The sequence below is a fragment of the Falco rusticolus genome, chromosome 2 (assembly GCF_015220075.1).
Source record: "Falco rusticolus isolate bFalRus1 chromosome 2, bFalRus1.pri, whole genome shotgun sequence".
NCBI classification, from domain to species: Eukaryota; Metazoa; Chordata; class Aves; order Falconiformes; family Falconidae; genus Falco; species Falco rusticolus.
This window is the reverse complement of record NC_051188.1, coordinates 60,976,296-61,120,474: the sequence shown is the minus strand read 5'-3', so window position 1 is coordinate 61,120,474 and position 144,179 is coordinate 60,976,296. Positions and strand designations below refer to the sequence as shown.

At 39.7% G+C, this 144,179-nt stretch overlaps 3 protein-coding genes and 1 long non-coding RNA gene across 6 annotated transcripts in view; 2 read left to right on the top strand and 2 right to left on the bottom strand.

The window, feature by feature from the left end:
• Positions 1 to 7,300, bottom strand: part of LOC119143826 — a 14,407-nt gene extending 7,107 nt beyond the window's left edge. The window contains exons 1-2 of the long non-coding RNA XR_005102837.1: positions 7,224 to 7,300; positions 3,524 to 3,785 (exon numbers count right to left, since the gene is read on the bottom strand). This is a non-coding gene — a long non-coding RNA (uncharacterized LOC119143826). The remainder of the gene's footprint in view (positions 1 to 3,523; positions 3,786 to 7,223) is intronic.
• A 31,082-nt stretch (positions 7,301 to 38,382) lies between these two features.
• Positions 38,383 to 49,182, top strand: ARGLU1 (arginine and glutamate rich 1). 3 transcript variants are annotated; one of them, XR_005102521.1, is made up of 4 exons: positions 38,383 to 39,006; positions 43,128 to 43,353; positions 45,266 to 45,834; positions 47,091 to 49,182. XR_005102521.1 is itself a non-coding variant. In XM_037376539.1 (4 exons), exons 1-4 carry the CDS (start codon positions 38,651 to 38,653, stop codon positions 47,253 to 47,255), a joined length of 831 nt encoding a protein of 276 aa, XP_037232436.1. In that variant the 5' UTR covers positions 38,385 to 38,650; the 3' UTR covers positions 47,256 to 49,182. The 3 variants fall into 3 exon arrangements, 1 of the variants encoding a protein (XP_037232436.1); XR_005102519.1 differs by having other exon boundaries at positions 38,384 to 39,006; positions 43,128 to 45,323; positions 45,751 to 45,834; positions 47,091 to 48,012; XM_037376539.1 differs by having other exon boundaries at positions 38,385 to 39,006; positions 45,751 to 45,834.
• A 2,109-nt stretch (positions 49,183 to 51,291) lies between these two features.
• On the bottom strand, positions 51,292 to 55,971 carry LOC119143540 (translation initiation factor IF-2-like). Its single transcript, XM_037377915.1, has 4 exons — positions 55,897 to 55,971; positions 55,429 to 55,603; positions 51,980 to 52,526; positions 51,292 to 51,830 (listed from the first exon to the last, which is right to left on the bottom strand). Exons 1-4 carry the CDS (start codon positions 55,969 to 55,971, stop codon positions 51,758 to 51,760), a joined length of 870 nt encoding a protein of 289 aa, XP_037233812.1. The 3' UTR covers positions 51,292 to 51,757.
• EFNB2 (ephrin B2) lies at positions 55,122 to 101,199 on the top strand. Its single transcript, XM_037378100.1, has 5 exons — positions 55,122 to 56,273; positions 77,738 to 78,021; positions 94,969 to 95,061; positions 95,795 to 95,908; positions 97,520 to 101,199. The coding sequence occupies exons 1-5, from the start codon at positions 56,146 to 56,148 to the stop codon at positions 97,900 to 97,902; spliced, it is 1,002 nt and encodes a 333-aa protein (XP_037233997.1). The 5' UTR covers positions 55,122 to 56,145; the 3' UTR covers positions 97,903 to 101,199.
• The last annotated feature ends 42,980 nt before the right edge of the window (positions 101,200 to 144,179 follow it).

Here is a 144,179-nt window from a genome sequence, read left to right as displayed (position 1 = left end):
AAATAAAGGGTCACCATTTTTTCCTCCTCCATTTTTTATCCTGATACTTTATGCTTCATTGCTGTACTTTCAAATTCACAAATGACCCCGAGAAAAGCAATGGGACTACTGTCAACAGTTACAATGAAACATCTGAGGAATATCTGGAAGCAGGAGTTGTTCATTTAGTGAAGCTTTGAATTTAACCTTGATACTGCCTTCCTCTTCCGTCTCCTTTCTACTACTTTCACTTGAACAAAAACCATGCAGTAATGCTTTAAATGCATTCTTTAATGCTTTACATTAATTACAGACTTGATTAAAGTTATTAAGGTAATTTGAATGTAATATGTGTATACTCAACTAATATACTATGATGAATGTTATTACAGCACCATACTTTGCTCTGCAATTGGATACAGTATATAGCGCAAACAGAAAGGAGGGCTAAGAAATGTCTTCTCTTAAGGCATGTGGAAAAGAACTCAGTCTTTGTCACTGTGCTGGTGACAGCAAGGGAATACTCCATTTCTACTGCTCATAGAACAGGCAGGGCCCTCACTCCCTGTTCCCACAGACCCCAGGCAATGAAGGAATTCACCACCCGCAGCACTCCTGTCAATGTTTGGGGCAAAAAGAAAAAATGCACTTGTTTGCATAGTGCTATATGTGTTCGCTGCCCAGCACAATGAATAACTGTGCAAAATAAATATTTCTGACTTCAAACTTTTACAACTTAACACATGCCCTTTAAAGAGCTTAATTGCAGCAGCTGCACATCCACTGATCTGCTGAAGCTTATGTGTTTTGACATCCTCTTCATTCCTTTTTTTCTGCCTTGATCAAGTAAAATTGTAGCTTCCAAGCTTCATTCAGTTAAGTATTGCAAAGCAAACAGCATTTTGTGCTTTCCTTTTTTTTTCCCCTCCCATTTCTTCTCTTTTTCCATGACTGAGACTTCCTGTTTACCTCTCACAGACCTTGGCATCACCCTTCAGTCCCAAACCTCCTCCTTCTGTGCCATCCTGTACCACTCCATACAAAAATGTTTCTTTGACAGTAGCTTTAATGAAAGTGGGATTAAAGCCCACTTTATTTGTTTCACAAGGCTCAAGCCTATGAGTTGCTGAATGCATTTTCCTTTCATTGATGCTTGTGTATAAGTAACTGCATCATGGTTTGCATTTCTGTAATTAAGGCTCAAAAAGCCCTAGAACCATCTCATCTTATTTTGCTGGTGTAAAACCGATGAGAGTAACTGAAGGAAGTAGCAGTAATGCACATTTTAGTTTCTGAAATGGTGTAGGTATCACATGGAGCATACAAATGGTTGGATTGCTGTTTTTTTCAATCTCTGAACTAATTTCTCTGTTTCAAACACGACCGGTCTAAGATCTCAAACAGTCAGTTCAAGGAGGGAAAAAATAATTACTGACACTTAGATCTTGCAATAATACAATAAATATGTTTTCCATTCTGCTAAGTTATAAATCAGTCACGAGGTAAATGCCTGAAATCAATTATTTTTTAGAACACTCATAATTAACCATCTTATCTGGGGCAAATGCAGATCCTTATTCCCTAAAACAATGTTTAAGGGCAAATACCTTTATCTGAAAAGAGTAGAGATCATGGTCATTTCCCTGGAAATTGTTCCAAAAGTGAGAACTCTATGAGTTGTAAATTATTATTGCTATGTTGGAAGATTAATGAGGACCTTCCTAAAAAAGTTTATAAACTGAAAAAAGAATTAAGGCATGCATAGCACTTTGTGTATTTGTAAGACTTAAATTCAATAGAAGAAAGCATACAATAAACATGAAGGGGAAAAAAGCAATATATCAGGAAGAACACCTACAGATTACCTCCTTTTTTTTGTTCCAAGTGTACATAAATTAATTGCTGCTTCATATACAGAAGCAACTTTGGACAATGGGACTATGACTGTAAAATGCTCTTCAAAAAGAACTTTGTGAGATTTGTCCATGTTAAGTTTGAACAAATTTTTTCTGAAATTCCTTTTAAAAATGATGAACAACTCTAGACTGCAGGACATACCTGGTTTTGTGTTGTAGTCAACCACGAAAATTAAGAAACACATTTTGAAATGTCTTGAACTACAGCCTATCTGACTATGATGGACATTTGGTTTTAACATCACCAGTGTTTAATGCCAATTCTCTAACAAATGCATGTAGCTGGGTAGGACACAGCCGGGTACACAGCTGAGTACAGCACAAAACTTTCAAAGTGTTAGGGATGGTAAAATTACCTTTGACTTCAGTGGAATAGGACATACTTCACTTAAATAACTGACTCACAACACTTTTGACATTTATCCCATCCATCTCTTTAAAAACACATCTAATTAGTTGAACTTGATCCAGGCAAGTTTTAAAAATTGCAATAAAAATAAATAAATCCCTTGATATACCCGTTTTACTAGCAATAAATAGAGAAAAGTCTGAATCTAAATGCTAGCTTTGACCCCTGCTCCTGGCACAAAGTTAATGTGCAGAAGGAAAGAAAAAAAAAAGAAAAAAAAAGTCTTTTATCAAAAGTCAATTCAAAGCTCGATATAAAGTTCAAACCTTTTGCAGCATACATTATCATTAAGATGAAATATTTAGTGGCTCTATATTCTGGTCATCTTTTGACAATAACCTAAAATGTCTCAGAGGTGGCGGGTGCTGGAGAATTCAGTCACTTTTTAAAGAATATCTCATTTTTCAGGAAGAATGGTTGAAAACTGCTAATTTGTATTAGCATACCATTAATTAAATTGCACTTCCCATTTTAAAGTCCTGAACAAATTTTATAAACATTAAAAATTTTAGCTGCTTTGAATCATTTACAGTAGCTTTATAAAACCTTGAAGCATTGCTATTTAATAGCCATCTCCATCTCTTGCCCAGTGAATGGGTATAACTCTTTGTCTTGTGGACAATAGGAAGTCACATTTTGGGCTTCATGCAATATTCTTCAGAGATAAGTTCATCACAAATTATAGCTACTAATAATGTTTCAGGCTTCCCTATGTGATAGTTGCAAGGTGAACACAAGGTTGGAGTAAAATTAAAGTAGAACCAATCTTACACTTTCTTCAGATTAAAACCTCACTAATATCTAATATTTGAATTTAAGCAAATGTTTAAAAAGTAAAGCTCTTGTGATTATTATATGAGCATTAAAGCAAAGTGGAATTTGGATTCCTAAAATCCCATTCCATTCACATGGATATACACACAGGAGATGTCACATTTTGGAAAGCATTCGCTGAGAAAAAAAGCTTTTAAATGCTTGTTTTTGTTTGAAACTCCACTCATGGAGATAATTCACATGCACGAGGCAGGAAAAAAGATACTTCTCCGTGGGGTTTCAGAACAGCACTCCAAACAAAGAACACTCTGAGACTTTCAGTATCATCATCACCCATTGTGTTACATTTCCATGAGACTTGACCAACCAAAGAGGATTAGGCTGATCTGGTATCAAAGGCTAAGATCTTTGATATTTCATGTCCGTTGCTATCAGCCATACTTACAAAGAGTGTCTTCTCCATGACCAGTCCCACTCCAATCAGCAGGTTCAGTTGTGACAGCTAGTCATCACTGGAGCAGGTGACAGTTGTGCCATTGCAGGAGACAGCAGTGGGGAAACCTCTGCTTCTGAGAAGTATAGCCCAGGTCTCTCTCCTGTAAAGGAGAACATAACCATGGACACCTTTGCCAGATCTTCTGATGAGCGTTAAGGGCTTGGGCCGAGCATGGCTCCCTTGTCTCATCCATTCCCTTCATCTTTCTTTTCTGTAATGCCACAGAGAACAAAAGAGCAGCTATTTTGCACTTGCCTGAGTAGAAAGTTCTGGATAACACTTATATAATGCAACACTTGAGAAGATAACCATAAATTTTAAGTATATATTTAAACAAATAAACTATAAACTTTTCCACCTGAATATACGCAGAGCAAAACGTTCAGTGAAAATAATGGAATGAAGCTGAAGTTAACTTAAAAAACCAGCTGCATTAACAATGGAAAGCTACTTTTTTTTCTTTTTCTTTTTTTTTTGCTTTTAATTCTCTCTCCTCTGGCAACAATGTTCCAGAGAAACCAGCTTCACAGAAAATGAGCAAGCAAACAAGTGTCTAGTGACTAGACCTACACTGGCAGTAAGGACTGCCCAGATGAGATCTAATGCCATTTTGAGGCTGATTTCACAGAGGAAATGAACCCTTTGATTTATTTGATTTATTTGAATATTTGACTGACTCTTGTTTCCTTGTCTTCAGTGATTACTTTTTTTTAAGTCTGAGAGTAAGATCCAGATTGTTGTGACAATTGTGAGAACAAATAACTATTTATACATATACTTAGAAGAAAAAGTGCTACTGCTGATTATTATGAAACTGGCTAAAATCAGCAAAACATGTTGCATGGGAAACCAGTTCTTTCCTCTTCCTTTACATCTCAAACTTGGAAACAGAACTGCAGTAATCTATTGGTGATACAGTGATGTAGGCTCTAGTACTTCAGCCAAGTCTGTTGGACTCCATACTCTTACCTGAGTGTTCATGTAATTCTGCCTTTCCTGTTTTGTAGGAATGTGAAGACGACTGACTCATTTGCACAAAATGTCAGCAGCTAGAAAACTTGAATAATTTTCCCTTTTGTTCACAACCACCTAAACTGTGTAAGAAATAACTCTGTACGCTTTGGTCTTGAAAAAATCCACCAGATGACTCCTGGCTTCTTAAATGTATAACTCACGCCTCAGTTAACCTGTATTTCCTTGAAAATACCAGCCCCTGATTGTGTGGAATTGAGGGTAAAAAACTACTGGGGAAGGGAAGCCTCAGGGATCAGCTTTCCCTGGAGCCAGCTAGTCACACCTGCACACATACACGTACACACATACAACCCATGCTTCTCACAGCAGAGTTGTGTTTTGTGTGCATTTTATTTTGTTTTTACAGTTAAACTGAGGTTTGCATGCACAAAATTACAATATTTTTTTCTTAGTTGCATGATGAATAAGGGCCACGGTTTGTATGTTTGCTCTTGAGTGACAAAACATAGGTATTTAAGAATAAACACTAGAAAGAAGGGATACGTTTTTGGTTTTAAACAGCTGTTTTAAAGTGTTATGAGGGAGTGAAATTAAATTTAATAATCTCTCTTCCTTCCTCTACTTTTGAAATCATAAGACAATGTGGTAGGACATGTGTTTCAGATCTAGTGTGGTATTTTCAGATGTAGACAATTCATTATCCATCGCTCTCCTTTTCTGCATAAACCATGATTTTTCTAAGTACAAAATTGTCCGCTAAATTGTCCCCAGGTTACACAACACAAAACAGCATTTGTGTATAATAAGGCATTACATCCACCTGTTATAAGATAGTGTTTATTCTGCACATTTTGTTTTCTCTGTTGGATTACGGCCAGTAAACTCAATAGTTTGTTGGAAAGCAAAGGATCTTACATGTGAAATTGTCCAATTTATTATATGTGAGTTTAATCAACTGTCAGCCCTTTTTCAAGGGAGTAGAAGGGAGGTTATTCCATGCTTTTTAATGGATATTTTTCCAGTGAAAAATTAATTCTTAATATCTTTGTCATATCCTAACTCACATGTGTGTGTGCTTAATTCAGGCCACAGGGTGTGAGCTAACTTACACAACCAGCTACAGGACTTCTGCACCCACATTAACCACACACTTGAAAATGCTCATCAGTTGCACTATCTACCTGCTTTTTCTGACTTACACAATGTTTTCTGGACAATTTTGATCATACCTGTGCCCATCTTTATGCCTACATGTAGCAGTATGCCTCAGGGCATCACCCCTTCTTGGACCAGATCAGCCCAACCAGGAGAACTTTACCACACAGAAGCTAAATCTTTTGACTGAATGTCCATTTAAATCAGTCAGTTGAGTACAAAGCAGCAAGTGACATAACATTTTTTTCTCTCCCCCGCAGAACAGAACTGTGCTTAATTAGGCATTTAAGAGAGACTTAACTTCTACAGTTCTCACCACACATGTTATTTTCAAGCAGCTCAATGATCTGAAACACCAATTAGTTTCAATTCACACCTATTATCCTCCTTTAGTTCACCCTTAATTCAAAGTCCAAATTCCCTTCCTTGTCAAAAAGTGATAATTTTGTCTTTTTGTAAGTGTTTCCTCTGAAGTTCTGAAAACTATAGTGCCAAATGCCATTACTTAAAACTTCATACGGAGGCCTTACACCATTTGCCAAGTTCCCTGTTTTCATGGCTTTATGCTCAGCATATTCTCTTGCTTTCCCTCTGTTAATGAACAGTATTTCAACTCCCTTGAAACATACTCTCTCTTCAACACTCCTCTTCCTAAACCAGGTATAAATTTTTACATGACACCACCAAAGGGGACTAAGATGGCTGCAGTCTCATAAAACACTGCAAATAAATGTGGCAGAAGTTAAAGCAGAAAGGCTGAAACATCCCATCTTCCCCTTTCTCACACATCACAAGCCATTCGGCAATAACATCAGAAAAGCACTCGGTGTTTAATATAAAAACAGCAGAAGCTGTCAAAATCTACATGAGTTAAGGATGCTTACAAAAAAAAAAAACCTCCTCTATTATTTATCAGTTAATTTCCTGACCACTCATATTCACCAGTCAATAGTCCAAAGGGTGAGGAATTTTTTTTTATTTTTTTTTTTTTACGATATATGCTTATCAGCCCATAAAATCCATGATATCCACAGATCTGTGGGCACAGGTTACGGTAATCCCTTATTTGTTCCAAGTATTATTATTACTTAATACCTAAAGTAATGGGGGGGAATATATATTCCTTAAATATGCCTTTTGTCTGAATGTCTTTTCTGCAACTTAAATCAGGTCACACTTAGTAGAAGAATCAGAAAAAAACAATTCAGTATCAACATAGGCACTTTTAAAATGCATTTGTTATTACTATATAGCACTATTTTTTCCTTTTGAAAAGTAATGCTCGTCAATTCTGCTGACTGATTATCTTAATTGCCCTTATTAACTTTTTTAATAGTTTATTCTACATAATCATAAAATTGCTCAGCTGTTGCTTAGTTTGTGAATGCTTATTTTTAATTTTGTGAGAAATATAAGAGGTGGGATGACATTTCAAAACTCCTGCTGATGAACTGACAATACAGAATTACCCATCACTGCCAAATAACTTTCCCTCCATATACAGTAAAAGGTTACTTACCTGTGCACCTGATGCTCTTTCATACACATTGTCTATACAAATTAGCATGTTGCATATACTGCTTCCAGCCACTGCAAAACAAAAAATAAGTTAAACATTAATCTTTTCTGTTAAGCTGCCAGTGTTGCTCAAAATCTGCTGGAGTGCCTTTTAAGTCCAGCCCACCATCAAATCTCTACACATTTCATGTCTATCTGACAAGTTTTACATGTGATTCTCTTTATTATGGTGACAGACTACATAAAAATGTATAGTGTTTGTATTTTTTTTAAAAAAAATAAACCACGAAACAACAAAACAAAGCCGTTTGTGGTGGTTCTTTTTTTCCAAAAAGTGGAGAGACAGTTCTACACTTGATGATGGAATTTTCAGAAAAAGATGATATGAATCTGTTGGTTTGGCTGGAAATCTGGAACTACCTCCAATATGAACCACGGGCATGTCTTATTTTGGCACAAATGTAAACCTCAGTTTGTATGTATGCATGCTATATGCTACTGCCAAACAAACTATCTCCAAGTTCAGTCTTATAAGTCTCTACCACACTTGCAGTCAAATGTACATATCAAAGGAAAAATTGAATTATCCCTCATATCAGCAGCTGAGAGATCTAGCATATGTACAAGGGTCAAAATATGCAGACAACTGTATTAGAGACACAAATAACCTCAACGCCAGATGAAATCTAAAATCCAGACTAGAATACATCAAAGATGGACTACCCACTTGAGACAATTTCTATTTACATTTATAGAACTACCTTCTCATACTCATTTTCCAAAATGGAAAGGCTAGATAGTGCAGAGTAACAGCAAAGTATTCAAGTCCCAGAAAACTGTTAAACAAAATGATCCTTCTCCATGTGCGAATTTGCACAGTCTCTCCACACCATTTGAAGACATCAAAACAAAGGAAGGATAAATCTTACCCACAAATGTAATTAATAAACTTCATATTTGTACAAGGGCAGTAAACAATGATTAACAAAAAACAAGCAAAGCACACCTGTAAGTCATAATCATGTCCCCAAACCTATAAGGAATATAACTGCACTTACTTTGCCAAGGGTTAATTCTGGATATCTCAACAGCACATTTTCCAGAGATTTTTGATCCAGATTGCAGTTAAATCTGGCCTATCACCAAGGATTCAGCCTCTCAAAATTGAGAATATTCAACCCCAACAGTCACAAATGCTCGGCTTTTCATCTACAGTTCCTATCAAATATAGAAACATCTTTCATATGTTTAGTTTTTACACAGATTTCAGTACTCCTCAAACTTATTTTAAACCATTTCATAGCTATCCTTCCTGCCTGTTAAACACATCAAGTGCTTCAGTGCCAGCTGGTGTCAGAAAAGAAAGTCTAAAAACAAAAAACGTACTGCTGGCTGTCTTCTATCCTTGCTGGCATCCACTGCTTGAAGACAGATTAAAACACTACTTGTAGCTCTTCCAGCTTTCCTCAGACACCAGAATTTTATAGTGGGATAGGCAATTAACTGTCCTGCTTTTCAGCAAGGGGCATTTTCTGAGTTCCATTCCTCAGTTCTGTTATGACCTTCTAATATAATTCCCTTTTGTTCGCAAAACAGCTTTCTATGTAGCAAACAGGTTTCTTTTTTTTAAAAAAGGCAACTGACAGGGAAATGCAAGGTTGTTCCAGTGGACTTCATTTTTTTTTTTTTTTCTCTATTTTGGTTCGAGCAGCCAACAGGGGCAGGGGGGTGGGGAGGGAGAAAAAAGAATAAATTTATTGTGTGCATTCAAAACTTTCAGCTGATATACTCATTCAACCTGGTACAGTCTCCACCTTCCCTTCTAGCTCCCCCAGCTCTTTGTTCCCTTACAAAGACCAGGCTCCAACCACCTTAGTTCCCTCCATGCTCACCACAAGTGCTGGAAGAGATGCTAAACTTCATCAGCACATCAGATGAGACAGAGGCATACAAATCTATGTGTACAAGAGCATTATGATACTGAGAAAAAAGGGAGATTACATAAACAGTTTCAAACTAATATGCCTGAATTAAGCCCTACTTAGGCATTCAGCAAAAAAAGATAATTAGGAGATGTTCCATTTACTCCATACGTTGAACTTGTTTCTTTTGTTGAAACCATAATTTCTTCAATTCAGTGTGACAATTTTCCTCTAGGCAGGAGGTTTTGTACATACAAAATTTCAAAAACACTCAGATCTGGAGTTTCATTGGCTTTAATTAGATTCATTTTGTGGAGCACGTTTACGTGAAGGTTATATATTGTTAAATAAATTCCTATGGGACTGGACTGTTAAGCAGTAGCTGTATGAAGATTTTAATAAAGTAATTAGTTATTATTTTCAGTTATTATTTTCATAATACAATTTTATTATTTTAAAAAATATGAGAAGTAGACACCAGCTCTCCTACCATTGGAAATTTTAAAAATACCTGCAATGCTAATCTGATTAGAAGAACAAGGTCTGATTCAGTCAATGTTAATCAAATTTGTGGAAAAATACCAGCAGATTAGAAATTACAGTATATGAGTCTCCTAATTTTACCTTCTAGTAGTAAAATTGACAGATCTGCATCTAATGCAGTAATTAGCTTTAATACATGTGCACTTTTCTTCCAGTAAAATGTTTACTATTGGAATTAAAATACTTTCATCCCTCTTGCTGTTACTTTTAAGCAATACCTTACATTTTTCATCAAATGCAATGCAAATAAGTGTATAAATAAGTGTATAAATAACATTGATAAAACTAGTTGGCACTGAATGAAAACATCAGTTCGTATAACTGGTGCTCATGACTACTACTACTTTTATGAGACACAGAAGCATTTTTTACCTATAAATAAAGGTTTTAAATTAAAAATGCAGCCCAAACCATTATTAAAACTTGAAATCCAATGTCTTTGGTTATTATTCACTGTTGGAACAAAAAGAAACAATAGTAAAAACTTCCATTGTCTATGCCCATTCTGGCAGACAGTTTATGAACCAAACTAATAAATACTTTGCAAGCAATAAATTTTGAACTTAGATAATAATAGCAATTTTGGCATTGCTCTAGTCGCCCAGGTAGAACTGCAGTTGCTTCCGATCTCAAAATTTCTGGATAGAGCAGAATAGCTCTACACTTTATGGCTCAGTTCCATCTAAAGACAGCTAATTATAAATATACTATCCAAATTAGTAGAGTTAGCATAATTGTGTTGTGGAAATACTCCAGCCAGACTAACTTAACTTTCAGAGAAACCAGTTCCAGTATTTCTGTAGGCCAATTTACTGCACTTTATAGACAAAACTAGGAGTGAGGTCCAAGTAAGGATGCAGACATCTAAAGCAAAATGTAGGCCAATGCAAAGTCCTGGGTACAAAAAAGCAATTTCATATTGAGCTGCCACTGAACTGTCAGGATAGTTAAACTAATCTGGGCAAGAAAAAGCACCCTCAATCTTGTCAGCCTACTTTTCAGCAAACATCTTGAAATTTAGAGTATCAGAAAGACAGCTAAGAAGGATGGATCTGTATCCCGGAAGTGAAAGCAGGTACAGGACAGCAAGTTCTGCTGCTCAGTCACTGCTTTAGGGAGTCTTCAAGGAATCCTATCGCATTGGCTACAATTCAAAAAGTCATCAAAAACCTATAAACTTAAGAAAACATGGTATAAATTCTTTTCTGCTGTTTTCAGCAGTCACACCTGGACAACATCCTTAGCAGTGGCTTCTGAACTCTGGATCCCAAGTTGATGGAGATGCCTACCTACAGCCCAGAAACAGGCAATAGAGAAGAAAGGTTTTTAAATATATCACTGTACTCACTATTTTCTAATTCATAGACCTAGAAGCCCTCTACAAAGCCATGCAAACTCTCAGAGGCTATGTCTAAACAACTAAATTGAAAAGAATTTCCAGTCTCCCAAGTCCACTTAAATTCTCCAAGGTGGTCCTTCACGTAAATGATGATTCTCCCTCTTCCCTCCTGCTGCCAATTCCTAGATGCCAGTGATGGAAACCTTACTACATAAGCACAGTTGTTCTAAGGCACTTGGATCTCCCTGCACACTGTATAGGAATAATGGGTGTCCAACTCTGGCCCATCACATACCTGGGCACCCAAAATGGAGGAGTTTCAGTACGTAAATTATATATATATATATATATCAGTACTGAATCTAGACCTGCAACTGGTTATATTGCATACACAGTTATATATAGTTGCAGCCAACTTCACAATCTTGCTGCATCTAAAAGAAACACTATAAATGTGGCACACCATAAAAATCAGCCTGAATGCCAATCTCAGTCTGGTCTTGTAAGCAAAGATTAGAGCGTCTATTTCTGAGCCAGTTAAAATAAAGCAAAGGGACGTGCCACAATTACAGAATAACATAATGGCAGTCCTGCAAATATAATTCAGGAGGGTTGTTTTTTTTTTTTTTGTTCTGATCTAAGTTCCAAAAATCATTATTAGCAAGTCTAAAAATTAAAAAATAAATATTTCAATTTGTAACTCAGGTCAAGAATGTTCATTTAAGTATACCTTGATGAAAACGGCACTGTCAAACTTTTATCAGTATGGTATTTCATAAAACCTGTCTCAAAGCACATAAAGCAAAGAAAATTCCAAACCAAGAATGATGCATTACTTTCTTCCCTTTCTCTTTGCAAGTAACACTTTCAACACTTAGAAAATGAAAACACATCTTATTGCAATAGCTGTTCATAGTTACTCATATTTGCTCTTGCTAAAAATATCCAGCTTTGACAGAATAACTTGGACAGAATGTCAGACGCTGCTGTATTTTGAACTAATCTTAAGGAAAATAAAGATATTTCATTCCCAAATATTCAAGCAATTTAAAAATATGATGCATAGGTGATTGATTATGGCCCTGATATTACTGGCTACACCAATAAAAACTAATCCAAGACTTCAAATCCTTTTGAGAATAGCCCAAAAACACTTAACGGAACTCATTTTTGAAAGAGATGTTCAAACCCAAAAGTGTTAATCTGCAAGAGTATTTTATAATTTGATACAAAATCCACACATGTACCCAAATACTGGTTGATGCTTAGCAAAATCACTTTGTAATAGATGCAAAATGTCTGAGTATTTCTTACAGCACTCACTTAGAATTATTAACTTGTTATTTTTGACTTGATAATTGCTATATTTTGTGAGAATTAAGAAAATGTCTATCTCCTACATCATTTAATATTTTTCCACTGGTTTTAAATGTTAAGATTCCCCTTTTGCAGAAGATTTTAGGTGAGGTTCTAGAAAAATATGTTTAATTTTATGATCAGCTGTAAAGTTCCAGCTTCTCAGAGACTGTTCATGTATAAATTACACATAAAAATAACATAACCGAGCCAGGTTTAAAAACAAAACAATGCCACTCAACTTCTGTGAACCAGACTAATGACATAGGTCTAGGATGTTTTTGTCCCTGTTTCTAGGCATTACATGGTGCCAATGAGAATACAGTTTATGCCAATCTTAATCTGGACATGGGAAAGAAACAGCCAAAGAGATGTAGCCAGAACTGTTTATGAGATAAACAAAAAGTTTACTGCTTCCCACAGACTAGGGAAACAGTTGGATTACACATCAGCATCTGGTTGCTCCAGACAATACTACCAGGAAGTTAATGAAATTGGAACAAGGAAATTACTATGACTCGACACTCCATAAAAAAGTGTAATTTATCATCAGTAAAAAAACAATGGAAGCTTTGCTGATAAATTAACAAAAGAAAATATAAAGGCTGTATTGCTGTAACACAATAAATCAATTTTTCTCTGGACAAATTATTTCTGTTCCAAAAGCTGATGTCACCTAAAATTAGAAAAGCTGCAACCTCACTCTGATGAGAAATGGTGATCTTTTTGGATTACAAGCACGATGTGAGACAAGATGTTTATCGAAGTTTCAAGGTACTCATGACATCACCTTCAAATGAAAACTCTATTAGTTTTATTCTAAAGAGGTTTGATATCACCAAGGCTAGGAAACCAGAATACTACTTTCAGCATTTAGGATAGTCTCTTCCTCCCACAAAAGGCAAAATGTTTCTGTTAAAAGACTTGTTTCTCAGGAATCAAAATTGGGCTGGTTTGGTGGCCAGTCAAAATATTCTGAAACTTTGGAATTCAGTTGCCTGAAACTTCTCCACTGGGCAGCCTTCATTCAGTCCACATTGTCTGTGGAGTGTTTCAAGATGTCTCATATGAAAGTTTCTAAGCAACACTTTCCTTCAAAGCCAGAAAATGTCTGTTTTGGGAATGCACTTTTCATTCTCTTTGGTCACTTCCACAGCAGGTTTATTCCTGAAAGGATCTGTTATGGCACTGCAATGGAGTGGACTATTTCCATTTCAGGCTCTTGGAGTATCTTCAGACCACCACAGGAAGAGCATACCTAGGTTGGTACACCCTGCGGGACAATACTTATTCACTAGGTCTCCCAACATGATTTTTCTAGGCTGGTCACATCCCCGTGCAAACATTTGTGTGCCAGAAACCTAGCATGCCCATGACCTACACAAAATTCCCTGTCTGAATCATATCAGTAACTGCCAGCACTTCTCAACAAAAGGAGGAAACTTTGGTGATGGTCTGGGCTCCTTATTCATAAGGCACATTTGTTCATGTGCCAACACAGGAGTGGGCAGCAAGAAGACACCCTGCAAGCTCAGTCTCCTCCCACTTGCAAATTCAGCTTGCCTAAAGACCACTTGAAAAGGACGGTCCTACACAGTGTGCCTTCTCTAATAACTTCTCATGCATGTGTCTAAGGAAACAGATGCCCCATACCTAGCAGGACCCTCCACTGGATCAGTGCAAATAGATCACAGCAGCATGCAGAAATATAGCTCTGTGGGGACAGTAAGGGATAGGACTCTATGTATATATGTTGGGGACAGAAAACTGAGTTCATGATGGAGAATCCCAGTTCTCTGGGAGTGTCTATTAGAAGACAAATATAAAATGAAGTATGTTATTCCCGTCAAAATAACAACAACAACAATAATAATAACAATAAAACAAATCCTATTGTGTTTAGGTTTTTTCTGGAGCACATTCTCCTTATTTTTGTTACCACTGAAGAACAGACATTCGCTGCCAGCCCTCAGACTATATCCTCAATGTCCTTAGTCATCTTGAAATCATTCAGTAGCAGTAGACAGGACAGTCTCTTCTTCTTAAGGAACCTCTACTTAAAATTAGGCCCACCTAGAGTCAGTACTAAGTTGCTTTGCATGACAACAGATTGCAGGAAAGACAGGAAACACTGGAAAAAGCTTCTTCTGTAAAGACCCTCCAAAGACATTCCCTAAATTAATGGTATCGTAGCACCTACAATCCTTGGCTCTAAGCAGCACAGAACCACACTAAAGAAAGACACAACAGGTGTCCCTTGGGGCTGACCTTCAAATCAAGATGAATGAGACCTCTTTTTCTGGTTATTCAACTGCCCGAAGTAAGTTATTTCATTCCACAAGGGAAATTCCAGTGGGAAAATAGCACTCAAACCAAAGGTCTTGCAGACTAGTGATTATCTTCTACTTACATCCCATATATGTTCCCCAAAACTGAGCTCATGGGCTCTTAGGGAGAAGCTGGGCAGTGGGGAAGCTTGCTTCAGAGATGTGTACGGTTTGTCAGAGCTTTTCAGACAGTTGTCAATATGGAAAGTAAGCTGTCATCAGATCCCTTGGCAAGCCAATGCATTTCACTAATCTGGCAGAAAAATACAGCAGAAGAAAACCTGACTACTTTCCTGCCAGACTAGTAAGACAAATTGTCTTACTGCAAAAGCTGACACAAGAGTGGAACCGTATGTCCAGAAACTGGCGCAGGGGCACAAAAGAGTAAGGAGAAAGGATTGGGACTTCCAGTTTTCTTGGCAACTATTACATTGGCCACTTACCCACACCCTGGGTACTTACCCAATTCACATCACAAGACAGTAAGTACTTTGGAGAACATGCAGCTGATAAAAGGCAAAGGGCAGGGCTATGCAGCAGCATTTCATTGAACCACTGAAGTTCAGGACCTTGGTCCTGGCTCTCCTGAAGTCAGTGGCACAGTTATGATCTGCTCCATCTGGTTAGGCTTACTACCCATCTATCTTATCAGAAACCCACTGCAGTGTTTCAAAAACAATAGCCACTCAGAGGAGTATTCATATATGGGATTAAAAATATACAACTGCAGATAAAGAAAAAAAACCCAAACCCAACAAACAACAAACCACAGCAGGATAGAAATGCCTCTAGTATTTGAAGCTACAGCTCTCCAGAAATACATTGTCTCATTATCAAAAATGCTGCGTGTTGATAAACTTTTACCAACATTTTGTCACTCCATAAAATTACTGCCCTGTGATGGTTCCCACTGAAACTGCAATAATTTAAGCTGTATAAAAGGCATGTATAAGTCATTACATGATTTAAGCCACAGATATGAAACTCCCCAGCCTCAAAAATACAAACAGTAGCATTGTAACAACCCAGGAACTGTACCAAAAGTTAAACAATGCCTTTGGACATTAAAGATAAGACATAGAATAGGCTAACAAACTACACAGCTGATGAAAACAGTAGTGAATTGAAGACTTGAACAAAAAGCATTAAAAGGAAGAACATCTGCAATACTGAACTACTGGAGGAAGCAGAGGACAAATATCCCTGTTACTTTAGCTGCAGTCTATATCCTCACAACAGTTAAGTCAAAATTGAATTCACCTAGTACTGCCCAGCCGGTAAGTACAGAAGCCAAGGATAATCATATACAATTTTATAACCCCATAGACAAAACACTAATCACATAGCTATATGGAAGAGAGCAGAACCATTGGGGGTTTCTTACTCCAGGTAGTCAAAAATATCTGTGAAATATAGGAATCAATCTTTCAGAGAGAAATAGAAAGTATCCTTATTACTGAGAATGCTTTGCTGACAACTCAGTCATTACACACACGCTCACACATATTAAAGCTAGGAAGGACCACAGCATTTATTCCGACGGATTTCATGCATAGTTTATTACAAAGTTTCTTAACAGCTACCTTTTCAGCAAATTCATAACTGCTAGAAAGACATCTATCATACTGTAAACACTTCCAAGAGATGGAGGTATAGCGCTAAATGTAGCTAGGGAGGGAGCCCAGGAATTAGACCTGAACTTCTACATTGCTTAACTGTTATTTCAGTCCCTGGCTCTGTTTTGGGCTGCTCCAACTAACCATATCCAGTACCATACCCCAAAACTATATGTAGTGCTACTCAGAGGATAGCTTACTCCAGTGACTACTCACAAAAGCAAAACAGAGGTGAAAAAGTTAAGAAAGGTACATCACAATTTACTTAAATTCTTCTTGTCATCAACAAGAAAAAAAAATGATACAGCAAACATTATTTCAAAATGGCAATTTTAATTCAGTAGCTTTTTGTCCTAGCCAAATTTGAAGAGCCTGACTCAAAATGACATGAGGAGGAATCACTGACTTCAAGCCAAACTGACAATGGGGAATTAGGTACTGAAGGTAGGTAGGAAGTTAGTAGGTACTGAAGAGTCTCAAAAGAGAGTGCTGCTGAACATTGGGTTCTACATAAAAGCATCTTAAATCCTGATTAAAACCACAGGTTATATTCTCCCTATTAAAACAAAAGAAAACGGAGTAAGATTTAAGAGTAACCAAGCCTCATAATGATACTATTAAGACTTTTTGTGAGACACTTAAAAAGAACATGAAATAGGGAAACATAGGGCTGTGACCAAATTTTAATTATTATTGAGTGGGGAGAGGCCAAAATAAAAGAGCAATTGAATCAAATATTAGGCCAATTAAATAAAGCAGACCTCCTGTACTGCTAGGTAAGGAAGGTTCCATGATCTATATTTATCCAGATGATGTTAAAGTAATATGAAACCTACTGAAGGACACTGCAAGCCCAACACCTCAATCTTGTATATTGTACACTCTGAAGCCTAAGATATGGGTTGGAAAGTCTAAGACTCCAATTCCCAAGTTAGTTTGTTTGGTTAACGCAGCATTGATAAAGGGCACTGTTTGCTGATCACCATAATGAAACTGCTCCATACAGGATGCTCAGCCAAGGTAATTAATGAATTTAAGAGTTTCTGGACCATGAATGCCAGCGAGACATTTGACTCAAGAGCATTTTTTTTGTCCAAAGATTTTAGAGGAATGCAGATTTAAATGGATCTACATAGTGTATAGAAGACCAGTGCACCCATGTGGATAATTAATCTGCAATTAGATCAATAAGGCTAAACAGATGGATAAACCATGAATATTGTTATGTGTCCGTTATTACTTAACCGAGCTATTGTATTTTTATTAAATTATTGTATTTTATTAAATTATTGTATTTTTATTAATTTATTAAATTAAGGGATTGCTGCTGTAAAAGGCACAAAGATATCAGAACAGGAAAAAAATCACTTTCCCTGCTGATGATGTGAGAGTCTCTGTTAGAGATTTCTAAAAGGTCTGGCTATGTTTATGAAGGCTTAAGGAACAGTTTGGGATTGTAGTAGTATAACATGAAGTATGCCAAATCTGAAGTAACAAAAAAGGACCTCAAGCAGCAGCCTAATTTTCCCAGTGCCATTTGAGCAGAATGAAAAAACAAACAAACAAACAAAAACAACCAAAAAACTATTTAGGGATGTGTCATTCTTATTGTACCATTTTATTAATGCTGAACCTCTAACCAACAAAATATACTGTGACCTGAGGAAGAGATACTCTGTTCTCATGTAATAATGCCATCTAGTTTAGGTGAACACATGTATATGCGAGGGTGACAAAAAAATTCTTACATATATTTACTAAATTCTACTCAGACTCTTGGTGTGTGTATCTGTACATGCATAGGCTTTAAAAGTGTCAGAGAAGATACACAGCCAGAAAGTATTTTATGTTAGGGAAAGGAAAAGGGTGCAAAAAATTGCAGCAGCATCTAATCCAGTTCAAATGCAGAAAAGAAAAAAAAGATAAGGCATAATGGGTTTAGAGTCCTAATAATATTTTACAGCTTGCTCTCTCTCCCACTCTGTGTACAATATTCAGAAGTTCTTGTGCAACCTCTGGTAAGATTCTCATATAGCTATCTTGGAGACTACATGTCTTTCCACAATCAACTACCACTGCCTGAACTCTGCAGTTAACTGGGAAGCATATTCCCTCAGTAAGAGAAGGCAATTAATCGAGAAGGATTTTCTCTCCAAATTTAGGACCTCAGAGGCACAGTAGTTTGCACCATTCCCTTGTATGGAAAATGACCTGGTAAACACTGCTCCCCAAGAACACAAGACTGTAACTAAAATTTGGGAGAACAAAATGTCACAACCATATAATTCTTCTGTGTCGTCATTGCAATTAAAGATTTTATTCCTAATGCTGCCTACAAGAACAGCATGAGAAGCGGTATCTCTGAATCCCAGCATCATTCCGCTGATGTGAACTGCATCTCCTGGGTGTATGTAACAATAACCTGGTTTTGTACAAAAGGCACAGAGGATCATAAGAACTCACAAATTATATATGATTGCATATCTAAATGTAAATGAATTACATAATTACTTTCACATTTTTAGGAAGATAGATTTCATCTTCAGAACTTAATGTGTTTGTTAATGTAACAAACCTCAAACTCCTCTGCAGTAAATGCTTTTATGTACAGCAGGAAAGAAATATGAAATGCTTCAAATGACAGCCCAAATGCTGTTTTAGTATCAGGAATAATTTAGTGGTCTCCCTCAGCTTCAGTGGCTGTTTAGGTCAGCTAAATTTGTGAATCCTTAAAAAGAGAAATGTGATCAAATGAAATATAATTCTCTAATAAAATGTAAGTTGTTGTAAAGCTGTATTTCATACGCTAATTCAACCCAGCAGTTAAAACTTAGCTCCCCGAACAACAAAAACTTTTGCTGAGCACAGTCCTTCCAGCTTATAAACTGCTCCTTCCCCCACTGTCTTCTATGTAACTAGGCAAATACAAAAGAGACCAATCAAACAAGATTTTTGTTTACCTTTCACTGAGAGACAGAAAGTGGTGAGCCTGCATATGCTCCTTTGTCCACAGAGAACATACACTAGATTTTGTTTGATACACATTTTAAAAGTTCCTTTAAAGTTTTCACTTCTTAGAGAATGGTTGTGTTGCTATAGCTTTTGGCCCCTTGCTAACAGCAGCTTTTCCCCCCTCACTAGAATTTGAAGCTTTTGATCTCTTTTATCTTCTGCTTGCTCATAGTCTAAGAATTGCATCTGTGGCAAAGCTTGTCCTCTTAAGAGTCCATTGACTTATTGCTAGAAAACAAGGAAATAGCTTTCTTTTCACTCTGAGTCCCTGTTGAGATAATAGATTCTGAAGGGACACAGCCTGTGTGGAGTAATCAAAGCTATTGTTCATCACTGTTTGAAATGCACAGTGAAAATATGCTACTGGAGGGGGGTGTGGGTCGTGGTGGTGGTGTATCAAAAAAAGCTTCTACCTAAGAGATATATACAGACAGCAACCCAAAGTAGACCTTTCTTAAGTATCATACATCAGGTAGCACCAGGCTATGCTACCACATACTGACCATAAACAAACAGCAAAAAAGCAAATACATACATTTTATTTAATTTCTGTGCTGCAGGAAAGGCAAGGCATTACTAGCACTCATCTTTCTGATTCAGAATGGCGCAGCACAGCTCACCAGACTGTCCCATTGTAAAACAAGCCCATGTTTTCAGACTGATTTCCCAAGCGCTAGCGACTTCCATAGCATCCTTACCAAAATATCTCCCCAATCAACTAAGAAACAAACAAAAACCTTATCAGATAAAGGGGCTTTTTTTTTTTCTCCCACGAGAGATCTTTTCTTGGAGAATCAGTTACAAAAAAAGAGAAGTCCAACTGCCCTTGAACTTAATAACATCTGCAATGATGCGTTACTACTAGCAATGAGTACACCACTAGTATCAGTAAGAATGATAACAATGAGGACAAAAATAACATCACATTATATGGTCAATCAAAAAGCTGTCTCTGCCTACTAGTATGGACAATCTTCACAATTTCATCACGATTCATGGGATATTTAACATCTTTTTCTTTAACACTTAATGCCCAGTGTTTGTGATGATACTACAGCCCTCAGGTTTAATTTTGAAAAGTCTGTCCCATGAAATTTCTAAGAAACATTTTAAAAAATAAACTATGCATTCAGAAAAAAGCAAAATAATCCCAAACAACAAAACAGACTCAAGTATTTCTTATTTTTTGAATCTGCACTTTTTAAACTAGTCCCCCAATTTCTGTATATTTGAAGAGGGATTCAAACCTCAACTTAAGATGTTGCTCAAGGCAGTTGTATAGACCCCAGCCACCACCACCACCCCTCCTTCCCCCACACAAGCAAAAGAAAGACAGGCAGTTGCCAGGGATAATGGTTCCCACTTACGCTGCCGTATGTTTCCTAGGATCTCAGCAGGTCTCCATCTTGTCTCATCAGCTATTTAGGGGCCTTAATTTACCCCTAAACTTAGATGAGAGTTCCTCCACTCCAAGTTCTAAACTAAGAATAAACTAACAGTTAAATCTCCTAAGGAACAAATGAATTGAATAATATTAAAACAACAACAAAAACAAAAAAACCACCCAAAACCAAACAAAAAACTGTTCAGAAATAACTGCATTTTAAAGAACATTTTTAGTCCTGTTATAATTCATTACTCATATAGGATGCATGCATTAGGATATATAAATAAAATAAAACAAATTAATTAATCTTTGATTTTAAAGCAGGGTTATGAAATCACTATAATTTTGTATTATTACAAAACCAAAATGATTTCAGGAAAAATGCTTCATCATCTTTTTACCACTAATAGTCCATTAGTGCCTACAACAGCCAAGCCACAGAAAGGTTTCACTTCTTGTGCATGTTATCACATTGTAAAAAACCAACAAACTCCCTCACTTGCGACAACTACCAAGAACAGAGTTCTGTGTAATGAACTTGCCTACTCTGTGATGTTTCATGTGCTCCAGTTCTTACATGATTTCACAAGAAACCAGCATGCCTCTAATACAGATTTTTAAAAAGTCACATGTTTTACATTACAATTATTACTAAAGGAAATCATTACATAAAACGTTGAATCGCTCCAGTGACACTGTATTTTTCTAACATTTTTTTACAAATGAGGGAATGCCTTCACTGGAATAATTCTGTTCCCACCAGGGTTTGCCAGTTCAGAGATGTACTACTGTAAGGTTACCCAAGAAAATCTGAAACTCCCACAGCTTGACACAAGTAACATACTGCCAGAAAGCCTCTCCCTTCACAGAGCTCTATTATTACACATATTTGCAGCCCAGCAGGGAAGGCTAACAGTGAATCACGTACAGTCACTGCCCCAGGGAGATGATCCCTTCTTGATGTCAATCACAGTGAAGATTCTCTCACTCTTTCATTTGCAGTAAGGCTGCAATGGCCAGGGGAGGATTCAGGAATGCAGTTATCACAGAGCCAGAAGAGGTCCTCCTTAAATGATGCTCATTTAGGGCTTAAGTATAAAGCCAAACATTTCACTTTAAAGGAATATTTTACTAAACTTTACAGAAGATCAAGGAGAAAGTTCCAGGGTTCTATGATGAGTGGTGTGCACCTCTGCTGCTATGCAAAATATATTCTCTGCATCTGAATTAGTGAAAACAGCCTCTGCCTTTCCTAAACTCAAGATAGTTGGCTTCATTTTCTACTATGGCAGCCTAACCTCATCGCGCATACACAGAAAAAGAAAGTGTTTGGAGGAGTGGAAGAGAAAACATTGATGCCCACATCTAGTAGCAGAATGGTAAAACAGGCATTCACTTGCAGCATCTTCACTGGAACTATCTGGGATTATTCAGTCTGAGGCCTGATTTTGAACTTTTTGTAATGATGACAATAACAGCAATAATGCATTTGGAACCACCAAATCTAGCATAATAAATAGTAATGCTGGAATCATCGCTAAACTTACCATAAATGTTTCCCTGACATTAGATCAGAGCAGAATCACCTTGGATTGATGGCAAACTTTGGTCTCTGCAAGAATCTGTTCAGTAGGGGCATCAAAACTGCTGCTCTTGTAGGTCTTTATACCTACAGAGCCTATTAGGGACAGCTATGATGGCACGCGCTCAGCTAATCATCATACCTGTCTTTCTGACACCCATCTTACATGAAGTTCCCCAATTTCACAAGGATTTGGGTGTATTTAAAAGACATGTACTATAAAACAGTATCAGGCTGCATTTATTCACTGAATAAGCTTGCTTTCAAATATTTTTGTGGAGCAAGTTATTGTATTTCTAATCATAACATATTATTTTCATTGTCATTGCCACCACCATTATTACTCATTATTAAATTGAAACACAGAAATCAGACGGGCAAAGAAAAGGAAAAAAAAAAAAAAAGGATTAACAAGAAGTCTAAGACTTTAAATAGGCTGTTGTACTTTCAAGCCTACCTGCCATTACAAATACACTTTGTTTCTATAAACAAAAATAACTTTAACCCAATGATGAAGTTATTTCTTCATTAAGGAAATTAATAAGCTTTTCAGAGACTTGTGGATTCAAATGTGTGGACAATAAAGGGAAAAGTGCTCATTTCTGTGAATTGTTAACTTCCCAGTGGCTCCACTCTAACATGAATGCTGTGGAGATATTACTTAAGATCGGTTTTATCATACAAAAAACTGTGGCCAGCAAAAAGGATCATACTCCATTTTACTTGTCAGTTTCTAGGCTTTATATGGAATGTAATTTTTTACATCTTTTTACTTTGTTAATGTTTTAAAATATTTCATGTTCAACTACCAGCAAGTACACAGCTGGCATACTCAAGTACATAGAATTAAAGTACTTTTTATTTATGAGGATTCTAATCTTGCACTGTTGTTCAATGACATAAAGCACCCTTAAAAACATACTCTGTTTCTCTTGAAATAGTTCTAAAGAAACTTAGAGATATTAAAGCAATTTCTATTGTAGTGTATTACTGTGTAGTACAAGAAAGTTTATCTCAACTAAGAAAATTATTCAAGACTAGTTATGAGTTGGTCCACACATAAGCTAACCTCAATTTTTTCCCCTCATGAAGGTGTGGGTTAATACTGCTTAATTTAGCTTAACTAGGCAAGTTTAATTTTGATAGGCACTGAGAATGGATGCCAGCTAGGTAAATCAAGTTGGGGTTGGGGAGAGATAGCCTGGATTTTATCTTGGAAAAATGTCTAAGTTAGATAACACGGCAATGCATTATCCGAGCTTAGTGTACCTATCAAAGGCAAAGGCCTAACTGAAGACTTATTCTCACACACTTAACATAGTCCTTTATTTACATATCACTGACAGGAGAGTGCCAAGAGTCCATAATAAGACAATCTGTTTCTGTGAAATAATATTATAAACTAAAATATGACAAGGTGCACAGTAGCTACTTTCTACTTAAAAAAAAAATATCACAGGTTAACAGTATGTATTGGAAACTTTCCTTTTAATGAACTGTTTTAATGCACATTTTCAGGAATGTAATAAAGCATCTGAAGCCACAGAAAAAATTATGATCTCCAATGAAACTTAAAAATAGACAAACTGGTTCATCCCAAGATATATACAAAAATAATTGGACTGAGAATTTACATGCCAATTTCTACTTAAAAAAAAATTTAGGGACTATTACAAACCACTTAAAATGAAGGTTCACAATGGAAATGCTGACCAACACACAGGCTGGGCAAAAAATGGATTGAGAGTGGCCCTGAGGAGAAGGACTTGGGGCTGCTGGTGGACGAGAAGCTCAACATGAGCTGGCAATGTGCATTTGCAGCCCAGAAAGCCAAACAAGTCTTGGGCTGCATCAGAAGCAGTGTGGCCAGCAGGATGAGGGAGCTGATTCTCCCCCTCTACTCTGCTCTTGTGAGACCCCACCTGGAGCACTGCATTCAGCTCTGGGGCCCCCAACAGAAGAAGGACATGGACCTGTTGGAGCAAGGCCAGGGGAAGCCCACGAAGATGATCAGAGGGCTGGAGCACCTCTCATGTGAAGACAGGCTGAGAGAGTTGTGGTTGTTCAGCCTGGAGAAGAGAAGGCTCTGGGGACATCTTATAGCACCTTCCAGTACCTCAAGGGGGCCTATCAAAAAGCCTTTTGACAGCTTTTAGAGGGACTTCTGACAAGGGCAGGTAGTGACAGGACAAGGGGGAATGGCTTTAAACTGAAAGGGGGTAGATTTAGCTTAGGTACAAGGAAGAAATTCTTCACTGTGAGGGTGCTGAGACACTGGCACAGCTTGCCCAGAGAAGCTGTGGATGCCCCATCCCTGGCAGTGTTCAAGGCCAGGCTGGATGGGGCTTTGAGCAACCTGGTCTAGTGGAAGGTGTCCCTGCTCATGGCAGGGGGGTTGGAACTAGATGATCTTTAAGGTTTCTCCCAATCAAACCATTCTATGATTCCACAACTATACTTCACCAGTGCTTGCTAGACACGTAAATGCTCACACTATGTAAGAATGTGACACATTCTTTGATAAACTCTGCTTCCTTAAACAAAAAAAAATGAATGATCACCTTTCCCAGCTTTACAGCTCAGATCAGGAAAAATTTAATCACAGAAATCCCTATCCTGGATATTACCTGACTTCCCAGAACAGCTTTGAAGCAGGAATTTTTCTAAGCCATGAGTAAAGATTTATTATATGCAGCATTAAGGAGGCAAGAATTACTCTCTTCAATTTTTTGTTAAAAGACCATTCTTTTAAGAGGTTTCCATGGCCAAAAAATCATTGCAAAATTAAATTTCTCTTATCAGGGCAAATCAAAGGCATTTGTTTCACATTCTATCCAATATAATCTGCAAAAATATCAATCTAATCAAGTCACACATAGTTTTCACTACAGTTTAGCAAAAAGTAGTATCTGACTCTCAGAAATGAATCAGATATCTGGGTACAGTAATTTCGGTACAGCAGTCGGCCGAGGCCAAATATGAAATAAAATTCATGGTTAATATAATACACCTTTAGCCTATGCTGTTCTTAAGACTTTTTCACTAGATCCTTTCTACAGGGAATCAAGCAGCTTATTTCTGATTCATGTTTTCTCCTTTTCTGGGAGTGGTTCCCAGTGTAGTAATCCTTGCCAATAGGACCAAATCGTGGTTATTTTAGAAGCATGTTACAGATTTAGTCCCATGATTCAAGCCACCATCTGGTTCTAAAGGGGAAAACCCTTCTCTGTGGAGATATTAACCTAACCTGTCTCCAGTCTACACTAATCATTATGTTAAGGACAGAGTGAGTCCATTAACCCAAATGGAATGGGTGGAGGCTTTGATAAACCAGTAATAACAGGCGTCAGACTAGTCAGAGAGGATTGTTCTTACTTACTTGCTTTCTTATAAAAGGGAACTTTAGGCTCACTCAAGAATTCTGTTTCCACTGGGACTGAAAAACCATGTATTTATTTCCATCAAAGGTAAGCGACTGCGTTTAGTGTAGTGCCCATAAAACAGGAAATAGAATGTTGTTCAACAAAGGTTGACCTGCTCCTGTAGATTTTGGTCAACATTGCTTTTGTTCAGAATGGGAAGCAGGGTTCCTCTAATTGTACCATTCCAATTCTTCTCATTGCAGCCTTTTATATATTCAAATGGATGCATTCATTTAAAGTTGTCAATGCTCTGAAAAAATTGCACAAGCAAAAGAAGTGTTGAGAATTGGAAGAAAGCCAGTGACCTTCAGTAGGAAGAAAAAAAAAAAGCAAGTACAATTCACATTCACAGGGCAACAGTTTTCAAACACAAGTTCCCTAGACCCTGTTCTAGCAGTGGGTTTAAAACAGGCTTAACTTTCATTAAGAACACCATGCAAAGAAATTCAGACAGGAATCAGTTGCAACAACCGCACACTGGACCTTCAGGACTGGGGACTGTGCTCTCGAGTGCCATCTACTGACACCTAAACCATTAACCGACTGTTCAAGCATCTCCTCGTGTACGAGTACTCACGTCAGAGCTCAGAGCATGCATGCAAATACATACTTATTTAGGCTACGCCTATTTTAGTCATATTCTCTTATGAATTTTAGAGTAGGGAAATCCAAGGTGTCTTACAGACTGTTTTTAGAAGGGCGTGCTAATGTAATATTAATACAATCATGTTGGAATTCATCTTTAATGCACACAGTCAGACCACCATCCAACATCCACAAGCATGAGTGCAAATCCTTTTGCCAACCTCTGAGAGTCTATCTGGAGCTCTTAAAATGGGCTTTTCAATTCAAAAGTGTTAGCCAAAGTACATAATTATAGGGAAAACTCTTTATCCCATCTTGAAACAGGCAAGAAGAAAACAGGTTTTCAAGCACACTTTATGGACAAAGGAAAATAAACTGCATATAGCACTATTACAAAATATTTGAATTATTTACTTGCGTTTTCCTTCCACGTATCTCAAAGAATTGTAAGAGACTGAGAAGCATTGTTATCACAATTTTCTACAGAGGAAAACCAAAAAAGGAAACTAAAATGTGGGTGTTTTTTTTTTCTTACAAGCAAGGCAGTTGCTGAAATGGGAAAGTATTTCAGGAATTCTCACTTCTACATGCTATTTTTCAGATCACTGTTTAAAACAGCATATTTGAACTGATTCCTTTCATACTAATTCAGGAGGTTGACATTTTTAAATAGCTGCATACAAATGTCTAATGAAAGATAAATTTACAACCTCTTTGGAAAATACCACTGATACCTAACTGCAGAACTATGTCAAAAAAGAACAGTTACCTTCATTCATAGTACAAATTCATGTCATAAATTAACACTACAAAATGAAGCACGGTTAGTTTCATACACAGCTGTATGAAAGGGTCCCTGCACAATGACCACTATCAGTCTTCAGATACCAACTTAGCTGCAGGTTTGGCTTTCTTTCAATAAGGAAAATATATTTAATATTAAAATACCTAAAAATCTACAAGCATAATAAACCCCCAGTATCCTTAGAAACAAATCTGCATCGCCTGTGTTTTTCACTCCCATGCTGCAACCCAGTTCTAAAAGATGATTCTGCCTGTAACATCTTTTCAGTTTTATAATCTGTTTTTGTAACAAAAAGCTCAAAGAATTCAAAGTGATGTTTTTCTTTTTCTTCTGTTCTCCAAGGTAACTACTCTAAGGGGATGTAATAATCCTAAAAGACTGATTCATTTAGGGGGTAGTGATACCCAACGTAGATGCAAAGGAGATCGAAGGAAAACTCAAAGATGCATTAAAAAAAAGCAAAGGACAAGACCCTGAAACACTTGAAGACCTGCCCTAACATTAATAGCTAACATAAAATATTGATACCTCTGAAACAAAGCCAAAAAAAAAATCAGGTAGGAAGATCTAGCCAAATGGCCTTCCTGCAGATGAAAAGCAGTGTGCTACAGCACTTACAAAAGGGCAGTAATAGGTGTTTTGGGAACATCCAAGCTGATGCATTCTCTAGCCAAAAGAGGACTGAGCTTGTTACACAATTTAACCCTTTCCAACAGCATTAGTTTGGACCCTTATCAGAGCACTGCCTCTCAACCACTCTCAGCATGCACCAAGACTTAAGAAAGTGATACTTGCCATAGTGTTTTCTATGTAACACCCAGTGAACTAGGAACAAACCATCCCACGACTCAGCTACATGCTGCTAGTATGGATAAGATCACTGGGAAGGCGGAACTGTTTGCACTGTGACAAAGCTAAACTAGATGGTGCCATTCAGTGAGGTTACCTCTGAGGAAGTACAGAGTAAGGGCTGTGACTGCATAGACAGGCAGATTGAAAACAGGACCAGAGTATGCACAGCTTCCTTCTGTCTAGCTCACCACACACCTCTCCATTAAGAAATAATAATGCCTATTACAATTGGCCTTAACAGGCTTTGCCAGTTTGAACATAAAATGAAACTGTACTGGTTTTAAATAGGGTATTGCTGCTGTACAAGCATAAATATTTCATTAATAATGTATTTTTCAAGACTATATGGATCTCTTCTTAAGTTGTGATTTGGTGATATCTTTTTTTGCAACAGCAAGCTTTGCTCATTTGTTTCCTGGTAGATAAACTTCACCGTTCAAGAAAAAACATTATACATGCCCTCCCAGTACTGATATTCCATTACTGTTTCTTTCACTGAAGAAAGTGAGCAAAGGAAGTTACTGGCCTGTGATTTGGAAACTCCCTTGCCTACCCTAAGCCATGAGGCTGTAAACACAGCTCTTCTGCAGGCTCTGTTCCACATTTGTGAGGTAGAGATAATAGCAACTCCGTGCTTGCTTCACAATAGTGGTGTGAAGTTAAACACAATAAACCCTCAGGAACACTGTGGTCATAAGAACAGTAAAGTAGCAAAGGCAAAAAGTCAGGGCATATTTATTTTGCTGGCACAGTGCTGCTCTCAGAGTAAGTAAACACATCCTTAGTGTAATGACAGGTAGGGTTGCAAGTGAGATGCAGCTGGCCTGTTGCTTTTAACTGGTATTGTTACTGTTGCTAGCTTTTCAGGACACTGCAATCAAATAATTATTGTTTCCTTGGTTGCCAACTATTTTTCTTTTATTAGTAATACTGATCTTTGTTTGTTCTTCTTCCTCCCATGGGAAATTTCAACATGCCTCCAGAAGGGATGTTGTATGACTCTCATTTATAATGGGATGACTCCCTTTCTTCCCAGGGGAGACTTTCTCTTTCCATTTTTTTCCCCTCTGTATTTGTAGATGGGGACACCAAGTCAAATCTCTGCTGTGTTCACATTCATGTGATCTGAACGAGACGAACAGATCAGTTCTCATACATTTGCCTAGGAGACGTACAGCTGAAGAGAATTCATCTCAGACACCATTCCATTTAAACTGTTTAACATTCATTCTGGGAACATTAGCAACAGACCATACAGAAAAGTAGTATCGAAAATACATTTTTGTGGTTTTTTTTCTTTCCTTAATGCAGTGTGTGTTTCCTGAGGGTTTGCATCCTTCATTTCTTTGCTTTTTTGCTCTTCACTTCCTACTTGTTTTCTCACCATGCTCATTCCTTTCTCACCAATGCATGCATTTTACTGCCTGTCCCCAATCTTACTCACTCACAGCTTATTTCATGTGGGTTTGTCCTCTCTAGTTACCTCCCTCAACCCCCACCCAATCATCCTCTTTCAGGTATGTAGTTTACTTTGCCTTCTTATCATGAGCTACTACCCTCTGTTCTAGAAAATCCTTTTCTTTCACTAGGTCATCATATACTTCTGTCACTCTCATTTGTAGCCCCTAGCTCCACTACTGGCAACTCCTGCTGACGGCAGATGTCACAATCAGCTGCAAGCCTGCTCTTGGCTCTAAGCCTGAGGGAAGCACCAGACTTTTTTCACATTTGCTCTTTGCAGCATCACTTTTATACAAATGCAGCAAAGTCACCTTTTCCTGAAGTACAACTTCGTAAGAGACTTTCAGGTCTCTCTGCACCACCAAGACTGAATACCTGTAGAAACAGCTTGAGGAAAAATTGCAGACAATGCTATCTGGCGGGGTGAGTAAGTGTGGATGGCATTTTGCCTTGGGAGTCCTGTTTTGAGCAGTCGGAGCATGTCAGTGCATTATTTCATTGCCTAATATACACAGCAGGAGCTCCAGCCTTGAGTGTGCAGACGAACCTTCATCATACCAACCCTAAGCTACATTCATCCTCCCCCACCATCCAGTGCAATACTTTCATCTCTTCCCATGCCTCCTGTGCCGTTCAACCTCAGCATTACCTTCCCCCACCCATTTCTACTACTTACCTTTGGCAAGCCAGGAAGAATACCTAATTGTCCAACGAGGAGCTAAATGAAGACAGTCTAGGGTGTGCTAACTCATCAACCAACTAGCAGGAAAGTCTACAAATTCAGATTGGCTAGATATACCAATGCTATATAGATTCAGATTGGCCAGGTGCCTATCTACCCGATGCTGGCAGCCGCATACCAGTCTTCTAGCCTGCAAAAAAATGGCTTAAGGGGCTATGTCTGTATAGATCCAATGTACGAAGTAATTGCGTCAACTTTTGGCCTGTGCCTTCTACACTATCTATGTGCTCCTGCACAAAGAAGTAAACACCAAAGGACTTGCTAACTCAGCGCTACGTGACATTAGCGGTTATACCTGCATTAGTAAGTAGCACTTTTCAATAGAAAGTCTGTGAACTAATGCAATGGCTGCTGAGAACCAGATGCCCAAGCTATATGCTTTTGGGAAGAGCTTTACTTTCCCCTAGCTCTAGACCAGTATTGCAGACTGAAAGATCAATAGCAGATGGAGTCTTAGAATACATCATGCAATTTCAGAGAAACATAGAACGGTTCAGGTGGAAAGGACCTCTGGAAGTCACCTTGTCTAACCTGCCTTGCTCAAGCACAGCCACCTGGTTGCCCAGGGCCATGCCCAGAATATCTCCAAGGATGGAGATTCCACAACTTCTCTGGACCTGTACCAGTGCTGGGCCACCCTCACAGTAAGAAAAGTGTTTTGTTATGTTTGAACAGAACTTACCAATTTCAGTTTTTATTTTAGACTTAGTTTACCCAGTCTGAGACCACTCCAGTGCAATCAAATTAACATTCAAGAGATTTATTTCAACAGCAAAAAAAACCTAGCTGAAATGCTAATGTAGATTCATTCACTGGTGGTTCTACTACAACCATGTGCTGCCACCCATATTCACAATCAGCAGTGCCTGACTTTACAAAGTGGTGTTTAATACAATATTTTTTTAAATGTATCAACATGGTATGGGCAGTTTTCTTTTTCCGTAGCTGCTTCCCTGTCTCCAAAAACAGGACACAAAGAAAAACACAGAGAACTGTCTAAATACAAATATAACACTATGCTGTGCATTGCAACAGTTTAAACCATAGAAGATACGCTTCATCCACTTGGTAATAATGCAAGTAAAATATAAAGGAGAGACCAGTGCATTCCCTTCCACATTTACTTCACTTCCCACATTACCAAGACTGTATCCCAAGAATTCATAAAGCTGCAATTAGCATCTGTGGCAGAAACCTGAAAACTTATCAAACTTGTATGCCAATACAAAACACTATCAATGACCAGTAACCACATACACATTGATGTTAGCTGTATCTCTAAAGTAGTACATCTAGGCATTACACAGTCCATGCATTTAGAAGCCTATCCCGCTCTAACACTTTGCCATCTCAGACACAGACCCAAACAAACCAGGCCTGAAGCCAAATTTTGAAATCAACGCACAGCAAGGCTGATGGCATATTAAATACACTGTGCACAGACTCTACAGAGTGTACAGCCACGTACAGCATAACACAACACTACACAAGCAGTGGGTTAGATGCTATGCACGCTGAGGGTGCCCAGTGTTCAGAGCTTTGTGATCAATCAAGACAGGCCTGTTCTAGTATTGCTGAAGTCACGATTATGATTATAGCTCTGTGGCAGATCATCAGTTTGGACACTGAAGTCAGCCAGGTCACTCATGAAAATACAATTCCGTTTGACCTGCACAACTGCTATCATTGCAGTTGAAAAATTATCAAACCATCTACAGACAACTACTACTGATACAATTTAGGAATAAAAGATTGAGGAACAATAATACAGTCAAATGACACATGCCACCATGTCTTCCAAAGACTTGAAGTCTTCCAAAAAGAGTGGAGAGACATTCTAATAAAAACTCCCAGAATGATGGACTTCAAAATGTTTATTTCTTGCTAGTATTTACTCTTCAGATCACTAGGAAAAATATCTACAAGTACAGTCTCTCAGCTTTTCCCATTTTAATGAGATTTTCACAAAAAACTTTCAAAAAGTTTAAAAGCTTTTGTTAAAATTAAACTGTATAACACTGCATCATGTCCAAACGCTTTATTCCTTCAACCTGTAACCTAACTAGTCAGGGAAATGTATTAATTAATCAATTTGCAAAATGAAGTGCTACTTTTGTGAATACAGGAGACAGAATCTGGCACTCGAAAGACTTCCTGCTAAACTGGCTTGCCCATATAGACAGTATATTTGTCCTACACTTTTTAAGAAAACATTTTAGGAAAGTAGTAACTGTTATTTTCTGCCCATTAATATGTGCAAATTTTAATTTTAGAGTTCATCAATTTGCATGGTGGTAAGAAAAAAGAAAAATATTTCAGCTGACCTTTTTTGATAAAATTTTAACAGAATACCTATTAACATACAAAAACGCTTCAGGGTCAATTCCTATTAATTGTGGTAGCACTGATTTAATTTTTAAGTGTACGTAGGATGCTTTTCCCATACCTGCAACCCTATTTTTACCATAAACAAGTTGCTTCTTGACTACTTTTGTAAAAAAACATAATCACTCCCAGTCATTTTCATATTCATAGGGAAAAAGTGGTACTGCTAGATATATTAGTGTGTTTAAAGAAATTGTGTGTGGGGGGAGGGAACAGGAAAAGTTCTAGTTATTAATAAAATATGCAAAATATTCTGGATATAGAATTTCCACAGCCAGTACTTCATCCAAATAGTTTTTCAAAATCAAACAAGAATTAGGAATGCATAAAGTACTCATGCTAACTAGGAGTCACCAAGCCAAGCGGAAATACTCTACAGGGAGGCATGGCTGTCGCCCCGTTAAAGCCAAGGTGTCTGAGTCAACACCACAAGGGTGGCATCTCCATTTATTTAGGAACCAAAAATTAGAGTCCTGCCCTGAGGGCAGTGCCTACAGTAGCCTTTGAAGAACTGAGCATGGCTCATCCCTTTTGAAACACAGCTGCTGTGGGAGGGAGCATGTTATGCAACACCCAGGCAGTTACAGCATCTGCCAGTTTTTGTGCTCTAGCTCTCAAGATTAGCCGTTTCTTTTCTCATGATTATTTAGCAAAACTCAAAACCAGTCTTTTGAATAGACTTACATCCTGGGCAACTTGCTCCCCCCTTTCCAGAGTACCACAGTCCTTAGGGTTACAATCATGTTGCCTCCTGCATCTGAACATGTCTATTTTGTGTTTTGTGAAATCCGCTTGGTTTCAGCTGAGGAAGCAGAAGGGGACTCTGCCCCTAACTCCCTTCTCACACTCCTCCAGCCTAGACACTGGCCTGGTGATTAACATACTGTCATGGGAAGGAAGAGACATTGATATGAATGAGGACACACCTGAATCTAATTTTCTTGCTTGTCCAACTAGTCTAACCACAATGCTAACCACTGGATCATGAGCAACCTGGTTTGGAATAACACTGTCCATTGCTACTCTGGTTTGGGTGGGGGTTTTTTTGTTTTTTAGGGTTTTTTTTAAAGGAAATACCCAAGTATTCACATTGGATCAGTCCCTCATGAGGCTCAGATGACACCTCAACTCGTTTCTGACTGGCTTAAGGCCCTAGCTACACATACCAAACACTACAATTGCTATGAAGTCTTTCAGATAAATCAGAATATGCCTACAGAATTAAAGTAGCTCTGCGATTGTGCAGCTGCTGAGGAAGATTGGTTGGATTTTTACTAATGTCTGTCTTCAATGAATCAAGTCTTAGGTCAGATATAAATACTTACATGTAATATTAAACCTGCATACTCCATATAGTATGAATAATTTTAAATAGATGTTTATTATTAGGAAAAGGCATATCAGTATGAATACACAGCCAGTAGATCAGTATCTCAAGTTACAATCAAAACTTGTATCCACTAGTTTTAATAGTATTCAAGAGCTTTTGTATAGGACCTAAATGGACTAGGCAATGTGAACAAAGCAAGTGAATGAACGTTCCTTTTCCTTTCTTCCAAGTAGATAGAAGAAAGTAGTCCAAACATTCAAAAAGTGGTAAGAGGATTTACATAAAAATTGTAAAATGTCCTGTGACATTTGATAATTAATGTAATTTAAAAATTCCCACATTGATCATTATTTGGAAATTTTATTTATTTTCTAAAACTAAATCCACATGGGAATGAAAACGGATATTGTTTTAAATTAATTAGATCATCATACATCCACACACTAGTCCTGATTACTGAAGCTGTGCCTTTTTTCATATACAAATTACAAAACACTTTCAACAGCATTCTGTATAGTATTGTTAATTTTCCAAGGATATGATTATCACTGGAACATATGGAAAGAGTATTTCAGCTAAAAACTATACTTATATGTACAGTCTACCCAGCCTTTCTCTATAGGTACAAAGTGAAAACCCTTCCCATTTATTTAATTTCTCATTGTACAAGGTTTCCTCTCCATTCTTGCAATTAAACAGGGTTTTTTGGTTTGGTTTTTGTTTGTTGGGTTGTTTTTTTTTCCCTTTTCAAAGGAGTCCTTTGCAGCAGCAGTTTTAATGACTTTCACTCAAGTTTTAGAAAAGATACTTCTCTTTCTGCCAACTGTTCCATGCTCCTGCCTTGCCTTCCTCACAGCTGTTCTGCCAATCTCCTAGATGCTTCATCTCCCTACCTCTGCATCTTAACAGCTCAGAACCCCAGAGCTTGCTAAAAGAGAAACAAAGCAGCTGACAGGGTACATATAAGCAAAACAAGCAACTTTGCCATTAGGTGTAACAAAAAAAAAAGTTACTAAGTAATAAGATTTCCACACCTGCATAGCTTCTGTGATCTATGTGACATAAATCACAGCACTGACTCGATCTTAAAAAAAACAAAACAAAACAAAAAAACAACCAAAACCACCAATCCTGTATACATAGTTTCTGACCTTATAATAAACTCAGGCTAAAATAGCTACTTTGGAAGAACCAACACACATTTAAACTACCTTTTTTTTTTTTTAATACCTTTCAAAAACTTAGCTCTTTCTGTGCTACTCCTGCCTTCTTACTATTTTGATCCAGACTATGCCAGATGACAGTAAATTATATACCAAACGCCTTATCCTATTATGCTCTTGCTCTTTCTCTACTTACTCTCCAGACTCCTTCCATTTTAGACCTATTACAAACATCTTACATCCAGCTGTGCCACACTAACACAACCTGAAGTAATCCGCCTTTAATCTCCCAAGATTCCTCTTGACCTAGCTAATGACAAAAGTGATAGTGTAAGTGAAAGTATGTATGATCTGGAGATTATCAGAACACAGTATCTCCACAGAGCTACCCCCAAATGCCTACAGGTTGAGAGATTTCATGGGATGATAGTAGCCAAGGTAAAGAAGGGTAAGGTGCTTTAATTTTGCCATTTGGCTGTCAAATAAGGTGTTTTCCAACTCTAAGGAAACTGGTTTAAGCATCAAATTATGCGTTTTAATATACTGAGATATATTAAAATGGAGAAAAATAATGCAAAACCACAGGAGTGCATAGAAATAAAGTATGGCTACCAAATCATGAATAATACAGATTTACACGTGATTAAGAAAACTTTAAAATCAAATATTATTTAATCCAGAAAAAAATTACAATCAAGTACTGAAAATTTTACACAGGAACTGACATGGGAAATGACCACCATCTTTTTCAATTAACTGAAAGAAGAAATAAAGTTATTTAACAAAACAAGGTTCTTGAATTTAGAATTTATTAAAACTTCTTTTTGGTACTGTAATTTCATACCAATTGTAATTACACCTTGGAGTAAAAAAACCCCTAGTATTAATATTTTATTACTACTAAGCCAAGAAAAATAAGGTGATAGGATACAAAAAAACCTACCAAACTTCAAAGTAAAAAAGAAATCAGATAGAAATGTTCTACTAGTTTGTCAGCTCTCAGAAACATATTTTTTAAGAGGAAAAGGAGCTTCTTCTAGAAGTAACATAATTTAGTCCTCAGAAACAACAAAGTAAACAAACTAATGATCATAACCACTAAGCAGTAAAAATCTCATGCTCTTAATTCACGTTTTTTAAAAAAAAAAATATATGGAGCAAGACAATAATGGATTGGGGAAAATGATATCATTATACTCATAAATGAATTATCTCATAAAATATTGTATATTGCATTTTATAGCTGTGATGAATCAGTATTACTAAATAGGAATAGAATTCTGCAGTTCAAATTGCTATTTCCTCAGACAACCAAGGTGCTAAATATAGGTTCTGTTAATAGTCATTTACCAAGCAGAAAACTCATCTTATGGTGAATATTTTTAAAACTCATTTATACTTATAACTGACTGTAAGACAATTAGCGAAATCTCACCCACCCCTTTTTTTTTTTTTTTTTCCTACATTCCAGTTCAGGTTTGGTACATTCAGTATGGGATGTGGTACTAACAAAACTATGTCAGAACTGTTAACCAGAACCTGTTGTATCATAGAATTTAAAAGCTCCAGTACGCAAGTGCAGCCAAGCTGCTGTAGAAATTGTGTTAGCTGGAAACTCACCTACCCAGTCTGGAGCTAGAAGGTATGATTGTCAACTTCTTTAGTTACCTGTTGCATGAACTTCCCTGGGGCTAGAGACAAACAAGTGCACCTAGGGTCTGTAACTCTGGAATTCCTGTCATGCAGGTTTCACAATGTCCATTACTCTGATGTTACTTGCAAAGTGGTCTGTCAGAAACATGCTTCAATTTTGTTTATTTTGTTTATTTCTGGTACTAATTACAATAAGTCTGAATTTTAAAATAAGAAAGTTGTCCAAGAAAAATAAGACAAGTTAGACGAACGAATTAGATGAAAAAACCTTTATATGAAACTAGATTTTGTCCACTGTCTAAAGGAACATTTTGGAAAGTGTACTTAAACTTATTAAAAACGCAGACCTATTAAAAAAAAAATTAAACCAGAAATCGTGAACGATATCAAGGAGAAAATTTCCACTGAAAATAAAGAGGAAGCTTAACTATCTATAGCTTGCACTAGTTCACCTAAGATCAAGAATAACATCAGTTCCAAGTTTTGTTATGGCACAAAAAGACTAATGATTGCTTGTGTGGCACAACTGGGATAAAAACCTTTGTACAGGGACAAAAAACCCTCATACAGGAACGCCTAATGAACCACTTGTTCATGTACTCTGCCTGACCTGAAGCTGCTTCCTTTGTCTACAAACCTGTTGTTAAAAAACAATAACGTGTACAGGTAAACTCACCCTATGGTAGTGCAAATACAGAGTCACTGTGCCACGTTAGAGATTAGGTACCATGAAACAGATCCCAGTGACAATGTGGTTCAACAGAACACTCCAAAAAACTAGTTTTCACAGTTTATTGGGGACTTTAATGGCTTTTCATAACTTCTTTAATCTGCAGTGATAATTCGCTCTGTCCTCTATATCAAAACAAAAAAATCAACAACCGAAAAGAAAAAAAGAAAAAAGCTTTAAAAAAACTTTAGTTAAAGAAAAATACGCTAATTCCTACTTTGTGGAGCACCGCGGCCGTGGATGCGGGGCCACCCCCACAGGCCGCAGCCGCCCGGACAGCGCGGCGCGGGGCACCGGCCGAGGGTCACCGGCCGAGGGGCACCGGCCGGACGGGGCACTCCCGCGGGCAGCCCTTGCTACAGACATGGGCAGCCCACAAAACACCCACAGACGGCACTGCACCCACCGGCCTAGTCCTTACACGTTTCCCGCTCCTGGCCGCTTCCCCAAGCGACCTTCCGGGCTAGGTGGGCCTCCAAGTGCCTAAAGTCCCCCTTACCTTTCCCGCCTAAGTCCCCCTCACCGGGGGCTACGGGGCTGCCCTCACTGCGGCTGGGCCGAAGCACGACCGAACCTTACTGCACTACACTGCACTAACGGCAAACGTGCCTACAGCGCGGCAAAGACGCTACTGCTGCTGGGGACACTGGCGAGCAAAGCAGGTCCTCAACTACCAGCCGACCCCAAACAACCGCATCCTGACCCCCTGAACCGCCCCGAGAACAAATAACCTCCCCTAAACGCCTCCGCCACCGGCAACCGCTGCACGCCGAACGTACGCTGTACGCATGCGCGAAATAGGAGCGCCACCGAATGAGGCTTCCTCTCCGAGTGACGCTTGCCATTGGTTGCCGAAAATGAACGAGTGCTTTCGTGCTTCTCCGGTGTGACTCTAAAGTCTAAAGGCGGGGGGGGGGGGGGGGGGGGGAAGAGGGAAGCAAACGGCTCGAACGCTGCGCAGTGTATTGTGGGGCGGAAGAGGAGAGTCACCGCTCTGCTAGGGCCGCCATCTTGCCTGCGTCCGGACTTGCTCCCGTTTTCGGGGCCTGCTCCTTCTGCTCGCAGCGCAAAGCGGTGGAAACGGAGAGGACGAGGGGCCCGCCCGAGCGGTGCCGATGCGTGTAGAGCCTCCTCGCACCTCTCTCGAGCGCCGCTAGCGAAGGGGGCGGGGGTGGTCGGGCGGTCGCTGGCGCGGCCTCTCCTTTCCTCTGCCGGGATGGGTCGGTCCCGCAGCCGTAGCTCGTCCCGCTCCAAGCACACCAAGAGCTCTAAGCACAACAAGAAGAACCGGAGCCGATCGCGATCCCGCTCCCGGGAGAAGGAGCGGGCGCGGAAGCGCTCTAAGTCCCGGGAGAGCAAACGGAACCGGCGCCGGGAGTCCCGGTCCCGGTCCCGCTCCAACACGGCACCCTCCTCCCGCCGCGACCGGGAGCGGGAGCGCGATCGCGCCTCCTCCCCGCCCGATCGCATCGACATCTTCGGGCGCACGGTGAGCAAGCGCAGCAGCCTGGACGAGAAGCAGAAGCGGGAGGAGGAGGAGAAAAAAGCAGAGTTCGAGCGGCAGCGGAAAATGTGAGCCCCGGGCCTGGGCTGGGGGTTCGGGGGGCGGGGGTGGGGGGTGGGGGTGAGGGGAAGGGGGAGAGAAGGAGCCATGCTGTGCCCCGGGCGCCTTTCTCTCCGTGCCTTCCTCCTCCAGACAAGGGCAGCCTGCGGCTGAGGTAAAGGCGCTGAGGCCTAACTCCTGCCCGTTTTCCCGCCATCCTGCCCTCTCCTAAAGCCGGGCTCCCGCAGGTGCGTTGGGAGCCGCCCCCTCGGGACGCGAGCCTCCCGCACGCTGCCTGCCTCGCCGCCCGCTCTGCTCGCAGCCCTTGCGCCGCTGCTTTCCTGCGCTGCTTGTAAACTTCGCTCTGCGCAGGGGCCCTCCGCGCCCCGGTGGCTTTGTGCTGCACTGCCACACTGCCTGCCCCTCCCCTTCGTGGCGTGGAGCTGGTTATGCGTCGAGCGGAGGCATCTGGAATTGCTCGACTTAGGGTTTTAAGAAGTACCATGCAACGATTATATTAACACTGAGGGTTTTTTTTATTTTCTTGCCAAATGGGACAGTGAGATCCGGTGACTTGTTTTATTTGAAGCCTTTTCTTTTTTATGTTTTCATTGCGGGGAATGTGGTTATTTATAAAGTCTACAAAGATAGATAAATTCTGTTTTAATGAATGTTGGATGTGCATTAAGATGTTTAGCAATATTGTTAAGTTATGAAAGAGATCTTTATGCAGCAGAGAGAACAACGGTTTTAACACTTGTGATAAGAGAGATTCTTGCTCTTTGAATGTTGCCCTTGCTCCTTGGAGCGCTGAATCCAGAAGTAGCACTTGTTTGTATGTGTGAAGCCAAGCAGTTCTGTTAATTCTCAGGTGGACCTTTGAGTTTTATTTCAGCGATATTGTTCTAATGAAATACTAATTTCAGTTCAGAAGGCTTGATCACCACAAATTGTCACTTGAATTTTTGTTTCTCGATAACCTCCTTTGCTGACTTCAGAATTTGATAGTGATGTCATCAAAAACTTTCACAGTAACACAGACACCTGTGAAAATGTTGAAGGCTTTTTGTGTCATTGATCCTAATTTTGTGGTTTATAATTTTATTCAGTACCTAAATTAATAGAAGTGTTCCATACATATCTGTGATAAAGAACTGGAATGTGCTTAACAGTTGGAGAATACAGTGAGTGGTTTATTTGGTATTCTAGAACTGTTTTAGTTCATATGTAAGTAATTTTTCTATACAGGTTTTGAAATTTTAAAATACTCATGAAGACTCTGTAGGAGGAATATGACATTTGAGTGACATTGGCAACAATAGTAAACTTTTTAAGGGAGAAACAGTATCAGAAAAGATTTGGTATAGAATTTTGATGCTTCTAGAATACACTTTAAATTTCAAAAAGGAAAAGCAATAAAAGTTAGAGTAGAAAACTGGTAGTTGAATAAGTCATGTGTAAATTGTGTTACATATGTTAACATATACTCGTGTTAGTGAAGGAAAGCAGTACTTTCTTGTTGACTGAATTAACTAGTGGATAATTCATATATTGAAAGTGACTTTCTTCTCATGTCTGTTAAAATCTTAATACATAGCCTAACTTCTGCTTTTTCCTATAATGCTAGTTTTCTATAAAGGCCTTGTGAATATAATGGTTCTTTTCCCTCAGAAGTCTGCTGAAATGTGAGCAGTTTGTTTTCTGGAGATTTTATAAAATTAGTCTTTCAGAAGTAAATGGAGCTTAATAAAAATACTTGTACATTAGTGAATTTATCTGTTTCTCTGGAGGTCAGGGTGGTAAATTTACACCTATATATAGGGTAGTCTTAAGTCCCTACCCTTTAAAAAAAAAAAAAGTTTCATATAAACTACAGAACAAATGGTTGAGATTTATGTCTGTGTATTTGATTTTCTTGATAAACTCAAAGCCATCATATATATATATATATATTTGTAATATTGTCTTTGCCTGTGAATGTGAAAATATGTTTGCTTGGTTTAATTAAATTTGAATGGAATTTGTTGGGGTTAGGATTTAAACATGTGCAGGCACAGTGCTTTAATTTGAGTACATTGTCAGTTGCTGAGGATATTTGAAAACTTACTTCAGACATGAGTGTCAGGGGTATTTTTGTATGTATGTATTATCTTAATTCAGTTAGCTAACTTTTATTCCAGATTTCCCTGATGTTAGATGTAAAGCTAAAATAGTTGAATAAAACATGTGAACATGAGCCTTCTGAAGAATGATTTCTGTAGAACAGCCTCTTACCTACACTAAGCTTTATCAGTACAGGACAATGAGAGTACTCGCTGCTGAATAAATAGTCAGAAGAGGGAATAAAAACCTTTAAAAATAAAAGGGTATTTAGTATATAAAGGATGTTTAAGAATTTGTCCAGAGAGGATCATAGGTAGTGGCATGGCAGAGTCACAGTAACAGGATAAGGTTGATGCATTTTTCTGGATGGTGGTAGTGATCTAGGTTTTCATTTTGGTGGGGTTTGTTTGTTTGTTTTTCTGAAAAAAAATCACCTGAAGGTATTTTGTGTTGCTTCAGGAAAAGTGAATGCTGGCCTAATGTTCTACCAGCTAAGTTTCTTATCTCTTGAGGAACATAAGAAGGGTAATTGTCTTCTGGGGCTGAAAGTTGGTAAGTTGAGGGTTCCAGAACTTTGTACTGAAGGAGATAGACTGTCCGTTAGGTTCAGTACACTTTTGAAAAGAGGATACATGTACAATGGAAACTGGAAGCTTTTTCACCTCAATATTTCACATGTTTATCTAGATTAGTAATCCATATTTCATTATCTTCCTATTGCATATGTGCACATTATACACTGGGAAATCAAAATGTTAATAAATCCCGTAACATTTTTTTTTCTTTTTAAATTAGTTAGGTTTATGTCTCTCAATATAAATAAGGTAGGAAAATGGAAAAATTATGAAAATGACAGGATATTAAGATGTTACAACAGTAGTTGTTATTCTAAATCCTGGTTTCTGAGGCTGACGGGCCAGAAGATAAGTTTTTAAGACTGTTCTGTACTTCACAGAATACTTAAAATGAAAGTTCAGTTTCAAGGTTAAAAAGAACAATCTTCTTCCCAAAGCCCACAATAATTCTGTATAAATAGTACTATATGAAAAATAGCTATACAATATTTACTTTTATTGGTCTTTGGATATCCAGTTGCCATTTGTACTAGCAGTTACTACCTGAAAGATTTTTTTCTGATTTGGTAATAAACCTGCAAATTGACCTAATCTTTTTGTATCCTTTTTAGTGAAAACTTAAAACAATGATCAGGTTAAGTGATAATCCTGCTGCTAAATAAAAATAAAGACAAGATGACATTTGAAAGTATTTCCAAAATTCAGATCATGAAAAACTGTGAAGTTTACAGGGATTTGGTTAGTGCTTGGTATTGGTATATTTTATCTTTCTTGGATAATTACAGTAGCAACAGAGTGCTGCAATTAAGAGGTTAAGGACAGGTGAGGTACTTAAAATTTGATAAGGGAAATGATTGGATAACTAGATTAGAGATACAACACCTGGAATTCTTGTTAAAATTTTCAAATTACATATGTTACTACTTCTGTCTTCTATTTTAGTTATTAGAGATTAGTTTGATGCCTTTGAGGTGAGGGCTTTAGGACAAGATTTTACAAGAGATTATTGCTACATACAGCCTAAAAATGAGACCATTTAAATTCCTGAAGGGTAAAGGATAGCCAAAGTTTGGTGTGGTATTATTTTTTTTTCTTCTTTTTTTTAAACTTTTTTCTCCCCCCTCGCTCCCCCCGCCCCCCCCCCCCCAAAAAAAAGAAAAAAAAAAAGAAAAGAAAAGATCAAGAAGTAGTATGATAAGCTGTCTCCTTAAACTTAGTCCCTTGAGATGTGGAGAGATGCTAAATATGGTATGGTCTGAATGGGTTCCCTGCACTGGGAACACCGATTGCCTGAATATTCACTTTCTTTAAATGTAGGGCAAAACATTCTTTAAATATATATGATCTGTGTGTATAAGGTATAAAATATTAAAAGTGATTCAGTAGCGTGGCTGCTGCTGTGTACTTGAAAGAGTTTGTTTCAGTGCATTCATTGTTGATAGAAAAGTAATCCTTGTGTTTGCATTTTGTAGTCGTCAACAAGAAATTGAAGAGAAACTCATAGAGGAAGAAACTGCTCGAAGAGTGGAAGAGCTTGTGGCTAAACGTGTAGAAGAAGAGTTGGAGAAAAGGAAGGATGAGATTGAGCGAGAGGTTCTCCGCAGGGTGGAGGAGGCTAAGCGCATCATGGAAAAACAGTTGCTCGAAGAACTCGAGCGACAGCGACAAGCTGAACTTGCAGCACAAAAAGCCAGAGAGGTAACGCTCGGTCGTTTGGAAAGTAGAGACAGTCCATGGCAAAACTTTCAGTGTCGGTTTGTGCCTCCTGTTCGGTTCAGAAAGAGATGGAATACAGCAAATCTAATTCCCTTCTCGTATAAACTTGCATTGCTGCGAAACTTAATTTCTAGCCTATTCAGAGGAGCTCACTGATACTTAAACAGTTATTCTCCTAAAACCTGAACAAGGATACTTGATTTTTAATGGAACTGACCTACATATTTCAGAATTGTTTGAAACTTTTGCCATGGCTGCAGGATTTATCAGCGGTCCTTTCATTTTTGGGGAAGGGTATTGAAAATCTGTAATTATGTATCCTTCATTTGTTTCATTTTGTTTACCTAGACTGTAAGAGGCTTTTGCCTTCAGTCAGGCAAAAAGCAGGGTCCAGCAGTGAGCTGCAGTACCTGTCTAACAAATAGGTGTCTTAACTCTTTGTTTAAAATGAACATTTTCCTTGAGCATACATTGGACTAATTCTGGGACTTCGAGCATAAGCCCATCCATGTCTTCACGAAGGATCTATGTCCAAATCATGATATCCATTTTTAATAACTACTAACAACTCCTTTTTTTTCTCTAGAAGTTATAAAAGAGCAGGTTGCCCTTGTCTGAAGTCAAGCTGAACATGTGACTTGGGGTTGTTTTTTTTTTTGTTTGTTTTTGGTTTTTTTTGTTTGTTTGGTTTTGGTTTTTTTGGTTTTTTTTTTCATCAGCAGCTGGAGCAGAAGCTGAAAATGTCTTTCTGTGAGACAGTAACTTGCTACTAAAGGCTTTGATGCCTGCCTGCACCAATCATTCCAGGATCCAGAAATTTCAAGACAGACTTTAAACTGTAATGGAAATTTCTGCTAAATAATCATAAGTCTCAAATGCCTTTTTCAGTCTGTACCTCCTACATAATTTATTTTAAATTACTATTTTGATTGGCTTACAAAAGGAAAGACAGTAGCAATGAAGCTTTCTCCTCCATACTAAACATGACTTGTCTGTAACATAGCATCTTTAAAAAAAAAAAAAAGACAAAAAAAACCCCAAAACCGGAACAGTGAGTTACAACAAATATTAAGAGTATTAAATTACACTTGTTTTACAAATTCAAACCTTACCGTGAAAGAACTTAAGTTGAATTTAGATGTCTGTAGTCAGCGTACATTTCATATATAGAGGTTCTCATTTGATCAGATGGATGACTTTTTTTTTTTTTTTTTTTTCCCTATTGTCAGTGTGATGTGGAGAAGTCCCATCAGTTTTTTATAATGCAGAATAAACTTCCATGCCTGGAGTGAGGTGTGCTAGCTAGTAGCTGGTTACTAGTCATAGTAAGAAGTTTTCTCTTCGTATGCTTGCTTTGTTCGTATTAACTTTTTTTTCTTACACAGACACAATCTCTGGCTAACTTTAAATCTTCCAAATATTAAAATAATTGGGATATATATTATGTGAACTGAAAAACCTCAAAAAACTTTCACGCAGTCTTCATATTTATGAGTTGCATAACAAAGTTCCATAAAATTCACCAAGAAAACAAGAATTACAAGGCTTTATTTCCTGATCTTGCCTTCCCTGGACTCCTGAATTTCAAGTTCAGACTGCAAATGACAGTTTCAGCTGTCTTAAAATTGTCAAAATACTGAATGTTTAGTCCATTCTCCCCATGAAAGAAGCCCATAGCTCCATGAAGTATGGATTACCATTTGTATTTTTCACTAACAGTAAATGTATTTTTCTTATTAATTGTTTGCCTTAGGAATGATTTACATATTTTTGTTCCTTCTTATCATAAACATCTGCATTCCTCAGCTCAGCCTTCCTTGTATGTTGTTTCTTTATAAATGGTTGAGCTGCTGATGCAGGTATTGCCAAGCTAACAGTACAAATCATTTTAAAGAGGAAGCTGGCGCGTATGGCAGCCGAGGAGCACACTCTGCAGGACACTGGACAAGACAGTAAATATTCAACTTTTAATGCTGATTAAAGGAGTATAGGTAAAGAATACGTAGGTATACTTAATTGGTGAGACAAACTATTCACTTTATTTATATTTTCTATATTACTTTTTAATTTGGTAAATACTATCCAGTTTTCGTAGTTGTCCTTGTTGATTTGTGTGATAATAAAATTCTAGTAATAAATTGTCAGGATTCTGTGATTAGGGAGGGTTTAGTTGGTTGCTGTTTGGACTGGGCGGGATGATTTAAATTGAGTACTAGAAACCAGTTTTAGTGGCTGCACAATTTACCGTTGTGAGACAAAATAGGTGGCTGTAAAGCTACCACTTTAAGTCAGTTCACAAAAGAATTCTGAGAAAGATTAGTGAACATACAGAAAGGGATGTTTTACTTTACTAACATCTTGCCCTGTCCTCCCCTTTAGGAAGAAGAGCGTGCAAAGCGTGAGGAACTAGAGCGAATACTAGAAGAGAATAATCGAAAAATTGCAGAAGCACAAGCTAAACTGGTATGTGGAGATGTAGTTAACTGTTCTGTAGGGGAATACAGGTCCCTCTGCCTGATTTGCAACATAATTAAAATAAACAGATGGACCCCTTTCTAGATTTTAACTTACCATTGCCAGTTATGTCAGTAGCGTTGCTTTCCTTCCCTTGACCATAGGAGACCAGATCCTTAGCCGTAATACTAGTCTAAAAAACTAGTTCAAGTGTAGTTAGTTCAGGGGAAGAAAACTGCCTTCAGAATTTTAAAAATACATTTTTAACTATATCTCACAGGGAAGGTTGAAGTAAGTTTGCAAACTTGTTCAGCTTCTAGAACAGAAGTGACTAACTGTTTTGTTGAGCAGGACAAGTACAAACTGGATTTGAGAATAGTATAATGTTGATTTACAAGTGTTGAAAGGAATTTTCAGCATAAGCTTAAGATGTCTATGTTATGAAGGTCTAGCTTACGTTGGTCTCCAAGCCTATTTAAGCAGGTGCCGGCCTCATGAGAACTTTCAATATGTTTTAGCTGATTCTAATCATTAATGATAAGCCAAACTAAGCTTATTCTAAATCCCAATTAACTCTTACCGGTTTCAGTTACCCAAGTAGTTGCACGTTTTTCAGGTAAAGATGATGCTTCTTAAAACTGCTTGAACTATATCTGCTTTAGATCTCTTCCTGGTTTACCCTTTTCTCAACCCCCTATGGTGGAAATAAGACAAATAGAAAATTTAAAATATTAACTGACATAATGAACAAAATAAGCACCTTGTAAGACCACTGGAAGAGCTGTAAGAACCATAAGTCAGTGTAAGGATTGACTTACTCAAGATCAAGTAAAGATTGTTCTGAATTAGGAGGGAGTTTTAGATGGGTTTTGGAGTGGGGAGACCTGTTTGGCGGTCTGTTACTTCACTGTATTGTGCTTTCATCTGACACATGGCAGGTGTCGGGGGAATATCTCTATATGTACACTGACTTCTTTAATTAAAATGTAATATGTTGTTTGCTAGGTAATGCTGAAAAACATTGCAAGTAAGCACTCAAGATTTCAATACATTAGCTGTAGACAGTTTTCAGTGTTTCTCCTAAACTCCATTCAAGTAGCCATTTTATAAATAGTTTCACTGAAACCAGCTATGGCATCTAGCTCGGGTAGAACTGCTTACATACCTGTGCAGGACTGGACCTGTTTGGACATTAATATGGACTTGTAAGTGGCTTTTATGACTACAAAATATGCTGGCCTAAATTCTACCATTTTCATGTATAGGCTGAAGAACAATTGAAAATTGTTGAAGAACAAAGAAAGATTCATGAGGAGAGGATGAAACTAGAACAAGAGAGACAACGTCAGCAAAAAGAAGAGCAAAAAATGATCCTGGGCAAAGGAAAGTCTAGGCCAAAACTGTCCTTCTCACTAAAAAGCCAGGATTAAATTGCAACTCTGAACTCTTAAAAGAAACAAACAAAAAACCCAACAAAAAAGGAAAACAAAAAAAAACTTTGTATGGTAGCTTCATGTTGAAGTGTTGGTTGGTTTGGGTTTTTTTTGTTCTTTTTGGTTTTTTTCCTCTTTTATTTTTTTCCCCTCTCTTTTTTTGGTTTTGTTTTTTTTTTTGTCTTTTGAAAGTCTGGAAAGTTAGCTTGTTCTAATAGGGGCTGTGCTCTGCAATTCTTAAATATTTTTTTTTTTTAAAACTTCCATTAAGTTAAACCCTTATCAGATCATTGTTGCCTTTTAGAGGGTAATCTGTTCTCATCAATTTTCTTTCTGTGGTAGTGGTCTGAAGCAGATCAGGTCACTTTGTGAATTGTGGATGATCTGATAAGGTTTTACTGACCTACTCATCAGAGTTTGACTCTGATAATTGACAGAACTTTATACTGGGTATTGCTGACTTTTAATATTTTTATTTTTTTTTAAGTCAGTAAATACATGAGTAAATTGCCATAGTATTACTGGACCTCTGTGGTTTATTGTTAAATCAGTGTCCTATGATACTGTCACATTGTTGCGCTTGATGTTCCTGATACAGGTAAGGAAATAGTTTGTCATACCTGCTATGAATACATAGAGGGAGTTCAGTATTGTCTCTGTTAGATTTGTTTTTATTACATTGACAGCATTCAACCAGCGTTCCCCATTGTGTAAATAAACCAATTTGCTGAATAAAGTGAAAGTCTTAAATTCATATGTTTAAGTAAATTTTTTTAGTACACTTCTATAACAGCCGAGTGACAATTTACATTGTTAAATTCGAGACTATAGTGGTATTTTTTTTTTATTTTGCTTTAAACTGTTGTGGCTTCTCCTGTTTATAATGCAAAATTACACACAGTAAAAAAAAAAAAAATCCCTGCAGTTGTGAATGTTTTTGATGGCTGCTGCTGCTGTTTTCATGAATGTTGGTTTTTATTCTGACAGAGACTTATTTCAGCTGTAGTATCACGCTTAAACAGCTGTTTGGCTTACTGCACCCGGACCAGTACTTCAATATCTAATCCCCTCCAGTTCACCTCATAATGCAGTATATTGTATAAGTTAACATCATTACCATATAATGAATCTGATGGGTCCTAAAGGATTTAAAAATGGAAGTTTTTTTTTTCCCAAAGAACTGGACTGGCTAGCATACTTGAAGTGAAAAACAGAAAGTGAGATTCTGTTGAAATACACTGTTTTATCCAGAAGGCAACTGTTACTCATATACAGATCTTGAACGTTATCCATTTATATATACAGGTTTTATTTTGAAAAATGAGAAACTACAGATTGAAAACCATATATAAACTCCCCTTTTGGTATATAATTCTTCTACCAAAACCTGGTTACTATAGCTTGTCCAGTTCTAAAACTTTCTTTTTCCTATTGGTGTGCAACATCTGTAGTAACCATAAAACAAAAACTACCAGTAGTTGTCTGAGCATTTGAATATCACTGGGCAAAGTTGGAAATCATTCCTGATGTTCCCAAAGGATCTGTTTCTGTAGATTTGGCAAGTTAAATGTGGGAGCAAGTTGCATGTGCCACTGAAAGCAGTATTCAACGTGCTTTGTATGAAACCTGGGCTTGGGGGCAGATTGATGTGTATCGCTTTGTCCAGTATGTCAAGAAAAATGTGAAGACAGTAAAATACCTACACTATTACTGTACTTAATTTGTCTATATCTTGTATTACAAAAGAAGGTTGAAGGTTGCTTAATGCATAAAAACAAAATTCAAAGCCAAATAAATCATGTACATGACCTGTTGGCAGGAGCAGGCTGTATTTAAAGCTCAACTGATACCTGTATTTCTCAAACAGAAAACATCCCCTTTTCCCTTATGAGAAACAAGCTATTAAAAGTCAATACTCAAAACAGACCTATGCATTTTTGTTTCCTCTCCTCTTCCAGAAGCAAGACACTTAAGTTCTCATATGTGCAGCTGTTGTACCAAAGCATTTTGTCCTACACTGCTAATTTGATGCTAATTAGTAGCATTTGTTCCTTACAGTTAACATTGCGTAGGCTTAGACTTGAGAGGCTATTTTCAGTCACACCTTCAGGACTACTGTGTGGACAAAATGTCCAGTCAGTTAGGGTTGCCTTTTTTCCATTCTAAACTTGCTGCCTGTGTTTCTTTCCCCCAACCCTCAAAAAAGGGAAACCAGATACGTATTTCTATTTTTCTGTTGAGGCAGAATTTCAGTTGGTAGAAACTACTGTTCTAAAGCATTCTGTATTTCATAGGGAGGTCTCGTAGACCTGGTGTGGGCGGACATCATGTTTGCATTATTCTGGGGTTTTCTTCCTTTTTTAAAATGGAGGGCCTCAGGGATACGCTTGATTTCTAGGAAAATAAAGGTGGACACAGTTTGGGTAGGGGGTAAATTGACTTTTGATGATAAGAGCTCAAGATATTCTTGTATTCCCTTAAAACTTGATACCTGTCTGATGCAAAGTAGGTTAGAACGTAGACCAGCATTTGCATAGTGATTTAACTGAGTGTGAGCTGTGTGTGAGTTTGCATCAGGATATGAACCTACCTAGAGAAATTGCTGTTAAAAATTGTGTTGGGTGTTTAATTTTTCTTCCATTATAGTTAAAAGTTTCAATTTCAAATTTTGGTTAGGCAGTTTTTTGGTTTGTTCTGGCTTTTTGCAAGGAGGTGGGGGTTTTTTTCTTCCCCCTTCCCCCTGCCCCCAGGAGGCATTTTTTGTTACCACCTATCTTGCACAGCATTCATTTCCCTTACATGATGACAGAAGAGATCTTAGTTTTCCCAAACCCTGTTCATAAATGTCCTGGAGAATTGTTCTAATGCTGAACAATGCATCTATCCAGCAGAGGCAGGAGAGAGTGGGAGTGCAGCAGAATCCTAGCAGTGTGCTGTTACTTTGGAGATTTGTTAAACCGCCCTTTGAACTTCCCATGTTTGCTATCATCATTTGTCCAAGCACAAGCAGAAAGCTGACTGCTGTGAAATGTGCTGGAGAGCTGGTGTCCTTGAAGCTTAGCAAAGCAGAGACGATTAGGTTGGCGAAGATGTCTAAGCTGCCAAGCAACTGCATACCTACGTACAGGCGGATATGTCAGTATTACCTTACTGAAGTATCACTACTTCATCCGCTCCTATCTTGTCTTGAAAAAGAAGGATCTTCATTGTCTCTGTTCTCTTAAGCTTTGTGTCGCCTCATACACCTCACCATGCCTATTGCCCTTGCTGACCCAAAGATTATAAACTCCTCTTTCCAGTGCTACTAACATGCCCTCTTACGATCCTTTTGAGCTTCTGTGCCATTTTTTGCATGTATACTGAAGGTGTTGGTTGTGATTCACTCACTGTGTGAGGTGTCTCAAACATCTTCAGAGTATTTGGGGATGTGTCATCCCTTTGGCAAGCAGGAGAAGAAGGATGAGCGCTGTGACCGCAGGGTCTCGGCTCAGTGCAAGCTCACATGAAAATCAGGTTGATAAACACTTTTCAGTTTGCGTTACAGAGGTAACATTTCAGGAGAGAACTGTGGAGCTGCCTGTCTGCCTATGGCTCATTCCAAGACAGGAGAACCTGGTCAAAGTGCCCAGGCTGGTGCAGTTTCAGACCAACAGGCCTGTCCGGCTGGAGCTGCACCATAGCTTTTGCACATCTCTGTTCCGTTTTCATGCTAGTACTACCAAATGCGTGTGTTCTGGGTTATCCCCCTCTTCCCAACGCACTGTTCTGTTAGCCAGCTGAAGAGTGCTGAGCCTCTGTTGACATTTCCACAGGGAACAACCTGGTCAGCTCTGCTGCACAAGGGGACGTAAACCCTTAGAAAAGGCTGGTCATATAGAAGTTTGATCCCTGGTCTTGTTTCCCACACCACATATCTCATCGCAGACCACAACATAATATAAGATTTTTGTTTTCTCAGGGTAATACTGGGAACCAGTGTAAAAATAAGTCATAAACAGAGAAGTAAAATGTATGGTTAGGACGTTCCCACTTCTTTTCTGATTTTTATTACAAGGCTGCTTGAATTCTGTGGCTGTATTTAGGAACAACCAAGCTCATTTTCTAAAGAAGCTATGGTTAACCAAGATTGCGGTTATAAAACAGACATGGAGAAGGCAAATTAACATCTACATATATACTCGCTCTACAGTAAATGCAGAAAATGTATTGTTACGGTGTGAATGAGATTTTAGGAGCTGTTTCAAGTATCCAGCATGTTTGTATAAACAGTAAACAATCCACTTAAATCAGTAAGTGTTAATCATGCCATCATTTGTCTTTATTAAATTTAGCAGTAATTCTATAATCTCTTCAACTTTCAAAATGGTAGATTTTCAAGTAATGGTGAGTGATGGTAAGCTGTTCCACTTAAAATATTTCACGTCCCGTGTATTCTCACTGCCGATGTTCAGACTGATGTTTAAGAGAATCAGGGATTGTGGGCCCGATCCTGATCCCATTCAGACGAGGTGCCTTTTTGTTACAGATTTCGCAGGATCAGAGCCAATGCCTATGTAATTATTGCCCAGATCACTGTCGGAAAGAAGCCGAAAGGGAGTTATTCAGCAGTAAACCCGATTTTTGCTCTCAAGCTGGCTGAGGTGCAGGAAATAAAGGTTTAAGCAGTGCAAATGGCAGATTCCAGGTTTTTCCCTGAAGGATGAGGGAAAAGCAGGTCTCACCTGCTCGCCGGGCTTGCGGATCCGTCCATCCGTCCGTCCTCCGGTCGGGGCGGCCCGGGCGCGGGGGGACGGGGCGCCGCTGGCCGGGAGCGGCAGCGTTTCCTCCCCCCGAAGCCGGTCCCCTGCGAGGTGTCCGCCAGGGAGCCGCGTTCCCCGCGCAGCCCGGAGTATCTGCGGGGCCTCCTGCCAAACAGCCCCGGAGAGCCGCTGCGGCGGCCGGAGCCCGCTGCTAACTTCCTCACCTCTGTGAGCTTTTTGGCTTTTAAACCCCGGTCCCCAGCCCGCACTTTCACGTTTTCTCCGTGTCCGAGGCGATTCCTGCTGCTCCTCGGAAGCGAGGCGGGAGAGTCGGAGGCCGATGCGGCGGCGGGTCGGGGACAGGGATGGGGAGGGAGTGCGGCTGCACCGCGGCTGCCCAGGGGCTCCGAGCGCCGCCTGCCGCCCCCGCCCCCGCCCCGCCCGGCCCGGCCCGGCCCCGCTCGGACCCGCAGGTTGCTCCGCGGCGCGCAAGGCGCCCGCCGCCCCGACCCGGCCGCGGGGATCGGCCCTTCGGGCAGAAAGGGCGACCCGAGTGGAGCAGCAGTCGAGCCCGCATTTCCCTAGATATCTTAACCTTTGTTGCTTGGCTGAGCTCGGAGATAAGTTCCCGGTTGTTCTCCAGGTTCTTACTTACAAGTGATTTTTATACACCTTCCCCGTGCATCACCAGGATGCTGGGGAGTAGAGTAAAACAGCTGTATTTACCTAAAATGATTAGCCGCTGGACAATAGAAGTGGAGTGATATATTTAGCTACAGGAGGATATTTTCAGACAATACCAGGGCTCTTCATTTCCTCTGGTTTACTTAAAGCAAGGATACGGGGAGTTAGAGGTCACAGTTTACTCACAGCTTTTACAAAACACCGCTCGTAACCTTTTGCTTCAAAACAAACAGAAGCAGCAGCATCAAAAAATTGAGGTAAACCTATCTTACACGTCTAAGAGCATTTATCAGGCTTAGTGTTTACATTGGCTCACGACTGGATACACACCACACATTTGTTTAAAAGTTCAATAATTAAGTACTTTCCTCCCCTCACTGGCGAAGCCCTCCTTTGATGCCCCTCGATGCGCATAGATACCCAGTCTCTGTCTCCCGCTCGAGTGCTAAGTTTCCGTCCCGGGAATCAGATCCTTTCCCACCAAATTGCGTCGCCGGATCTGCAATTCCTTCCTCACTGCAAATTAAATTTAATTAAGCAGTTTACTTAAAGCGTATTCGATGTTTTGTGTGAAAAGCAAACTGATTTCTTTGTTTCCCTGAGTGGTAGTTTTCATTAGAGAAGCTACCCAACACAATTAACACAAAATCTATGGGGCATCGAGCGCGCCTCAAACCTCCTCTCCCCTCTGTTGGGAGCGGGAGGAGCGTCTGTGCCAGGCGGGGCGAGGGGGGCTGAAACACCAGTTTAGTTAAAAACAGGGGGGAAAGCCAATATTTTTCTTCCAAATGGATCAGGGACATAAATTGCAGTGCCAGTCGTTTTCCTTATAAGGGCTTCTCCGCATTCGTCTAAAAGCTGAACGAGCAGCACCACTAACCCGATTTTTAAGTAAGTGCCCATATTTCTTAGGGAATAAAATGATGCGAAATGGGCTCTTTATTACGGTCTTGCCTAGCATGCTCTTCGCGTGCCTTAACTAGAAGGTAGGGAAATGGCAGAAAGAGCGCCGTAATTTCCCGGGATTTAATTTTTAATCCTTTCTGCAGATACTATTTTGGCAAGAAATCCCTGCTAGAAGAAATTCGGTAACCCCCTTCATTTTACGGGAGCGACTGTGACACGACACAGCCGGCGCTCAGCCGCGGCGCAGCTCCGGGCGCGGACCGTTGGCTTGTGCCGCCTCCCCGGCCCGGTGCCACCGCCCGCGGCAGCGGCACCGGCGCTTTACGTCGTATCGGCCGGCCCGTTTGGCGGGATAGCCGCGTAGGCGCCGGGCAGGGCAGGACCCGCGGCAGCCGCGGCCGGGGGGGACAGCCGAGGTGGACCGCTGTCCCCTGCGGAGGGCTGGCGCTGGCCGCTAGTGGGAGCTGTGGCCCCGTGGAAGCGCCGCGGCGCGCCGGGCACCGAGCGCGGCGGCGGCCGCACCCGCGGAGGCTGCGGCGCCCCCCCCACTCCGGCGCCCTCCACACTGCCGAGAGGCCCTCCGGAGCCGCTGGGGAGGGAAGCGTCTCCAGCGCTGCCCGCGGGCAGCTCCCTCTGCCCAGGAATTAATAATAAAATTAATTAGAAGGGCCAGGTGTCGGCGAGATACGTGGGGTCTGAAAAAGAACTGGATCCGACCCCCTCCCACCCCCGCGAGGGCGGAAGGGAGGGAAGAGGCGCTGAGCCATCCCCAGGGAAAGGCGAGGGAGCCCATCCCCGGCCTGAGCGCCGCCAGCTGCCGCTGCTCCGCGCCCCTCTGCGGGGGCTCCCCGTGCCCGACTCCTCTTTGCGGCGGGACGGCCCGCGGCTTCTTGTTGCGCAACCAGACAAACCTGGGAAGCTCGGAGACCCCGTGGAAAGGGTCAGTCGGGACCGAGCGTGGGAGAACCCCCTGCCCCCCCTTCACCCGGCGGGGCACCCGCAGAAAGTTGAGCGGGGAGCTCCTCGCCAGCGGAGGGCCGGCCCGCACAGTCCTTGCGCAGCGGCGCGGAGGTGGCCGCTGCCGCGGAGCGCGCTCTGCGCGGGGGCAGCGGGGAGGGTGCGGGGAGCCCCGCGCCCCCCGGCCCCGCCGCTGCCCCCCGCTCTTGAAAGAGCGGCACGCTCGAAAAACGCTTAGTTTTAGCAGACACAGATTTTGGGGGTTTAACTAATTTCACGTTATTCCGCCCCCCTCCCGCACAGCCCCTGCGTGACTAAGAGCGAGCCCGCCGTGCCCTCGCCCGGCGGCGGCCGCCCGCGGCGCGGCGGGGCCGGGGCTGGGGGTGTTACCTGCCGGCCCTGCTCGGCCGGGCTCGGCGCGGCCCCGCCCGCCGCCGCGGCGGTAAGTGACACGCGCAGCGCCCAACCAGCGCGGCGGCCCGGCGGCGGCCCTATGAGCGGCGGCGGCGGGGCGGCGGGGCCGCGCTTATATGGCTACGGCGGCGCGCTGCCGCCGGCCGCGCTCCTGCGCCGGGGACTCGCCGCGGCGGCAGCAGCGGGAGGGGCATCATCGTCGGCATCGCGGGTTGACGGCGCCGCGGTGGGAACGGCCGCGGCTGGCGCCGCTTTGCCTTCCCTCTCCTGCGCGCTGGGCTGCGCGGCGGCGCAAGTCCCACGCCCGGTTCTCCTCCTCCTGCCGCCGCCGCGCGCACTGCGGATCGCTCAACGGGAGAGTGAGGGACGTTTTGACGCTGCGACCACCCCCCTCCGCCCCCGTTTTGTGTTTGTGTTGGGTTTTTTAATTTATTTTAAAATTTTTTTTCTCCCCCTCTTTCTTCGCCTGCTCCGCTCCGGGGTCTTTGCCAGCGACAAGGACAGCAGCGCCCCTGGGGAAGCCGGAGCCTTGCGGATGCGCCTCCCCGGGACCGGGGGCGCTGACTCTCGGAGTGGATTTATTGACTCGCGGTTGCTTCCGAGCTCCCCCAAACAGCCCGGGCTGGTGCCTGTGCGGATTGCAAACTGCAGGGAGCAGTGAGAGACACGCAGGAGGAGCCTCCTGCCGAAGCTGTGTCCCTTTCCCCCGACCCCTTTATTTCTCTCACCACCATTTATTTTACCTTTTTTTTTAAAACTCATTTTCACGCGAGCCGTAGACACTGTGAACGTGTATGGCGCACTGGATCCAGATGGGAGTTGGCAATTTGAGTGGTATCTTCCAAGGCAGCCAGGAGACCCCCAGTAAGAGGAAGGACTGAGGCGTTTGCATTTTTTTGTTATTGCTGTTGTTACTTCGGAGGTAGCTTGGATCTTACCTCGCAGGAGAATTTCCTATATGCGAGTGGCGTACATGACTCAGTAGATCTGCTTGCAGCTCTCACCGAGTGCATCGTCGACCCTTCGCGTGTGATTTTTAATTTTTTTTTTTTTTTTTCATCTTCCGTATCAGTCGTCCCGGCTGTTGGGATACCGGGCACCCACTTTGCTGTCGCTGCTCAGGTGCGGGGGAGCCGCACGGCGGAGTTGGCGAGGCTCCGGGGAGGAACTCGGTGCCGCCTGCGACCATGGCAGCACGGAGGCGAGACGCCTCCGCCTGGAAGTACTGTTGGGGAGTCGCGATGGTTTTATGCAGAACTGCGCTGGCGAGGTCCATCGTTTTAGACCCCATATATTGGAATTCCTCCAACCCCAAGTAAGTTTCCATCCCGCTCCCGCCCGCCGCCTCCCCCGGGGGCTGGCGCTGCCCTTCGCGGCGGTGCGCGGGGTGGGGGGTGGGGGGGCGAGCGGTGCCTGGCCGCCGGCGGGGACGGGGCGGGGGGCACACGGCGAGCGGCGGCCGCCGGCGTCTTCGGCCTGGGCTGGCGGCGGGATCCGGCCCTCCCCGGGGTGGGCAGCCCGTGTCGCGGCGGAGCTGCGCCGCCGCCGTGTGCCCCCGGCGGGAGGGTCCCGGGAGGGAGGGGGAGCGGCGGCGGGACGGGACGGGGCGGTGGAGTGGGAGCGGGGCGGCGGCAGCGGGCTGCAACCTGCGGGCGGGGCCCGGGCTCCTCTGCCGCGGGGCCGCCGCCTCCCCGGGGCCGGAGCAGCGGCAGAGCCGGGCCGGGCTGGGCTGCCGGGAAGGGGTGATACTCTTCAGCTTCTCCGTCTGCAGATGCAAACTCATCCCATTGACTCCAGCGAAGTTACATCTGCTTGTAACAGGGCTAAATTTGGTTGTGGAGTTGATGGTATCGAGGCACATGTCAGTGAGTAATGAACTAAGTATTACCCATCACACAACCATTTAGTGTCATGCTTCATTAACAAACCCAGGCAACAAAGTACATGCGTTCCCAGGACTTCACTACCAAAGCACGCTCTTAAATAGAGGCATATCCTTTAAAAAAAACCCAACTTCCTAAACCTATATATACAGTTACTGCTGCTGGGATGACGAAATTTTGGGGAAGTGGACCCCCTTTTTAAAGGGAAACCTGAGGCAGTGATGAAAACCTAATTCTACTTCTCTTTTTGTCCCCTTTTGTTTTTGACAAGCGAAATAAGTTGGCCTTACGCAGTTGTGAAATCCTTTGAACTTTTGTGATTAAACCTACTGGTTTAGAAAAAGAAAGATCACGATAGGAAGAAACAGTCTGTAATGAGTTCAGGGAGTTCAGCACCGGAAATGGGTTAAAACAATTTATTGTAATTCGTGCTATATCTTCAGTTCTATGTACGTAAAAGCAAACCATATGCATTCTGTTAATTGGATTTGGAATGTCCCATTAAATCCAGTAAGTACACATCTTGTGTTCCCAGGGGACTTTTTAGAGGAAATGTTAGGTGGTGATGAGATGAGGACGAACGGAGTATTTCCTGGATCAGGGATTAATTCTGTGTAGGTGGCAGGATCTCCGGGAGTCTGCTGAAGGTTTCAAAGTTTGATTCAGGAGCAGCGTCTCAAGTTTATCAAGTAGCCTTGCGTTACATTAGTCATTACCTACTGTTGTTTCCATTGAAGGAGAAGCGCGCTGCAGATTTCTGCCAGTATTTTTCAATAATGGGCATATTTGCTGTATCTCTCTCCTTCCCAGAAAAGTTTTCTGATATTTCATTTTTTAAAAAAAGGAAGAAAAGTAACTGGCAGGAATGCTGTGGACTTGCTCAGTTCAGTGTATTTATTCCTAACATTGTGTGACAAATGATCATTTTATATATGCGCCAGGTGGGAAGCCAGTCAAAATAAAACCAAATTTAGCTCCAGTCTGTGGCTCCGCTTCTGTGACGCTGTGTGTGTAGCTAGAGCTTTCCTGCGGCTTAGGAGAGGTACCATGTAACATTTGAGAGTAAAGAGACCTGGTCGGTTATAAAGCAGGCTTTATAATGCTGTTTGAATTCTCGAAAGTCAAAGGCTACGAGCCGGGGTTGCGTTGCATTAGTGGGCCTGCTGTGCTGGGGGAAAGCGGGCTGGGCTCAGCCTGGGAGGAGGGGGAAGGCTTTCGGATACCCAGCCCTGATGGGTTATGCCTACAGAGGTCACTCTTCCAATGCAGAAGAGCCGCTGCTGCGGCCTCTCCTCTGCCAGCCCCAACCTGCTTTCCCTTTCTCAACTTACCTTGATAGCTTTTATTAGCCATCAGTGAAATGAAAGTATCCGAGCAGCTGAATTCAACCCATCTTGCAGAGCCCGGGGATATGCTTCCTTTATCAAATACAAGTTGTGTTTCCATTTGGCTAATTCTAAACTATTTGATTACAAAAAAGCTTTGAATGTTGTTAATGGTAGATCTAATGATAATATCTAATTACTTTTTCAACTTAATGCACGCTTAAAAATAGGTTGTGTTGTTGATGTAATTGAGTTTTCCTGAGTGATTCATTGAGGCTTAATCACCACAGTGAAGAAGCACACTATTAAAATTACTCTTTTCAATTGCTGGGGCTAGTGATTTATAGGCCACTTGGAGGCCCGTGGTTTGAGGAAGCTTACAAATGCATTGCCGATATTGCTGCCGGTGAGACAGCTTCTCTTCTCAGAGCAGGATTTCTTACTAATTCTTGTCACAATTGTTTGCCCGAAGGATATGGAATAATTTCTCCTTAGATGAGGTTGTCCTCACTCTGGATTCAAGCTGAATGTTAGCTTGAGAAGTAAGCTACTGAATGGATCTGGGGATCATATAATAATAAAGGTGCTTTCTAGGTTTGAAATAATAACTATCTTTGGTGCTGGTTAATTTATTCAGGGAAGCTGTGCATTTAACTCAATTGAAAGCTTCAACACATAAATCTGCTGAACAGGTAGGCAATTAAATGCTGGGCAAAGTTGTTAGTCAGGTTAATATAAAGTATGAAATAATAAATTTTAGGTTAAGGTGAATGTATAAACTGAATTGGTTTTGCACTGAGTTTAAGAGGTTATAATTTTCTAGCAGGTGGCTGGGACTGAGGGCACGCAGTAGATACATGAACGCTGAGCTCCCTCCCCTGGAGGTCCCGGTCCTGTTGTGTCCCGCGCCACCCCCCACCCCCACCCCCTTTTTAGAGATTGGCTTTTACTGCCTCCACCAAATCACAAAATTGAAATGACATGCATTAAATAACTTATGCTTGTGACTTTAGACTTTACAGACTTCTCATCTGAAGAACCTTAGATCTCATGATCTTGAAAACACCAAGGAAAATTATTCTGTAGACTTGACTTCTGTTGACACTTTTTAATGGAGGACTTTCTGCCTGTGTTGTTTCTGCCAAGACAAACAGTGTCTATAGATAGCACGGATTACCTCAGTTTCACCTCAAGGTGAAGCTCAGCACCGCCTTTGACACACAGGACGGCACATAGTGTTATGGGGCACCTTTCAGTCAAATGGCGGAGAAATCTCATTCAAAAAACCCACTGCTAATGTCTGAAGTGTCGCTGTTCCCTGTGTGCTATAGGCTGCTGAGCAAAGTGGTTCTCCTTAGTGACATGTGGAAGGTTATCCTCACAAGTGGTGCCTTTGACACTGATTAAGTTAGATTATATAGCTGTTTTTTTCTCCTTCTGATAACCAGTTATATATGGGATATTTCACAGCCTGCCTCTGAATGAATGTTAACATGTCAGAAACTGATAAAATAAACTGCAATTGATGACCCTGTTAAATGTTCTATTCAGCAGCATATAGACTAGTCTGCTTCTCATTGTATCTGGAATTCTTATTTTTGTAGGTAAACAAATGCACATTCACTACAGATTGAATAGCCCCTTGAACTATGCTCTGCAGTTTGCATTTGGGTTAATCTTGTCGGTTTTAATATAGAGAGAAAAAAAGGAGAAAGCACCAGGGGTGGAATTGTTAGTGCTTTCACATCCACATTCCTCACATTTTGTCAGGATGATAAACTGTAGGTAATGGACAGCCGTTGTTTCACAGGACAAGCGAGCCAGCCGGAGCACAAAGAGCTTGCTAAAACGATATCTCACAACATGTTTGGGAGCCTTTCAGCTAGACAAGAATTTATTTGGGAGTCCTGTGTCATGGGACCTCAGCAATTACAGCTTCAAGCTGAAGAAACAGGAGTGGAAGGTTAAAATGATTTAAACACATGCTCCTAAATTGTACCCAAAACATAGCTGTTGACACTTGGCATGCTAATACAAGGAGTGAGTGGTGGCTTCCAGTCCATTTGGTATCTCTGGAGTTCGTAGCCAGGTCTCCAAAGCACAAGTGAATTAGCAAAATTAATTCAGAGCAAACTGAAGGCCGAATTCTTGAGCTGGTTATTTTCTCCAGCCTTTTATATGCGGAGTATAATTGCTATATTATTTATAGTAGTTATCTTAAAGCATGTTATCTGTAAGCTGTGTGATGTTATTTCACTTTGTTTAATGAAGTAATGGCCTTTAGAAAGGCAGTGGCTAAAAGTCAAGCTAAAATCACTTAAGTTCTCCCTCTTCCCACGCACACAAGAATGCCTCCTGCCATCCCCCCCCCCCCCTCCCTTTTATTGAAAGGAGATAACATTGCTTTAGGTGTGACACTGGGGATCATCTCAAATTCGGCCAAGGTTCCTGTAGTGGGATGTCAGCGGATGACCTGAGGTGACTGCTGTGACATGCTGGGAAAGACAAGGCCTTGCAGCCCTGTACACCCAGGGTTGCTTTTGGGGCATTTTTTTAAAAAAAAAATGTTTTTTTAGAGTCTGGTCTTGTCGTCGTGCAAACCTGCAGTACTTGAAATTGCTTGTTGCAAATGAGAAGAAAGTGTTCTTCTGAGAAAAAAATAGGGATTAAAATGTTATTCATGTGGGCCTAATGTCTACCTGCCTTGGTTGCTGACATAAAGAAACCTGTTTTTCTGGTCATTTATCATACATCTACATGGATTTGCCTATGAGCTCATTCTTTGTGAGGCGTTGTGGAAACTTAAATAGGAATGTTAAACTGCTTGAAATATTTTGATTAAAATATGCAGTGCCACAGAATATAGACTTTTAACCAGAATGCTGTTGTCATGAGTGAGAGGAGTTGTGGGGTTTCTTTTTCTTTTTTTTTTTTATTATTTATTTTTTGTGGGCGGGGGGGGGTAGTGCTGCATGAAAAGCAGAGGAAGGGAGGATGGCAAATGGACAGTGTTAGAAGAGCTTGGAAAAACTCCTGTGGCTTCATTGTCTCTTTAAAGCCAGAGAACACAAAGACAAACGCAGTTCAGCCTTTCTCCCATGATGGAAAATGTAAACCGTTGACACAGCTCCCATGTTTAACTTGTTTAATTCTCATTTTAAATTCAGTGCTATACCAGCCGTGTGAACTCTGAAGATTTCTTTAGTAATCCATTTTGTAGTTCCGAATCAAAAACAAAGTGAAAAGGTCTGACACAATTTGCTTTTATTTTTAGGCAAATCAACCCTGGTCATAGTTAATAAGGGGATTACAACCCAGACTAGGTCTTTACAGATGTAATGTAAATCAAGGGCAGAGTATAAAGAAACTGATCCCTTTTGATTGAAGTATGGTAAAAAGGCATAGAGAAACTAGCAGCAGTAATCTGATTGTATGGCAATAAAACCACCATTTTCTGTCTTTCAGATAAAAATAATGTGGTAAATCCATGCAGTTCATAAGATGTGAAGGTAGATAAAGGGTGATGCCATGGCAACATATAGATTGGCTTGATGTTAGAAATGACACGTCTCTGAAAGGGGTGTTAGAAACTAAGGGCCTTGCTCGGGGCTGTAAGGTATTATGTGAGAACTGCACAAAACTTGGGGGCTGGGATTAGAAAGTATGAAAAGCCTACTTGTGGCTTGGGATGGTTAAAGCAGTAAAGAAAAGCTGCTCAGTTCTTGCTCATTGGTGGCGTATAATATGGTAAAGATAGATTTCATTTACTGCTTTCTGCCGAGATGGGGACCGATTAAAACTTAAGATGGCTGCAATTGTTAGGTGTGGAAGATTTTCCTTTTTAACTCCTGCCCTAGCAGCAGCCTCTCTGAAGAATTAGTTGCACTTGGGGTTTGTTGCCTTAATCTATTTGGGCTTCGGGCAGGAGCATGCTGGCAGGGAACAGAGAGCAGAGGGAATAGGTAGGACTGGGGTTATCTGGAAAGAAAACAGAGACCTTTTGATTTCAGCTGTGTTTCAGGCTGTGGTCTCCATCTCGCACTCCATGGGAGCAGTGTAGATAAACACGCTGCATTGTCTGTGCCTTGGCCAGGTGATAACTTCAGCATCTCTTATGTTTCCCATCTGTGGAAATATAAAAGAAAAAAAACCCAACGCAAACAAACCAGCATCCATTCCTATTTACCAATAAAGCTGCAGATAACCAAACTGATCTGGCTTAGTCTCTAGGTGGTGTTTATTTCCGAAAGGCAGGCTGAAATCCAGTAATGAATGAGCTAAATATCTGCCTATCGCTGCCCCCCCCCCCCCCATAAATTCATTGCGATGAGCTTGCTGTCAGCCCCTTGAGTTCAGCATGGAGACAATTTAGCCATTGTTTTGTCATTTAAGTGATCTGCAGCTGTAAAGGTAGTGAAATACCTCTCCTAGTGCAGCTACTTGCATTTTTTTCTTGCCTTTTCTTTTAAAGAGCCTTCAAAGTAGTTAAGACTTGCTTTTCTACCCAACTGACAACCGTAAACACCCGCAACTTAAACTCAGCATTACATTGCAAATCAGGGGTATGATTCAAACGAGAAATATTTACTTTATTGCCTGCTCATTTGTCTCCTGGGGGGGGGGAAGAAAGCACTCTGCATTTCTTAGGCAGAGTCTAGACATAAGGGGGAAAAAACACTGAAGCCTACAATAACAGTTGTGTCTTTAGTGGGAATGAGCCTGGGATGAGCTCTGCAAAATGGAATTCATGCTGTTTGTTTGGCAGGGGCTCGGACACTTTTAAAGTTTGGTTTGTTGGTGGGGTTTTTTTCTTCCTTTTCTTTTTCCTTTTTCTTTTTTATATAAAGATGTTAATTACATGCTTGAATTTATCATTCTTATCCTACCCCATAGTAAGATGGAATACTTAAAGTTCTGACTGAAAAGGGAACTCCAAACCCAAAACTGTCAAGCTGCTGATGTGATTTAACAGCTGAAAAATAAACAAGTGCATATAGGGAGCTGAACAGATTGGCAGAATATTCGGGGCCTGAAGTGCTCAGATACGTTTCCTCTCTTGCAGCTTAACCTTTGCAAATCTATATCAAAAGATCCAATTCATTTGCTGAAATTCTCAAAAGCGCAGGGCACCCTCATCTAATTTACAGGCTGGTCACATCCAAGCACCTTGCATTCTGCATTTGACAATGATTGCTAATGGGCCATTCAACTAAAGTATTTGCTTGTTAACAGGGAACAGAGCATGATAAATGTCCAGCAAGCTTGCGGCCTCCTTCAGCTTTTCAAATGCAGACTGGTGCATATTTATGGCAGGCAAATGACAAAGAGAGAAGCTGAATTACTCTGGCCCTATGCTTTCTGTTCGAACAAGGGTTAAAGTAATTAAAGAAATAATGCAAAAACCGATGTCCTTTGTTTGCCCACCATTATCCAACATTTAGCTTTCGAACCTGCCTGTCATGTCACATTTCAGAAATGTACCAGATAAGGCTCGGTAGGTTTGGCAGGGCACAGAAAGGAGTGGGTAATTCTTTACGGAGCGCATCCTGGGCAGTGCAGCATCCTTGGCAGTGCCGGCCAGGTCTCCTTGTTCCCATACAGAATCCTCTGCAGGTTCCCCTCCCCTGAGATAGTTTCTACTGACATATGTTAACTCGAAGATGGAATTAGACCACAGAGCTTTGGCGATTTGCACTTCTGTTCCCTAACTGGGGGGTGGTGGAAAGCAACTCCCCCCCCCCCCCCCCCCCGCCCCCAACATTGGAGAGGCTTTGAGAAAACAAGCACATTGCACTCAGCGTGAAAGCTAAGTATGAAAACGAAATGGCAGAACAAAAAACAGTGTTCCCGTTGCTCCGCCGCCCCCAAGGGCGGTTAGGTCTTAAAACCTGAAACCATAAAGCATGCACAGAGAAATTCCTGAAACTTGAAGTGTCTTCAGTGTCATTTTGAATTATTTCTTATGTTTTGTGCTTGTGAATCCATGTTTACTCTTAGCCTGATTTTCAAAAGTCTTCGAGCAGACTTAAATGCAGAATTGAAAATGTCATGTAGTATTTTATGTTTGTATTTGCAAGTAGATAAACATGTTCAAGGCTTCTGTCTAGCTCCTCTTCAACTCCATGAAAACACCTCCAGTGATTTCAGTGAGTATTACATTAGCTTGCAAGGGCTTTAGATTATAATTGTTTTTTCATTATAGGCAAAATTTTGTATTTTTTATAATGAACAAAATGTATCATTTTACTCAAGGAAGGAGAACATACAGATTTTTTTTTTCCCCCTGTTAACTGTGATGCAGAGAAGTTCCCTTTGATGTGATTATATACATTGTCAAAGACAGCAAATAAGAGCAGTACCTCTATCTTTTTTGGCAATCCTGGCCAGCCAACACCCTGTGTTTATTGCGGTATCAGCATGATAATTATAATGCAGCTGATTTAAACTTTGATGTATTAGCCTGTGCTTTCTTCTGGTTTTAAACATAGGTTCCAAGCCAAAAAAGATAAAGGCTGGTAGAGGATTATGTTGCTAGGTGAATCATTCCTAATGTATGGCATATACATAACTATAGGATGGGGTTTCTACTATAGTGTTCTTTTGAAATGTCTAGTGGTTAATAGCTAAAACAGGATTTACGAAACTTTTATTTAGTAGGATTCAGAGCTGTGTAGACTTTAAAGCATAATCAAGTTTTACACATGTCAACAGAAAATTAGAAATTTTATGGCCTGTCTTACACAGGAGAATAGGTTAGATGGTGGAATGATACATTAGGCTGAAAAATCTGTGATGCTGCAAATTTTTTATCACTGTTCTGTTAGCTTTTGCTTTAATAGTGCATTTACTTAGGTACCCAAACCAAAGAACAACGGTGGGAAAGATGAACAATGCACTGTAAAGGGAAGTGCATGTTCGAGCTAATAAGAGGGATTTAAAATGTATTGTTATTATTATTGTTACTGTTAGTTAAAGCCCAGTTGCAATTGAATGCTATTTTATTTTGGATTGGGAGTTCTGCCAGACTCCAGCCTGTCAGAGCTAAGAAGACTGAAATCAAGTCCAGGCCTATTTCTGCAGCGAACGGGAATCCTGGCTCCTTGCCTGTGGATTCATTCAGGAAGACCCATCTGGCTTTTGATGTTCTGCAAGTTTGAAGCAGTTTGTTTAAGGAACCTATGCGAGCACTAGTGAAAGCACACAAAACTGCACTTCTGACTCTTCGAGTGGTGCATTGTTTCACATTTTCATTTTTGCTGGTGCTCACCATCTGCTTACCTACTGCCTGAGCACCAGTTGGTTTCTATACCTGACTGGGTAAAAGTGTAAATTTGGAGTTGGGAATATCTTGACTCCTTTTGAGGGTTTGCAGTCCCATAGCATTTGCTGTCCACACTTCAGTTGCTTTCTTAATGTTTAATTAAGTTCAGTTTAGTTCAGAAGCCGTCTAACTTAATCACTGCACAACACCTGACCTTTAGGGTTTTTTGGGGGTTTCTTTTTCCAAGCTATGTAGAATAGCTGAACAGGGAAAGTCACATTGGCAGGCAAGGTTATTAGTATGCCTGATAAATATTTTAGAAGAGATGATTTTTAGTGGTAATCATTGTTCCTTCTATCAGACAGTTTTCAGGCACTTTTTGAAGAAAAACAAAACCCAAATCTTCATAAATTTACTGCTTACATAGTCTTTTACATTCTGTGGATTGGTGTGTGACACCAAGGCAAGCAAGACTGCACTGTGCGCCTAGGGCCTGACTCAGGAAACTGTCCTTATTCAGAAAAGCTCGTGTTGAGCATGTGCTGAATGCTGAATATTTTTGCTGAAGCGGGACAGATTTAAGCATGAGCGGTATTGAATCAAGGCCAGAGTGAAAAGGTTTTTTGGGGTTGGACAAATACAGAGCTCTGAAGCTTCATGATTATTATTATTTCTTTTTAATATCAGAAAATTATGTCAGAACCTACAGTCCTGTCTGCATTTGCAAAGAGTCTTAGTTTCCACATATCTTGCCAGTAGTCTCTGTAGCCCCACCAGGGGTATGTGCTATGTGCTGGCTGGGACAGCTCCAGTGGGTCCATCAGCTTTGCTCCTGGAGGTCTGGCTGCATTGGTAGCTCTGCTGGAACAGTTTTCTGTGCTTTTGCTTGCAGTTCAGTGTAATACCAGCAGCACATTTCCACTGACGACTGACTGCCGAGAGTGACCTGGCTGCTCCCAAGAGTCCCGATCACCCCCCTGAAGGATAACACAGTTTGCAGCTTGCAGTGGGTGCACAGGCTGAGCATCCATCTGGTAGAGGCAGAACGAAATGCCAGTGTCTTGCAGGTACAGAGCAGCAGGTTAAAACTGACTGGGTGGAGCTCATGCTGTCCCTAGCTGTCTGCTGAAGCCCTGATGGAGTCTTCCACCCAGGGCAGGGATGTCTGTTGTCACGTTGAATGCACTTCTGGACCCTTAAAGCACTTTTTAAACTGCTACAATGCCAGTTTAGCTTAATTTGAGAGGTTTAGACCTGCAGCAGGACAAAAGATGGTTCTTGGTAGATCTGGTATTACTTCTGCTTTGGAGGTGGCAGTGGCCAACCCAGTTCTACTCTACTTCTGCAAGTCAGTCAAACTTTGGAAAAGTTGGTATTTAAGGTAAGAATGTAGGATCTCTGCACTTGCGAGTGGCTGAATCTTGGGTTTACTGTGAGACACAAATGCAGGCTCATGTTAGATCTCCCATTTGGATTTTTACTCAAGGTCATTTTCTTTCCCCTGAAAACTGTATTTTCCAATATAAAGAGAAAAAGGATGTGGCATAGGAGTGATAGAGAGTTGTAACTGGATTCTGGAAATCTTTGCATAACATTGATTTGCCAAAATAGGTTTTGGTCTGTCATACAATGCTGTTACTGATTTGGCATAACTTTTCCTGAAAGTTGTGAGTTAACAACTTTTGTTCTACTTCCAGTGTTTACTTATGCAGGCAAATGGTATGCAATAATATATTTTCTAACAACTGCAAAGCAGCTGGAATTTTTTCTTTGAATTTGAGATACAATCGCTGATTATTAATGTCTCATCAAGTAACAAGACAGTCTCCGCCCTCTTTTATAGACTTTGCTGGGAGCATGTCTTGGAACAAGACCATACAGGTGTGAACAAATTGTAGTTAAGAGAAGGAAGACTGCAAACTTTGGTTGGTATCCTTCTATTGCAGCTGACATAAGACACATTTTTTTTTTTTTGTAATGGGAATGGTGGAGAAGAGCTGAGTGTAGCACAGCAATAGAACAATCTGGTTTTATTGTTTATTTCTTGTGATTTACAGTGCCCTTTTTGAAAAGTAGTTCTTTGGCAAATGCCAGCTGCTCTCTGTTAGCTTTCTAAAAGCAAAGACTTTAGTGACTTGGGTAAGAAGCACACATGGTTTGGTTTGACTTTCTGTTCCATGCTCTGCATCTTTTCAATAAAGCGCCATCTTTCTTGGGTTTGGCACACCCTGCCTCCGTGAGCACAAGTCAAGTAGGGCATTGGTTTTGTGTTACGCTGGATTCATGGCACAGATTTTTTTTATTTTTCTTTTTTTTAAAAAAAATCCAAACCATATAAATACCAGATTATCTTTGCTGTGAGAGCAAAGAACTACTTTAATATTCCCAGTAGCATATTTTGAACAACAATTCTTTAATTAAAACAACATTGGTCTCTTCCTGTATTTCATGGCTAGCAAATGAGAGAAAACACCAGTGTTACTATCAAAGGGCGTCAGTTTTCATTACAGTAATGGTTCAATTGTGCAACGCTGTAGGCAGTGAAATTTAATATTATTGTGACTTGTGTTGTAATTGTAGGATGACAGAGGAAAATGGATTAAGTTTAAATATAAGTGTACACAGCAGCACATGGACTTTGTCAAATGGAAGCTGAGGGCTGGGGCAGGACGGGTCCCCCTCTGGCTCTGTCATAATGAATTAGTATTTTGTAAATAACTGGCCACTAGACTATAGATTTATTACCTTTTGTAGATATATGTGGACACACACAGACATACATGGATTCTGTACCGACTGTAATTGCAGTGTGGAGTTGCAGAACGGGTTTGTGCCTGTAGGCTTGCAGGGTATTTGAATGTCTAGGCTTCTTGTCTTCACCTTTCAAGAAAATATCCTTGCCTGCCAGTTTGTTAAGTTTTCTTCTGAAGGATACACCCATCCTTTCAGTTAAGGGATTGCTAACACATGAGTGGCCTCAGACTGGGAAGCCCTTTGTCATTCTTTTCTTCCTGATGAATAAAACTAAATTCAAGTTGCACATGATCTTTGCTTTAGAAAATCTCTAGAGACAACTAGTGTTAACCAGCAATATCCCATTCTTTCCCAGTTGCCCATATACATGCAGATTAAAATGGAAGATGGTAATTTGCCATCCATTACTGGTCTCTTCCATGAAAGATTAGGGACAATGAAGCTAGATGTTTCAGTTGTTTACAGTGTAGGCAAGTGGAAGATGTCCCCAAAACAGTGCCTGATAGTCTGCTAGTGTGTAAACATGAAGCCCTGTCGTGTTACCCCGTATCTTCACAGCACGATGTTTCTCAGAGGTATGTTCATGTTGAAACCTGTTCTAATGTTAAAGTGCAAAAGGGGGCAGTAAAGTGCTATCCAAAAAAATGTTTATTTTTTAAAGGTATTTCTTGTGGCAAAAGTTGCGTTTCTCAGTAGGCTTATAATCCTCTGTATTTAAAATAACAATCACATTAATATCTTCTGTTTGAAAGGCTTACAAATGTCACCAAAGCATATTGTTAAGCATTGTGGGATCAGTGTTTGCTGTGAGTATTTCCATGTTCTGTCCTTTAACCCAATCCCAAAACATGCTACATATTTGGAAGGTATTGAAGGCAGGAAGCTTTCCTCGGATATATTTAGGACGCAGCTATACGAAGCACTTCTGAAAGAATTCCAACTTTGCTAATCATGTCTGATTCTCATGTTGTGCATTACCAGCACTGTGTTTCTGAAAAAACAAAATGAAAAGAATGCTGAGGCTAGGGGTTTCTGCCTGAAGTGCTAAAGTGTGTAGTGGTGGCATGGGTCAAGAGTTGGGCTCTCATCCAGACCCGCATGCATCATTTGTCAAGAGGTAACTAGAAAGAGCAACTAATTACAATGCACCTACTGAGTGTTTTCCCTTTGAGAAATTCTTCAGTATAAACCGTTTATACAGATTGGCTGCTACTCTCCACTGCAGCCACTTGCAGTTTTTAAACTCAATATAGAAAGCATGTTTCTGCTGAAATGCAGTAAAAAGGAGAATGTGCCTGTGTGTGTTCCCATGCTTATGCACGAGAGTAAGCAATGATTTGAGGAGTGAGTCCCTGTTTGCTGAAGCTGAGTAAGTCCAGCACTGTTGTGAGGGTTCATATTTCTGTAAATGCTGATGAAATGTTAATATAATACACTTTAAAATAGAACATTGGTCATCTCCATCTTCTTTTTTTTTTTTTTTTCTCTTTAGTGCGAAGCCTGTCCTAAAGCACATTAGTGGTTCTTTTGTGGTTACCAGAATTGATTTAGTAAATGGATCAGAATTCTCTAGTGCTTTAAGTACTTCTAGCAGAACAGTAATTGCTTTCTAGCACAATAATACAAAAAAGTTAATTGCTATTAATAATGCTTTATGTATGTCACGCATGAAAACTGAATATAAAATCTGTTATTTAAAAAAAAATTCTTTGCCAGCTTTAGTAAAAAATCAAATTGTACACATTTTCAGCATTTCAAGCTCCACCTGTGTGGTAAATATTCTAAGCCAGGCTGCACGTTCTTGTGCAAAAAACCCAGATCTTGTTTACCATTGTAGAGGAAAAAAATATATCGGTGTTTTCTCTGAGAGGGTGTTTTTAAGGCAGAGGAAATTGTCCTTCCCTTTTATGGGAGGAAAACCGCACGTTCATTTTTGCACCCTGGATTTACGTTGGGGACGGAAGGGTAAAGCACAGTTTGGTCTGGAGGTTTTAGTTATGCAAGTGTGTATTTTTGCTTTGTTCTGTGAGTGAGAGTCAAGCAGCGAGGGGAAGGGCAGCTTTCCAGCAAAACTAAACTGTCTCTGGCAGGTGGAAATGGCGTCCAGTTGAAACAGATACACTGTTTTACAGCAAAACTCTTCTGGCAGCTGCGCGCTGGGGGGCTGAAAGTGGGGCACTGCCGCTGCTCGCCGGGCTGGGAAAGGGGGCTGCCAGCACCCCCCAAGTCTGTGGTCACCCCAAGATGCCACCCTTCCTCTGGATGGGAGTTGCAGTCAGCTACCTCTGCCAGAGCCCAGGGCTGGGGTAGCCCCAAAGGAGAGTGTGGCACCTCCTTTGGCTTATTTACTTTTTCCGTGAAATGAGATCACATCCATAATCTCATACACCGCAGCTTTCAAGGAACCAGATTTTCTTTTAGATAGTGTCTCCAATAAGATGTGTTTGGTGCTGGGTTGCAAGTGACCTTCCACATACATCAAAGGCAAAAGGGGTATGGTTCTTGCCAAATATATCTTAGCTGCAGGTTTTGTGCTCTCTAGAGTGCAAGGCACCTTTTAGACTTGTGACCCATCATAAGCTGAAGGGAGTGAGGAAGTGGGTGTCTGTGCTTCTGCAACAGCAATAGTCATGCGAGTTACTTGGTGAAGGAAACTCGTGACACATCTTTCTAGGAGACTAGTCAGGGCATTTTCTGGTGTATTTTAAGAGGGATGGTGTCTGTGGGTGGCTCTATATGCAGTGGAAACTCCGTGCCTTTAGGACTGTGATGTGATTTGACTGTCAAATCCTGCAGGTCCATGCAAAAAAAATGTTTTCTTTGGGATAGCGTGTATGCATTCTGAACCCATCCTTATTTTACGCCTATTAGAAATCCTGTGTTATATTTTAAATGATTTCCTCTTGTATTTTGCCAAAGGTAGTGAGATGATATGATAAATGAAACAGCTAAAATTTCATACATGCTCCTCATTCTCTGTCCCCTTAAAATTTTGAGAATCCATAATCGTGCTGCAGAATATTCTTGTGTAGGTTATGAAGATTTCAGTTATAAATGTATTGCATTGTCATGCCCTACTGAAGTTAATGGAAGTAACAATTCCAGTAAGAGCAGGTCCAGGAAAAGGCACCAAGAATGGTGGCATCCATTTGCATGGCTACTTGAGACACACAAAATGGTGGCATCACTACCATTTTGTGTCCAGGGTGGTGATTAAAACAAAATAAACCCTTGACCATTCCTCTTTTCAGCGCACTGCAAGCATTTCCACCAGGTAGTCTGAAAGAAGGTGGGCTCCTTTGGCGGTGAGGAAGGAGGAGGACAAGGAGGTACCACAAACTCCAGGATGGAGATTAGCTACAGTTTCAGGCACTGTTTCAAAGAATTTATGGGCTTGCTGCACTTTTTATTGCAGGGGAGCCTGAGCCCCAAAAAGAGGTTCTTTCCTTCCAATGGAGGTGAGAAATACAAGAGTGAAGCTTTAGAAACTTGTGTTACGGTGTTTTATAATTTGGCTGTGTATAATGTGGTACTTACCATTAAGGGATGAGCATGAATGTATTTGTTTATTTATTTGTTTGAATTCCATTTAGTTTCTACCCTACAAGTCCTGTTAATGCCAGTAACCATTGCTTACATGAATGGTTTAATTAACTGCGTGGAAAAATGTTACATATAAATAAGGTCAGCAGATTAAACTTAAATTTTATTTAAATTCAAAACCAACCCTATTTAGCATGTTCTGTAGAAAATTGTTATAGTATTAAAATGATTTAATAATCCTCCACTGGCAAAGAAAAAGAGGTTCCAAAACTCACTTAAAAGAATTTTAATAATATGAAATGCTATACTACTTTCGTTTTGAAAGTTTCATTTGCTAGTCTGTGTATAAAGCCAGTCTTGTCATCTTGCTGTGTCACACTGTGGTAATTTTTCTTGCACAGACGTCATGTAAGAGTAGTGCCTTTCTTTTTAACCAAATTCTGTACCCATTTTGAGACAGCGACTCCACATCAATCTTTTTTGATGAAGCTTGTTTTTCTGTCCATTCCATGGCAGTTACTGATCCTCTTCTGACTGAATTCACATTCACTTAATCTATTTAAACTTGAGTGAGATCAGTCCTGTAATATCACTGGTTCTGCAAAAAAATCATTTCAGGTTTACAGCTGGGTGTATCCCTTATCTCCACATGGTTTTTATATGATGATGGTTATGACAGAAACTAATGTGAAAACTGTGTGGCACACAGGACTCTTACAGAAGTCTGTGGTCTATGTTTTGGGATTTTACTCAGTTCAAAGGAATCAGTAAACTGGTTTTCATCTCATTCAGCAGGCTGTGAACAGCCCACTGCTACTTCACTGAAATCACTAAGACCTTTTCCTGGAACTTTTGTGCTTTGCATCAAGCTGGTAGGACTTTTGCCTTGCTTAATCACTTCTCCTGTAGACAAAATGATTTTCAAAATACGAATGTTGTTTCAAAAGCCAGATGATGAATATGTGTACTTTTTAATAACAGTTTCTTCTAAACAGTAAGGGCTTGTACATGGAATGCTATTCTGTATTCTGTTTCAGTTTGCACTTGTACAAGTAACGGACTAACATACTGTGTTATTAGTATTCATGACATTTCCTTAATAAAACTTTTCAATGAATAACTTTATAGTCAGGCTGGTAGTTAAACTTCATAAAGTTAAGTGGGTAGGATTCCCCAACAGAAGGTTTCAGGCTGCATTTTAAGAAGCATTCTTGATTGTTTGCATTTTTAGGGTTATTTTTGTTACATTAATTTAAAGCTAACTGCCTACACCAATTAGTTCAGGTAAGGTATTAAAGCAGAGAAATTTGGCACTGTTTCCCCGGTTAAATATACAAGACTTGCCACAAGTACTAACACGCTTTCTAAAATAGCATTTATTTAATAATTACTAGGATATAGTTAAAGCTAAGTGTGCATATATATATTTATAGTATGTGTGTATATGTATATAGTTTTGCAAGTTGGGAAGAGCGTGACAACAGATTGTTACATCAGTCAATACTGATTAACAAAGTAAGAATGTATTTCGCTAAGAATTTTATCTGTAGATAATTTTACAATTTCAGACGTGACTGGTAAGGAATAGTAAAATATTCTCAGTGCAAAAGTGCTGACAGGTAAAGTTGGGTTTTTTTGAGAATTTAATATAATGAAATTAGGCAGGTTTGAATGGTTATCATTAAGGAAAACTTTATAATTCAATAAGGTTGAATTTGCTAAGTTTCTTTAAACAGGAAGTAGATTCTTAAGAAGTTAGTTGGAAACTGCATAATACGAATTTTATTTTTTGTAAAATTTCAAAATCCAAGTTTAACTTCTCTAGGACTTTGGCCTACATTAGTACATTAGTGCCAGGAATTATTTGGCCTTAAAATAAGTGTGATACAGAAAATTATTCTAACATTGGTGGGAATGAGGAATGGAATATTCTGTTCCTATTTTCTGTTCACGTGTCACGTGACTTTTTGGTCTAATACAATACTTTTAAAAAGGTTTGGGAACTCTGCATGTTGCTGTTATTTGATAAGCTGCATGACTAGTTGGCCATGTGGGAGGGATTCACATCCATGGGTTTGCACAGATGTCAAGTGTTGCCACAGTACACCAGTTTTGGGGTGACAGTAAAAATGCCATCTGTATCCAAAAGTGCCAGACAGAAAGTGCATGAATTTCATCATACAGCTTTTACTGTACTTAATATACTTTTATGTGCTTTCTCACAGTGAGCAATAGGATTATTAATTGTGAGCAAGATACTTTGAATGCTCTAATCTCACTATATCTGACTGCTGGCAGAAATGTATGGGAAAATTTGCTCAGCTTTTCTCCTAATTTTCTGTACGGGGTACAGGGACCTGTAGTGGTATGTAGGTTTCCCACTAAAGAACATATAGAGATGGAAAGCAGAAAGTTAGAAAGTTGGGTTTTTATAGAAAGCAGTGGTTCCAGTGCTGTCGCTATCCTGGCTGCTCAAGAAGAGCATGTCACTGTCCCAGCCAGCTATTGGAGTAACGCAGCTTCCTTGGAATCAGTCACAGGATTCTGAAAACCTCTTGCTCCATCTTTTATTATATTTCTGTTCAGGGCGGGGGAAGTTTTTTAGTTAGTTGAAGGCACATTCTGATCAGACTTCTAAAGCCAGTTCATCAACTTGTTTTACAGATTCCATCCTGCAAACGTTTCGTAAGTGTGGATGCTACCCCAGAATGCTTAAGGCTACATCAGCACTTGCAGGAAGAAAGATTCAGGATTAATCCTGAAGTTTTTGTTAACCTCTATCAAGGCTGAATGTGCATTGTCCTTTTCTTTTTTTTAGATACAAGTTTTTGAAAAATAGGATCATAAAACAGTAGCCTTAATTCTCCTGACACTTAGTAAATAGCTTCAGAAAATGCTTAGTACCCGGCAAATGATTTATTTAAAGTCTTTATGAAAACACAGTAGCAAAAGTATTACCCAAATGTAGGGATAATAATCATGCCTGCTACTCATCAGCCGCTGTAAGTTTTGTGGTCAAACTGAAATGCATGAGGGGAAACTTTCTTATTCTCTTCATCCATATTTGGGCTTTATTGTTGTAAGAAAATAAGGAAAGTAAATTGGAAAAATATCTTTCTCGCAAAGGTCATGATCAAAACTGCAAACTGTGGAAAAAATTTCAATACAATCAAGTTCTCGGATTAATCCTTTCATTTTCAGCCTTTTTTCTTTACTAATCCCATCAGCATTAGATCTTACAAGTTCAGAAACTCAAGTGGAAGGAGATTTACCGAGTTTAGTTCTAAAACTGTACAGACATTAGAGCCATAGCAAGAATATTCCTCTGCCATAAAGTCTTAACGAGTGCATTGGTTTAAAGCTCTTGTAAAACATAGTTTTAGCTGTCTGTTGGGGGGTGGTTCTGTCCTCTACCTTTTATGGGACAATTCCTGGCTACTTAACCAAGGCACACAAGTGTGCTTTCTTTCCAGTAGCTGTTCCTGAGGGTTGCCTGGCATGCCATCTCTGAACTCAACTTGTTTGTACTTGGAGTTTGCATGGAGAATGTATACTGCTGCTGCTTCATTACATCCATATATATATATATACAGAAGCTACAATGAGAATCAGGGGGTTTTGTTTTTCAGGGCAGCTTTTAGGTCATATTACTGGTAATGACAGACAGGTGCATGTTTCTAACCTTACTAATTTCATATTTGTTATGCATGGGAATGTAAATCAATTAATTTAAAAACAAAGATCCGGTCCTCTGAAATCTCATGTGTTTCATATTACATATTCCCATTATGTGAAGAAGAATTACTAGCAAGAACAAGTATTTGCAGCCATGGTGTCACAGAGTGACCAGCCTTTGTCCTGGCTTGCAGATGGGGGAATACAAGTAATTTTCATCTTTCTCGTACAACACTGCTGCACAGAAGCAAAGTGAAATGGGGCTGTGGTGAGACGAGGTGGTAAAGTCAGTCACAGGTAATGGAGGTTAGCTCAGAAACTCCATTTGCTTTTGCCTGGTCAAAGTCAATCCCCGAGGAGAGTTTGAGTCAGGATCCATGCTGCTCCCTGGGAACATTTGCTGGGTCTCTTCCTCCCCTCCATTCTCTTGGCGCCCTTGCGGAGCTGGCTTCTCCCTCAGTCACGCCTCACCAGGCCAGTGATGCCGAGGAGGATGCATTTCCACCTTTCCATTTGTTTTGCCATTTCGGCTTTTGGGAGGTGGTCACTGCATTCCTGTGGCATGTCCGAAAACTGGAGGAGGAGGTGCAGCTTCGCCCCATCTCCAGTGCATCTCAATTTGGACAGCTGTGGCCAAGCTTAATTTCTGTAGTCTGGAAATTGCACTGCATGACACAAAAGAGTGCAGTGATTTATACATCAACAGTCGCTTTTCTTGCCATAACATTTCATTGTTCTTTCTCCCTAAATCTGTAATTACATGTCTTTGTCCTGCTACGTGCTGCTTCACAACAAATATAATTCTTACACAGGCTTTGTGAGTGAAAATATTCCTGCTTAATTAGCACAGATCATAAACTTGCATTGTGTGGGAAAAAGCAGTTGTAAATGATGGATCTGAAATTTGGGGTGTCGCATCATTCTTTTCTCTAACTTAGTAAGTTCTCCTGCAGCAGTACTACATGTTGGTGGGCTCCTTCAGCCAAGCTGGGGGCTGGAGGACGCCTGCAACTTTGTTCTGCTTGAGTCTTAATGCTCTACAGTTTCCAGGAAGGCTGCCTGTGAATAAGCTGGATTTACTACGAGTGCTGTTTAAATGCGAGCACTTGGAGAAGGGTGTTCATTAGGCAGCAATTGTTTCAGTCAGTTTTTCAGGCCGATTCTCCATTAAGGAAGACCTTTGGAAAAGGCTGGCAGGCAGGAGAAAGAGTAAAGAAAGTCAGTCTTTCAGGTCTGTGCATTCGAGGATGTTGTGTTGGCTGTAGTTCTAAAACACGCACTTCTTGGCCTTAATTGGAGCAAATATATCATGGAGAAAGAAACAAACAAACCTGCTGTGGCTTTTGTCCTTGTGAGAACAAGGCTCCTCATTTTGTGGATGAATCAATACTATAAGTAATTATTTATATTTTTCTTTGTGAAGAAGTGGTGAAGTTTGGCTGTTTAATTAGTACGAGTAGGAAAGATACAATATTGAGGCTAACCCCAAAGGTTTAAGCTCGCAGCCGGTTTGTGTAAGAAGTCTTCATCTACGCTAAGGCAAAAGCATACCCGTGTTTCACTTGCAGCTCAAGAAATTAAAAAAAGAGCTAAAATAATGACAGCAGTGGTGGAGTTTATGAAGAGGAGAAATCATAGTGTAGCAGTTGCACTGTCTTGGAAAAGTGTTGTATCAGAAGCATGTGTGATCCTTGGGTCAGGTAGATCTCTCTTCACTCCAGGTCTATAAGCATCATCCTGGTGAGTGACAGATGTTCCTTTGTCTTGTAATATCAATCAGCATTTACAGTATGTTGTTAACTCTTGAAGTCTAAGTTGTTTCCTTTTCCACGTGGTTGATCAGGGGCTTTGAAGGATTATTCTTGTCATTCTCCCATGTCCAAAATAAGCAAAATATGTGCAAGAATAGTAGAAATGTTACCAAAGCAGCAAAACAGGATTGTAGCCCGCCAGACATACTCGCTGCTGTAAATGGCCAAATGTGGAAGAAACAGTAGTGCCTGCCAGAGAGACGTAAAATATACTAGAGTTCCCAAAACTGGGATAAGGACTGTAAGACTCAATCCATCTGTAATTTCCAGATGTAAATAAACATCTTGTTGATATTTCTTGTTGATATTAAATCGAGCCAGGCCCAAACTATTAAGATCGGGTTTGCTCTGTCTGTTATTTTGTTTTTTGAAACTATGCATTTGTTTCTTTCTGTCCACTGCAGTTGCTGCTTTTCTGGGTGAGATTTTATCAAGTGTCTCACATTTTCCCTTTTTTTTTTCCCCTCTGTCTCTTTTTTCTTCTTCCCTTCCCACCCCCACCCCACCCACCCCCCCTCCCATTTTAGATTCCTTCCTGGACAAGGATTGGTACTATATCCACAAATAGGAGACAAACTGGATATTATATGCCCAAAGGTGGACTCTAAAACTGTTGGCCAGTATGAATATTATAAGGTCTACATGGTTGATAAAGACCAAGCAGATAGCTGTGCTATTAAAAAGGACAATACACCTCTACTCAACTGTGCCAAGCCAGATCAAGACGTTAAGTTTACCATCAAGTTTCAAGAGTTCAGTCCTAATCTCTGGGGCCTGGAATTTCAGAAGAACAAAGATTATTACGTCATATGTAAGTTCAAAATTTCAGTTGTTCATTCTTTTAAATATAATTGTTTGTTCTTTTGTATGTTGTCTTGTACATGATCGGCAAGCTAAGAAGAATGTGAATAGGTTTGTATTGTTTCCTCTGAAGATATTTTCTTGCCAGCATGTTTTCAGCATTATTCGTGGCTTCTATGGGGTGTCTGTCTCTTTTTTTCCTTGGTTTGTGTAAACCAAGTTAGATTGTACTTCTGTGCCTGTAAAGGGCTTCTCCTCCTGTTCACTGTTTAGTGGTCTGTATTCTCATTGAAAGTTGCATGCAGCTGAACCATGATGTTTCCTGCTCATAGCTGGTGATGTGCCATGATATTGGCCTTGCCTTCGGGTGCTCTTACGCCAGGAGTAGGAGTAGAGTGGCCTGGCCATTCTGAGCTGAGGCATCCTACGTGAGACGGCTGGCCATTGCTCCAAGTAGTCCAGGGATTCTCGCAGGAAACACCTTTTGGCCACTTTGGTGCCAACTTTGACAGTGTAATTTGCCCACAAGGGTTATTGGTAGGCTCTAGTTCAGCATGCCTAGCCACAATACATACCTACTGTGTCCATACAGTAGCTAGCAGGGTTCTTGGGCAAAACCTGGACTAGCATGATCTTGAATTTCCTCCTTTTTCATGGTCCTGGACTTGTAAAAAGAATGTGCATGACACAGGCCTGTGTCCAACAATATAAACTTTGTGTGAGTTTTAGTCTGATCAGGGACTTATGGCTGAAAGCAAGTCTGGAGGTAACTGCTATGTTTAGTGATTCAAATTACTTATGACATGTGAAGTTAATTATGTGAATCAGGAGTTAGCATAAGCAGACATCTCAGCAGTACAACAACAATTTACATTAGTTTAGGTTTTATCATTGTAATATTATGGCCTGCAGATCTCATTTAGCCCCATGGGAACTTCTGAAGTCTTGAACAAGGATCATCAGTTAGTAGGAGATGGACAAATTCTGTGCGTGGGCTTTTCTGCAGTTAAAGGAAGTAACATACTGGTGTGTCTTATTTCATAGAACGATAGAATCATCGTAGAGTAGTTTGGGTTGAAAGGGACCGTTAAAGGTCATCTAGTCCACCCCCTTGCCGTGAGCAGGATCATCTTCAACTTGATCAGGTTGCTCAGAGCCCCATCCAACTTGGACCTTGAATGTTTCCAGGGGTGGGGGCATCTACCACCTCTCTGGGCAAACCTGTTCAGTGTTTCACCAGTCACTGTAAAACATTTCTTCCTAGTATCTAGTCTAAATCTGCTGGCTTTTAGTTTAAAACCATTATCCTTTGTCCTATCACAGCAGGCCCTTCTAAAAAATTTGTCCCCAAACACATTTCTGCCACCTCCTTGAAAATAGGAAGGCTGATAACTATTTTATGTAATGTCTGCCACTCTAAATGTTTCTTCATTTTTTTTTAGTTAAAAATACTGGTAATTTTACAGGTGCCCTGAGCAAGTACTTTTAGAATGGACATGGAAATACATTTAATATAAGTTAATGCGTACTTCCCAGTTATATCCATAGCGGTACACACTGTGTATAAAACAAGTTGTATGTCACAGGAAATATCTAAGAATTCTCTGTATTAAACATTAAATACAGAAAATAATAAATAACCGTTATGGGAGATACAAAATAACATTTTTTGGATTTTAAGGTTTGACAAAATGATCACTTAATATAGGTGCTTTCTCTGTTTAGTCAAGGGGATATAGAAAAACCTGACCGCACTTACACAGCATTTAAATTTGACAAACTTCCCACTGAAATCCAGTGAGATTTACTAGGGTAAAAGCTGCAAGATTAGATGTTGAGAGATAGCTGTCTGTAACTCCAGTGAAAATGTGTAGCATAAAAATGACCACGCTCAAATAATGGGCTTTAATGATGAAGTATGTTCAGTATTTAGTGCTGCTTTTAAAAACATCCACAGCGAACCAGCTGTAGTGGAACGAATGGCTGCAATTATCAGCTGAAAATTATGGGCACAAATGGAGCTTTCTGATACCCTGTCAATTCTGTCATATCTATTTCATGGGTTTACCCAAAGAATTATTAAATATGTCTCATTTTCATTAGTTTTGTATAATTATTTCATTATAGCAGTAAGACATAATAGACGTTGCATTTCCTGGAAGATTACAGTGGGGTTTGGTTGAAAGAACTTGCTCAGTCTACAGCCTAATGCCTCAAAAATCACACTGGCCTTCCAGTAATAACGGAGTGTCTTAGGATATTACTTTCCCTGCTCATTCTGGCATAAACAAATGGCAAATTTATCGTTATATTGCTAGCATACTAACTGAGCTGCAGCAGGGGTACCCATACATTTTAATAGGTTGGACCAAAAGAACCCCAACCCTGAAAACCCAGCCATCCTGAAGCTAAAACTCTCGCTTTTCTACCATTCAGGGGGAAAACAATGAACTCAGTGATGTTGGTCTCAGAAACACTTAAGCGGGGTAGAAAACTAGGCCAGGGCTCAGCTAGGACACCGTTTTGCAGGGATACTGGAGCTAGATAGGATTTTAACAGTTTGTGTTCAAAAGCTTGTGACCTGACACAGCCTCGTCAGATGCAGTTTCTGGTAGTCAGGACGTTTACTGACATTTTTATAAGTAATATAATACATCTTAATCATGTACGCAAATCAGGCTGTAGATAATTTGCGTATATCCCTATTGCTAAACCTGTAATTTAACAGGTGTGCTTGGGCCCAAAAGAGGAATGCAGTGAGCTGACTCCAATACTGCTCTGTCCTTTTCCTTTTCCTTTTCCTTGTCCTTCTCCTTCTCCTTCTCCTTCTTCTTCTCCTTTTCTTCTTTTTTTTTTCTTCCTTTTTTCTTCCTTTTCTTCTTCTTTTTCCTTTTCCTTTTTCCTTTTTCTTTTCTATTTGTTTGGGAGTTTTGGGTTTTTCTTGATTTGTTGGGTGTTTTAGGGGGTGGGAGAGCTATGAAGTGAAGACAATGCATTTTATGTGCCAGCTTTTGCTTTTGAAGTATTTTAGGATCTTGAATTCCCTCAACTAAGGGGCATCAAACAAACCTGTCAGAAGAGTTTACTGAGCCCAGTGTCTTTGCAGTGCTTGCTATGGCTCTGTCTACAGACCAGTCTCACGCTGTTTATGCTGGCAGGCTGTTGTCAGTCCTTTAAATGTTTTGTGCATCATCATCTACCTTTATCATCCTGCTATTATTTGGAAACATGTTTTGTTTTTCTAAGGTAATAGTATGTGGTTTGTGGAGCTGTATTAAACAGTAAAATCTCTATTAAGATTAGGGGGTTAGTAATTTTGGGAGGAGGAGCTGTAACACAGGATGAAGCAGCTTCCTGAACCCTGTGTATCTTTAGGGAAATGTGATTGTACAGGAATTCTTGAAGCCATAATTTTTATAACATTCATATGTATTCATGATAGGTATAACCGAAGATCTTTTCTACTCAGTACTTCCCTAGGTCTAAGCATATAAAAGATGCAACTTTTCTCATTCCACAGTTCAGAATTCTTTAAAAAAGTAAAATGTAGATGAGCTTCTCATACCTGTTTTCACATTTAATGGTATTTTAATCCAAAAATAATCTATGTATTTCTTGGCAAGGTACTGCTCTGTAGGAGTATCAGGATCCAAAGAGTTAATTCCATGAACAGCAGTACTTGGAAAGACCATAGTGAATGGTATTGTGAAAGCAAACAACAAATGATCTAACAGAGTGTCCTTGCTTTTCTTTTCTTTGCCATCATCAGTTTTTGGTTCCTGGGAAATTAATAGATTCATTTTCCTGTGGTTACCTGATTTCTTTTCAGCAGAATGGGAGAAGGTCAACTGTACTTGAGATCTCAGAAGTATTAATGTTAGATTATCCTAAAATATATGACCATTTAGCTAACATAAGTCTCTGAGGAAATCCTTACTCAGATGCATGAAGGAAGATACATCATGCCCAACAACATAAATATCTGTGCAAAGCGCAAAGTTAAGCAGAAGAAGGGTATGCAGATTTGCAACTCTGATGTTTGCATTAAAAAGTCTTTTTATGTCTTTGCATGGTTAGGGAATGGAGTATATTTGTCTGCTGTTGTGGACTGCTCAGAATGAGCAATGAGTATCTTCTCAGTGCTAGGAGATTGATCTGCAAGCACTTGGGTCGTGGTGCAACTGTTTTAGTACCTCTCTCAGATGCAGTGTTTCTTCTATGGGAGGGAGACATGTTAGCATAGTACAAGCATATATAACATGCCAAAGATGTTTACTTTTGGTGAACAAGAGTTGTTCCAAACAAACTCGGCCTTTAGTCATAGGACTTCGGGAATGCTGCAGTACCCTGGATTTGCACTGAGGCCATGCCCTGGGGAAGCCGCACCAGAGGGAAGGGAAAAGTGCCACTTGCCTTCAGGCACCATCATGCTCCTGAGATAGTTTGGCAAAGTGAGCACATACTCTGTTCACTTCATCTTTTCTTTTGCATGAGTAAGATGAAGATTTTGGGCTGGCATCATCAGCATTAAAAAATAAGTCATGTGCAATGAAGCCTTCAGCTGTTAAAAATTCATAAAAGAATGGCTTTAGTTTTTGGAAGGGCCTGCAAAATGATGTCAGGGCTACCTAGAAAAGGTTCCTCTAAAATGCTTGCTCTGCCTGCGATCTCATTAGCCAAGCTTGCCCAGCTAATGATGCTCATTGGCTTTGACATTGGCAAAATGGAATACTCAGCTTTCCTTAAATGTTTTTTGTCAACTTTTTTCAAGCGACCCACTTCCACAATTGGCCTCTGGCTTAAATTAAAAAAAAACCCTCATATATATATGTGTGTGTGTGTTTGTTTGTTTATTTATTTATATATATTTATTTTTGATCCCTGACAGATTTAAAGGTTTATACTGGCTAGTAGCACTACATTTTGGGTAGCTGCTTTAACAGTACCATGGCTTTTAAAACTGATATGGTCATTCTGAAGATTTAGCATTAGCTGGGTTTGAAAAAAATCACAAAGCTTTTTATGTTTTCACTTTGTCATTCTGTTACAATTAAAGGGCAATAACTGTCTGAGGGAGAACACATTAAAAGACAATATAGATTGTGCCCTGAAATACAGTGCAGCTGGATAGAATAAATCTCTTTGCATGGCCAAATAGATTTACATTAAAATGTTATTTTAGTGTTCTGACCAAACAGTTTAAGTGCTGGCTAATCTGGCTGGCTGGGGATTCTGACACCTCTCTGAGGCAGGTTCCAGTCTGCAGCCCACTGCAACCTCCCAAATACCTAGTGAAAGCAACCTGAAAGGAAACCTTAGGTTTTCCTTTGTTTGGAGGTTAATTCCAAACTAGCCAAAATTGGAACAAAAATTGTATCAGAATTTCAATTACATTTCTTTTGCAACAAAGACATTTTTTGTGCTTTTTGTTAAAGACTCTGTGGTCCAGGAGTCTATTACTTATTTTTGGTGGTGGTGGTGTTAATGAAAGCCTATGCGATAGTAGCCACCCCGATTCCAGTTGTACAAAGATCATGTTTTTTCTTTCCTTTGTCCTCTTTCCTCAAAAAATTAGACGAATTATTTCTTTTTGGTGTAAAATGATATGCAAAGGTTCATCTTTGACTTTCCTGAGAGTAGAGTCTTTTAAGGAATATAACAACAATACCACTTAGTTCTTGTTGAATTAAATATAGATACAGCTCACACAAATAATATTATTGGAGAAAAAAAAGACTGCCTGTGCAGCTTCAGATTTCTAACACAGTCTAAGACTTACAGGATTAATGGAGTCATGGTCCCTTTGGGGTTTTGTCCCAGACCACACAGGCCTTGTAAGACAATAAGGCTATTTTAGATTGATGTACTTTGTTCATATTCGGTGCCATTACCTAGGCAATACCAACCGTTTATCTCCTTTAAAGTAGACAGAGATAGTTCAGCAGGAAATCTGTTATTATTTCTCTATTCCTAAGGGAAAGAAATGAAAGAGAGGAATGCTCAGTTTGTTAATTGATGGCATCTTGTGAAAAAATACATTTATCCTCCCCTTCACCCCCCCAAATATTCTAGATAGATACAGAATCAGATGAAAATGAAGAATATTTATTTAGACTGGAAGAAAGACTTAACCAGGAAATACTCAAGAATTAAACAGGTTTTTACATTTCATAGGAAGCTGTTTAATATTTTTAGTCACTATATTAGTTTCTCATTTTTTTTAGTTCCTTATAAACAATTTATAAATACTGGCAATACAGTATATTCACAAAGAAAGATACAATATTCTCACTTGGAAGTCTTTATGTGTATAGTATACATACTAACAATAAGGGACATTTGCAGTGCTTTGCAAAAAACAGCTTAAACCCTGACCTTGTGCAGGTTGTGTATGTTCCTAGATTTACATATGCAACCTTAATAGGACTACATGCAGAAGAAGGTTGTGCTGACTGTGTATTTTATCCTTTATGTGCATGGTATGAGTAACTTTAAATCAAGGGGACATGCCATGCTATGAGGAAAGTATCTGTCTGAACTAAAGCGTAGAAGTGCACTAGCGTACTGAAACACATTTAACTTTCATTTTGTACACAAGTTTGGTGGTGCACATTTATCTCATCAAGTGGGATAATGTCTTTTTGTTTATACAGGTACTTCTATTACATCTGTTACATCTTACAGTTTTTTAAGACCTAAAATAAAAGACCAGGAACTGCATAAGCATTTATAAAGGGTTTAGTGAAATTGATTTTAAATACTTGAAATTGTTTGCCTCATTGAAGTCTTTGCATAGCAAGACTGGAGGGAAACATACTTAGAGAAATGCATTAGCTAAAACACAGGGTTGAAATGGTTGAAAACCAGGGTAAAATGTCAGTTTGGACTTTCTTCTCTGACTTTAGTCAATCCTGGAAACTTTGGAGGAAGAACATTTCAGGAATAATTTCTGATAAATCAGAATATAAAACTAAGCCCTAATGGGCAGTCTTCCAGTTGCTTTTTTTCAGTCCCAAGGAAATCATACAAGTATTTCTGTGAGTAAAAGCAGGATTAGTCTTAAGGTATCTAACTTAGCAGTTCTTGAGCCCGTATTAAGCTGATAAGGCTGGCTTTAAAAAGCATGTTCACATCTTTCTTTAGAATGATTTATCTGGTTTTTGTTCAGTAGATGAAGACAGCAAAAGTCACCACACCACAGCAGCAGACTAGGCCTCACGTGCTTACTGAGCTGCTGTGGGCAAAACAGAAGTCTGCCAGGGAAACCAAGAATGAATTTATTTTTCAAGTATTTCACATCGGCACGTAAACACATTAGACCATGACAGTGGGGTAGACAGCAGAATCACACAATGGTTGAGTTTGGGTGGCACCTCTGGACATCTAGTCCCCTGCTCAAGCCCTTGCTCCAGCAGGCCCGGCTGCATCCAGCTGCCCAGGACTGTGTCCAGCTGAGTTCTGAGTATCTGCAGGGATAGAGGCTCCACAGCTGGCCTGGATAACCTGGTCACCCTCATATTTAAAAACATTTTCTCAGGTTTAAACAGCATTCCCTGTATTTTGATTTTGTGGCCATTGCTTCTTGTCCTGTCACTGGCCGCCACTGAGAAGTCTGGCTCTTCCTTCTTTACACACACACACAGAAACACACAGACACAAACACACACATATCCCCCTGGTATTTATACACATAACTAAGATGTGTCTGAGTCTTCTTTTCTCCAGACTGAGCAGTCCCTGAGTCCTCAGCCTCTGTACAGGTGCTCCAGTTCCTTCATCATCTCCATGAGCCATTTACTGGACTTGTCCATGTCTGTCTTGTACTGGGGAGCCCGTGACTGCACCCAGCACTCCAGCAGAGGGGAAGGGTGGCCTGCCCCTGCCTGCTGGCAGTGCTCTGCCCAATACAGCCCAGCAGGCCATCGGCCACCTTTGCTGTGAAGGCACAATGCTGGCTCATGGGCAGCTTGGTGTCCACCGGGATGCCCGGCACCTTTGCTGCAAAGCTGCTTTCCAGGTGTTTGGCGCCAGCCTGTGCTGAAACTATTCCATCTGCCATCCAGAGGCTGCCATGGCAGATTGGGTAGCAGAATCAAGACATTAATTAACCTGTGTTGCAAAAGGGAAAAAGCCCCAAACCACAAAACCAAAACTTAATGATGTTATACCGTTAAAACACTAGTGGAATCTTAAAAACCTTATGGACATAATAGAAGTATCGGCTCTCCTGTCTAGTTGACTTTTAAAAATTCTAAACGCTGGAGCATTAACACACTCATCCCATCGGAGTTTCTGAAAATGATCCGAAATGTGCCTGTGTGGTACTTTTGAAAGAAGCTAAACCCTGTGATTTCTTATGGTGAGTATTTGAATTAGAGGTTCTGTAGCACCTTGGAATTCCAGATTGCTTTATTTCAGCGATGTTCTCTCATTAAGTTTTACTCCGTGGATATTTTAAAGTTCTAAACACAAAAAGAAGCATACTGCAATCAAAACAGTGCTTAACTTGTGATCGTCTTTGCCAAGTGCACAGTCATCCGATAGTATCATAATCGATCTTGGTGCTAAGGTGCCAAACTCTGTGTTGCTGAAGGATAGTTAGATGATGTAAATAGCTTTTTGTGTTTTGCAATAAAGCACACTTTTGCTGTGCTTGATGTAAAAGCAGGAGATGAAGGTATCTTTTATTGAAGCAAACATGTGGAAAATTGCTCTAGATTGTTATAGTACAGAGCATCTCCCCTGAAAGGAATGAGGTTCATCTGTAGGGCAAACTCTGACTGTGGCACTTCATTGGGGTTACTCCTGGACTCCATGTGGTCAAAGCAAATAACATCATGTCCATCTAAACTGTTACAACCATGAGACTGGCACATTTTCTCATCTATAGTGTTATATTCTAAACTGTCACTAGGCATTAACTCAGTCACTGGTGAAGTCCTACCACCTAGAGATGAACTCTGCCTCAAAATGATGTTTTCCACTTCAGTGCTACTCGTATAGCAATTACTGGGTCATTAATATCATTGCCTGCAATTAGTGACAGTAGAATGAGCAAGAGGTTTGTTATTTATTTAATACGAACTTTCACTATAACCCTTTCTTATCCAAGTGCCATAGGCAGAGACCAGAGAGATTTTCAAGGCAGATGAACATACTTGAAGGGTGGTGTTGAGTTTGTGCAGTACAGAAAACAGGCCCTCATTTAATGTTAAGGCTTCTGCTTTTGTTTCCAGCAAGCCGTCTTGTCATTAGCAACAATCAGTGTAACTTGAATGCTAACTAATTCTATTAGTTCTGTTCAGCTGAACTGTTAAGCAAAGCTGGCTGTGGCAGTGGGGAGATACTTCTCCCCATGCATGAAAGGCTTTTGCCAGTAGCGTGCTGGGAGAAAGGATAAACTTACCTAAAATACCTATTTGTGGTTGATGAAGTTAACTAGCTAGTAATCTGTTTTAGATGCATACTTTCTGATATACGCAGAATACATCATAATTAGTGGGCTTCTATCTGCCACAGTTACTTCAGCGCTCACAAATATATAATTTGTTTATGTAAACTAGAAGCAGCCATGTGTGCAGTAGATGATTATCTGATGTTTCTCAGAGTATGTGAAATACAGCACTGAAATACTTGTAGAAATTCTTAACTATAATGAAATACTTAAATTGTCATTCATAGTGATACAGTATTGAGGCGCTTTTGGTTGGGTTTTTTTGGGTTTTTGGGGGTTTTTTGGTTTTTTTTTTAAATCTCTAAATAATTCCAAGAGAATTTTGACAAAGGACACTAGACAGCAGTGAAGTGAGTAGGATTTCATTGTGGGTGGGTGGATGCTGTGACCTTCTGTAATGGATAATAATTCAGCAAATAGTTTACCGTTTAGTACACTTCATCTGTGGTATTCCTTAACCCAGAGATAAAGTAGTGCTGTTTTTAAAATGATAGGCAGCAGAAACCAGTTTGAGCTCACAGCTTTTTCAGTACTTTCCTGTTCCATCTTGTTCACTGTCTCTTTTTCTCTTTATGGAAAGACTGTTGAAATGAAGGGCAGGTTTTTGTTTTGTTTTGTTTTGTTTTAACACCTGTTTTCTTGTGGTATGATGCCATGTCTCCCTGAAATTCATAGAATCATTTCGAATGTAGGAAAAATTACAAGAACTCTCTTCCTGTTTTGTGCTTAATACTTGGGCGGTCTTTCTCAGTAGAACAACATGAGATGTGAGAGAGAGTCTACAGATTTCCAGCAGTGTGCCTGGAATTAAACAGTTGGTATATTCCAAGGTATATTATAGTACAGAACCACTTGGCTCTGTCTTGCTTGTGTCCTCCACGTTGGCACACACCCACATCCCCCACACCCCCAAAAAAAACCCCACCAACCTGAAACAGTAATAAAATCTGTCCTTTTTTTAATGCAGGAATACAAGTGGAGACTTTTATGGCGATTTATATAAATACCCCTATATTGCATCTAAGTATCACAAATCACACCATTAGCATTTGGACACTTCGAGCGGTGGTTAGAAAAGTGAATCATAAAGTTTCACTGCAGAGCTTTTGTCTTCTTCCAGGCAAGAAGAGGCCTGTTTTTTGTTTTACTTCATTTTGTTCTGGTTTTAGCTTGACTGGGTAGGGCATTGCTGCTTACTTGCGGCGCAGAATATAATTTGTGGATCCTGTTTAGATATAAATCCCGAGACATACAACATAGGACACAATTTAAAAATGAAAAAGGATGAGAAGTGGAAAAGAAGGGAGAATTCTTGTCCTTTCCTTCACATAGAAGTTTTGCCTTGTGTGTAGGTAAGAGGGGAAGAGGCTGGCTTCAAGAGTATTCATAAACACTCCATAAGCTTTCATTTAAGGAATAAAATATGTATCTTAATTTGAATAAATTTGTCAAATAAGACTGAGAGAATGAGAGTGTCTGAATGGCCTTTAGGTTGGGAAACTGCACAAAATTCTGCTGCCACCTTGTCTTTGCAAGGAGGACAAATAAAAAACCCCAGACATTAGAAAATCGCAAAATGACTGGTAAACCATTTTTATATGTATTTTGTGACTGTCTCATTGTCCTAAAATGTATTAATTGAGCAAATTCAGCAGGTTCTTAATCTTTATTTTATTAAAGAGCCTTTCCTTATCTCTATAGATCAGTAGAAAAGTTAGGATGAGATTTTACTGTCTGTAGATAGAAACACAGACGATATGTTGACAGTATCCTGTGCAACTGTTTGTAATACATTTAAGCTTTAGCACTTGTGTTCCAGGTTTGGGACTACTGATAGTTAAATTTTGGAAGACAGTTTCATCATATTTGTAAAAAGTGAGAAAGTTGCAAAGTCAGTCTCATTTTTTGTCATTACAAGCAAGAGTAAACCGTTAGCTGCTAGTAGTGGGAATTGGTATGTTTACCTTGTCTCTATACTTGCCACAGCTCACCCAGCGTAGTGTTTGCCAAGCTACCTGTTCTTTGGTGAGCAGCCTGAAGAATTTTTTTTAGGTTGTTTCAGATCTCCATGCAGATCTGGCATTGCTACTAAGGGTGTGTGTGTTAATTTCATTTAATTAAAACTCTCTTTCTATTACCTCAGCTGCCTTGTTCTTCATCCTTGACTGGTCTAGAAACAACCTCTGTGTTGTGATCTGTGATTTGTGGTTCCATAGTATGTGATTTCTGGTGGTTTTAAACCTGTCCCATAAATTTAGATAATTTATGGGAAAGAAGAATTATTTATTTGGTGCTTCACTAAGTGAGTCATTAGAAGGACCAAAAGCAGATGAAAGCAGTCAGCACAAACACATAATGCCTGGCTGAAACAGTGTTCATTACTTAATAAAATAAAAAAAAAACCTCAAAACCTTTACATGCATTTAGTAATCCTGTGAGTACATGTGAGATCAAGTGCAGCTTTGCTTTTAAGACTAACTTCTTATTACTGTTGATCTAAAGCTTTCATGGATTTTTGCTGCTGTTCAGGCTTCTCCGTTCTGTTTCTAAGCACAGCTGGGGAAAAGTGGAGATTGGTAGGGTTATTTGATTTTATTTAGCTCTGATTTGGAGAAACCTGTTTTCTGATGCTGAATTCAAGCAGTATTTAAGAAAAAAATGGTGGAAATCACTACTGTTGGACAGTACTGATCTACCCCAAAGTAACCTGTAATTTTCATTCTTCTATTAACACTAGCAGCAATTAATTCTTGATGACCTTGTCAACGATGTGTCTTCGATACATTGCCAAATGGCTTGTATTGTCCAGCACACTAAGGAGGGGCAAAACCAATATTGTCCTTGCCCATCAGTTGACATCACTCTGCCATTCCTGTAGTGGATTAGGGTCCATTTAGTTTTCACAGGAGAGTTAAGTACGATGATAATTTCTTTCTTCAGCTGTGTAGTCCATTTCGTATTCAAGCTCTGTAAATAAATGTGTTATAAAGTTGTGTTGGTTCAAAGGATATGAGATGTAATTTCCAAGTAGGCAATGTTTTTCATAATCCTAAAAGTATGGTAATAATTGTGGCAGAATTAAGAGGTTAAGTTTTTTGTCTGCTGGTGTTTTCTTTTAAGTAATTGTGATGGCGTTTTTTCATTTTGTAATGTGTGTTTTTAGGAGTGAAGGAAGTTGAATTTTTGTGACTGTGCCTTCATTTCTAATCTCTTTGTGAATGAAAAACTACATACAGGCACAAATCCAACAGCTTAATTCTCCATCTGATTAGACCAATGTTACCAACCTGATAGGTTGAAAACAGCCAAGATCCATGCAGTGGCTTTGCCTCCTGGGAGGCAGAGTAATAACAATCAAATGAAGACATATTAAAATGTAATATTACTTCCTCTCCATGGGGACTGTATGAGAATCATAGCCAGGAACTATTCTTGTCAGCTGACTCTGTTTCGCTCACTGATTCCCTGCCTCTGCATTTATGACTAATGCATTTTGTACAATAAACAACACTTGGGAAGTTTTAAAATCAAATAAATGTAAAACACAATACATCGATTCACTTGGGTGAAAAAAAACCAGCTTTTTTTGTTTGTTTGGGCTTTTTTTCTCTGTGTGTGGTTTTGTTTTCAATAATTTATATATTTTGAAGAAGGGAGGGCAGAGCTGGAATGAAATTTTTTTGTCTGAATAATTTAATTTCCTCTTGTGTAAGGAAGAGGATATGTTAAGGCAGTGTTTTACAAAACTGAAAATGTATATTAGCTTCTCCAAAGTAAGTATGTATCAGCAGACTCTTAACCATAATTTTATAACAAGTAATTCTTTTTCTGAAAGTTGAAACCCCAAACTTCTGTTCCTTATAAAATGGCAGCTGCTATCACATACGAGGAATGCAGACATATGGTATCTGTGTATGTGGAGCTTGAACATCATTTTTGACTGACTGCTGTAAACATTACCTATAAATTATTACGATTTTTTCAGAGAGTCTTAAAATTAATAGAGATTTTAGGGCAATTGTATGTGGTTATTTGTAGGTGTGGATAAACTGTTGACCGAGTAATTTGATGTGCTTTTGACTGTAATTATTAGTTGTGCAATTGACACCAGTGGAACGGGACAGGTCTCAGAAAATCAGAGGTACCTATCCATCAAAAGATGTAAAGATATTTTGCTACCTGTTTAGCGAAATGGTGCTTACTTTTAGTTTCCTATGTGTTACTGTATTAATACAAAGTGTGGGATCCTGAGAACATTTAATACTTATGAGAAACTTTATGTTAATCATTAATTATACTTATTTATGTTAATATTTAAGTAGTATTTAGTCTTGTCAGCACAGGGCTGTGTGCTGGTAGTTCGTGTGTGAGTAATTGTCTCCAAAATATTTAGACCTAAATATAAAAAAAACCCAAACCTGTTCTTTTGTGTATATATATATGGATATAAGCATAAACTGGATGGACGGTCTAAAATTTGGTCATATAAACACACCAGAGAGTAGCATTTCTGTTTCAGACACAAGAAACTTGTGTTACGTTTCTGTGTTTATACCCAGCTATCCCAGACACTTTTTTTTGGAAATACCCTTTAAGTGTGAGCAGAGCTGCAGGTACAGGGTCACTTTACTGCAGAAGTGTGAGTGCAGTGGAGGAGCTTATGTGATATTGGGTATAATTTCCATTTGAAGATCAGTAGAGAAAGGCAGCAGCAAGTGTTTGAGGAATATTTTGTACTCCCTCCCTTGTTTGACTTCTGCACTCCACACTGTCAAGGGGGCATTAGCAGTGTGAAACTGTTTTCTCTCATGTCCCAGATTACTACTTCTTTTCTGTGCAGTTTTTCAAAGCTTGGAACAATGTGTTTTAAAACAACCCGCTTTCTTCCTGGTACACTAGGGATATGTGAGGTTTTATTTTGAAAGTCTTAATGAATTTTGAAAAATAATTTCCTCCAGTGGCCTTGGGTAATTGTCGGCTTAATTACAGGGAGAAGCTGAGATGGAAACTTTGCTTTGTCACTGAAATGCTCCTCTCTGACAGTTCCCAGTTCCTTGGGATGTAGCAGTCTGTACTCTGAGCTATAACATAGGCTTTCCGAAAACCCCTTGAAGAACTGTGGAAAAAGTGAATACTTTTGCAAATTCATTCATCTGACATCAAAGCTATGAAAGCATTCTTTTAGGAAGCAAGCGAGGCAGATTGTGCTCGTGTAGGCACACAACCAGATTTATTGTACATGTGGGCCCCGCCATTCGGAGACTGTATTTGAAGTAATTCTGCATTCTTTTGGCTGTCTTACTTTCTTGTTCTGTATCGAGGTCAGACTGCATCCTCTGCATCTTATTGAGGTCTCCTGCTCTGTGGGTTAAATGGATCGGCCTTTAAAGCATAAAAAGGCATTGATGTTCAGAAGAAGCAACACTCTATTCCATTAAAATCAAGTGGTTGGTGGAGATCTGAGCTCCCATTGCCTCGATTAAAAACCAAACGAAGAATAGCAAAAAATTCAAGACAAAGTCAGTGTTTATTAGTTGTACTTTCAGTTGATGCTCAGCTTTGGTATTTCTATTTACTGCCTTTTTTTTTCTCTTGTCCTTGTGCTGGTACATTGGCGAATAGGTCATAAAAAACACTTTCAGCATAGACACATTTGATTTATGTCCAGAACGAGTTCTTAGTATTGATTTTTTTCCCCTCTGGAAAAAAAAAAAAACAAAAGAAAACAAAACTATATGTCTCCATTATTTTCTGAGCCTGGCAATCCAGTGGCACATTTCAGATCGGCTTTTATCGTAAATTACTCAGTGTGCTCTTTCATATTTTCAAAAGTCTTTTTGCAAGTCAGAAAAAAAAGAAGCAGTTGCACATACAGCTATTGTCACATTTTTACAGGGGGGAGGGAACAAGAGGAGGAACTGGGAGGGACCACGTATGAGGAGAAGGGAATTTTAGGAAAAGAAAGCACAATTTGGGAAGTTTGTATGGTGGCTGTAATTTGAGTTGGTCACAAAAGAGGCAGAAGTGGAACAAAACCAAAAAGTAGATCAAAGGCTAGGAAGCAGGGTTCAGCGGTATGGGGTTTATATCTTTATGGCTAGAGAGAAGATTAGAGCAAGAAAAATACTGCCACAGGGCTAGGAAGACATTGTGAAGGAAAAAGGAAATATACATAGGCTGCATTTGAAAGAAAATCCCCAAGGAGGACAAAAGAGAAGGAGCGAGAATTAAAAACAAAGGTCTGAACAGTGTGAAGCCCTGGTTGAATTAGATCCTGAGCTGAAAGGAGAGGGGTAGAGGCAGGAAAGTGCTGCTTAAAGTAGTTCACCACAGCCATGACAAGCCGTGAGCTCCATTACATGTCATTTTCTATTTGTTTTCTCCAGTTGGTGGCCTGGTGCTGATGCGTGTGCACGCATCCGCTCCTACGTGCCTTGTGGGCCTTGCATAAACAGCTGTAAGAAATGACGTTGAAATTTCAACCCCCAGGACAACCTGGGGTGGGAAAACCCCTGGTGCGTTCCTGTAAATAGCAGAGCCGGAGCCCAGTGCTGGTGGATGAGCCTGCATTGCCACCGTGAAGGGGCACCAGTGCGGACATGGACAGTGGTTCGGTGCCTGGCATGGTGCAGGCTGGCGCCGTGATGCCTACAGCTGAGGAGCTGCCAAATAGTTTTCCAGCAGCTGTTGGGGGTTCACAACCCTAGACTTGTGACTCAACGTTTTTGATTCTCTGAGGGAGCTGTGCTTCATGCTCAAATCACGTTGCAGTGCCAGCTTGCGGCAGAATTGGGGTTTTGTGGTGCCAGCCAGCGCCTAGATAAGCGAGAACGATATAATAAACACAGGGGAAAGCATCCGTTTGTTTGTACGAGCTGAGAGGTTTCCATGAGAATAGAGTGTATTCCCCCACCGCCACCCACCCCTGAGGAGGCTCCTCAATGCTGAGAAAAGTGAGATTGTACTTTAAAATATTAAATGGTTTTCCAATCAGTGCAGAATCTCAGCTTTTACCTGGGTCTTTTGTATGTGTTCACTTCTTCCAGCAGGAGATTTGTAACAGAGGAAGCAGGTGTAACGTGGTGATTATAAAGATACTGTTGGGGTCAGGGTTGGGGAGGGTGAATTTTCAATGCTTTGCTCCTCTGAGTCTGCCAGGGCTTCCTTTTCAGCTGACTCCCATCACCTTTTAGCAAGGTGCTGTGTTTTCGTCCAAGTGAGTCAGTCAGTCAATTGTGCGTAGAAAAAAAGGTTGCTGGGTAAATTTGAAACCTTGATAACGCATTCCTCCATTTGTATATATTGTATGGCTTACAAATGTGTTCATTCCTTTGGCTTTCAACATTTCACAACATTCCGTAGGTCAGCCTGAGCAACAAGAACAGGTCCCGGTAGATTGAAAGGTTTCTGCTTTCAGACATTCATGTTCACATCACTTTGCCTGTTGATTTCCTGATTTTTATTTATTTTTATTTTTTTTATTTTTCTTTTATTTTTAATCAGCAACATCAAATGGGTCTTTGGAGGGCCTGGATAACCAGGAGGGAGGGGTGTGCCAGACAAAAACCATGAAGATCCTCATGAAAGTTGGACAAGGTAAAGACCATCTGCTGTTTCATGAAATCGCTTTGATCAGCATCAATGTCCTTTTAGTTTCCAGACTTCCTTTAGCCATGTAGAGCAGAGAGCCAGCCGAGTCTAGTGTGGTCATTCCTCCCTAATAGTCTGAAAGCAAAGCCTATTTTCTCTTCCTCGGCTACTGACAGATTTCTGCAAAAGGAGGGTTGGTGTAATGAGATCTCTTCATTGGAGAGATCCCTACAAGGAAAGGTCACCTGGGAGTAGTGTGTTTCTGTCATTTTTATTTTTATTTTAAAAACAAAAGCCACAACTCTGCTGCTCAAAATTATTTAAAATACATGAAAGGAGGGAAGCTAATATTTCTATAGTTTGCTTGTTATGAATTGTGATTACAGGGAGGGTTTTGTTCATTGTCTCTTCACATATAGATAACCTATTGTGCAGGAAGAAAGAATTATTCTTCTACGCAGAAGTTGGTTTAGTAGTCAATCAACTTCCTCAGTTAAACTGAAATGTCATCTGCAAAGCTTTTCTTGCCTGTTACAGGAGTCCCTCTAGTTTCTGCAGATGGCCTCACCATTTAAACCTCTGAAATAATATAACCATTTTGCTTTAAAAGGAAAAGGTCCTTTGCATAAAGATTCTTCCGTTTAAAAACGTTTGTGTCCCGTGAGGTACCCAGACCTGGCTTATAAAGCTCTGTACCATCAAGTGCTGAAGCTGTATGAGTCATCTTTCTCTCCCCCAGATCCAAACTCAGCGGGGCTGCCCCGGCACACGGATCCCACCAAGCGCCCTGAGCAGGAAGCTGGCACCAACGGGAAGAGTTCCACCACCAGTCCCTTTGTGAAGGACCACTCAGGTAGGCGTGGTGGGGCTCACGCCTGGAACGGGGCTCTGGCGCAGTCTCCTCCTTCGTCCCCAAACGCATTTTATTTTACCATTAAAGTGACAGAAAAACAAATGTTTTTGTACCGAGATGGTGCAAAAGCCCATACTGATGCTCAGGTGCATAGTGTCTGGGAGTTGCAAGTTCTGGCAACAGCTGCTCTCTCCCCTCTTCCACTCTGCAGCAGAAGTTAATTACATCTTGTGAGAATATCACTCATTTACAGGAAAGTTTTGGATAGGACATTCACTAAGCAGCTTTACGATGGTAAATGCCACCTTACATTTAGTACTCTGGCAGATGAACGAGTCTTTCTGTCTTTCTCTTCCCGTATAATCCATTATCAAGTGGTTCTCGACAGCCATTTATAAAGTTTATTTCAAGGCATCTATAATTAATGTCCTGGTCTTTTAACTGACCATATAATATCTACACATGAATGGTTGGTCTTTCACTAAATTTAAAGATTTTTTTTTTTTTTTTTTAATCTAAACAAGATAAACAGATGGTTCTGAATAAGTATCTTCAGGATGCATTTCAGAAATGAGGTGAACAAGAAACAAAATTAGATTTTAAGACCTTGGGTCTCCAGAAGAAAATTTGGTGGATTGGGTGTGCTACAAAGCAAAACTTGCTGACAGTTGATTCTGGGGTTTCTGAAAATGGCTGCAAGATTTCCTTGCTAATTCTGCCATTAGTTACTGGGCTAACAAATCTTTGATTTGGCAGTCACTAGGCAGGCTTCAGCCATTTCCTACGGAGATTCTGGTGGGAAAAGTTCACAGTTACATAGACGCAGCATCTGCAGAATTCCTCCACCTGTGAGTGATCATCAAGGGAGGGAGGTTGGTTCAAGTTTTCAAGTGAGAAAGTGTCAAATGAGCATTCATTTAACTTTTGTGACAAATAATACGACAGTGTGGTGGCACCAAATATGCATCAGGCTGTTCAACACATGAGGTTTTCCTGAGTACCAAATGTGTGTTGTTGTTTTAAGTAAATGTAAGTTAATACAAACAGATACATGCCATAGGCATTTTGCCTGTCTCCTGCCCTGCCTCCAGCTCCTTTGTTTCATGTGCAAGCAAGAGGAGTCCACGGGGGGCGGCACTAAAGGCAGTCTAACTTAAATCAATATGCGAAAGATAAAATAGCAGAAGAATGGTGTGACACTGAACAGTACCAGTTGTCCTGAGAATTGTCATTTCCCTCTGTTATTTTCGCTTTGCAGTCCTGTCCCACCCTTCTTTGCTGCCCGGGGCTGGCTAGCATCTGTTAAAAGATGCGGCATGCATCAAAGGCTGCCTTTGTCAGTGCCAGTCCTGGCCGCTGATGGATGATGATGTATGAAACAGGGTGGTTTGGGAGCAGCACAAAAGTGAGACCAACAGACACAAAGTCTTGTTTAATATTGATTGCTGACTTCGGCTGTTTGCATTTAGCTATCTAACAGGGTAATTGGTTTGTCAAAGTGCAGCTGTCAGTTAATTCTTCCAGTCTTGCTTACTCTACACATTTTTAAGCAGTGTAAACAGGTCGTAGGATGGCAATAACTTTTGTCTGTTGTATTTCCGTTCTTTCCAGGATCTAGCACAGATGGCAGTAAGGCTGGGCATTCCAGTATACTGGGTTCAGAGGTGGCCTTATTTGCAGGGATTGCATCAGGGTGCATCATTTTCATCGTCATCATCATCACTTTGGTGGTTCTTTTGTTGAAGTACCGGAGAAGACACAGGAAGCATTCCCCGCAACACACGACAACTCTCTCACTTAGTACGTTAGCCACCCCAAAACGCAGTGGCAACAACAATGGTTCTGAGCCCAGTGACATTATCATTCCTCTAAGGACTGCAGACAGTGTCTTTTGCCCCCACTATGAAAAGGTCAGCGGCGACTATGGACATCCTGTGTACATAGTTCAAGAGATGCCTCCTCAGAGTCCAGCAAACATTTATTACAAGGTCTGAGAAACACACAACCAACTCCGTGGTACAGTTGAGTCATAGAGGAAACTCACTGGTCAAATGCTTTCTGTTGGGGTTTGTGATGATGCCTTGTGCACTAGCATTGACTCAAGCACAGGGGGGAGAAGGCGACAGCTCTTTCTCCAGGAGCCGGTGCGAGCTGGACAGCTTACCTAGTCTGTAGAATTCCTATCTCGGTGAATAAGTATTCACTAAAAGCTGGAAGACTTTTACGTAGAAGATGCCCATTCTGATTGCTGTACTCTTGTTACATTCATCATCCTCAAAGCCATGTGCTGCAGGCGTTCACGCATGTACGAAAGCCAAGGGAAGATGGAGTGATCCATGGATGTTAATAGTTCTAGGCATCCTGGGAAGGTGCTCTAGGATATATCAAGCTTGAAATGCAATCTTCTGACTTTTGTGTGTGTCTCTCAGTGCGTACTGGATTTGTCACATAGACCTTGGTGTCTAAGTAAGACTTGTTAAAGTTCTCTTGCTTTTAGTCTGTCACTGTTCCATTTGTTTCTGTTATCCGGTGCTCTGCCATCCTTCACATAAGATTTCCTTTCACTCCACCTCCTGAATCACTAATGGAACATTAATGTTTGGAGATCTGCGCTCCATCCATCTGCTACAGCAGCCTCACTTGAATGGGTAATGCGGTTATAGAAATTGTGTTTGATAGTAAGGAGCCTTCCAGCCAAAAAGTTGGGCTGTCAACAAAGTCAAGAGCCGGACTGGGTGGTGGAGGGAAGGGCTGACTGCAGTTGCAGTTGAATACTGCTGCCTCAAAAATAGAAGCTGAGAAGAAAAAACAAAAAAAACCCAACATTTAGGTAGCACAGCACTTTGGTATGCTAAGTTTTAAGAGGCAAGTAGGAGACACAATAACATGCGCAGTGGATTAGGGCTGCATTGGAAGGAATTAATGGTTATCAAATACCAGTGTGCAGAAAAAAAATAGTACCTTCAATACAGTAGAACAAAGGGGTATTGTTAGCAAGTGAACAAGCTTGGAGAGGACAAGACAATAGCAGGCCATTAGGATATATTAGGGCAGGGCTGTTGTGGTACTGGCAATAAAATATACAGCTTTGAAGCTGTAGCGAAAACGTAGTCTGCTTTGGATGACTTTTAAGCAGACTCAGCTGCTATACTATCACATTATACTAAACACAGGGAAAGCATGTAAGAAAATAGCAGAGAGCCAAATCTGACCAAGATGATTATAAGCCAATGGGTCAAACAAGCTGTAATTCTATCACTGGTAAGGTTGTGGAAAAAAAAGCCTTTCTCATCTCTAAAAGTAAGACAGAATTTCTTTCTGACTGAGCCTTTTGACACTTTGGTTTATTGTAGTGCTGTCCCTGCACAGTGGGTGTAGGTACTGTGACTGACACAGGCGTTCATTGGTGCTCTGTTGCAAAGTTAAAGCACATATGGCAAACCTCTTGCAGTCCGTAAGAATAAAATAAATTATGACACTGAGCTGGAGAAGGAAGATATGTCTTATTTATAATTGGTGTATAGAACACGAGGGATATAAAGTGAGTTTTTCTTTCGTTCATTCTTCCTTACTTTTTTATTTTGGTTTGCTTTTTTTACTAATATATATTTTGAGATTGCACAGAAAAGAAACTGCTTCTGGGAAAAAACATCAGCCATCCAAACAATGGGAGCATATTAAAAAAACCACAACCAAATCCAAAGCGTCTTGTAAGAGAAAACTAGGAAATATAAGGCCCAAAATATGAGGAAGGCAATGTTACTGCATCACATATTTAACAGTGATAAGATATGCCGGCATTTATTTTGTGTGTTGCATTTTCCCTTGCCTTATGGGCTGATGTGTTCTGTAGATTTCATTGAGGTTTGTAGAGGGGGGTTTCAGGTTAAAGTTTTCTCTTTAGTATGGCTATTCCCCTAAAGCTCCCAATCTGGGGAGGAAATAAAAAAACTCTACTTTTATATGTGCTATGCAAATAGACATTTCTAACATAGTCATGTTACTATGGTAACACTTTGCTTTCTGATTTGGAAAGAAAATGTAGCAACAGCATTTTGGGGTTCTTAGACCTCCAGTGAGCACCTGAAAAAAAAAAAAAAAAAAGAAAAAAAGAAAAGAAAAAGACAAAAAACCTGTCATAGAAATGATCACTCTGTTTCCTGAACCTGAAAATGATGTTGGGATGTTGGTCCAAAAGAGAGAAACAAAACAAAAAAAAATCCCAACCCATGGTTCTGTGGAGGGTTACCATGGTGACTAACTACAGTACATATGTAATTCTTTTCAACAACCCTTCCTTTCTGTGAATCCATCCATACAAGGTTCTCTTGTAAGTCATTAAGATTTTATTTTGGGGGAGGGGGAGGAAGGGAAAAGATGGGTTTACTGATACTGATTTTTATTAAATCAAACCTATGCTTCATCAGTTGGCTACATTCTAGTTATGTACTAAACTGTGAAAAAAAAAAATCAGACGAATTGCTCAAGAGCAACCTGCAACCAATTAAAAAAAAAAAAATGTACTGTGCGTCTGTTTTGTGTCTAGTGCAGAATTATGACAATCTACCAACTGTTCCTTTATTTGACGTTGGTCCAGCTTTGAAAAGTTACTGTAAATGCCTTGCTTGTATGATCATCCCTAGTCACCCGACTTGGAATTTGCACCATCATGTCTAAGTGAAGATGCTGTAAATAGGTTCAGAGTTACTGTATATGGATTTGGGGTGTTACAGTAGCCTTATTCACCTTTTTAAATAATAATAATTAAAAAAAAAACCACACATGAAAACAAGATAAAAATGGCTTTTCTTAACCAGATTGTGTATATAGAGCAATGTTGGGTTTTTATAAAGTCCGAGCAAGATGTTTTGTATAAAATTTGAATTTTGCAATGTATTTAGCTACAGCTTGTTTAAAGGCAGTGTCATTCCCCTTTGCACTGTACTGAGGAAAAAAATGGTATAAAAGGTTGCCAAATTGCCGCATATTTGTGCTGAAATTGTGTACCATGAATATTTATTTAAGAATTTCTTTGTCCAGTTTGTAAGTAACACAGTATTATGCTTGAGTTATAAGTAATTTCTTCTTTTTGTTGGTTTTTTTTTTTTTGTTTTTGTTTTTGTTTGTTTGGTTTGTTTGTTCTGTTTTAAAACTAGCCGGTCATAAGTTTGAAATCTGCTTTAGTTCCACATTGCAATTAGTTCCCGGAAAATGAAAATTATGAAAATCACATTCCACGTCTGTTTGAAACTGAATTTGTTCTTAAAAAAATAAAATATTTTTTTCCTATGGAAAGCTTGCCTTCTAAGTATTTCCTTATTTTGTTTTGCAATTTTTTTCCTTTTCAAAACATGAAAGTAAATAAGAAAGCCAACAAGCCTGCCTCCCTCTGCCCCTCCATCCCTCCTTTCTCTCCCTCCTCTCCCCCATCTCTCTTCTTGCTAATGACTTAGAGGAAAGAAAGCTCTTCATAATACACCTATTCTGTTAACCTGCTTCTTTCCCAGACTTTCTCTTACATCATATATCATATATATAACACCTATCAGCAGATTTTAAAAAACACAGGGGGGTCTTATGCCCTTGGAAGTCAGTGAGCTTGAGTCAGGTGCAGTAGCCAGATTGCCTGGATGATCTGGGAAGTGAGATCATAACCATGCAAATAATTCCCAGACCTTATAGAGTGGATTTACACTGTGGGCAGTCAGAGAATAAAATATACCTGGAGCCTTCTGGGCACTGTTGCTGTCACTGCTGCTCCTGAGGAGGGGGAGTGAAAGCCTGGGGTGGTGGGGCTGAACAAGAAGGAGCAGGGGGTGGAAGACATTGGGACAATGGCAAAGGATTAGAAATGCTGCAAAGTCAAAAGATCTCTGCGTGGTTCTTTCCCTGGGGCTGTGCATCATCCTGTCCCTGCTTTACTGCGCCTTAAGTTTTAAGGGAGATGGGGGCCACTGCGCTGATGACACAAGCCTTAATACGAGATCTGTGGTGGTGTTTGCACTAATTTTCATTTAGGATAAGCAGGTACCTAATTTAATAAATAATACTTTCATGTTTTGACAAAGTCCGGTCACCCTGAAAGTGAAGCACCTTTCAGTTTGTTAGTACATAAGTGGCATGATCATCCATGGAGCAACAGGTGGGAAGGTCTGCAGAGGGCAAAGGTGCATTTTTAATCGTAACAACAGATGCAAGTTTGTCATAGAATTTTCATTGAAGAAAGGCAGCTAGATATTCATAGTATTGGTCACACAATTCCCAGTTGTCAAATTACGTTTCTGCATTATCAGGGAAAAATTGACTGTATGACAAAGGCACTAGATGCTTTGCAATGGCACAAGTATTCTGAAACTGGACAGACAGAACACCCTAGAGACAGTGGAAAATTGGGGTTAGCACAGCTTCTTGCTGACGGAGCTCATTTCACAGATCCAGTTTACAGAATCAGTGCTGGAAGGCGACTGTAGGTGGAAAGTCACGCAGTGGCCCTTAGGTTCACCTCCTGACTGTGCCACAGGTTTCCTTGGGAGAGTTACTTGGTCCAGCAGAAGGCATATGTGTCCACGGTAGAGCATGTGAGCTTCCTCGGACTTCTCAGTAAATCTCTTGGGCCTAATCCTGCATTTATGGCTGTAAATCATTTCAAAGGAGATAGACTTGTGTACTCGTAGGCACGCACATACTTGGCTGGATTCAGGCTTCACTCCCTGCTTCGTGCTTGCACATGGGGCATTTCGCTTGCTCATCTTGGTTGGTTGTTGTGGGGTCCCCATATTGGTAATGGCTGTGAGGTGCTCAGGTGTGATCCATGCTAAAAGTCTGTCTGATACAGCTGTCTGTTAGAGCTGTGACTCCAGCTCTATTAAGACTAAGGCTATTGTTTTTGTTTTAGGCCTCGGTAAATGCTGGAAGATGGTGATAAGAAAAAGAATTTGATAGTGTCAAGTTTACATGGCATTTTCAGTACTGTGCCTCTTTGTGTCTATGGTAAACATTATTATATAATTACATATATAGTATATTTATAACTAGCATGTATACTGACACCCACCTATTTTTGTCACTCTTTTTAGCAATAAGGTAAAAACGGCATTGCTATTGTCCTGGTTTTGTCTGGGATAGAGTTAATTTACTTCGTAGTAGCTGGTACAGTGGTGTAATTTGTCTTTAGAGTGAGAATAATGTTGATAACACACCGATGTTTTAGTTGTTCCTATGTAGTGCTTACCCTAAGTCAAGGACTTTTCAGGATTCCCATGCTCTGCCCGTGAGCGGGGGCACAGGGAGCTGGGAGGGAGCAGAGCCAGGACAGCTGACCTGAACTAGCCAAGGGCATATTCCATACCATAGAGCATCATGCTGAGGGTGTAAACTTGGGGGACTTGGCCGGAGGCTGCTGATCACTGCTGAGGAGCTGGCTGGGCATCAGCCAGCAGGTCGTGAGCAGTTGTGTTGTGCGTCATCTATTTTTATTGGGTTTTCTTCCCCTCTCTCTTTTTGTTATCTCCCTTTTCATTACAATTATTGTTAGTAGCACTAGTAGTATATTTTATTTTATTTTATTTTATTCCAATTAATAAAGTATACTTTTCTCAGTCCCTGGGTTTTACCTTTTTCCGATTCTCCTCCCTGTCCCACCAGGGAGGGGGGTTGCAATGAGCGAGTGGCTGTGTGGTGCTTAGTTGCTGGCTGATGTTAAACCACGACAGCTATAAATGTTGTCTCCACTTGGGGAGCGGGGGAGGGGTGGTGGTGGTGGAATGGTTTCAGATGTAACTGTTACAGTTACCCCTGGGGACAAGGGTGCTGGGTTAATGGCAGGGCCTTGCACATACACCTTCACAAACATAACGGAACCTCCACTGAGTCTGCTAAACTCATTTTAGTAAATGATATGTGCCTTAAGACAGTCAGCATAGTCATTGACTTACAACCCATCTTTTGTAACTTGTAGAGAAAAAAAATCACACTTATATTGTGCATTGCTGCTGACACTGCACTAATAATTATCAAACAAGCACAAAAATCAGAATTTACTGCCTTTATTATAAAACTGGTTCCCTGACAAGAACTAGTCCAAGTCAATAGGCTCCGCTAAGTGGAAGATAAAATTATAATTCACAGTTGTTACCCACATGGAGTGGAATAAGGATCAGTTACATAAAATAGTGCCTGACAAAGTAAGCACAACAATGTTACTGCCCAGGTTTAAAGCATACCTCTTTCTTTAGCTTTTCTCTTTAGCTTTGCTGTGATGCATTGATCAAATGCTCAGTCAGCAGCTTGCCCATTTTGATTCTATGGGCACCACAAATTTTCTTTTTGCAGAAAAGCTTAAAATTGTGTAGTGGTTAGCAAAATAAAGGAAAATGAAAACTAACTCAGTCTAAGAGACATTCTACATCTTCATAGCCACAATATAGATTTTGGTGGCGAAAAAGCTCAGGGTTTAAAAACACCTAACATACTCATTGTACAGGTGGCACATCATTATATGAAGCATCAGATCAGAAATCAAGTAATGTTTGTTTAGGAAAAAAAAAAAAGATGAGTATTGGAGGATGTACCACAGTCTATTCATGATTGTGCCATGCCTAATCTGAATGGTGCTGGGTTCAGCTGGCTGAGCTACCGCCTGTGAAATAAAATACCTGTCTTTCACACGACTTATAGAAATACGTCCATGCTTAATTAAGGCATAATGCAGCCCATAGGAGTCACCCTACAGATAAAATCGTGGGGCTGATGGTGGAGCTGGAGTTCCTATTGGAAGTAGCATGCAGGTGATATCCGTGCCTGGATCTGTGGATGGTGGGTGAAGTGCTGGCTAACGGGGGCTGGTGACTTTTGCGAAACAGGGGCAAAAGCCTGCCCATGTGTGACAAGGATGGGGAGGGGGGAGCTGCAGGTGGCTGTTCCTAGAGAAAAGCCTGTGGAGCACAGGGAACAGGTGAAGAGAAGGAAGGTGTGTGAGAGGGCAGTGACTTCCTGAGGAGGAGGCTTGGAGACACCTGTAATGACAAAATCCTGGGGAGAAATCAGACCAAGATGACAGGCCCAGCTGTGGAGGCAGCTGGAGAGACAGGGTCTTTACAGCTCTGGTAAAGGCTTTGGTGGAAAACAGGTAACAGCAAGCAGAAGAAAAATCTTGATACATGAAAGACAAGTAAGTGTAGCATTCAGTAAGCGTTGGCTGTTGTTTCAAGCAGGTGAGGAGGTCAGGCCAAGTTGCTCTGCTAGACACTGAGAATAGAAAGAGCCAACATGGGATGAAGAACCGAGACCAGAACTATGTTTACTGTGAGCTGGGATCCTGTGAAAGAGAGGTAAAAGATCTGCAAGAATCGACTGTAGTACTATTAAAAGTCTCTCAACAGCAGGGAACCTTGTGCATAGCTGTCATAACCTCTGGAATAGGACTTGTGTTTTCATAAGTGCATTGACACAGCCTCATGTGCTTAGGCTGCTGAAGAAGTGCAATTAATTTAATATTATGGGGAATCCATTGAGGCTGGGAGAATGGTTGCCTCTAAATCAGACCTTCAGTGGATATAAATTAGCATAGTTCAGTTTGATACCTGATCCTACTTATCACAGTTCAGAACTGCACATGCATAAGCAATACTCATAAAGATTTTATTATACCTCTTAGCTATGAGAAAGTGCTTTATAAGAGTGTTGTCCTGAATATTATGAAGACTGTACTCAAAAACATACCAACAACGACGTGCTTTTATAAAAGACTGCTATTAAATGCCATAAAAATTGTATTTTGTATTTTATTGAACATCTTCAGCGATCTGCTGTATCTGTTCATTAAAAGTAGGTTGGATTACTAGCAAATGTATAATAAAAATTGTTGTTCACATTTTAATGTGTCTTTTTGTCCTCTCTTCTAATATTTAAACTAATTCCTTCCTACTTCTGCATTCAATTCTATTCCATATACATAACTGGCTGGTCAGCTGTCTGCTGTTATTACATTATCTGTTCATCCACACCCCCCACATTTCCAGTGTTTCCAAAGCTCATAATTTGATCAAAATACCTAATTTTGGCTTACTTTAAACTCAGCTGTTAGAAGTATATGATCACATGAACAACTTTATGATTATTCAGAAGCAATAGCATTTTAGCCTTCATCACCACAAGGAATACTGGAGGATGTGAGGCCAGAAGGCAAAAGAAGATGCAAAAGAACTCTTTGTATATCACTGAAAAATCCCAAGATTTGGGGAAACCCAAATAATGATGCAAGGGTTAAAAAAAGTCGCATGTGCTGCCTTTACTTCACACTCTTTCCTTCATTATGTGTTATGTTTTCTTTTTCTACCTAAACAACAAAGCACATGTGAGTTTTGCAGGCCTCAAACCAGTTTTCAAGCTGTAGAGGTTCATACTGATTGCTGGGTCTGGAGATCTTCTCTTGAATTTCCACTACTGAGAAAATGGTGGCTGCTTTGCTTCAGCTTGTTAATCACATACCCTGATGCCGTGCCCTGATCACCTGCTCAGGATGCCAGCCCTATCAGTCCCAAAGCCCGTTCTGTGGCTTCGTATCTTCGCAGATAATGTTGCACTTCTGGACAAAGCTTTTTTTGCTCACTATGAAAGTTTCTTCTCAAGTGTCGCCCTAGGCTTTCCTCCTTTTATATGGATGGCTCTGGATTTCAACTGGTGACAACATTACCATGAGAAAAAAAAAAAAAGTTCTGATGGAACACAGGAATAGTCCTTGTACCAACAGTGTGAGTGTGTTTTCCTCTAAGGCCCATATTTTTCAGTCAGCTTTATTTGAATTTTTCTGCGGCTTTATCTCTTCCTTTTGTATTTATTCAATTCCATCTGAAGGAAAATAGCATGCAGTAAAATTTCTAAATACAATTTAAATATAACTAATTCAAATCTGTTTGGTTTTACATCTCCATTCATCAATACATTAAGCTAAAAATACCTCAGACTAGTTTTTCTTGTTTCTTGTAATTTTTAAAAAATGAAATCTATTAAAATCTTTTTTCACAAAAGTGTAAGCAGTTCACTTTGGAAGGCATCTCTGGTGCAGAATTAACAGTGGCTGGTGTGCAGCTCAAAACTGAGTGAGCATATTGTATGGAATTACTTTTGGCAATAACCAATATTTGGTTTTGTTTTGTTTCCTTAAGTCAGCTCAATACTGAGAAACAGCAAGTGCTGTTGGTTTTACTGTCAGCGCACCAGACTGGTGACAGCCAGCTTGGGGCTTATTTAGGTATCTTTGTCCTTTCAGTCTCTTATGACGAGCAGTGACAAAATAAAGTCTGGATGCTTTGGCCACCAGTAGGTGTAACCTATGTGATTACACACAATACAAGGGATTTATACTAAGACATTGTTCCTGCAGGAGAAACATAAATCCCTTTTGCCAGCTCCCCTCCACCATCTTCTAGTGCTGTGTTTTAAAACAGCAGCCGCTATTCCTTTGGATTTTTCATCCAGCCTAAATATTTCAAAGATAGCATCAGAACTATATTTATCAAGTTATGCAACACTTTTGTTTTTCTGCGTAGCTTCACTGCTTGCAGCATTTCCACAGTGTCCTCTCACTCAAGACACCATTAATAGACCAGCGCCTACGAACATTGAGATGAGACTTGGAAGACTTATTTTTGCATCAATTTTTTGCGAGAGGTCTTACTGTTGCATTTTAGTTGTGTCATGTTTCTGACAGATGAAATACGAACACACCTTGGCGCAGAAAGGCCTCATCCCTGCTCCAAAACTTACAAGGACTGATTTTATTTTCTCTCATTCATTCACCAGCAGTAAGGGATTATCTGGGCTGTTCAGGCTTTTGCAGGGAGGCAGAGAGGAGGTGACGAGGCCTCAATCCCCAAGGGCTTTGGTCGTGACTTCTGAAAGGGAAGAGCTACTCCGTGTTGCACAAGATGGGCGTTCCACATTGCCCTTGCCGTGGCACTGGGTGTGTGATAAATGCAGGGCTGAAGCTCCGAGCCTTGGTACTCAGTCATTCAGCTTTCTGTACACGGCTGTGACACCAACCATTTGGAAATCAAAAGATTTCTTGGAAGTGGGCTGATAGTGTAAGGAAGGCATGTGGGGGCTGATCCAGGGCTTTTGGTGTGCCTTAGCTCATCTGCTGTGCCGCGGCCCAGTGCTCTGCCCGCCATGTTTTGCAAGAAATGAACAATGAGAAGGATCCAGCTTGATTAAATGCTTGGAAGAATCAGGGAGGCAGGGAGAAACAGCTGCAACTATCACAGCAGCATCTTCTGCAGACCTGGAGGTGGTCACCAGCTTCTCAGGAGAGGTGGTTTCTGGGTTGCAGAAGGAGGTCTGGGAAGGCTTACACTCCCTGTTTATTGCTTATTTGGTGGCTCCACTTCACATTACTGCTGGCTCCTAGAACAGTGTCCCAATTATGGTTTCTTAAGCCTGGAGTTTTTCACTGATATAGTTGACTGATTTCAGTGCCTCTGATTGCTAACCAATTGAAAGCCATGAATCAGGTGGCAATTAAATCACTGTAAAATATAAGACTCATTTAATAACATTTCCAGGTCTCTTAGAAATGATGACTCTTGTGAAAATCCTACCCATTGCCAGCTATTTTAAGATAAATGTAATCGAGTGTACCAAGTTCTTCTTTCAAAACAGTGAAAATCAGAACTCCGAGCACTCTTAATCAGTGTTTAAATTCTGATATATTTTTTTTTAAATCTTTCTAAATTCTAAGCCTGAATGGCTTTCTGTGGAGGTGAGTTTTATAGTTCAGTCACACATTATATAAAAGAGTGTTTTCTTTGATCAATTTTTAGCTTTCCACCTTTGAAACTATTCTTCTGAGACAGAGAAATCAACTTCTAGGTTCTATCACTTCTTAGCATATTTCTACCTTCTAAAAAACCACATTAATTTTATTCTTATTCTTATGGCACCCATGCTCCTCAGCCTATTTCCATTTAGTGAATTTTCCATGCCCCAAACAATTTTTTCACTGTACTTTGAACTCTCCCTTACTTCTGCTTTATTCTTTAAAAACAAAGAGAGAGAAAATATATGTAGTTTGCTAGTCAAGATTGCATGGCTTTTTCCTATAGCGTAATCTTAGAATAGCTGAGGAGGAACTGCATATGAACAGTTTGGATGTCATCGTGGCCAATTATTGTGTCCGCAGTGTTGTGGGAAACTACTCTTGTAAAACATCTTGGATGGTGATAAGTACTTTAAGCTTGCATTAATAGTAGTAGGATTTGAAACTGCTCAGCACCTCTTAGGTATCGTAACCAGAGAGAGAGGATTATATTTTTGGCTGCAGTCACAAAGCTTAAGAGGTCCTACCTGATTACAGCAAAATCAGGATGTTCCCTTCATAATACAGTAACAGGAGGTATTTATCTGAATACTTTGTCACTGTATCTTCCAGTCTGGTGAATAAAACTCCTTTTCCAAACAGGCCTCTATCCAGTTTTTTCCTCACAACCCAGATGAATCACTCCTGTACTAACAATTTGGACATATTGCTCAATCCAGCTTTTGTAGACAGAGCACACTTTGAGCAGAGGCTGGGTCCTTTCCCATGTACTACATGTCCCTGCTAGCAGCCAGGCTGTCACCATCTCCATTGTCTCTAGAAACATGCATTTGCCTTCCAGTTTAGGTCCTTCACTGGGGGTGGAGTCCTGGGTTTAAATACATGGCCAGTGTGACTCAGAACAGAGATATGGATGTATGATTTCAGGTTAGTGCTCTGTCAGGTATTTTGAGTGTGTCATTCTTTTCTGTTGGAGTTTTGTCGCTTTTGGTAGCTGAACAGCCACTGCTCAGAAGAGCCTGTAATGTACTCACAAACCAGCAGTTGCAGGAGTCAGGCTCTAACCCTGCTCATCCAGCCTCACCAGTTATGTGCAGTGGTGTTATCCTGCTGCTGTTCAGTAAGAGAGGTGGATCAAGGATATCTCAAACCCTGACATTTAGAGAATTCCCCTTTCATATGGAGGCACAGCTCGTGTCTCAGAAGAGACTGCAAACCCATCCATGCAGCCTAAACCCTGTCTGAGGGCTCTGACGCTTATATTGCCCTGATTCAGTGCATGTCTTAAGTGACAGATCAGGTCTTGCTGGCAATGTGCCTGTTTGTAAGCTCTGCACTGAGCTTTTGGCTTGGGCTGAGATCCCACACATGTCATTAATGGTGGACAGTAAAATCCATCAGGAGGGTATTTTTCAGAAATTAAGGTACCCGCTGGGTCCAACATCAGGCGGAGGTGTCAGCAGCACCCATCTGAAGGATTTAGATGAGGAAAGGCACAGCAAAGAGCCTTGAATGCTTCTGAAGATCGGAAAAAGATGAATCTGTCAATTTTTGCTCTAAATGGGAAGCTGAACTTAAAGTCATGGCTTAACCAAAGGGCAGCATATGGCAGGACTACAGCTGTTTGAAATCCCCTTGCACTTCACACTGGCACTTCGGCAAACGCTATTGTGTTACAAATACTGGATGACACAGTAAATCTAAGGCCATATTCAGCTGTGGCATATGCAGTCATAATTCCCACTGACTTTGTATATATCTACACCAAAAAATGAACGGAAGCGCGTAGGACTGAAACGAGTATACGGTGATTGAAAGCAATCCTTCTGGCAGACTGAGAAACATTTGATGCGGTTAGATCCCTATAGCAGGAAGCATGAATGCTATAATGTGGAAATGGAGGAAAAATTAGGGAATGCATGAGGTCTAGGAGACACCTGGTGATTTTAAAGACAAAACTGGAATTTCTGCATTGGGACAACAGACACTCTGGCTGTTCATTATAAGGGGAACGGGGCTCCCCCCACCAAAGATCCATTTGCCACCTTTCATACTTTGTTTCTCATCTCTCTGCCAGTTTCTGCAAGGAAAGAAAGAACTCAGAAGGGATTGTTTTCTGGAGTGAGAGCCTACAGGAGGCCTAAAAAGAGCATTATACAAATATATCAGAGAAGAGATCAAGTTGCAGGGGAGCTGTGGCTGCCAATGATGAGATCTTCAGTTTCTTAGTCACTTTAGGTCAGAAACCAGGTGTTATGTTGTTGATCCCATGGCTGCTTGCCATCCCCTGCCTCCTCCTGTAACGAACAGTCTCAGCTGTATAGCTTTTGCAGCTCCAGATGTTTAAAAATACACTTTTAGAGTACTTGAACAATAAAGTGCTCTTTTCAAGGTACTGCTTTCTATGTTCACTGGCTGAGCTGGTACTGACTCCTATACACTGATTTTTTGATTTTTAGATGGTATTTTAAAAGCTTCAACAAGTATGGACACATATTTTCTTTGCTTAAAAACCTACTTAACTCCTTCAGCGCTGTGGTTTTAGATCCCCAGAGGTTCATATAACTACTAAGGGCTTAAAATTAGAACAGTGGAAATTAAACAATAGGAAATCAGTAGCCTTCTTTTTCTCAACAAGAATAAAGGCAGAAAGGATGGCTGCTGTAAACATATCTTCTGAATTCAACTTACTTGTGCATTCGTTACCACTAAGAGCCAGAACGAGCTAGCTTATACCGAATGGTCAGACAGCAAGGACAGTTTTGGGAAGTGTACAGTACCTGAAGAAAATACCCTCCCACTGGAGCATTTGGGGGACTTTATTTGCAACAGTCACAACTGTGAATTTATTAAACCAGATGACATTACAAACAGTTGGAAAAACAGAGCAGGAGAATGGTATTTAAGGTTCAATAAATAAAACCTAACCTCATGTTAGAGACATGCACTTTATCCTGCAAGAGGCAGAGCTCGTTCTGGCATTGAAGTCAAGGATGTCAGCAGGACATGCCAGGGAAACAGCTGAGGCCTTCTTCAGAACTTCACAAAGCTTAGCTCTTGGTGAGAGATGTTCCCATGAACAGTCAAGACTCACAGATGACATTTTCAGATGTCTTCAGTATTTTGCATCCAAGCAATCACATGATATGTCCTATGCCATATCTCTTTTTCCATGGGCTTCGGTTGCTAGGTGTCTGCAACTGTCCTCAGTTCTCCATTACAAGGTGGAAGTGTATGAAAGCCCCCCTGGTTTGTCTGGTTATTGTAGAATTAATTCCATGAGATTTGGACAGATTCCTATCTCTTCCATTAACAGAGATGACAATTTTTAGCTGCTTAATGCAGTGTTAACCATTTTATCCGACAAGGACATGGCCAACCCATCAGATCCTTGACAAATGATTGATTTAACCTAGAAATGTCTATTTACAAGCTAATGCAAGAAAATATTAAGGATGAGTAAACTAATTAATGAGCAGTGTATTCCCCATGGCAACATGAATAAAATTACTGCTAGGTCAACAGAGAATTCAGCATTGCTCCATATGCTTCTTTCAGTGGTGTTCAAATAGTACAGGTGTAAACTTTGGGTCACCTTATGGTTTCATATTTAAGTGGGTCATTAAAGGAAGCTGTCACCTATTGAATTAATTGGGTTTTTTAATTCCTTCCTGCTGCTGTGAAGAGGAACAATAAACTTCTTATCTTGTTAATACATCTAGAGTTCTTCTAAAACTCCTGTTTTTAGAAAAAATCTGTATCCTTAGAAATGAGGCTGAATATTCCCTAAAATCAGAGGCACCATCTTAAACATTTATAGTCTAAAGGAGGGAAAAAGGGACTGTGTCTTTAACACCCTTCACCTATATATTTGCTAAGGTGGGGCAGGAAACCTCAGCCTGAAGGAGCGTGGGAGGGAAAGGCAGCCTTAGGCACAGCTGCTGTAGGTCTCTGTGCCCCAGATGCAGAAAGAGTTGTAGACATGGCAATGTTCAAACCTAAATTTTAGGTGTCTGACTTCTGTAGTGGAATCCGGAGGCCCAAATGTGGTGCATGAATTCCCCATCGAGTGCCTGAGGAGAACAACTAAGTGAATCATAATCTACCCAGCTAAGTTCAGCTATTATGTACAGGCTCTGAAGTCAGTGGGGTTAAATTGAAAATTAAATGGAGAACAGTTGGCCTGTGGTTTACTTGAAAGAAAAGAAAAAAAGAGTAAAAGTGTGTATTTCTTTAAATTTTCTGCTGACAGACCAGAGATAATTAGCCTACAGCTGCAGACTGGGGAGAACTGCTCTTTTTTTCTGCCTTGAAGCAGCAGGTGAAAGCCTAGAGAGAGAAGCTGGGTGCCACAGACTTAATTTAGTTGCTTGAATTGAAGGCAGCATATAATACCACAGAGAAACAGGGAAGTGGCAGATCTTCAAGACTAGGATTTCTAAAGAGTGGCAGTTAATAAACAGAGATGAGAATATGACTAGGGAGAAGAAAGGATTAAAACTATGTGCTTATGACACCCCTGTAACATCTTAGATGCCTTACGGACGGATCAGCTAGACACAAGTCTTGTCTCAGAAGTATTGCAGTCTGACAAGAAACATGATATAGCAAAGGAGAATTGTAAACAATAAAGATGGGAGAGAGTTACCAAGAACATCATGCATTTATATACTGCTACACACATATCTTATGTAAAAAACCTTTCCCCAGTTGTCTGGTGGTGCCCTACTAAGTGCTGCTTTTTCGCAGGCATTCCTTGTGACATCCACTCACTTCTGTTGTGAGGCAAAACATGCAGCTATGCATTGTTTGCAATGCTTGTATTGGGAGAACATCTATTTTAGAAATCAATTAACATGAAGATTATTTGATGTTTGTTAAGGGGAAAATTATTTGTCTGTCTTAATGGGCAATCATTTAGGAATAGGAGAAGCCACTAATAATAATAAATTACCTGCCCAGACAATTTCTTATGAAACCTGTTCTGTTGGGCATTTGTTTGAAGAGGCTTTTTATCTGTATGAGAAGATAAAAATTTATAAAGATAAAATTGCTCTATCTTTTTTCAGGAAGGATCTTCAAAGTAGCTTGATGACTGCATGCTGACATTTTGATAACATCAATGGATGGTCTTGTAGAATAAGTAAGTGTGGCAAAGTGAGGCACAAGATTAAAATGTATTAAAATGAATGTGTAGAAGTTGTCTTTCCAACACTTTCATTTGAAGATGAGAGAGAGCAGTGTCAAAAGAATACTGTGCTGGTTTGTGAATCAGGAGATAAGGTTTCTATTAACAATACTGGCTGCTGGCAATCCCCAGTCTCTCCTTCCCATGTGCCATGAACACACAAGGTCAGGTCTGGTGACGTGAAGGGAAACGCTGGTTTGAGACCTCAATAGGTACAAGTGAAACATGAGTACAGCTGTGATGTAAAGCCAGCTATGACTTCACAGAAGCAACACAGATCTGCCCATACTTATTAGATCAGGTATTGTGTGGCACGAATACTTGGAGCCATTGCCCAGAAACAAAGAAGCTGCATTTGAACACCCTTTACCCAACATTAATATTCTAGTATTCTAATATTTCTAGTTATAAGAGGGCTCACCAGGTAGGGCACAGATCCAAGTGGGAAAAAAAAGAAAAAAAGCCACTGTACCTTGTGGCCTGAGCTGGCTCCCTGTGCTCACACACTGCTGCACCTGAGCAAATAACCCCTCCCAGAGCAGCAGAAGCCCAGAAGCAGATGGAGAGAGAGTACCATGGAGGAGCCAGGTCAGATAAGGAAACAAGCTGTTCCTGCTCATGATTGGTTTTTTTCCATTTTCTTGTTATGTCAGGATATGGAGAATTTGTTTCTGAGATGCAATAATGAAGCATGTACATCCTCCAGTGCAGGATAAGTTTGAGGTATTACAGAATGTTGTGGGTTTTCTTGAAAGCCTGCTCTAGCAGCCATTCTGTTTGATAAACCATCACATCAGCAAATTTATATGCTTTTGATTAAACTTTTTGTTTTAGAATGGCACCTCATATTAACACATAAGAGAAGAGCCAAGTAGAATAGCAAACAGAAGGAGGAAGAATGCTGGAGGAAAAAACCTGCAGATCTTGGATAGCTGCTTAGAGATTTTTTGCAAAAAACTGTGAAGATTTCTTCTGTCACCGAGGAAAAAAAGATTATTTTGGAGGTTTATAAGAAGTGTTAAGAACTGCATACTAGGCATTATTTCCCCCTTGTTAAGCAAGATAAATCATTATTGTACCAAGGCTTTTCAAAGACTGTACTAAGTGGCAAGTGCCAGCTTTTTGTTTATTTATTTACTCTTATAAATGAGTGATATATTGGATGGAAAATCATTTCAAGGATTGCAAATTTACCCAGTGAGCATAAATCTCAAGGCCTGAGTTAGATTTCCAGTACAGTCAAACTCAGCCATGCACACACACCTGCACAAAGTGGGTGTTTTTGTTGCTTGGATCATGCGGATTATCTCCACTGTAAACTATGCATTAATAAAAAGCAGAGCAGGCTCTTACCTTACTCCCTTTTGGAATTTAGAAATAAAAGACAACTTGCATACTTGGCTGCCTTTGGGGAAACTTTTGGAAAAGAAAGTTCAGAAGGAAAATGCCAAGAGTATAATGACTAATAAAATAAGTGACATTTTAATGTAAACGTATCATGGAAATACCAATGCAAAATGCTACTGAATAGCTAAAGAAGATGTCTATGTTCTAAGTGCCCTTTTTGCTGACTACTTGCAAAAAAACCCCAAACAAAATCACCAAGCCTAAAAATTCTCTTTCACAGTGAAATCATATATAAAACATAACTTTCAATTAATCTCAGACCTGAAATTTTGTATTTATAGGTAATAAGAAATGTCAGGACAATCACTTTGATCTTTCCACCAATGCTGGCCTCATGAAAAGAAACAGAATCCATAAAAACTGTCACACCTGACAACTATTTCATCATCTGTTATCATACTGCAATGTTGCAGCAAGGAACAGGGGAACAGTTTCATTGGGAGATTGGGAGTGTGAAGAGTTGGAAGTGCACAGAGGAGGTATTCCTGGAGAAGATGGACGGGAGACTGAGATGCAGGATGGGGTGGATTTGGTGAGGGCAACACTGTACAGATGTAGCAGGACAAAAGCAGAGGAGAATGCTGGTGGGCAGGGAGCAATGCTCTATAGAAATCCATTTCATGTCCTTTTAGTTCCTTATTCCCTGTACAAGCAGCTTAAAATCAGTGTGGCTGTTCACAGGGTGCAGCATGAAGATATTAAAAACTGGTCCTGGCTAATCAGAAATATCCTGAAGCTTTCGATCACTAAGATCTGGGGGTGCTGGGAAGGTGGAAAGTAGTCTTATTCTGTTGGCTATATAAGGATTCGATTCCTTATTAATTTTGTAGTAGCATATACACTAGGTATGGAACAGATCAGTATTTCTTGTTGTTGTTGTTGTTATTCTATTACATTTTTGTTACTATGTTTTCCAAAAATATTTTTTTCATGTAAAAAATGTCACAGTAGTATGTATTAGTGCCACTTTATTTCAAGGAAACACATATACATTACCACAACACTAATCACCTGATTCAACAGCCCTTCAGTGCTTTGTGCTGTAGGCTTACATTACCTTGCTCTTACAGGAGGATTGTGGCTGCTATTTTTCGTTAATTTGTTTTCTGCAATATCTCTTATTTTTCTTTAGGCAATATGCAACTGTAGTGGATAGGCAGGGAACCACTGTCTTCCATTTGTCTCTTCATTTTTCAGGTGTGCTCACACTAAAATATTGTGTAATTTCAGAAGGATATAAATAAAAGAACAGATTGAAAAATAAGTAACTTCATGCATGTTTCAGACTTTAAACTTGCATCTTTCATATATAGCCAAAAATTAAATAACGGTATACCATTTTTTCCTCTTTAGGTTTGTATTTGGCCATTTATTTAAAAAAAAAAACAGTCCAAACTAATCGAGTCTGCACCTATGTGCATATACCCATTCCCCGAGGCAGAATTATTAGGCAGATTGTTGTACTACAGTTTTATTAAAAAAAAAAATTGCCATGTTTTCGGTTTATTTTTGCGGGTTGGTCAGGATAAATACCATCTCTTCTCATGTGTTTGGCTGTTCAGTCTCATCTGATTTAGCTCAATGAGTGTTTGTGCCAAAATACACATGGGCCAACTTTGCAAGGCAAAGTGCTAATTGAAAGAAGCCACCTTTGCCCAGGGCTATCCATTTTGCATCTAGAACAGCTGATTTTAATGACAACATTATCTGCCAACGTTTCCAACCTAGATGATGAAAATGGGAAGATTTGAACTGGGTCATCATTTTGATACAATTAAAATGAAAACGTTTGTTGGGTTGCCAGGATTTAGCAATCTGCCAGTGGCCACTGCAACTTTCAGCATGGAGCATATCTGTGTCAGATTCAATTCAGATAATCACAGGTCAGCTTAAACACTACTATTGTAATGTTTATCTCTTTTTGTAATAGAGCTCATTTAGGCACATGGGTTCATTGACACTAGGCTCTTGTGCAAGAACTTAGAAGGGCAGAAAAGGTTCCTGGATTACTTCATAATTGTGAAGGCCTTGTTCAGCTTTTAAAAGAACAGTTTACAAAAGCTCCTCAAAGTGAAAGCCTGGAGGTATCCAAACCCCACACAGAGAGGGTGCCAGTCAGTCACTGGGGTGGGTCACAGAGGTTACTGCAGATAAAGGAATTTTGCAGACCCTGCATAGACACTGCGTGACTCAGCACACCACGACTGGGAATGCACTCACTTTGCTGAGCAATTTAATGTCCTTGAGTAATGAAATGGTAAGTCTGTTTCACACAGTGGGCCACTAATAATGACAAGGAGATTCCCTTAGGAGAAGTCTGGAAAGTTCTACTTGGAAGATTTAAAATCTTTAATTTTTCTGATGCAAAGTCGTAATTAAATCCAATAAGCTCCTGTGGCATATGGTGAAATCAAGTTAAACACTAACATTCAGAAATGTTAATTCAGCCATTTTTATCCTTTGCACATGGCTGAAATAGTTAACTACTCTTGTCCCTGTGGAGTGTTATGGTTTGCTGGAGAGGAAAAGACAGCTTGGTCCAGGAAGCGTGTACTTAATTTTACCTCAGCTTATGTTTCATTTATTTATTGGTTTAGCCTCAAACTAGATGGAAATAGAACCCTCAAATTAGACCTTATCATTCCTTTGCAGGTGTATTGTGCCTCTCCAAAAAATAACGTATACACATGTATGTGCCACAGTATGTGCTTTCATGTCAATGCCCCTGTAATCTTCATATGCTTGCATTTAATTAAAACTTATTAAATTAATACTTGGGGAAAAAAGGAAGACAATATGTCACAACTGCTCTATTTCAGAACAACAGCTATTTATAAAAAGCATGCAGAATATTTAAAAACAAAAACAGGTGGCCTATTATGATTTTTTCGTGTTATGTATTCACACTCTGCAGAAGGTCTGTACACTTAGTCTATGACAGGTTGCAACACTGTTTTTCTAGTTAGACCTCATTTTTACAAGCTTTGTTCAGGTACAGCAGGATGAAAGATGACTGGTTCTATCTAATGAACACTATTACAATTATGCCCTCAAAATCTTGCTTTAAATTTAAGCAGTAAGATGGAGCCTCTATCAGTGTGAATAAAGGCATTTTATTATCATTGCTGATAGCATATAAGCTTCAGATAATTAATTAGCTCAGTTTTTTCTTGCATCACACACTGCGTTTTGCTTTGCTTAACCACAAATTTAGGGTAAGCTTGCCACTAGCACAGCAAATACGTGAATTACAGCCATTTCATATTCAGCAGTAACTGGGCTTTATTATATTTAGTAATATCCAGCACACAATGACTTGGAATGAAGCCATTTCTGGAATACAGCTTTGAAACTAGTTTCAGAAATCATGCATAATAGAGGAATGAAATACAGTTGCCATACAGGAGTTATGTTTGGACAGTTATATTATAATTGTATGCTGTATTTCCTGAAGTGAAATCCATATTTAAGTACCTGCAGATATGAACCTAAGTTCAAAAATCTACTGATTTTCTACCAAGACTTTCTGTCTACTTTTCTATTCTGCTTGATTCTAGTCCTATGTCAGAATATCTGATGTCACTGTAAAAGAAAAGAAAGGTCATTCAAAAGCATATATATTACCTTGTTAAGTTAAATTGCATTGCCCATTGAAAGATAAAGTTTTAAAGAAAACCCTCAACATTCCCAAGTTTCATAAAAGATTTTACAAACCACATTACCTCTGTCCTGATTTTTAAGGGTAAGGTGTCTTTATCACCTGACTTAGCAAATGAATTGGTTGATTACTTGATTATTTCTGTCTGTATAAAACCCTTAACATTTTACTTTGAAATAGGCATTTCTAAGCTCAGTGCTAGCCTGTGGAAGGTCTGGTAAGAGCTCAGAGGCCCAGATAAATATGCTAATTCATTTAACCTTTACTTCAAATCCACTTATTTGTTACAGACACCAGTCATGTGTAAAAGCTTGAAGAGGAATATACAACCTGCATTTGGATGTGTAGTTTGTGTGGTCAGGCGCATAAAGTCATGAAGTACTCGTGTCATGTAAGCAGATAAATCCCTGCAGAAGTCAGCAGCACAGACAAGGTATGAAATAACAGCCTTGCAGCTTGAATACTAGATCAATGAAGCCTTTTAAAGTTGGGTTTAGATATCTGCTGCTAGATTTATACTGCCTGCATTAAACATTTTTTTGTTTTGATAGTTAATAATCTATTTGGTTGGCTCATACAACTCAACATTTTCAGTTTTCTTCAGCTGTAGCCCTTGATTTTTGTGCTCTATATCGCAGAGATACCATGTCAAACTATATTTTTCTAATCCTATTACAGCTGTATCTGTTATGATATTAATTGGTGGAAAATAGTATTTAATAGTTATCATATTATACAGTCTTTTCCTTTATCACTAGTTTGTTTTGTATTTCTAGAGCTCAGATTTTCCTCTGGCATTAATTCAGCACGTTTCAAAATTCAGAGCCTCAACAAAGGCACAAATGGAGGAACAATATCCTCACTCCTTCTTGGCTAACACAAAGAAAGTGCAGTATATCTCTCCTTTGTTTCTAGGTAAGGATTTAGAATGGCTTTTAAAATATCTCAGATTACTTTTCTCACATTGTTTATCCAATATGACCAATCATAGCAGGCTCTCTGCCAATCCTCTTGTTTAACTTATCAACTTGCTTAGTTCTGTGGAATCTTTCTCATACATTTTTTTCCCTTCACACAACACTCACCACAGGTGAAATTCATTCCTGGGTCTAAAGCCAGATCAAGGCTTATATGGTAAGTTATTGCTTAAATTTATAGCAATATTATGAGGGTTTAAATTCATTTTAAGAATCTGTCATGGCCCTCTGAACAGGTGTGAGTTTTAACTATTAAGATAAATAAGAAAACTTGTGCCTTTGGTTGTAGTTTCAAACAATTTAAACTTTCAGTCTCCCTTAGTATAAGCGCAACTTGCAGTGAGTGAAGCCCATAGTAATGTGATGCTTAGGTTTCAGTTGTATGGAAGACAAACAATGGCTGTTACAGTTTCAGAATGGTGTGGGGGACCACATTATCAAGTCGTTTCAGTATGAGTGATTCAATGAAGACATTTAGAAATTTCAGAAAAATCAACTGACACCTGCATCCTTGGTATTATCTACAGCTCAATTAACTGAGAGAAGCAGCTACCAAGAAAGTAATTATAATAATGATATGAAAAAGAATGAGCTAATTTCATTGCTTGCCTTCTTATTTTTGCAGATTGATAACTCCATACTAGATCTAATTTAAATTAGATAAAGAAAATACTTTTAAACATTTTGTTTCTTTTTTTACTTTGGAGAGGAAGGGAAAAGAGTAACACAAAAACCTTAAATAAGTCTAACATTTTTTTTCCTTTTAACCAACAATCAACTTCTCTGTTGGAAAAGCAAACATTGTAATAGCACATGTTGACAATTTCTATTCCATATCTTAGTCAAAAAGTCAGTAAGATTAAATCATGTACCATGTGATATTTTTCATTTAATTCTATATAAAGATCCGTGGTTTCTGATACATTTAATAACAGTTCTTTGCATAATGATAAAGCCAGGACCTGCACTAGAGACAAGGTCTTGTAATAGACCTTAAACTGGAAGCAGTGGTTTTCTTGGGGGCTACCCTCCTTCCCCTGCAATGCAAGGCCCATCACATCCATAAATATAACAGTGGTTTTTATTCTTTGATGTTTGCTGAGCACTAAGAAGGATAACAGAAAAAAACCCTCTTGATGCACCTTTCACAGCTCATGTTTTGAGCAAACGGTTCAAGCACACTCTGCAATTTGTAACCTGTACAATGATACGACAGCAGTTGTGCTGTCTTCCTGGAGGCATTGATGGTTAGTGATGTTGGGTGCACAGATGGAACTTCTCATCAGGTTCCATATGCAAAGCAGAAGTAGTAGAAGACATACTCCCTGGCTATGGCTTTGTGGAACAGGCTGTCCTCTATGGCATGTCTTCTACTTATTCCTCTTGAGTACCTCTCCTTTCACTTTTGGTGATACAAATCTGCCACAAAGGTGTGCCGTATCTCCTGGTGTCTTGGTGGGAATTGTGTGTCACACAGTGGAGTGTTTATCTGGTCAGACTTGTCCTTCATTGAGGTCGTGCAGTCCTACGCACCTACGTGAAGCAAGGGGTGAATTTGGTACTGAGGGTACCTGCTATCAAAGATGATGTTATGAAATGCTTCCTAACAGCAATGTGCCTGTGAAACAAAAGCAGCTATTAACTGAACAGTTATGTCACAATAGTAATAAAACCACCCGAATACAGTACTGGAAATAAAGTCCAGAAATAAGCAGCAACTACTGCTGACCAAGACAAAGGAATAAAGATTAATTTTAATTAAATGAAAAAAATCACAATGTTTTTAACTCTATCTTTTCTTTTTCGAAGTGCCTCTCTTTCTCAGTATTCTCTTCTATGCTTTCATTTTGCCACTAGTGAAAAATATTCTATCCTGGATTGCATTTTGTCACTTAATTTCTTATTTATTTCCAAATATTTTCAGTATTAAAACTTCTGATTCACCATCTATGATATCCAATACTTGATATATTAGACAGTGTTGCTGCATTCACTGTTTTGCCGAGCTTCCTTCCTCTCTTAATATCAGTCTTCACAGTTACTCAGTCATTATCTTTTCTATTGTCCTGTTTCTCTTGTGCCTTATCTCTGTTTCACTCATCTTTTCCATCCCTGCAGCTGGCCTCCCTCTTCTGTCACCTCTTTGGAGTCTAAAACTAGGGATGTATCATCAAAGAAATATCTCATATACATTGATTTTTTTCTAAGTGCATCTGCTTGTCTCATTAGTTCTGCTACTTGATCTTGCAGTACCATGAATGATAACATTTGTAAATGGTCAGTTTTGCTTCATCATTTTATCCCTTCATGGGAAAAAAAAAAAGTTTTGTTGCATACCTGAAAATCTGTCACCACTTAAAAAATCCCCAGTATATTATACAAAGGCTAATGATGATTTACTGTACCCATGTTAAAAGCTAACTTTAAGAAGAGGTTGTACACTATGTCTATGGAAACTGGCGATTTCTTACTCTAAGACTATCTCCATCTAAGAGAAATTTACTCTTGAAGAGGAGAAATTAGCTCGGACTGCTGCCACTGGAGTGGTAATGATGTCTGAGCTAACTAGATTAAGTTAGTCCAGATAGCTCTGTGCTTCAGGGAACTCAGTTCTGAGCAGCTGCATCCCAGGAATAGTGAGATAATTAGGAAGCAGTCTCAGATAACTGATGGCAGAACTTCCCTTTTTTAAGGTATTTCTGTATATGCTAGAAAATTGAGATTTTTGAATTAGTGGTTTCAAATGCCTCAGCTCCATCCTCTAAAAATCGAACCTTTTAAACTAAGGATGGTTTCATAACATCAGGACAATCAAAATCATACATCGCTATTAAACACAGTGGCAGTATAAGTATTCTAAAGAGCTAAAATGTTTGGAAGTACATTGCCTCCTGATTAACAGTGGCTTTTCTGACTTTCTTTATTGTGAGGATGACAAAAGCATTTCTATCTTCTTGGATGTTTTGCAAATCCTTTTAGGTAGCTAAACCTCAATAGTAACTTAATTTTCAACTTCTCGTGATGAGATCCTTTTCTGGTTATTGTGTTTGGGAGGGTGGGAAAAATTTGTTTTTCCTTTCTTTGCATCTCAGAAAGCCTAGTGGGTTGTCTAAGGAATCCCTAGAGTTATAAGTCTGGACCTTCAGCACCTTTTCATTTTGTCCCTTCCAGACCGCTATTGAATATCTGAAATAATGATCAGTGAATGCTTAAAGTAAATGGAGATTGTTGTATCACCCTGTACCATATTAATCAATGATGTTTCTTTAAGCTGTTTCACAGCTATTAAACAATGAGGTTCTGGTGAGTGAGACAAGATTTTCATAAACAACATATGGAGCTGACTGTGAAGTGATTTACTTATTATTTTTCTAAAAAATAATTAACCTGACTGCCAATATTAGGTGGAGTTTGTCATCTCCATGAGATCCTTCTGGAACTTAAAATAGGATACTCTTCTGACTGTTTTTTTTCTCCTCAAAGCAGGATTTTTTCTCCTTAAATATCACACTTCTGGTCATATTTTTTACCTTCCTTAAAAATAAAAACAAAAAACCCCAACCAAACAAAAACCTGTAGGGAAGATCTACCCAGACTATTTTGAAAGCACCTATTTGAGGATTTTCATCTGTACCCTGCCATTAAAGGAACAGCAGAAATGAAAAGATGGGGAGTGCAATCATCAGTCCTATGGAGCCTGAAGAGGCAAAGGCAAATTCGGGGCCCTTTGCAGTGTGGTAGAGAAGTTTCTTCTTGGTGAAGGTAAGATTTCAGAAGGAAATATGAGATACCCTCTTCTCACAGTATCTGTTGGTAGACAGATCTCTACTCTGAGGTGTTGCAGAGATGGAGAAGATGAGGAGGGTCAGCAGCATAGGCTCCTGTTGAAGTGCTCCCTCAGGCCACAGGTGGTGAGGTGCTGCAGTTGTGTAGGCACAAACAGATCTTGCCCTAAGAGCCATGTTGATAGCGAGACATAGGGAATTCTTTATTTTTTGAAGTGTGGCATGTGACAAAATGTTGTGGAAGTCATGCAGATCTGTGTTAACAAAAGCACGCCTTTTTTGGTGCAAACTCCAACAGGAATAATGAAAATCAATGTTTTTCCACCTGTGAAACCAGCACAGAAGGGCTGCACTAAGCTAAGGAGTAAACGGGCTTGTATACTGTATATGTGCGTACTGTGAAGATAAATTCTTCCTTATTCCTGTTTCAGGCTGCTATACCTAAAGTGAAACCATAGAAATGCAGAACAAAGAAGCCTGGAAGAACAAAAATCCAGTCTCCTTGAGTGGGAGCAGTGACCATTCTCTTCTGCCTCATACTGTCACAAAAAATAGCAGCCTCTTGAAGCGGGACAGAGGTCTTTCTGGATATAAAGGAGCAAACAAAAGCATAAGAAATTTATAGCTCCCTCCACATCTTTTTATTATTCTTTTCCCCTCCTTTTCCTTTTAGTGGGAGGTTCTATACAGTCCATCAGACTTTAATGTGAAACATTTGTGCACATATTAAATCTTGTTATTGCTACTTGCCCAGAACTGTTGGGTAATGATTTGGATGATGGCTATCTGCATATTTTGTATTCTAAAATTATAATAAAATCTCTGAATATTACATCTTGCTGTCATTCTCCCCTCTGAGTAAATATGTAGTGAAATGAGGTAGAGTTCAAAAACATTACATTGGACTGTGATGGAATCAAGATGTAAGGACATCTGTCAGAAACAACCTCATGGCTAATATTTTCACAGTAAAGTTTCTCTTTATTTATATGTAGAGTGAGAAAATGATTCTCATATATGATTTCCTCTTGTCTCAACTACAGGCTTTTCCTGAGGAAAGGCAGTTGGCTCAGATTTTAACCCTTTGTCCCCTTTCTTTGTTTTCTTTGGCTACTTGTACAGCAAAAATTATTATTTTTTACATTAAAGCCAATTATGTTACTGGCTGCACATGTCTGACAGACCATCAAAATTTAATTGCCACAAAAATTGCTTGCAAAAAATCAAAGTTACCTACACAGCCTGCAAGATAAAGACTCTTATTCTGCAAGCCTGTTTGATAACAACAGGTTAGAAAATAGGGAAAATGCAAGGAAACTGGAGATGATAATTATTTATTATTGGTGCACCAGAACCAATGATCTTATAAATCCTCCCTCACAGATTAAAACAAGAATGTCAGCTCTAAACATCTTACAGTTTAATAGGTATCTGATTTATTTATGATTTGTTCTTCCCAGAAACAATGCTTGCATACAAAACTAAGCTATATATAAACCTATGAAAGTATAGAACATGTAAAAAAAGATTAGGATCTATCTGCGCAAGAGAACTATGCGGTATGGAGTACATTTACTCTGCCAGTTTATTGGCAACTGGTTTATATATTTGACAATGTCTTTGAAGGAATAGAATTATTAGATAACTTAATGTAAATGTTTCTAAGTCCTTCTATCAACATTATCAGGATTAGAATGGTATCGTGGGGACCGGCTAAAAAAATAAAAAGAATTAAAAACATGAAGTTATTTAGTCATAAGAATATTTTCGATTTTTTCAGCTGAATAAATTAATTGAGCCTGGAAAGTAGATAAACCAATCAAATAATATAAATATTCCCTCCCTACCTCACATATGTGAAGAAGTAAAAGTCCATGATTAAAAACACATTCAAAAATGCCTGCAGAAGTCTCTTGTTTTAACACAAAACTGGCAAGACTCAGCTCATTTTACTAATAAATTGCTTTTGTTGTTATTTCACTCTTGCAAAACAAAGATTAGTGGTGGATTGCAGTGGAATTCTGACACCTGTGAAGCCCATTTTGTTTATTAGCTAAAGTAGGTCATAGCTTCAGCCTTAAACTTTGCTGGTGGGAATTGTGTTCTTTTTACCTATATTCTGCCTTGACTCAATCACTTTGATGTGTTGGATAGACATTAATAGAAAGAACAAGATATGCCATTGAAAACAAGAGGAAACGATGTTACTGCAGGACATAAGCCTGTTTAGAGCTGGATCCAGCATCCTCTGATCTTCATTGCAACGTTCCTCCTGATGCCAGTGGAGCAGGAAACATAAGGGGAATAGACATAACAATTAGTTTTGCTTCCTTTTCACACAGAATACTACTTACAACAGGGAAGGGGACCTCTGTGAAAATAGAGAAACTTGTATAGACAAAAAAATTATCCAAAATAAACTATATCCACTTGAAAATAGTTTAATTCTCATGGGACGTTTTGTGACTAATTTTATTTCAGGTAAAGAAAATAGAGCTTATGAGTTACTGGCTGCAGACTATATGAATCAGTAGCAAGAAGCAGTAAATCTTCACTCTGACCTGCATTTGGAAAGAGCACAGAGGTGGGATGTATTTCTCACTTGAGGTATTCCTACTGCCTCTGAATCCCAGTAAGAGAGCCTGTGCTTGTCCTTCTGCATGTGTGCATGTGTACATGTGTGCGTGTGCGTGTGTATCCAGGGATATGAGAAAGCAAAATGGATAATTCTCATCAGACTGGCAGGAAAATATGAAGTGTGGAGAGATAATTGAAATAAATGGCAGACAGCTGAGCTTGGAAGACTGGAATCCCGATCTAATATACTATGTAGGGAAATAAAGGCTGTTCAGGACTATCTCAGATCATGTCAGTTGAGGAAACAAGAAAGCTAAATGCTGCCTTAACTGGAATTACATACAGAAAAGGATCTAGACAAGTGTTTAAATAACCCTTGTTGTATCTATATCTTAGAGGTGTACTTTCCTTTGAAGAAAACCCAGGCGCGTGAGCAGGGAAGGTGCTGAGACACATGCCAATAGGTCCCCCCAGTCTGAGTGGTAAGTGGACCCTCTCTGTAGGGTGCACCATCGAAAGTGATGGTCCTGTAGTCACAGGGTGAGCAGCCCCCTGAGATTAGGGATCATGCTTCAGGTCATGCCTGCCCCACAGGCCAGAACAGCCATTACTGACTGCTGGGCACATCAACACTTTCTTCAGTAACATCCTTCATAAATGAGCTGCAGGACTCACACTGTCCTTTCTATGGCAGAAGGGGATGCTCAAGAATGAAGTGCTGTTAAACACCTCCCCTCCACCCCACCCCAAGTCTAAGCCTAAAAGAAACTTTCCAAGCTTTTCCAACGGTGTTATAATTTCAGTTTAATATTATTTTTTACCTGGCTAAAACAGCTTTAGACCCTATAGAAACGTAGAGTCAAAGTGAAGGAAAGAGGTTGCTAAGGGTGTTTCTATTTTGACTCTGAAACACCCCACGGAAAGAAGTATTGTTGTATTTACAGCTAATGGGCATGGAAAATTCTTTTTTTTTCTGTAAACAGGTCTCCGAGAAGGTTTTCCTATGTTACCAGCTAGTGGACATAATTGTATAATTCAGTAGGGAGACCAAGGCTATGGATATTTTTTTTTTCCCCAAAAAAGAAGATATATATATTCAATTCTATGCCCATGAGTTTGCAGCTGGATTTCATAAGCAGTTTAAATCTGGTGACATCATTAGAATTTCAGTCATAAAAGCGAATTCTTTCACTGACTTATTTCAATTAGTTTACAAAGATAATCTGTGCTTCCAATGAAACTTCTATGGCAGATAACTGTAGGAATGTTAGAGCTGGTTGAATAGTAATGATTTTTTAAATTAAAGTACTGGGGTTTTTTTAGCTTTTAGTTGCAAAAGAAAATACTATATTGTTTTGTTTTCAGGAGCCATAAATATGAACGTTAGTTGATTAAAAGCAAAAGTAATTCTAGAAATGAGTGATCAGTTTTCATATGTTTAGTGAAAAAGTCAGTAATTTTAGAGAAAATAAATATTTTGTCATATAAGACCCTTAACATTTCCAAAAAAGGAATTGAAAAATAACATTCTTGGTTTGCAGTGATCATCTATATAGGCATTCAAAGAGCATACATCAACTCATACCTTTTATCTAAGAACAGGGTCACTGTTGCTTGAATTTGTGATTTGTATGAGCATCTCTTTGAACTTTCTGCATCAAAAAGTCATCTTTAAACATGTAGATGTTTGTAAGGTTAATATTTTGGACCCACATACTTAAAAAATCTCCTAGGGAGGCAGAATGTCTACAGCATAATATATGCAGTAGAGCATAGCATCACAAGCTATTAACATACAGGCAAAACTTTCAGAGAAAGGCACTCCTCATTGACTAGCTGCACTAACAAAACAGAATCAAATTTCAGGAGCCATCAAACCTCATGCTTGGGAAAATAGGTAGATCACCATCTGTGCTTTGACAGAAATTTAGCTGTATGGTATAGAAATCTATGGCTGCATACAATGTAAGGGTTTTACAGCTTCTTCTGAAAAAATCCAGGTTTGACTATTGTTAAACACAGGAGAAAAACTGTATTAAATTGATTAGTGTAAGTCCTTCTGATCCTTCAAAAAAAATTCTTGCATTGTGCTATGTAGCTGCTGAGCCTATTATAATATGTATAGCACAATCCGTCCATTCAGTGAGACATACTTAAGCTTACTGCAAAGTTATATTAATTACCAAATGTTCTGAGGGTTGAGCAGCAAGAACTTTTTTCTAATGATTAGGACTTCTGCTATCAGATTGCTTTGTTGCGCTTTTAATAAAACATAGACTTTTAAAAATTCCTGATAGTTTAGCCTTTGTGGTGTTGCATTTTATTGCTTGGGGGTTTATATTTATGGCCAAAAGCTATAACGTACCATTTATGTTTTTATCCTGAAGCAATTTTTGGACAAAAATAATTTTTCTTTGTCAGAAGGTATAATTTAATGTTACCAGTTTATCTGTTGTATTTGTGAACATCCATCTAAACTGCATGTTGGTTGGATGGATGTACACTAACCCAAGGAGAAATCAGCTTGTGGATGTGGCAAAATGAAACTCTGTATACAATATCCTAAATAATTCCCTCTCATTCACACATCCCTGATTACAGATGTATCTTCTTCTTCATTTAATTTAGGAGTAACTGTATGGGATTAGATCAAGTGTACCTGATTGTCTACTTCATCCATATTAGAGAAAAAATTTCGGGAGAACAAAAACATTAAGGAAAGATGCACACGATTTGAGGAAAATTGTCTTAAGTGCCAAACAATTGACCAGAACACTAATGTGTCCAGTAAGATTGTCTTGCCTTCCAATTATCTTGATACTGTCACAGCATGATGATCCCTGTTCATTTCAGATTGATCCCATATAATTTGTATACAATATATCTATCATTTAATAAATCTGCTTTAGGAAGTTATTTGCAATTTTGCATCTCAAGGAAGTATGACATCAGATTTCATGGTCTTATCCTATTTTGCTACGTGTTCCCCAGTTGCTGTAGCAACGCTGTTGCTATGGATTACACAGTGGGAGTCAGTAGGGTCAGCAAAGATCAGAGCCCCGCCATTCTTCATTCAAAGGCAATTGTCCCTGAAAAATGTGACTTACTTCAATATTTAAGGCCTGGGTACTGATATTAAACCAGAATGATACTTCTGTTAAAAACCCATAATTAACCTTGTCTTCAACTCTAGGTCACACATTAATAGCAATTTCATAAAGTGGACATTCCTCTGTCTTTCATTCTCAAAAGCCTAGACAGGTTTTAAATAATATGTCTCTTGGAAAAATACATGGGTAATCGTTGCAATTTATTTTATGTCATTATCTAAGCCCTTGAGACCTCACATTCCCAGCTCCTCTCCCTGAGGTAATTGCATACATCTTGGGAATGTGTGAAATGGTGTTAATATTCAGTGCACCATGCCTTTTCAGAGGATCTGCAGCCTACAATGGTGCACTGTCTACATGTTTCTCTGCAGAAACTATTTTGAGGCAAATGTGATATGAAGCAGTTCTTTATAGAACCAGGGTCCCAGGATGCTTAATGATTCCCTGGATCCCAACAAAGTTTTTAACGGTTTCAGTTGTAAAGATAGCATAGCCTGCTAATTGGTGATTAACTAATATCAACTGATACATTCCATCGATATTCTTTTTTATTTCCTCAAATAAGAATCAGCAGTACCATTCCTATTTGTAAGTCATTCTTCTGTCTAATGACTGCTTAAAAATATTTGTGCTTTCTCTGAATTTTCTGGGAGATAAATTTGCCTATAGAGAGACTGTTTCAGATTCAAAGCCTTAGGATGCCATGACTGAACTCTTTGCACACTTGTATCTTGCATTGTCATTATCTTATACAAACCTCATTCAAAAAAAGTACCCTCTCTCAAGGGCAAGGCAATGAACAATCAAGTTCCAGGTGCTTAAAAGCATTACAATTTAATTTATTTCCAGTAGAATTTAACTTGAAAAATAGCACGAGTGACCTAACTTCCCGCTTACTTCGTGGTATCAGTTATAACTACATAAGATACAACTTCTTGAAAAAGGTAGAACAAACGTCTTTACAGTATTTTTCTTTGTTGCTCCTTGATTAGAGTCCCTGATGAAGAATACATTCCCATCTCTTAAAGACACAGAAGTTAATAACATTTCTTTCTAAAGTAGTTAATTTCATTGCAAACTTACTTTGCAAGTTAGCCTTGAACAGCCCTGTGAAACCTTCAGGTACACCCATATAATGGAGAAGACAGCTGATGCATGCCCTGGATAAAAATTTTTAAAAAGAATAGTCTACTTTTCTAGTAATTAAACACATATTCTGCATAAGAAAAGCAGTACTTTTAAACTTTTGTCTGATCAAGTTGAAGCTTCGACTATTTTCCAAAAAAACCCCACCTAATACAGTCTTTAAAAGAAAACTTATTCTCCTATCCTCCATAGATCCTGAACATTGGTCACTTGCTGCAAAACCCCAAAAAGAGCACAGAGCACTCAGGATTCATCTCATCCATCAGCTGTGCAGAAGTGAGGAGTCTAGTCTAAGTTTACTACCTAAAATCTCTCTGGAGCAATGACGAAAGATAGGCCAGTCATTCTGTCCCAACAACATGTTTAGGATGGAGAGGTTTTGGAGGGGAACTCCCAGTCCTATTGCCCATCTCATTGTACTCCAAAGTGCTACATAATTTGCTGAAGAAGAAAATTTTATTCAGGGTATATTCATGATGTAATCCAGTCTCCATAGGCTGAAATCTTGCTGTAGGTTTCAGTGGAGGACTTCTTTTGAGCAGTCCTATATATTCTCCTTTCTCCTTTGCGCTTACCTTACTTGATAATTTTAGGTGTCTTAAATACTAAGCTCTGAGTGTTTTTGTTACAGCAATGCTTTTGTTATGTCTGAAAAGACAAGGCTTGCTTTCCTCTGAAAAGGTAGCAATGGTATGTGATGGTCAATTCTGTAAATCTTAATCAGACGTGTGCTTCCGTTCAAGCAATATTTGCCCATGACAAATTAAAGAAAACATACTATTTGTTACTCTGATGACATCAGCTATGCAGATGAAACATGAAAAATAATTATTTTCTCCAGCTACCATTTTTACTCTAATTCAGTATAAAAGGGATAAGATATCAGTGGTTTGACATGCTCAGTTCAGAAATCATGTGAAGAATATGACTGATGCTGGAAAACGTAATGGTTCGACACTTGTTTGGTTATTAGAAACATTGATTTCTAAACAGCCAATTACTTTTTGGGGTAATCCATACTCGGGAACTCAATTGTAATTTTGAAACAAGTAAATGATTTCAACATCACACAGTGAAATGAGTGTTGATATAACTGAAGGACTTGTTAATGTCATAACATCATACAAACTAATACACATGGGAGAACAAATTGTTACGTATTTTCTTTGACTCTGAACTTGAATCCAAACTTCAGTCATATGTCAACTCATCTTTTCCAATTAACAACACTGTTTGGAATGACTTTCCTTTTTTTATGTAACCATTTTTAATGAACCTTCTGATCAAATACACCTCATTATCTTTCATGAAGAACTGAGACAGTCAAGCTGATTACTTAAAATAGTTAAAACTGCTTTACATTCAATAACTTTGATGGAGTAAAAAAAATGTGAAGGAAAATAGAAATATTTACTTTGTTAAATTCTTAAAGACCTTTGAAAGTACGTTGAAGTCAGATTTTCTTTTGGACCATAGGTAGCAGGATATAAATAATAATTTTTATCTTCAGTTCGTATCTTGTAAAAGGTCATTTTTAAAGGCGAGGCACTTAAATATAATAAATGTGGGGTTGTTTGTTGTTGTTTTTTCCCCAGTCTATTTTCCTGTCATATCCAAAGGAAGCTATTTAGAAATGTACAGAGAAAATCAGAAGCCAAAGCCAAAGTGTATCACTGATACAATAGTCTTATCATGTCTAAATTATTCTTCTATATTTCTTTTTCAGACAATACTTCTTTTTGTTTGGTTTGGTTTTCTTGGCTTTGTAGCAGTGAACTAGGGTAATTCCTGATCTTTCCAGTTGAAGAATGTCACCTGTAACTCCAAATTAAAATATACCATTGTAATTAGATTTTAAACACATTTCTTCTAAAAGGGTGAAATGACCAGTTCTTCCTAGATAAATTATCACACTGCTGTTATAATCAGTTTAACCTCTCCTGTACCTTTGTGGTTTTTTAGAGGATTATTTTGCAGGTAGACCAATCCACCGAAATCAATGAGGCTACTCCAGATGGGAAAGTAATTCAGAATATGTAGGCTTAGCAGAATTTAGCCCTGTGAAATGTGTGTTATAAATAGGATCTAATTTCTTCTCTCTTTTTTTTCTTCCCGTTTTCCCCATCTCTTTTGTAATTATCTCTGTTTAATTAGAAATAATATAAAATTGAGTCACAGCTTTCCTTTCACCACACAGGTCACTTAATATCGTCCTCCCCCTTTCTGTGTCAAGGGAAGCTGGATGGTATTTCCTGAATGATATTTCAATAGAAACCTACAAATACAGTCTAACAAAAAGATCAAGGGATACTGTAAGGACAAGGCACATTTCTTTTTTGAAGGTGTGAATAGCTCCACTAATTTCATATCGACATACTCATGCACACAGTTTTTTCCTCACTGTCTCTGCCTCACTCTTCATCCTTCCAGCACCTCTGTACCGTGGGGGTTTGAAGCCTGTGCAGGCATGAAGTAGGTATGCTGTTTATTCCCCCTGTAAATAAAGCGTGGGTCCCTGTCCTTTGCCAGCTCACTGTTGAGTGAGATAAGCAGACCTCCTATTGCTGAATTATGATCTTTCTTTCAGGCTTATGCCCCCAGGATCTATAGCAATCCCTCTAAGAGCTTGAAAAATGGAAGCGTTTTCAAAGACAAGCTTGCTGGTACTGTGACTGACAGACTAGGAAACCTTGTTGTTATTCACACTCTGAGAAAAGACCATTCGTTCGATTTCAGCTTGTCTTTTCATGGAATTGTTTCCCAAGCAGTTATTTAAGTGATGATAACAATTTTTTAATTGCAGGTTTAATTACAGGTAAAAGTCAATTATCTCATAGGTACAGCATTTTTACATAACGAAGAGGCCAATTTAAAAACAACAACAACAACAGCAGCAACTAAATTATGGCTCTCAAATATTTCAGTTCTTAAAATTTCATAGTGTGATTTTTTGCAAGTAATCTTTGTTTCATACATCTATTAAAAGTTGTTTATTATATTTAAGATGTTCAGAAGTTGATGACAAAAGTAACGGTAGCTTCTCAGAAAAATATTTTGGATGCATTTAAATTATTTCTGAATAAATTTACTGACTACTATTGCTGGATCAAATCTTCCACTGGTGTAAATCAAACCAACTGCAGTGAGGGCTGCAAAGGCCCCTTTATATTGGAGGGGTGTTTGTCCATTTTTGTCAGGCATATGTCTCAGGTTGGGTAAAATTGGCAAGCAAGAGGTGAGAGTCCTGAAATGTCTGTTCAAACAGAAGTCACATTGACACCTCACATTAAAAATACAGTGCTTCACTGGAAGCTTTGCCTAAATACAGGTTGAGCCCAAATTTTGTGCAATATTGGACCATAAGCACAGTTGCAGCTTTTGATGTTGGTCTCACAGGGAAAATCCTAGTAATTTTTCAGAATTTTTTCCAGATCACTACTACAATAGCTGTCTGTTTTTCAATACAGTAAATATTTATAAGGAAAGCTGCTTGTCCGGAATATTGTAACAGCTGCCTGCTCCAGCGTCGCCCTAGTGATTCCCTCTATTACTGTACTGCTGTTCCAGTCAATCACTCTAGTTTCTTGAATCAGCAAAGTCTTCAAAGTCTCTCATTCATGCAGCCAGATATGGAGAAACCTGTTGAGTTCACAGCAGATACAATCCTAAGAGAAAAGGAAGAAAGAAAGAAAAATCTCCAAAGATGTTTAATGATATCAGTATAGAAAAATGCCTTTAAAAGCAGTATTGGCACAAGAGCTGCGGTAGGCAATGAGGTACTGTTGGTGGAAACACAGGGACAGGTTGAGCAAATGTGTATAATTTGTGACTACCTGAACAGGAGTATGAGGAGTATGCCTTCTTTCATGTAAATCACAAGTGCAAGTACAGTCTTGCTATGGTTTTGATGGCAGTAATCCCTGATATTATATCATGTGATGGGTCTGATGTTCAACTGTAGCTTTCCCGTTGTATGGCCAGTCATACAACAGGGAGTCTGCTACCAATGCCCAAGGCTGATGTAGTGGGCACGCTTCTCTTTCCTGCCATGGTTTGTCATAAGCCATGTGAAATGCTGCCAAAGTCTACAATGATGACACTGGCCATAAAAAAAATGCCTATTACAGTGAACTCACTATTAGACTCAGTTACTACTACCACGCCTTTTGCAAGTTCAGCCTATGGAACATCCAAAGGACCTGCAGAATAGACAGGACGCTGGATGTGCTTGGGTGCTGCTGGGCACCTTCATGCAACCCTTTCCATCCTGAGCGTAAAGCAGACCTACAGTGGGATATAGAGTATTTTATGAGACCACTGGTGCAAGGTAGTTGTGTGCCTTTGCATTCCTTCAAGAGGGAAGGTCTTAGTGCCCTTTCTTCATGCAGGCGCATCAAGGAGGGGTGAACATTGTTGCTTTCTAAGAGTGGGAGAGGTGGAACATTAGGTTTTTGCTAAATTAGAGATCAGCTGTTCACATTTAATATCAGTCTCTGAGTGTAATAATGTCCTTCTTTAAGAAAGAGATAGATGTGCCTAGTTTAACCTCAGGTGCTGGAGAAAGGAGCCCAGACATGGAGTACCTCCAGTGCTCCTGATTCCTGAACACAGCTGTTTAGAAGACTGGGTGCATTTCAAGGCTATCATCTGGAATGCAGTACTTTGCTGCCTATTTATGCATCTGCTTAGCACCAGGATTTCTTAATACCCCTTAGGCGTTTTGTTATATGGACTTCCTAGGTAACCCCAAAAATGGAAGCAAGATGGAGTCTGATAAGTCTGCACATGCTTCTTTATGAAGACTGAAAGCAAATAAAGTAAAAATGTAACAGAGACAGGGAACTACTGGAGAAGGCTCAGCGGAGGGCTATAGAGATGATGAGAGAACTGAAGTATCTCCCTTATGAGGAAAGGCTGAGAGAGCTGGGCCTGTTTAGCCTGGAGAAGAGAAGGGGGGATCTTGCCAATGCGTACAAATACCTTAAAGGTGAGTGGCAAGAGGATGTGGCCAGGCTCTTTTCAGTGGTGCCAAATGACAGGACAAGGGGCAGTGGGCACAAACTGCAATACACAAAGTTCCTTCGGAATATGAAGAAAAACTTTACCTTGAGGGTGACAGAGCCCTGGAAGAGGCTGCCCAGAGAGGCTGTGCAATCTCCTTCTCTGGAGACATTCAAAACCTGCCTGGACGTGACTCCGCAATCTGCTCTGGGTGAACCTGCTTTAGAAAGAGTTTGGATTAGATGATCTCCAGAGGTCCCTTCCAGCCCCGACCATTCTGTGGTGCTGTGATTCTTCAGTTTTTACACTGTTCTTTTTATAGGCAAATATGCAACTTCCAGCCATGCATTAAGCAACATGCATAACAGCTCTTACTTGTGGTTTTTGTCTCACTTTCTCAAGAAGGAGTTTGTTAAGCAATGCTATATGTCAGGAATGGTACATATTTTGTGGTATGTTTTTTTCTCAATGAAAACTGCAAATTTGGATACTCTGGAATTTTGGTAGAAGAAAAGAGACCACTCATTTTTTCCAGTGATTACTTTCTATTGCCACTGACCATTAATATAATGTAGGGCTCTTACCTTAAGCTGTATAATATTCAGAGGAATAAGTAAGGTGTAAGTACACCACTGATGTATAGTATGAATCTTGGGCTGATTTTGAGTCTTGAACAGAGATTGCAGTAGTGACAGATATTACAGCAGCCACAGAAAAGATATTTTGGAAGGTTACCTCTTCCATTGTTTTTTGGTTAACATGTTTGATGGGGTTGCCATAGTTTGAATGTCCAGGCAAGAAGATGTTTTGCCTACTAGAGATTTCAGGGCGTAATGGATATCCTCTTCTGAGTTTTTTGGAATGAGTTTAGAGCTTCTAATAGTCTCTCTAAGTTATTTCAATGAAGAAATTAACCTCAAGAAAGGCTAAAGAAGTAGTAGTCCTATTAATACCATATGTATTTGGACAAAATGCCAATAAAGTCTTAAAGTATAACATTCTGTCCTTCAGATCATTTCTGAAACTCCCTGTAGCAACTTTTGACTGTCTTGATAGTTCTGCCAGAGCTAATGGTAAAACAAGGGAAATATAGACAAATAGAAGAATATAATTCCAACTGTAACAGCTAAATTAATCTAAATGTAGTCTCTGAAACCAATTAGTATCTATATAATTGTATGTGTGTGTGGTGCACCACTATGATTTTTTTTCCCTGTAAAAATTCACGTGAGAATTTGTCTCAAATTAATATTCTAATAAATTCTTGACTAAGAAGTACATATTGTACACAGTATTGTCTTTCCTTGGACTTAAAAAGTCAAGTGTAAAGAATTTTACAAGCCTTTCAAAAGCTTCTCCTGATGCATTGAACTTAAAATAGATTAGTCCCAAGGGAAAGTCAACTTTCCAGACACCGCAATTACAGTGAATGATAGTAAGCCAGAGACATCCATTTAATGGAAACCTACAGACCAATACAGCTAACTACATAATTCTCTTTTTCTTCCTTTCTGCACCAGGGGTTCTGTCATGTGCTGCTGATCTATTCAATAACAACATCTCTGTCCAACCCAAAATCCCAAAAAATCATAGAATCATAGAACAATTTGGGCTGGGAGGGACATTCAAGATCATCTATTTCCAACCCCCCTGCCATGGACAGGGGCAACTTCCACTAGACCAGGTTGCTCAAAGCCCCATCTAGCCTGGCCTTGAACACTTCCAGGGATGGAGCATCCACAGCTTCTCTGGGCAACCTGTGCCAGTGCCTCAGCACCCTCACAGTAAAGAATTTCTTCCTTATACCTAAGCTAAATCTACCCCCTTTCAGTTTAAAGCCATTCCCCCTTGCCCTGTCACTACCTGCCCTTGTCAGAAGTCCCTCCCCAGCTTTCTCGTAGGCCCCCTGTAGGTGGTGTGTACTGGAAGGTGCTATAAGGTGTCCCCAGAGCCTTCTCTTCTCCAGGCTGAACAACCACAACTCTCTCAGCCTGTCTTCACACGAGAGGTGCTCCAGCCCTCTGATCATCTTCATGGGCCTCCCCTGGCCTTGCTCCAACAGGTCCATGTCCTTCTTCTGTTGGGGGCCCCAGAGCTGAATGCAGTGCTCCAGGTGGGGTCTTACAAGAGCAGAGTAGAGGGGGAGAATCAGCTCCCTCAACCTGCTGGCCACACTGCTTCTGATGCAGCCCAAGATTTGCTTGGCTTTCTGGGCTGCAAGTGCACATTGCCAGCTCATGTTGAGCTTCTCGTCCACCAGCAGCCCCAAGTCCTTCTCCTCAGGGCCGCTCTCAATCCATTCTCTGCCCAGCCTGTATTTGGTTTTGGGATTGCCCTGACCCATGTGCAGGACCTTGCACCTGGCCTTGTTGAAATTCATGGGTCCACTTCTCAAGGCTGTCAAGGCCTCTCTGCATGGCATTCCTTCCCTTCAGTGTGTTGACCACACCACACAGCTTGGTGTCATTGGCAAACTTGCTGAGGTGCGCTTAATCCCACTGTCCATGTCGCCGACAAAGACGTTAAACAGCGCTGGTCTCAGTACTGACCCCTGAGGAATACCACTCAACACTGATCTCTGGTAATGAGTAATAAGAGATATTTGGCACACAGTGAGAAAACATAAAATCATGAATCAGTGAAATTAGACCTTTACTCACCAGAGAGACAAAAAAGAGAATACAGAAAGAGACATTTTCTGTTTCTGGAGGTACTTATCCAGATACTAATAAAACTGTTGTGCAGAACACTGAGGATTCAGCATCATTACTTTCATGGGGCAACTTGGTGAAAAGAATAATTATATCCAAAGCATGTATTCCTCTATACAGCCTTTTAAGCAGTGGGATTAGCACTTCTAAGCACAAAAAAGCTCCAAATATAAACAATTTCAGGGGATAAACATAATGTTAATAACTCCAAACCCCACCTATGAAATGACTAAAGCCCTGCAGCCACGCTAGTTTATGCTATACTCCTTGTCAGAAAAGAAGCATAGTTTGGGTCCTAGGTCTAAAGGAGCATGACCACTACTTGGAAGAGATGTTCAAATAGGCCTGAAATCAGTTATGGTGCAGGAAGCAACCGTGCTGGTTCAGTGAGCTGTAGCCTGTCCTTTCAGTCAGTGTTGATATATGGAAACTCATTAGCGTTACGTGTTTGTTGAGCTGCAGCATAATGCTAATGAAAAATGACAAAAGGTGGAGTGAAAATAGTGTTCTTTGGAAGAATTCCCCAAACAGGAGGGTCACTCTGAAAGGAAAAGCCTACTGCCTCACTGCAAACAACTGCTGTTGGAAAAACTTCTTAAGCTATTGTGGGTGGATGTAATGTGGAGAGGTTCTGAGAGTGCTAAAACTTTCCATGTGTTAAAACTCGACTTTTGTTCTTTAGATGACCACAGAATGGACACAGAGGAATCTTTGTCACCTGTTTCCCATTTCTTGTGTCTGGTATAGCTTTGCCAAAGTTAGAACATCTAATTGAGAATGCCAAAGTGTGTTGAAAAAGACGTCACAGCTGTATTTGGCTTAACATAAGGTTTTAAAAAGGGCATAGAAAATGGCTTCCCTAGACATTTTCAAACGTCACTCATTTTTGGGCTTTCTGTGTACTATTATTCTCATTTTACATCAGGGTATTTTTCACTTTCTTTGTCTTCTCATAGGGAGGGTGCAGATTTTAGCACTATCTAAAGATTCTACGCTAGCAGCTGATGGTTAACTCACAAAAAAACACAGTTTACGTTCAATTCATTTGTTAGAGGACTGTATCCTGAACAGATCTGAAGCTACTACAAATTCATAAAATAAATAATAGAAGAAAATTTATTCTGTGTAATTTTTTGCAGTTACATATGACAAGAAAAATAATTGTATAACCAAGCAATTGTCTGCTGGAAAATTCCTGAACAACCTTATGATGTGAAGCTACTGTTTTTGGAATATAAATGCTCACCTATAGCAGCTGCGAGTACATAAATTTTGTTATGTCAGTGACTGCTCATAAAGCCTTGTCATGATTTAGCCTAGTGTCTCCCTTATACAGTAGCCTTTTCCCACTGAATTGTTAAAATACCTTTTTAAAAATAGAAAGAAAAGCAATTTGCTGAGAAGTCTGAGGAAGCCTCCAGATTAATATACAGTCCAGTGACCTTATATCCACAATAAAACTAGGAAATTAAAAGCTTACTTGCTAGTATACTAGTCTCATGTTGCCTTCTCCAGAGGCCTATGCCATTTCATGGCCATTTCATGCATACCAGTATCATCAGCCATATCTTGGCTACTTGAGGTGTCCACCTTTCCTTACTCTATTTCTGGACTACCTTTTCTGAAAATAAGACACTAATCACACAAACAGCAAAGAAAGGGAATCAGAAATAATGTTCCTGTGCTTGGCTATTGATTTTCAAGACTTGTGAAACTACTAAACTACTGAGCTTTATATGACTGAATGGATTAACGTATTGCTTTGCTTTTTATTGTTTTTAATGAGACAATTGTAGTCAGGAAGAAATGTAATTGCCATGAATCCTTTGCAGTCCCGAAATCAAGTTGGGGTGATTTGGCTGCCCAGAGTGAACACTGGATTTGTGGTGCTAACAGGGGCATGTCTTACAGACCCTGTGATACCTCCTTAAATCCACCAATGATTTTACATCTTTAAGAGGCTGAGCTATTTCACCAGTGTTTGAATTTAGATGTTTAACTTGGAGGTATAAGAGACTGACGTTTGAACTGCATCTGGACTATTTTCTCTTCTTTAAAATAATTTTAAATTTTTTTTTTTAAATTATACATTATGACTTTGTGTTCCTTGAAGTACACGTTCTATGATAAAAGTGTAACACTACATAACAATCTATTGCATAGCTTATATAGAACACATTTTCTTTTTCCTCAGGGCCACTGAATACCTTCTTTAAATCTTCCCAACCTATTTTTGTCCCCAACCTGTATCTTATCAATCTGTAACAGTTTCTCACACCTCTGCTGCTTAATCAGAATCAGTCTGGATGAGGCAGTAGCATTGCTTCAAAGCTCTTTAATCATTATATTGAATTAATGCAATTACATGCCTAATGCATTGGAAATCTCACCTCTGGTCTTCATATTTGCAGCTCCTTTTGTAGCCCTTTTTACCATCCTGGAGGCAGGTTTTCCAGCCTCCACAGGCTTATCTGTTAATGTTACTAAACAGACCAGTATATAGAGAGATGTTTGCAGTCGGAAGAAGGAAGGGAAAGAATAAATAACACACTAGCAAATAAAATAAGTGTTGCTTTTTTTTCTTAACTAAATGGAGTCACTATAGGTATAATTGAAACGGGTTATGTATTCAAGAAGGATCTTTTACTGTTCCAATGCCGTACTCTCGAGGTTTGAAATCCAAGTGCTTAGTTATACATGTAAATTGCATAAAGTTATTGTTTCTTGCAATAATGAAACACTGAGCCCCTTGGATTTCAAAGGGAAAAGGCTCAAAGGGAGTTGAAGGTAACTCAGAAAGAATATTCACAAGAATAAAGTTTAATATAAAGCTACAAAGGAATAACTTTCTTCTGTAAGCAAAGGATTCTGATAAGGGGCAGGTATAGTTTTTTCAGTATTCCTTCTGCTTGTGGGATGTGGTACTACTTTTCAGCATAGTCTCAGCAGGGTTGGATCAATACAGCCTTAATGACATCAGTGAAATAGCAGTAACAATTTATGTTATCTGAGGATCTGTCCCTTCATATTTAATGCTTAACCTATTCGATTTTGTACTCAATTTGTAATGGTTACTGTTCCCAAAGAGAATTTTACCATTCTGCAATGATCCATGCTTGCTTTAACCTGTTTAAAACCAAATTACATGAAACACCAGCAGATATCTCTATAGAAAAAGGTATTTCAACCCTGTCAGTCATAGACCAGTACTGACAAATGGATTGGCAAGGTCTAAGAAAAGCAACACTGATGCAAACCAGGTGCAGAATGATACGGGCACTCTATCAGTGGAGGTTGAGCTGATGTCCTGTTGTAAAGCTGATCGCCTGCTGATTCCCAGACTGCATCAGAACTACACATGTTTTTTTCAGAAATTCTTTATTATAAATTTAATTCTGAATAGCTAGGTAAAACAGATTAAAATTATTATTGCTATGATATTTGGTTATGGCTTAGTTTTAATGAAATATGCCATTTTGGTTCATAACATCAGTAACAAACATAACAACTTTGCATTGGCTTTGTTCTGTGGACTTTGGTAAGGAAGACCTTTCAGTATTTTCAAGGGGATTTAATTAGGGACATTTCCGAGAGATTCAATGAGTAGTTGTTAAATATACGACATTTACAATTGGAGGTTTTCAATTAGAAAATGTTCCTTTTCTGCTTTCAGCTGTTTGGCCTAAGATGTGAGAGGGAGGATTTAGGAAACCACAGAAATGTGTGAGGAGGCTGAGAAGGCATATGGCTGGAGGACAATGAAGAGCAGTGGGATCAAGATATTGATATTCCCTCACTGAGCATAAGGGAACTGAGGTTGGTGGGGGATGTAGGAGTAGAAGAGGTTGCAGGCAAAGGGGAGACATCAACAAGGTCAGAGAGGCAGAAGGTGATAGGTGGTTGCAGTGGTTAGGGAGATGGGGAACTGAGGTAACAGGAAGGAAAACCAAATGTAAAAATGTTAATTTCCCCCATGTATTCTAACCATATCCTGTACAAACTTAACTCCCACACTCAAAAAAGTCCTTTTGCATGGCTACCATCCACAGCACATGAGCTCTGGTTGGGTCAGGCTTCTATAAAATGTGCTGGGGTTTAACCTTTCTCCAGCAGACATTATGATCAACCCAGTTTAAACTGGTGTTCATTAGAACAAATCATAAGCAGAAACTGCTGCCAATAGGGAGTTAATGATGAAAGTATGCTCCAGTGGAGTCCAGCCAACAAAATACCCTTTTCCACACAAAAATTCATCACCTTTTGAAAACCCGAATGTTAAGGAATCTGGTAATGAATGGTTCAAGAGATGCAGCCAGTTCACAACTGAAATTTAATCCTTCCCTACTCTTTGCTACCCTACTCAGCATATGCCCACCCATCCCAGCTTAAACAGTCCCAGAGCAAAGCTTGCAAAAACTGTATGCAAAGGTCAGAACAGCAATTTGCTATAAAAGGTCCTCTATGGGAATCAAGTATGACAGGTGATCAGTGTTAAGGAAACAAAGAAAGTACTGTAAAGGCTTTGCTCTCTCTCCCTGCCCCAAATAGCCTTGAAATGCTCTAGCTCAATAAGAAAATCTAATAATGTTCTGCCTTATTAATAAACACACCATTTTTATATTGCAATAGATTTCATTAGGACACCAGATTTGGCTTTCTCAATGTTAGTACAGGCTGCATATCAAATTGCTCCATATTTTTTGCCCATTCTGCAATGAAAAAACAATGTTCATGTTCAGCCTATTATCATATGGGCAGGAGGAAGGCAGAGGATGATGAAATTGTCTTCTTTTGTGTTACACATGTAGGTAAAAGAACCTTTTCTAAATGTGTTTTCTTCTTGAGGAAGATCTTCCAGATCTCATAAGACTGAACATGTTTTATGCTGTTCTTCTCTGGAGAGAAATCAGACAAATCAGAGCAGACTATTTTTTCTTTTTTTTTAACGTGAAAAGCAAATGCCTCTGGCCAGCAGTAATTGCATTTGCAGCTCCGAAGTTGCCTCTGGCTCTGTCATGCATCTAACTAAATATCCTTTTTCTCAGTGAATCACAGGGTTTCTTTGTTTTCAGCTAGTTACAAATGTCTTGTGCAATGCCTGTCCTGAAAAGCTATGAAAAATACTTCATACATTGTGAATAAAGATGGCAAATTTAAAGCTCATATAGCCAGGTGCAGACTGCCCACTTTATGCACCTCATTTAGGAAATGCAATTCATTTTTCTATTAATTGTTGCCAGGTGACTTTCTGTTTAGTCTGTACAGTCAACGGAGAGAAGGAGACACCTCATTTACACATGTTGACTTGTTCTTAATAGCCGACTCTACCCAAACCAGCTGGTTTTGGAGATCATACCTAAATTTCAGATTCATTTCTCGGAGTCATGAATTACAGAAAGCCCTTCTTATTTGGGTCACAATTCTAACTTTAAATACTTAAGGAGACAGGATCCTGTGGTGATTCTGGCTGAAGTCCCCTGAGAGTTTGTCCTATCCTGCTGTGGAAAAGGATGGTCTTTCCTGAATGTGGAGGGGACCACACAACTGCCATTTGGCCTCAAGGAAAATCAAATTATCTCCTTGTGCTTGAACAGTGGCTGGAGCACTACAAAAACGAGTGATAGCTCCCCCAGATTTTGATTTCATGGACCTCTAAGTCCTAAAAAGGGGAGGCAGAAATGATTCCACACCTCTGGAGGAAGAAAGTTTCCTGGAACACGTTGCCTGTCTGCATGGCTGCAGCCATCCCTTCCAAATAAAGCAAAAGGAAAAAACCAAACTCTTAGCACTGAACACCAGCAAAAAACTTTTTTTTTTTTTTTTAAATAAATTAATTCTCTAACCATGAATATTTGGACAACTGTGAAGGTCTGGAACTTCTCAAAATTTTCAGTCTT

Coding starts and splice junctions, on each gene's coding strand:
- ARGLU1 (XM_037376539.1), top strand. CDS start 38,651: ATGGGTCGGTCCCGCAGCCGTAGCTCGTCCCGCTCCAAGCACACCAAG. Junction 39,007..43,127: donor TTCGAGCGGCAGCGGAAAAT/GTGAGCCCCGGG, acceptor TGCATTTTGTAG/TCGTCAACAAGAAATTGAAG. Junction 43,354..45,750: donor CAGCACAAAAAGCCAGAGAG/GTAACGCTCGGT, acceptor CCTCCCCTTTAG/GAAGAAGAGCGTGCAAAGCG.
- LOC119143540 (XM_037377915.1), bottom strand. CDS start 55,971: ATGCACTCGGTGAGAGCTGCAAGCAGATCTACTGAGTCATGTACGCCA. Junction 55,604..55,896: donor ATAGGAAATTCTCCTGCGAG/GTAAGATCCAAG, acceptor TGCTCCCTGCAG/TTTGCAATCCGCACAGGCAC. Junction 52,527..55,428: donor GGCAAAGACCCCGGAGCGGA/GCAGGCGAAGAA, acceptor TTCTGCCCGAAG/GGCCGATCCCCGCGGCCGGG.
- EFNB2 (XM_037378100.1), top strand. CDS start 56,146: ATGGCAGCACGGAGGCGAGACGCCTCCGCCTGGAAGTACTGTTGGGGA. Junction 56,274..77,737: donor TGGAATTCCTCCAACCCCAA/GTAAGTTTCCAT, acceptor CTCCCATTTTAG/ATTCCTTCCTGGACAAGGAT. Junction 95,909..97,519: donor CTTTGTGAAGGACCACTCAG/GTAGGCGTGGTG, acceptor CGTTCTTTCCAG/GATCTAGCACAGATGGCAGT.